At 47.9% G+C, this 130,048-nt stretch overlaps 6 protein-coding genes across 20 annotated transcripts; 2 read left to right on the forward strand and 4 right to left on the reverse strand.

The window, feature by feature from the left end:
* Nucleotides 1-2,529: 2,529 nt before the first annotated feature.
* On the reverse strand, nt 2,530-4,403 carry Gjc2 (gap junction protein gamma 2). Its single transcript, XM_090339709.1, has one exon. The coding sequence runs from the start codon at nt 4,386-4,388 to the stop codon at nt 3,063-3,065; it is 1,326 nt and encodes a 441-aa protein (XP_090195835.1). The 5' UTR covers nt 4,389-4,403; the 3' UTR covers nt 2,530-3,062.
* An 8,707-nt stretch (nt 4,404-13,110) lies between these two features.
* On the reverse strand, nt 13,111-33,264 carry Guk1 (guanylate kinase 1). 2 transcript variants are annotated; one of them, XM_090340134.1, is made up of 8 exons: nt 33,022-33,264; nt 16,906-17,019; nt 16,545-16,586; nt 15,892-15,988; nt 15,188-15,326; nt 15,032-15,116; nt 13,703-13,788; nt 13,111-13,474 (listed from the first exon to the last, which is right to left on the reverse strand). In XM_090340134.1, exons 2-8 carry the CDS (start codon nt 17,015-17,017, stop codon nt 13,439-13,441), a joined length of 597 nt encoding a protein of 198 aa, XP_090196260.1. In that variant the 5' UTR covers nt 17,018-17,019; nt 33,022-33,264; the 3' UTR covers nt 13,111-13,438. The 2 variants fall into 2 exon arrangements, with proteins under 2 accessions (XP_090196260.1, XP_090196259.1); XM_090340133.1 differs by lacking the exon at nt 33,022-33,264 and adding an exon at nt 24,024-24,131.
* A 524-nt stretch (nt 33,265-33,788) lies between these two features.
* Mrpl55 (mitochondrial ribosomal protein L55) lies at nt 33,789-37,496 on the forward strand. Of its 14 annotated transcripts, none has more exons than XM_090340141.1 (5): nt 33,790-34,083; nt 34,173-34,233; nt 35,828-35,905; nt 36,219-36,420; nt 37,264-37,496. In XM_090340141.1, exons 3-5 carry the CDS (start codon nt 35,880-35,882, stop codon nt 37,420-37,422), a joined length of 387 nt encoding a protein of 128 aa, XP_090196267.1. In that variant the 5' UTR covers nt 33,790-34,083; nt 34,173-34,233; nt 35,828-35,879; the 3' UTR covers nt 37,423-37,496. The 14 variants fall into 14 exon arrangements, with proteins under 14 accessions (XP_090196275.1, XP_090196267.1, XP_090196269.1 ...); XM_090340143.1 differs by having other exon boundaries at nt 35,831-35,905; XM_090340137.1 differs by lacking the exon at nt 34,173-34,233 and adding an exon at nt 34,234-34,430 and having other exon boundaries at nt 35,831-35,905.
* A 1,968-nt stretch (nt 37,497-39,464) lies between these two features.
* Nucleotides 39,465-41,537, forward strand: C10H1orf35 (chromosome 10 C1orf35 homolog). Its single transcript, XM_090340150.1, has 7 exons — nt 39,465-39,709; nt 39,836-39,881; nt 39,968-40,050; nt 40,124-40,196; nt 40,305-40,390; nt 40,723-40,854; nt 41,017-41,537. The coding sequence occupies exons 1-7, from the start codon at nt 39,465-39,467 to the stop codon at nt 41,141-41,143; spliced, it is 792 nt and encodes a 263-aa protein (XP_090196276.1). The 3' UTR covers nt 41,144-41,537.
* A 1,365-nt stretch (nt 41,538-42,902) lies between these two features.
* On the reverse strand, nt 42,903-60,184 carry Arf1 (ARF GTPase 1). The gene is made up of 5 exons (XM_090340152.1): nt 60,090-60,184; nt 44,832-45,015; nt 44,631-44,741; nt 44,284-44,408; nt 42,903-44,186 (listed from the first exon to the last, which is right to left on the reverse strand). Exons 2-5 carry the CDS (start codon nt 44,977-44,979, stop codon nt 44,025-44,027), a joined length of 546 nt encoding a protein of 181 aa, XP_090196278.1. The 5' UTR covers nt 44,980-45,015; nt 60,090-60,184; the 3' UTR covers nt 42,903-44,024.
* A 20,120-nt stretch (nt 60,185-80,304) lies between these two features.
* Nucleotides 80,305-121,051, reverse strand: Wnt3a (Wnt family member 3A). The gene is made up of 4 exons (XM_090339710.1): nt 120,981-121,051; nt 107,274-107,515; nt 85,223-85,488; nt 80,305-80,815 (listed from the first exon to the last, which is right to left on the reverse strand). Exons 1-4 carry the CDS (start codon nt 121,049-121,051, stop codon nt 80,336-80,338), a joined length of 1,059 nt encoding a protein of 352 aa, XP_090195836.1. The 3' UTR covers nt 80,305-80,335.
* Nucleotides 121,052-130,048: the final 8,997 nt, after the last annotated feature.

A 130,048-nucleotide genomic window follows, 5' to 3' on the forward strand; every position in this document is an offset into this window, starting at 1 on the left:
GAAGTTCTAACCTAGCTGGGTGCGATGGTTCAAACCTGTAATCCTAGCTACTCAGGAAGCTGAGATTTGAGGATTGACGTTCAAAGCCAGCCCAGGCTCTAAAGACCATGAGACTAATCTCCAATTAACCACCAGAAAACTGGAAGAGGTGCTGTGGCTCAAGGGGTAGGATGGCAGCCTTGAGCTGAAGAGCTCAGAGACAACACTCAGGCCCAGAGTTCAAGTCCCATGACAGAAGAAGCAGAAGAACAAGAACAAGGAGGAGGGGCATGGGAGTTTGGCCTAGTGGTAGAGTGCTTGCCTAGCACGCACAAAGACCCAGGTTCGATTCCATGATACCACATACATAGAAAAAAAGCCAGAAGTGGTTCTGAGGCTCAAGTGCTAGAGCTCTGGCCTTGAGAAAGTTCAAGGACAGTACTCAGGCCTTGAGCTCAAGGCTAGGACTGGCAAAAAAAAAAAAAAAGAACAAGGAGGAAGAGGAGGAAGAAGAGGGGGAGGAGGAGGAGGAAGTTGTTGAAGTTCTAATCCTCATGGTTATATCTGGAAATTAGGTCTTTGGAGAGACAAAGAAGTCATTGGGTCATCATAATCCAATATAACTGGTGCCTTCTATGAAGAGATCAGAACACAGGTACACACAGAGGAGGACCATGTGAGAACAGGAAGAAGATGACAACTAAGTACAGGAAGAACTAAATCTGCCCACACCTTGATCCTGACTACAAATAGATAAGTCCCTCTTTTTTATATACCCAGAATGTGGTATATATTACAGCAGCCCAAGCAGACTGATTGACCAGCACAATAGAGTTCCATTTGTGCTTCCCTTGCCGCAGGTATTAGCTATGTGAGGCTCAACTAGGTAGGGCTAACCCACTGGTGGGACTCAGCTTGGAGTTGTGGCCCATCTGCAGGCCATCTGGAGTCAGGACTCACCCAAAGTTGGAGCTCCCCTGGGGACAGGCATGAGACAAGAAGCTTATTTGAGGCCGGGAGTTTGGCCTAGTGGTTAAAGTGCTTGCCTAGCATGCATGAAGACCCGGGTTCGATTCCTCAGTACCACATATATAGAAAAAAGCCGGAAGTGGTGCTGAGGCTCAAGTGGTAGAGCTCTAGCCTTGAGAAAGTCCAAGGACAGTGCTCAGGCCCTGAGCTCAAGCCCAAGACTGGCAAAAAAAAAAAAAAAAGAAGAAGCTTATTTGAGAGTTAGGGCTCATCTAGAGGCAGAACTTCTTGGAAACCAGAGTTCACCTGGAGCTCAACCTAGAGACAGAGCTTGTCTAGGGTAGGGTTGCTTGCAAGCAAGACACATGTGGAGTGAGACTCCACTGGAAACCAGGTTCACTTGGGAATGGGGTTCACCTAGTGGCAGTTTACCTGGAAGTGAAGCTTAGCTAGGGTCAAAGTGCCCCTAGAAGAGAATTACTCAGCCTACATTTGGCATCTGATTGAAGTTAGAGTTGAGACAAACTCAAGGACACCAGGATTTGTAGCCTGGGGAAAGGATGTCAGGCCTGCTGCACTGAGCTTTAAGGAAGTTTGAGACAGCTGGGCTACCTGCCCATCTGCACTGAGGAACAGCTCCTTGTTAGAAACAACTGGTCACAACTTACCCCTGCCCTATTCCCCCTTTGTCACCAAAACTACCCTGGCAGACTGTGGCCATCATCCTTGTACCTCCAGAGCCTGAGATGGAACACCCTCTGTCCCCTGATCTGCAGGCCAACCTTGTGCCTGGCTGTTCTTTGTTCCTGACATCTGCATTCTCGGCTGAGCTCTCATCACTCACCCAACCCTGGTACAGAGTGACACTCTCATATGTCTAATGACTTCCAGGCTTTGGTCTCCAGCCTTGTTCCCTGACCTATCCCCAGAAAGGGTATCTCTTCCCAGACTTCCTCTGTAACATTATGGTGAAAATCCTTGCTACAGTTAATATAAAGTTTAAAAAAAAAATAAAGGAAAGTAAAACAGTCACGCTTGGAGGGATGGGAATCAATGGAGAAGAGGGCTAACAAAGAGGGTGAATGAGGATGGATGTGGTTGAAGTAGTTTATTTGCATGAATAAAAAAAGAACAATGAACTCTGTTGGAATTGCTTGAAGAGGAGGGTTGGGGTAGGGGAGAGTGACAGAAGGGATGAGTTTGACTGGGAGACATTGTACACATGTGTGGAAATTTCACAATGAAATCCCCCTTGTACAACTCAAGGATGCTAATTTTTAAATAGCACTCAGACATACACTCACACACATTTCAGTATAAACAAAAGTTAGTTTTATTTTACTTCCTTTAGGTTGGAGACTGTCTGAACTGGGGAGAAAGGCAGAAAATGTATGGGAATCTTCCCCAGACTGTATTTTTCCAGCATTTCTCATAGCTCTGGCACACAATCTCATCAGTCCAAGCAGTAAGCCACAACACTTTGCAGAACTTGCAGAATGTCCCTAAAGCCACCGCAACCCAGAAAGGTAATAGTTCCTGCAGGCCCAAGCCCTGTTCAGAGACTCGTCCTGTCTGCTGCAGACAGGGAATCCGGAACTGGATGCTATGGGTACAGGGTTTCTGCTTATGCAACCCCCCTCCCCCCATGCAAAGAAGACTTGGGATGGGCTCCTGGGGGAGTAGACATTGTCTAGAAGCTTACCTAATGCTGCTAGGAGTGGAAACAAGTACAATCTTCCCAAACCTCGGTACCAGGCATCCAGGGAGTTCCCACAGGGTGGTTTCAAGGAAACTCGGAGGGATGGGCTGTCAGTCCCAGAAGTGGGCATCTCTGAGGGTCCATTTTTGCTCAAGATGGGTGGGGAAAGGGACAGTGCCTTGGCCTCAGCTCTGTTCTCCTCTTAGGGCCACAGTCCAGAGTGCAGGGTCCTTTTGGCTTCCAGATCTCTTCTCACCTCCCACCCATTGCCCAAACCAATGCTTCTCAAGGGCCTCCTCCTCCCATAAGCCCCTCCCCAGGGGGATTGACAAGCTAGATCACCTGAGGCCACAGGCAGAGGATGGAAATATTTCCACAGATCTCCCCCGCCCCAGCCCACTCTAACTCCATGCCCTCAGATCCACACTGTGGCTTTGCCGTCCCTGCTGCCAGTACTGCCCTTCTCAGAGCCAGCCCTGGGCTTGGTGCCCGGCCGTTCTTGGGCTCCCAGCCGGCCGTGCTCCCCTACTGTACCCCCAGATGTGGCGCTACCGGTTCCAGAAGCCGGGGCACCAGCCCTGGGTGGTCCCCGGGATGCTGCGGAAAGCCCTGGGCAAGGTGGGCTGTCCCGATCGTCACCAGCAGCCGCCACTGCCGCTCCATCCCGCAGCGCCTGCAGAGCCAAGTTGGCCAAATTCTGGTCGTGCGCGCGCGCGCGCTCAGCTGCGCGCACCACCAGGCTGTAATCGGGCGGGCAGGCCAGGCCAGTGGCTGCGGCCGTGAAGGCGCAGGGTGGGGGACGCGGCGCGGGGCCGCCGGGCGCTGGCACTGGGGGACCCCGACGGCCGCGCACAGCGTCCTGCGCGCTGCCCAGACCTAGGTGAGCCATTTCGCAGAGGTTGAGCAGCAGGCACAGGCAGCTGACCACGTACATGACCAGCAGGAAGACCGTCTTTTCCGTGGGCCGCGATACAAAGCAATCTACCACATGTGGGCAAGGCTGGCGGCTGCAGGCGAAGAAGGGTGGCACCTCAAAGCCGTACAGCAGGTACTGGCCCACCAAGAAGGCCACCTCAAAGGCTGCCCTGACCACCAGCTGGGCCACGTACACTCGCATGAGGCCCTCTCGCTGGATGCGCCGCCGACCATCGTGTTGCCCCGTTGGGCCTGGGGCTCCCGCCGCCTTGACGTCCCCGGCAGCCCCCTTGACGGCCACCTCCTCTGCATGGTCTTCCTCAGCGTCCTCCCCAGGACCGTCGGGTGCACCCTGCTCCTCCTCCTCCTCCTCTTCTGCCAGCCCCAGAATAGGCTCGGTCTCGCCCAGGTCTGCATGCTCGGGCCAGCCCGGGGGAGGCGGCAGGTGCGCCCTGGGCACGCGGCTGAGGCCAGGGCGGCGGCGGAGGGCGCGTCTGCGCTCCTGCTCTGAGACCCGCGCCAGGCGGTGGACCGCGTAGCCCAGGTACATGACAGAGGGCGTGGAGATGACTACAATCTGGAAGACCCAGAAGCGCACGTGGGACAGGGGCGCGAAGGCGTCGTAGCACACGTTGTCACAACCTGGCTGCTTCGTGTTGCAGGTGAACTTGGATTGCTCATCGGAGTAGATGGACTCACCACCCACGGCAGTCAGCACAATGCGGAAGACCACGAGCACCGTGAGCCACACCTTGCCCACGAAGGTGGAGTGGTTGTGGATCTCCTCCAGCAGCCGAGTCAGGAAGCTCCAGCTCATGTTGGTCATGGGAGCGGGCGGGTGGGACCTGTGGGTGTGGGCAGTGGTCAGCCAGGAGCCCCAGTGGGAGCAGTTGGGAACTGTGGGTCTCAGAATGGAGATGTGTGTATCCCATGGTTGACTTCTCTCTCCTTTCATACCCTTAGTGATTGCGAGGTCATTGCAATCACTGAGAAAGCAGTCCCTGGCAGGATCCTGACCCTGCAAGCAGGCTTCAGGAACAGATTTCCTGGGGTAACGTTTCTCTTTCCACTGATCCTGCCCCTCCTGCCCACAGATCCCCAGGACAGCCCACACCTGTCCGAACTGCAACCCTGCTTCAGCTCTGAACCACCTCCAGCCTCCCAGAATTACAGAGTGTGGGTGTTTGACATATGGGTTGCCCTTGAGGGCAGAGAAGAATCCCAGGCCAGTCCCACTCAGAGGCTCACAGCATCTGGGCCACCCCATCCCAGTCCCTGAGGCCCAGAAGACGTTGTCCTTACATCTAGGAGGCTCTCTCAGGGCTCAGTCCCCAACATTCAGAGCCCCTTAGGAGTCACCAGCCCCTGAAACCCAGTCACCCCTGGTAGTCTTTGAAGCCTCCAGCATCCTGACTCCTTTATCTCTCTATCCCCTTTATCTCTCTATCCCCTACACAGTAGTCTGGGAATGGGCACTCCACTTCCAACTTCCTCAAGCCCTTGTTGGTCTTGCTGTGTCAGCTTGTCATCTGATCTCCAGTGCCCAAAGACCACCTAGGGCTCCTCGCCCAGTTCCTAAACTATTTCCAGCAAGGGGCTGGGTGAAGCCAATGTCTGCAAAAGCAGGATCATATCCAGGGAGGCTGCAGATACTGTGATACATGGCCACATTTGGGCATCTATGACGAGCCAACCTGCTGAGCTCTGTGCCATAGGGAGGGTCTCTGCAGTCCTTGATTTCCCACCCTCTCTCCTTTTGCCCACCCAACCAGTACCTGCTCTTGGCTTCCTTTTGGGCAGGAGACCCTGTAGCAACCAATACTTCTGGCCCTGGACGGGCCTGGGAGGCAGCTGCAGCAGGTGTGGGAGCAGCATCAGGAGCTGTGGGGCTCCAGGTCTCTTTATGGAGCTGGGGCCTCTCCCCACAGCGCAGGAAGAAGGAGCAGCCAGAGGGGGCAGCAGAGGTTCCTGAGGAAGCAGCCCCACTTCCTCCCATCTGTGCAGCCCCCAGTGGGAGCCACACACACCCACATGTGTTCAATCACACACACCTTCAATAGGCACACTTACTCAAGCACATGTATACATGTACATACACATAAAAAACAGGTGCAACCACAAATGCAGTCACTGGCAATCTCACGTATATATGTGTAAGCGTAGATGCGCACTCACAGATGGCATCCACACATGTGCAAACACACCTAGGTACAATTACATGCCTGGACAGGCTCAGGCACATGTTTGTTCACACTCACACATGCACAGCTGCATCAAGAGGAGCATTTGATCTGTCCCACATGAACACATATACCCACACAGAGAAGCATTTGCATTCTCTCACAGACATGGATACATAAACATGTCCACACAGACATTCACAGACTGTTGCACCACCCCTTCTACTCAGGTATGTGTGAACATGTGGGGAGATCATCTGATACCCTCCCAGGTGTGGTTCAGCTCTCTACCAGCATCTACCCCATCACAGAAGCAGGGGGCCCACTGTGTAGGCTCAGAAGCAGGCCCATGGGAGGAATGGAGCTAGTGTTTCTGGGGAGCCTAGGCAGAATTGCCTAGAGGTGTGTGTGCAGATTTTAGCAATTAGATCTCTGTGGGAAGCCTTGGTTTGCAGTACTTTCCTATTCCCTGGCATACATACTGGCTGATTAACACTGTTCCTGTAGTTGAGAGAAGGGCAGTCAGCCATTGAAACTAATTGTGCTGTGGCCCCAGGATGATTGTCCTGAGGTCAGAGTGATGATGCTTTGCCTCAGGGACACCCCTAGCACTTATGCACACACATGCACAGTCACAGCCTTTGATTCTGTATTGATTTCCTAGTGCTACAGTTCTGAAGATGGCCAGGAAGAGCCAGGCCCTGGAATCAGATCATGAATAGGAGCATTTCCAAATCCCTGCTTCTGTCCCCTAACTCTTTTCTCTGTAATACACTCAAGCCCCCTACAGGACTCAAACTCCAGAAGCACAGAGCTAACTGCCAATCTTCCCTCAAACCTAATTGCCAATCCCCGCCCTGGCCTGCTCAGCCCAAGATACTTTATTTGGAATGCTCTTCCTCTTATGCCCTCTCGGGTCTGCTAGCAGACCTGAACCCACAGCAAACCCTGAACCTACCCACTCATGACCCTGACTGCATAACCTGGGCCATCTCCACCCCATGGGTTCTTGGCTGCTTCACCCCTCCCTCCCTACCAAACTGACTTCATGCTGACACAAGTTTAGAACTGCCCACCAATTAGGACTGGGTGAAGGGCAGGGTGGTATCTGGTTCCCACTGCTCTCTCTGCCATGTCAATGCCCACTCCTGTTGGAGGCTACAGTATCTTTTTCTGCCACTGTACACATACTTGTATAAATCACACACACACACACACTCCCATACAACATGTGCAAGTGTGCACACTTGCACACATGTGTATACACACACACACACACACACACACACACACACACACATATATATCCTGATAACAGGAATAGGTTTACATCCTGATGCCACTGTCTTATCTGTGTGCCTGGTGAATATTCCATAAGTAAATTTCACAGAGTATTTACAGATATGATGTGGCAACCCATGGGCTTGTACACACACACACACACACACACACACACACACACACAAACACACACACACACACGCCCTTGTGCTGTCTCCTGAAAAGGACTAAATGCAAGGACATGTCTGAGTCCCAGATCTTGATTTCTACACTCCTAATAATAGGAACTAGGATCTGGGCTCAAGCCTGTAATCCTAGCTATTTAAGAGATTAATCTCTAACCACCAGAAGTGGTAGAGTATTAGCTAGCCCTGAACAGAAAAGCCAATGAATAGAGCTCAGGCTCTGAGTTCAATCCCTACTAGCAGCACAAAAGAAGGAACTGGGATTTACAGGGAAAGTGGCTGAGGCCAAGAAGATATATATGTTTAAACACACATACATACTTGCAAAGGAAAATGCAATTGTCTTTAAAGATTATGTATCAATGATTAGAGGAATGACAAAACTGAGGACAGAAACAGATCCTCAAGTGCAGAGGAACTATATAGGCACTGTGCACTACGGTAGAGGAACAAAACCCTTTTCTATTCTCATAATCCACATGCGCGTAATGGCTTCATTTCAGAGGACCATATGAAAGGATGAATCAATCACATCTTTACAGTAAATACCCCTAACCAGCATGTCCTGGCCAGGCAACTCAGGTCAGTATTATATTAATACCACCTATAAGATGTCACCCCCATTCCAAAACCCATTATCCATGAAACATGAACTAATTTTCAACGAAGGAAATCTATATCCTACAAAACGCTTGGGCATTATTCATCTAAATGGCCAAAGGCAGCCAAAATAAGAAGGATCTGAGGATAGTCAGCCAAGAGCTGCCTGCATGTCAGGAGGGCCCTGGATAGTAAGTTTGAATAAAAATGCAGGAGAACCCTAAGAAAGCCTGAATGGTCTTTAAATAACATGGATAAAGCAGGCATCATCAATTCATTCACTATAATGACAAATATACATCACTAAAGCCTGGGAGACCTATGAAAGAGCTACATCTCTAATCCATTTCTGCTTTGGTTATTTTGGAGACAGTGTCTTTATGCCCTGGCTAGCCTCCCCATTTATAAAACCCCAGTTGCTGGAACACATGCCACCATACCCAGACATTAGTTGAAATGGTCTTGTTAACTATTTAGTTCCCTCCCATTCCTTGGGCTAGCCTCAAACCAGGAACTCTAATCTCTCCCTCCCAAGTAGTTAGGATTACAGGCTTGAATAACCACACCTTTTTTTTTTTTTGGTCATGGGACTTGAACTCTGGGCCTGGGCATTGTCCCTGAGCTCTTCAGCTCAAGGCTAAGCAATCCACCACTTTGAGCCACAGCACCACTTCCTGTTTTCTTGTGGTTAATTGGAGATAAGAGTCTCGTAGACTTTCATGCCTGACCTGGCTTTGAACCACGATCCTCAGAGCTCAGGCTTCTGAGTAGCTAGGATTACAGGGGTGAGCCACTGGTGCCCTGCCACCTTACATTTTTGTCAGTCTAAATACAATTTAATTTTAGAGAAAGGACTTTCAACACAGAGGCAGGGAGCTGCCTCAACATTGGCACCCAATCTTAATTTATTTATTTATTTTTGGCTAGTCCTGGGCTTGAGCTCAGGGCCTGAGCACTGTCCTTGGATTTTCTCAAGGCTAGAGCTCTACCACTTCAGCCTCAGCACCACTTCCGGCTTTTTTTTTTCTATGTATGTGGTATCGAGGAATCGAACCTGGGTCTTCATGCATGCTAGGCAAGCACTTTAACCACTAGGCCAAACTCCCGGTCCTGGCACCCAATCTTTATTCAAGGGAACTCAGTGAGATCCAGGATGAGGTTCCACTGGGGAGAAGGAGATTTGGAGTTTTGGCCAAGAGGTACCCTAGAGTGCCGTGGTCTGCTGGGGGCAGGCCTGTAGTTGGTCACTACAGAATGAAGTTAGGGAGGGAGAGATGGCAAGAAGTCACTGTTCACAATCCCACCAGGCCCTGGCCTGAGAACAATTAATCAGGGTCAGCTGAAGGATTCATGGTGAGCTCGGAGCAGGACTCACAGTGAATCCTCGGGGAGCCTCAAAGAGGGGGGTCTTTCCATGCTCCCCCCAGATATTCTGGCCAGCCTTGGCCACTCTTTGATCCATCATGTCATGCACTGACAGTTACAAAGATGGAACTCTTCCCCACTGGAAGCTGAGAAGGGAAAAAGGGGAGCAGGGATTGTTAGGCTGGAGTCATGTTCTGGGAGGAGTCTCTCAGATTAAGCAAGCAAAGCTATGTGCCCAGAAACTCAACACACCCAGTCCCCACATGGTAGTAGCAACCGGCCTGCCCAAATCTCCCAGGGGTGTCCTAAACCCCTACTTATCCTGAAACCCAACAAGGTCTCAAGGACCAGGGAACACCCTTTCACTCCTGCCCCAGTATTTCCTTCCCATGTCTACCCCTCTCAGGGCAGGAAGGACAGGGCAGGGCTTCCTTCTGCCCAGGGAGTTGTTAGGAGGCTCAGCTCACCAAGCAGGAGTGGTGAGGAGTGGCCCCTCCACTTCTTCCCTTTCCTGAGGATGATGGGATTGGCACAGGGTTGTCATTCACATAAAAGTCGACCTCTGACTGCCACAGCCAGAGCCCTTCCCCAGGTTCCAATTTGGATTACCTTCCTGCCTCACTTCCCTGGGCCCTGAAGGGTAAGGGCTCCTCCCTCTAGTTCTCATTCAGAGAAGCTGCAGGTCTTCCCTACTGCAGACCTCAGCACTGCATATTCCTAGATGTACTTTCTCCTAACTGGACAGGCTAAGTTCCAGGTCCAGGAATTTTAGCCCTAACATACCTCCTGCCACTCTGGCTCAGCAGATGATGCTGTATCAGCTAGACAAGCCCAAACTTCAACTCTCATCTGTCCAGGCTGTGGACTGGCCAAGTTGTACTTGGGTGGGCCTATCCAGCATCCTACCTCCAGCACATGAATAAACTTTTCTGTCTCTACTTCCCCATCCCACTTCCTTCCTCTCCTGGAGGCAGCCTAAGATGCTGTCTACGTATCCCTTTAGTGGGATCCTGAGCATCTTAAGACTCTCAGGAAACAGCTCAATCCTGACAGGGATTTCTGACCCACTCATGCTCACCTCACCACTGGACTCTACTGAGGACTGTCATAACTAAGTACATGCACAAGCGAGTCATCTCAAGTGGGAGGTCTCGCAGACAACTGCAGGTTCACATGTGGATTCAGGGTAGTTTTGTCTCAGCCACCTGATGCCCCTCTTGGGAAGATGTTGCAGGCCTAACAGGATGTGTCCTCTCTAACCACCATTCCTCTCACACATCCAGTTGAAGGCCCTGTGCCAGAACCTTGGGATGCCTGAAGTGGGTAGCATGATGCTAGCTATTTTGACTTAGGCTACCTCTCAGAGAGACACATTTTGCCCCCAAGTACTCAGGGTGGAAGCATGTTAATGCACCTGAGAAGCCCCAGCTACCCCCTAGAACTACTCTCTGGGGTCTTAACAAGCACTGGAACCTGGCACTTTAGGCTGGTGGCCCTCACCCTGGAGACTGTGAAGACCAGGCTTCTTCCTCTCATGCACCTATGGGCCCCACCTGCTTCCTTCCTCGCTCACAGCTGAGCTGACTCCCTCGGATCCAAGCAGACACAGGGATACCTGGACAGAAGCCCGGCAATGAGAGCCCTTTTTTCCTCAGGGACAGAGGAACCAGGTAGGCCTAGCTGTATTCTCAAAATGGAGCTGCAGGCCTGGTTGTGGCTGGAGAAGGGTGTGTAACCACCTGCCCAACCCCACCATGCCCTCCTCTGAGCTGCCCAGAAAGGTGCTTATCTTCAACTCCTCAAAGGGGAATCCAAACTCACCTCCTGCTCCCCTTGTCCCTTCTTCCAGGTCCACTGGTCTCTCCCACAACTGAGCCAGGGTTCCCCACCCATCTTCACTTAAGAGCATATTGTCTCTGGCGCAAAAGCTCTGTATACATAGTCCCCTGCCCTTGGTCACCCTTCCTTGCACCAGGGCTTGGTTTTCCTCTGCAGAGTCTTTGAATGCAGTGAGAAGGCAGGTAAAAAGCATTTGCCAGAATGAATTGTTGCAGCACAAAAACCATGGATCTAAGACTAAGTCCCTGCACCCCTCCCCATCAACAGTAATGCATACCTAGCTGGGGGAAGGCAGTTCACTCAGCAGTAGGCATCTAATTACTTTGCTTAGAGCATCCGGGAATGCTCCTGTCCCCAGATGCTGGGACACGCAGTAACCAGCTGGGGTAGGCTGGTCTCTCCAGCTGCAGCCTGAGGGGCCTCAGTTACTGGGAGAGGTGCTAAATGCATCCATCTCCTTACCAATCAAGCCAAATAGCCTGCGAAGCTGCACACCCTTCACTCCCACACCCCACCCCCTTCCTCAGGACTAGTTGCCCAGAAAGCCCAGATTGATGCCCACTTAAAAGTCAGTGAGTTCTAAGCTAGAAAGCCCCCGAGATCCTCTTGTTGCAGAGGAATAAGAGCTGACTGGGGGCCCTGTGGCCAATGCAGTCAGTCTCCTTCCTTGCAGGTCCCAAAGGGCCAGTCAGTTACAGGAGCAACAAAGCTGCCCAAACTCAACTAGCCAGGCAAGTGTGGATCACACTGGCTACCCAAAGCCTGCCTCTAAATCAATCTGGGTTCCGGATTGTACCCTACCTTCTCCAGGCCAGGAAACACAAGCCTCTGGTTGAGTGCTTCCACCTGCCACTGGACGCTGGTTCTCCCTGAGTGTCTGCTGTTGGGCCAGAGCCACCTCTCACCACCAAGCACAATGGGGGATGGAGGAGGGGCCTTCAAGGGCTCCATTGTTCCCCCCCTCCCCAGAGTCTGAATCCCCGATTGTCCCTGGGGGCAGGGCACCAAGGAACTGCAGAGGACCCACATGGGACCAGGCCCTCTCTTCCCCTGCCTCCACCTCAAGGTTCAGACCAGTGCTGTGTGTCCTGCTCATGGCACATCTGTGCTTTTGGATGCAGTCCAGGTCTCACTACTCTCCCCTGGACTCTCTGTCTGCCCTTTCCCCTTCCCCCATGCCTACCCAATTACTCCAACCTTGCCTCAGGAGGAACCTCACCTAGGCACACACAAGGTGGGGCTGTGCCTCACCTCAGGGATGGGAGCAATTGGCAGCAAATGCTAGATTGCCCTGCTAGGGTTGAAAGTCAAGGATTCAGACACAATACTTTTCAGTTGGTCCAGGAGGGAGGGTCTACTGTCCTTGGCATAGAAACATCTTCCTCAGGGGCTCTGAACATCACCCCTCTCTAGGGCTCAAGGAGCTCTACAGAAACCCTGGGTATCTGCCTACATCAGTCCCAGACAGGGCTTGCAGGCCCCCATGCATAAGAACAAGAATGTGTTAGCTGGGCACTATGGCTTATCCCTGTAATCCTAGCTACTCAGGAGGCTGAGATCTGAGGATCAAGATTCAAAGCCAACCCGGGCACAAAAGGACTTAAGACTCTTATCTCTTGAAGAGCTCAGGCACAGCACCTAGACCCAGTTCAAGCCCCTTGACCCACACAAAAAAAAAAAAAAAAAAAAGAAAGAAAGGAATAAAGAACAAGAATATGTGGTACCCACAGGTGTCAGAGACAGCTACTGAAATCTCAGGCCCACATACCAAGCCCCTCTGCCGTGGCCAGACACCCTCCTCCTTCCTGGTCCTTGGCAGCCCAGGAATAGCAGGGATAAGTGGAAGCAGAGGGCTCTGCACTGGTCTTTCAACTGCCTGGCTCCTGGAGGAGGATGTGAGCTGGCAAAAGCAGCCCTAGTTAGCATGTCAATGATTTGGGGATGGGAGAGATAGTCGGGACCAGATGTCTGGACAGAGACCCCCCTTGGCTGTTCTCTTCTAGGCTAGTCAAGTGATGGCCAAAGGCCCAGCACGGAGGGCAAAATCTCAAGCCTTGCTTAAAATTGATCCGCCCAATCACAAGGCTCAGACAGACACTCTAACCCAACAGTTATTTTATTCAGATGTCAGTCCTGCTCCAGCAGGAGGAAGAGGGATGAGTTGAGGGACAACCCAGGGAGAGTGGACTAGGGGCAACTTTTGGTTCTTCAACCATGGTGAGGAAGAGAGGAGTGGGACCTTTTATCATGGGTGCTAGCTAAAGGCGTAGAGCCACCATGTGGCCAGCAAAGGGGCAGCTCCACCAGCTCCACAGTGGAAACCTATTCCATATCCTATGAATATCCTTGGCTCCCCAGGGCAGGTCCCACCTAGAGCCTAGGCAGATTCCAGGCACACGAAATGCCCTGTAGAGTGAAGGAGATCCTCAGGCATGGCCAGTCCCTTGAGCTTTCTTGATTTCCTGCCAAGAAAAAAGAAAAGAGGGAAGTCTAGGATCTGAGAGGGCTGACCCTGTCACCCTTCCTTGGTGGTGAGAGGTTCAACCAGCCCTGCACCTAGCAGAGACTCAGCTCCCTGCCATGCAGTAAGGGTCTGAGCCCCTTGGCCTCCATTTGGCTTTGCCAGATTCTACAAGGACAGAGCCTAGGCAGTGTCTGCCTATGGCAGGGCAGTTAAGAAAGGGGCTTACCTCCAAAAGCGCCTGCTTCAGAACTGTGTAGGCCTTGTCCAGATTGTCGTTGATGATCACCAGGTCAAACAGGCCAGGCTCCTTACCTGGGGACAGGACAGAGTTAAGAACACAGAGTTTAACCAAGTCTTTGCTTCAATCACTAAACCAACTGCCTGCAGCTGCCTTTGCTGCTACTGCTATGAGACAGTCCCTACCTGTCCAGGCTGTGGCCACTGCCTGGAAAATTCTCAGGGCTTCTCTGCAGAACCCCAACTGAGGCTTGCTGTCTTATTATGTCACTGAACCCTAGACCATGGACACCAATGACAGGCTTCTCATTAAGACTGGCACTAAGGGCTGGCAAAGTGGTTCAAGTGATAGAGCACCTGTCTAGCAAGCATAAGGCCCAGTTTAAACCACATTACCATAAAACAAAAACAAAAATAAAAACTGTACCTCAGCCAGGTGCCAGTGGCTCTTGACTGAGATCTGAGCATTGAAATTCAAAACCAACCCAGGCAGGAAAATCCACGAGACTCTTATTGCCGGTAAACTACTCCGAAAAAGCCAGAAGTGGTACTATGGCTCAAGTAGTAGAGCACCAGCCTTGAGTCAAGCTCAAAGATAGTACCAGGCCCAGAATTCAAGCCCCTGGATGGGAGGAAAAAATTACACCTTACCCCACCAGGTGCTGGTGGCTCACACCTATAATCTTTCCCACTCAGCAATCTGAGATCTGATGAGTGCCATTTGAGGCGAGCCCAGGTAGCGAAGTCCATGAAATACTTATCTTGAATGACCCAAAATCACTTCTAGTTGGGCTTGGTAGCTTAAAGATGTAATTTCCTAGCTACTTGGACGGTAAAGATCAGGAGAGTCCAGGGGAAGAGCAGGTACAATACCGTCACAACCAGTAGCTGAGCATGGAGGCCTGTGCCTGTCATTCCAATGATAAGGGAAAACACAACTAGGAGGATCACAGTCCAGGCTTAAAGTCAGATGTTATCTCAAAAACAACCAATGCAAGAAGGGCTGGTGGAGTGGCTCAAGAGGCAGTGTGACTGCCCTGAATTCAAACCCCAGTACTGCCCCAAAACAAACACACAACAAAAGATTGTTCCTGCCTGCGATGGGGCTATCTTGTACCCTCAGGAAGACAGCTCACACAGAAAGAGAAGCAAAGCTGAAGAAAGATGTCCATCATATCCTCAAATGGTTAAGAGGGATAAGTTCTTAGGGGACCCTGAAGACAGGCGTGGAGAACTCTTCTATCTCTGACTCTGGCCCTCCCTTTCTCCTGACTGCCTACTCCCTAGAGAGGGTGCAGGTTTTCCTGGCCACACTCACTGCTCTCCATGTCAACCCGTGCAGCAGCCAGCCGCTTCACCAAACTCTCCTCAGTTTCAGTGTTACGTTGCCGTAGCCGTTGCTCCTAAAAAACATCCTCTCCTGAGGTCAGCTGTCTTGGACCCACACGGTCCACCCCTTACCCTAGGCACTCACCAGCACATCCATTGAGGGTGGCTGCACAGAGATGTAGATGGGACACAAGTCAGTCTTCTTGATGTTGCGCACACCCTGAAGGTCTACATCCAGAACACAGATGCGGTTCATGGCCTGTACAGCCTGTACAGCAGCCTTGCTAGAGGAGTGGAGACAAAGAAGGCTGTCAACTGGAGGACAGGAAGGAAGACCCTGGCCCCAAGTTCCTCTGTTGGTTCCTGCCTGCTGTGAGTCCTCAGGAGCACTTAGATGGGCTGCCAGCAACTCAAGCCTCCAACAGCTTTGGTGAGACCTCCCTCCCCTAAGGTTCATTCTGGGCCTAGCCTAGGAAGAAGAAATTCACCTGACCCCAACATCCCCAAACTTCCTGGGGCACCACAAGCACAGCTAGCCAGTCAGGCCCTCTGTTGGCACAGCAACACCTTGGCTACAGCCCCCTGCCCAGGGCTCCTGGACTGGTTTGATGTGCTTGTCACTTCCTGTCCCTCCTGTGGGAAGTGTCACATGTGGCCCCTTGCCCTGGAGGGATGGCTGAAGTCCATCCAAGCCTGAGACATGACTGGGCCTGTTCACTCCCTGAAGTCTCTTAGTCAAATTCAGAGACATAGGGAAAAACTACCATGCAGTTAGAAGGAACCAGCTGGAGACTTCTATCATCATGACTCAGATCCAAGGCTCCCGGGCCCACCTGGGTCATGGCCCACCTTGTCCCGTATAGGTTCCCTGAGAACTCGGCATGCTCAATGAAGTCCCCAGCCTCGATGTCGCGCTGCATCACCTCCCTGGTCACAAAGTAGTAATCTGGAGAGGAGGAGGGCTGTCCAGAGGGCGCCCAGGGCCCAGCCCTGCCTGGTGCAGACTTTCTCCTGGGCTTGCTAAGACCCTTCTGTATTCCACACCCCAGGCTGTTCTTGCCAGATTCATGCTGGGCCAGGCACCATGGCTCTGATATCTTCATTTGGGGAGACTGGAGACCTCTGGGTTCCACAGGGGAGCGGGGAATTGAGAACACCAGGTTCCAATGGTGGGAGGATTGGAGTCCTCCAGGTTCCATGAGGGAAGTAAGGATTTCCATGCCAGGCACCAGACAGGGACAGTCCTATCCACTTAAGACAGAGACAGCACCTAGGATGTGCTGAGGGGTACATCCCATGCACTCTACACCACGAAACCAGGGTACAGGCCGACATCAGGACCCTCAGCCCTCACTACGATGCACACAGCCTAATGAAGACTACCACTCTGAAGGCAGATTCACTCTTCAGCTAAGGAAACTAGACTGTGTGCATGGTGAGGGAGGGACCTTTCCATCACCCCCGTCCTGCCTGGAGCCCCTGGATTACTGGAGCTAGCTCACCTTTGCCATTCTCCTCACCAGGCCGAGGGTCCCTCGTGGTATCTAGGGAAAAGATACATCATCCACCGAAGGGATGCCAGAGCTCTGGAGTTCCAGATCTTCCCTGCAAGGCGCACTCAGCCCATCATCAGCGTGGTGGGTAGTCATGCAGACCTGTTCCACTGAGCCAAGGGGCAGCTTGGCCCTGACCTTGGGTCACCAAGGCCTAGGACACACTTACTCTAGACTCAGGCCCTGGGGAGAACACAGGGCTGGAGAGGGTATGTATTGTCTCCCAGGCTGGTTAGGTACACTTGGGGCTCCAAGAATAGATGTATGCTGAGGCTGGCACCCCAGTCTCCCAGCCCCCAGTGAAACTCACGGGACACACTGAAGCCGAAGATGTTGCCATACTCCTGGAACAGCCTCTTCAGCAGGGTGCTCTTCCCGGCCCCTGACGGCCCACTCAGCACCACAGGCCTGGGGCCTGACATGACTATGGGATTGGGAAGGCAGATACAGATGTGAGCGGCTTTGTCTTCACCAGTGCACCTGGCACAAAGCTCCGTGGGGGAATATGGTGAGGGTCTCCTAAGGGCTACATCATTGACTATACATCATCGAAAAGACCCAGTTAATTTAGCAAAGATGGCAGGAAAACTGATAGGGCTCTAATGGAGGAGTCCCACCCAGACCCACCAGGACTGTCCACAGGCTTAACTTGCCTGCCTTTCTCCCAAGTGACCAAGGATCACATCCCACACAAGTCTGTTCTCCACGCCCAGGACCCCAGCCTGAGATATCCCCACTCACATGGGAGCCTAGACTTTGGCTCCCAGGGGTGGCACTACCCACTGGATCGGCTGCTCTGAGATGGGAATGCATGTCTGTCCCAGAAACTTCCCACTAGACTCAGGCTACCACCTTGAACTCAACTCTATAGAAATGACAAGCCGATGGCAAATTAGAACAATGCTCTCAACCTCTAAAAATGAAGGTGATCCTGGCTTTGGGGCTCAGCACTTGCCATAGGTAGGATCACTGAGCAGCCAGAGAAGAACAGGTATGGGGAGTACAGCCAAGTGCCACCTCAGAATGCAAATCAACCCAGGACCACAGCTTTATTCCCATTGGCTTGGCTGGGTGGCACCTTCCTAAATCGAGACCTCACCTGCCCCCAAGCCTATGAAGGCACCTCACTTAGCATCTCACCCCCTGCTGACTCACACCCAGACCCTCATCGATCTCTTATCCACCTCCCTCCAGCCTAGTCCAAGGAGGCTGTCTCCCTAGGGAGGACTCTTCTGCCTAAGCATCGAGCCCTTCTCCCTCCCCCAGATGGCACCCACCTACTTTGTAGTGTGCAGCGTCTGTGGTCAGCCTGAAGCAATTCAATTGCTGCTATGTACTGAAGGTTGGGGGAGGGTATAATCCCTGCCTAGCCTGCACCTGGCTCTTCTGAAAATTAAATCCCTGAAGCACCCAGCTTTGGGTTGCAGTTCTACCCATCCACCATCCAGGCAGTTCCTTGTCATGCCCTTGAGGTAAGCAGCTGTCCACTTAGTCCACAAAAGCTGAAAGCCACGGCAGCATCTGAGTTAGTGTATGTCTGTGTTGAGGGAAAAAAAAGCAGCCAAGATAAGGGCTGGAAAAACTACACTGCCTCTTTATTCTGGGTCCAGAGAGGTATTTGGGAGCCAGAGGAGCTGCCTATTAACCTCAACACCTTGTATCCATAAAGCTGGGCAGAAGAGGTTTCCTGTGGGACTGTCAATAGGCAGAGGCACACTCCCTAAAGACCTTATGTTCTTAATCCCCAATGTAGGCCACAGGTAATCATACAAGAGCAGTACTACTGGGATTCTATTGCCTACATGAGCACTAGCTGTGTATGTACTGCATGTAGGAAGTACAAGGTACATGCACACATATCAATGTCATGCAGGTCACATTGGTGCACATGCCCTTGAGAACAAACCTACAGGACCACCTTTTAAAAATACAGAAAGGGTGGCTGGGAATGTGGCTTAGTAGTAGAGTGTTTACCTGACATGCATGGAGCCCTGGGTTCTCTTCCTCAGTACCATATAAACAGAAAACACCAGAATTGGCTCAAGTGGCAGAGTACTAGCCTTGAACACTGAGGAGCTCAGGGACAGAGCCTAGGCCCTGAGTTCAAACCTTAGGACTGGCAAAAAAAAAAAAAGAAAAAAGAAACAAGAAAAATGAAAAAGTCAGAAGAGCCAGGTGTCAGTGGCTCATGAATGGAATCCTAACTACTCAGGAGGCTGAGTCCTGAGGATCATGGTTCAAAGTCAGACCAGGCACGAAAGTCTGAGACTCCTATCTCCAATTAACCACGAGAAAACCAGAAGTGGTGCTATGGCTAGCGCCCAGGCCCTGAGTTCAAACCCCACAAAAACAACAAAAAGACAGAGGGACCAGGGAGGCCAGTTGCCTGCTTCCTTCTGCCACTTCACAAACATACAAACCTCCACCCAACTGCACTCCATGGCATCCTGAGCTTGGGGCTCTGACCAACATAGAACTCACCACCACCCTCTAATATGCTTCTTCTTCCTGGTCATCTGGCCTATTGCCTCCTCCACAGATTTGTAAAACAGCCTTTATGGGGCTACTTTTCTGATCACAGCACCAAGCACTCAGATCAAAAGTTCCCCAAACTGGGCCGGGAGTTTGGCCTAGTGGTTAAAGTGCTTGCCTAGCATGCAGGAAGACCCAGGTTCGATTCCTCAGTACCACATACATAGAAAAAAGCCAGAAGTGGTGTTGAGGCACAAGTGGTAGAGCTCTAGCCTTGAGAAAGTCCAAGGACAGAGCTCAGGCCCTGAGTTCAAGCCCCAGGACTAGCAAAAAAAAAAAAAAGTTCCTCAAACTACTATGCTGGCCCCATCAACATCAGGACTGTCGAAGGTTGGTGGTCTATGGCTAGCATCATGACTCTATGTCTGACTATTTTAGCCACCCAAGAGACCTCTCCTGCTTCCCTTGAGCTTAAGATGGGCAGTGCTCACCCTGGGGTTTTCCAGATTCAGTGCACAGTATTCCAATATGCAGCCAATGCAGACATTTGTAAGAAACAGAGACTCAGAATGATTAGTACAAATATGAGGATATTCAAGGCTAAACTGAAGGTAGGAACAGAGTAGGATTTAAAGTGTGTTAAGTGGGTATAGCTACTGAAGGGCCTAAACTAAGGCATATGCAAGGTTAGCACAGATAATGCCCCTTAAATATGGGAGGGGGGCAGGCTGGCAATAGGGCAGCCCATGTCTGCTCTCAGAGCTTAACCCCCAAAATCCTGATGATGGGGAGCCCTAACGCTATGCCCTACCCAACTACCAGGTATGACAAGTTAGTGCCCTCACCAAATGCCAACTCCTAGGTTTAGGGAGTCCATGCTAGCTCATGAGCGAGGCTCTTTGGGTTGTGAAAAGGTTAGAGTGAGGACAGAGAACAGAGGTATGCTCCAGAGCTCTAAATCACAGTGAGCTCCTACCCCACCTCACCAGTGTCCCAGCTGAACACAAGACTTGCAGGTCTGTGTTGATGTAAAGCTCTTATCTTCTGTGGAAGAAAGGTAGAGGCAGGTAGCCCTGGAGGCCACCAGCTCAGCCCTGATGCTCCAGAGTGGCTCTGAAGGACATCACTTGGGCACATGCTAACCATGGATCACTGAAAGTTGTTGGCAACACTCTGCATACCTGGAAGCTACAAGGACCATGCCACCCTTGAGGTACAGTGAGGAGCCCGTGGGAACACCCCATAGGCCCTCTTAGGGAAGGGTTCCAGTCAGTAGTCACTTGACAGGGGAATAACCATACCACCACCTGACTTCAGAAAGAACACACAAATTCTGACTTTGTCTTAGCAGTCCTCCAACATAACTGAGCAGAAAGCAGCAACCTGAAGGAAATGTCCTTTGGGAAAACTGGAGAAATCACTCTGAACTTCTATTTCTGTCATTTCCAGTCTCAAGGCTACCTGCCTGCCCTAAACCACACAACTATGAGAGAGCACTGCTGAAACTTCCCCTGATCTGAACTTACCACAGGCACTCTTCCCCTAAGGGCCTTTCCCAGGATTAGAACCCAGCCACTATCCTCATATCTCCCTCCTAAGTCTCAGGACACCAACAGAGGGATGAAACTGGAAAAGAGATTTCACCTCCCTTATTCCCCTTCTAAGACACAAGCAGCTCAGGCCATCTGGGTATGACACATCCCTCCCTTTCTCTTCACAAGTCAACTAAACAGGAGTACCAAAGAGAGTTGTTTCTCAAGGAAGTCAGGATGGAAGGATATCAGCCAATTGTCTGCCAGCTGCCACATTCTGCTGGTGATACCCGGATTACTTTATCCCTTTCTATCAAGAGGAAAGAACAGGTTCAAAATGGACCCTAAAAGCAACCTATGATCAAAGGCAAGCCAATGAGAAAAAAAAGGGTTTAGGACCTATGGACAGCAGAGTGGAAGGACCCAAGACATCACAGTGCTGGCCAGCTACTCTCTCTCTCTCTCTCTCTCTCTCTCTCGGGAAACTGAGGTCCAATACAATCAGAGTTAGGAAAGGCTAAGGAAGGGTGGAGACTGAGGCAACTGAGGCAGACAGGATCAAGGAGGGATGGAGTAGAAACCTAGGGCAAGCTCAAGCTCGTGCAGAGTCAAAAGAGACCCAAAACTGACTACACCTGCTTCCTCAGGACTTGTTCTCCCTCGCTCTCTCTTTCCTTCCTCATGGATTGAGGTCACTCTCCTCCCATTTCCTCCTTCCACTGCTTCCTCGGATTACCTCAACATGTTTCCTGGCTATTCTGCATGTGCCAGAGAGGTAAACGTTTAGATGTGGCTGAAGAGAAATATACTGCCTCTTCCAAATTTATGACTTCAGGAAATCACTGATCTTTTTTTCCCCAAAAACCCAGTGCTAGGGCCAAGGCAGTCCCTGAGCCTCAAAGAAAGTCAGATAAACCTATTACTGCCTGGTACATCAAGTAAAGTGGGAAGACAAGGCGCTATGGTGGCAGAAAATTCTGTTTATTAGTAGCTGAAACAAGCAAGTGGTAGATTCTGTCATAACTCATTTTTCTGCAGATTCCATCTAAATTAACTTTTCTGGGGATTGAGGAAGATTTTCTTGTATGCTTTAGTAGTCATGGCCTGGAAGTCTAACCTTCAGAAAACCTCAGGAGATGCTAGCAAATGCACTTGAGGGGCACCTATAAAGCAAACTGCTAGACCAGGTGCCAGTGGCTCATGTCTATAATCCTAACTATTCAAGAGGCTGAGATCTGAGAATTCAGGTTCAAAACCAGCCCAAAGAGGCCAGGAGTATGGCCCAGCAGTAGAGTGCTTGCCTAGCATACACAAAACCCTGTTTGGTTTCTTGGTACCACATACATAGAAAAAGCTGCATATGGTGCTGTGGCTCAAGTGGTAGAGTGCTAACCTTGAGAAAGTTCAAGGATGGTGCCTAGGCATACAGTTGAAGCCCCAGGACTGGCAAAACAAAACAAAAAAAAAGAGCCTGGACAGAAAAATCTGAGACTCACCTCCAGTTAACTATCAAAAAGCTAGAAGTTGCCAGATATGGGCAGCTCATACTTGTAATCTTAGTAACTCAGGAGGCTGAGATCTAAGGATCAAGGTTCAAGGCCAGTCTGGATAGGACAGTCTGTGAGACTCTTACCTCCAATTAACCACCAAAGAGGAGCTGGACATGGAGTTGTGGCTCAAGTGGTACGGTACTAGGCTTGAGCAAAAAAAAATCTGAGTTCAAGCCCCAGGACAAACACACACACACACACACACACACACACACACACACACACACACACAGAGACAGAGAGAGAGAGAGACAGAGAGAGAGACAGAGAGAGAGACAGAGAGACACAGAGAGAGAGAGACAGAGACAGAGAGAGAGAAAGGAGTAAGTTCAGGCCCTTCCCAGAGTAACCACTACCTTGATTCTAATTCTCCTCTTGAAACAGTATCATTGTAACAGGTACTCAGATGGAGTGAAACAACACACACACACACACACAATCCCACTGACTCCTGACTCCTTAGGTGTATGAATTAAAATCAAGACAAAGGCTTGCCTTCCTGCTTTCATTTTGCATTTGTTCCGTTTACTTCTTTGGCAGCCCTCAGAATGAGAATTGAGTTAATGTTCTCTACCAGGACTGTTTAATAATGCATATTCTCTTCCAGCCAGTTCTCCCACTATTTTTTTTTTCTCTGTTCCCGAGCTCTTCAGCTCAAGGCTACCACCCTACCCCTGAGCCAAGCCCCACTTCCCGTTTTCTTGAGGTTAACTAGAGATAATCTCAGGTCCTTTTGTGCCCAGGCTGGCTTTGAACCTTGATCCTCAGATCTCAGCCTCCTGAGTGGCTCGAATTACAGGCCTGAGCCACCGCGCCCGTCTAATTCTCCCACTATTTAAACCTCATGTTCAAGTCTGTACCCTGAAAATGGAATGCAACGCTTACTTTTATTCTTCCTGCTGCTAGCCAGTACAGTGTATCCGCTCTCCTCTCTTATTGGGGCAAGTCACTGGATCTAACATATTAGAAACCCTGGAAATGAACCCCTGTCCTAGAATAAACTTGGCGAACTAGAGGCAGGAATACATACTTTGGTTGGTAAACTACTTGCAGCTTGCTAAACTGGACTAAAAGGCAGAAAGGAAGGGGGGTCCAATCAGCTGCCAGAATCACATTCAGGGGTGCGTCCCTTTCGTTCCACTTCGCAATGCCATCAAAAGTTATCTGTTGGTTTGATTTTTACGATGAGTGCCCTGACCTGACAGGTTGGAAGGCTGTAGTTAGGCCTCTGGCCTAGAAATCCGGTTACACCACGTGGCTTTCAGCATTTTTGGGGCTACCACCTTCAGAAAGCGGCTCGCTCGCGCCCCCTGTCCCTAACTCGCTTTCTCGTCTGGGCCCAGCAGGCGAGAACAGAGGCTTTAGAAACCCTAACCTAGACACCCCGGTCTCGCAGAGGAAACCCTGATAGCCACATCCAATTGGTCAGGAGGGCTGGGTGACGAGGTCCCGGGGCAGATTTATGTCGCAAAAGAGAAAAGTGCTGGGACCGAAATAGGGCGTGTAGAAAATAGGAGGGCAGGCTAGTCGATCCCAAGGACCGCAGCTATAGGGCCGCGGGGCCAAGCCAGAAGCCCCGGTTCAGCCGGCGGAGCCTGCCCGGAGCCTGGGTTAGCAGGATGGACGTGGAAGAGGCCACGTAGGGCAGCGAGCCCGCCAGCCAGCTGGGCCTCTCGGGGGCCGCCGTGCGGCCCTCCGCGGTAAGGCACCCGCGCGGCGGCTACGCGAGGCTGCGACCAGGAGCCGTTCCACACTCTCTCCCTTTAAATGGCACGTGCTACCCACGCAGCATCCGCGGAGCGCAAAGACCAGCGCCTCCGCCAGGCCCCGGTGACCTAGGGCACCCCGTCCACAGCAGCCCGCAGTGCACTCACCGTCCGGAGCCGTGCGACCCAGGGCTGTCGCAGCCAGCCCGACCAGCGGGCGCCGCAGCATCCGGCGCCGCGGCGGCCCTGTGTCCACCCGGGCGCTTACGTCATAGCGGCCTGCCAACCTGCGCGGTCTGCCGGAATTACGTCATACGTCTGCGCCGCCCCGTGTACGCCTACCCGGAAGTACGTCGCCTGGCTTCTCTGGCCCACCTCCTCACAGCAAACCCGCTCAACGAACTCCTCCCACGACGGCCTCATCTGGCTTTGCCCTACCGGGAGCCCCGGAAATCTACCTACAGAGATTCCTGCTTGTAAGGCTTCTACTACACATAGTTTATGTACAAAAAAAAGAGAGTTGGTACTCAGAATATGCCGGGGTGGGGGAGAGCTTAGTTGTTCCTTTAGCTTGTTAAAAGCCATATCATCAGGATGCTTCCCAACATTGTGGTCAGATTGGTGGTGTTCAGCACGAAGATCAGTCCAGAGGAAAGAGTGAGGGTCTAGTTATAGCACTAACCCGCACAGAATTGGTGTTTAAGGAATAATAAGACACTTGGTATTAGTTAATAATAGATTTCTGAAGTTAGGTGGCCTAAATGCCTTTGTTTTTGCCAATTCTGGGGCTTGCACTCAGGCTTTGGGCAATGTCCCCGAGCTTTTGTGCTCAAGATCAGCACTAGCACTCTACCACTTGTGCTGCAGCTCCACCTCCCACTTTTGGTGGTGGTAAGAATCTCATGGACACTCCTGCCCAGGCTGACTTTGAACTGCGATCCTCAGATCTCAGCTTCTTGAGTAGACAAATAAGTGTGGGGAGTTAAAATGTTAACCAAAACACTATTAGAACTCTACACTTCACACACCCGAGGACTACAAATTCAAATACGAAGTTGCTGTGGCTCAAGGGGTAGGATGGGAAACTGAAGAGCTCAGGAACAAGGCCTAAGCCCAGGGGTCAGGTGGTAACCTTGAGCTGAAGAGCCCAGGGGCAGCACTCAGGCCCAGAGTTCAAGCCCCATGACCGGCAAAACAAAAAGAAAAAGAAACCTATTAAATTTCTGTGGAGAATGTTCACATTTGTATATCTTAATAGTCAAATTTCTTATTTATGGAAAAATCCAAATATATTTAGATACAAGGAGAACAGAGAAAAAAGGGAATTAAGTCTAAGCTCCACCAGGCAGGCAAAACCAAAACCCAGATTGCTTTGGGAACAGTAAGAATGTAGTATCTTTGTAGATGTGATTTGTGGACAAGGCCAGAGGTCTTGATCTTAAGGAGCTTGATCAGAAGATCAGAGCCCTACCTTGCCTTTCCTGGTCCTTATCTCCAGGTCAGGGCAGCTGAGGAGTATAGTGTCCTGGTGGGTACTGGACACGGTCCTCAGGAGCACTACAGAATGTTCATCCCCTTTATGGCTTGAAATGTGATAGAAACTGGCTCCCTAAACAAGTTTATTTGGGTAAGCAAGGTATTCTAATACAGACACACCTGAGGGTTAAACAGGTTTGTGCTGATCCTGTGGCTTGAACTCAGGGTCTGGACCCTTATCCCAGAGCTTTTTGCTCAAGACTAGTGCTACAGCTCCATTTCTGGCTTTTTGGTGGTTAATTGGAGATAAGAGTCTAATGGACTTTCCTGCTCAGGCTGGCTCAGAATTTCCTCATACCTCAGCTTCCTGAGTGCTAGGATTACAGTTGTGAGCCAACAGTGCTTGGCTTGTCTAATTTTTAAAATTTAACTTTTTGTATTTATGCAGTGCTGAGCATGGAACACAGAGCCTCATACATGCTAAGCAAGCACTTTACCGCTGAGATATATAAAGATACAGCAATAGAGCTGTAACATGCCCCATGTATTTCTCCACCCCAGTTTCTATATTGTCAAAAAAAAAAAAATGTCCTCGTCCTTACTCTGTCCCAGCTAGCTGAAGGTTCTTCATGGCAGGCCTGAACATTTCTAGGCACTGATAAAGCTGTTCGGATTTTGCCCAAAGCACTGAAAGGAACTTGTTCAGGTCTGAGCCACATTCCTTCAGCCCTCATAGCAACTCTATGCCTGGAAGAATGAGGGGAACAGGATGAGGCTGATTGGCAGCTGAGCAGGGATACTCACCTGAGGAATGAACTCACCTTCTAAAACCTGATAGGACACATACTTGGTCAGAAGACTGCTCTTGTAGAAGTCAACAATTTCTTTTTAAGAATAAATGGCCAAAGGCTAAACACTTATGTCTACTGTCCTTCAAAGTCAGTCTTCTTAAACTGAAAACATTCAAGCCCTACTGCCTAAATAACTGAATTATTTACTATCACTTTTGCTACCTACTGCCCTACTTGGGCAGGTATACAAATTTTGTTGAATAACTTGCATGTGGCATATAAACATTGATTTGTGATGGACAAGGCTAAGATGAGACACAGGTCTCTATAATCCTATCCAGGTCTCCTTACTCAATGAGATCATACCAGTGGGGGAACACAGGTAAGACACCAATATAAGATCCAGGAAGTACCCAAGATAGATAATTATCACAGGTCCGCCCTTGCAGGATTCCTCTCCCTGTGAGCTCTTCAAGAGGAACAAAAGAAGATTCAAGAATTGCCAATAGGGCTGGGAGTTTGGCCTAGTGGTAGAGTGCTTGCCTAGCATGCACGAAGACCTGGGTTTAATTCTTCAGTACCACATACATAGAACTTGAGGAAAGCCCAAGGACAGTGCTCAGGCCCTGAGTTCAAGCCCAGGACTGGTTTAAAAAAAAAAAAAGGAAAGAAAGAAAGAATTGCACCAAAAGGCTATCAGGGCCCTTCTCAATTTTAGAATGGCTTTATCAGGTTCACAGGAACTAAAGACTGACACAGAGACCCCTGAGAACCTCCAAATGATTAATATGACTTTTATTGGATTTAGTGCTCCTAACACAGGAAAGAAATATACATTGCATGGAGGGAGAGATTAGCAATGGAGCCCCTCACAACTGTTGAAAATGCTTACAATGCTAGAGGAACAGAAAGTGAAACTAATTTGTGTCCTTTATGCCACCCCAAAGAAAGGATCCTAGACAGAAAAAAAAAAGAAAAAGAAAATATGACAAGAGCCAGGAGTTTGGCCTAGTGGTTAAAGTGCTTGCCTTGCATGCATGGAGACCCGGGTTCGATTCCTTGGTACCACATACATAGAAAAAAGCCGGAAGTGGTGCTGAGGCTCAAGTGGCAGAGCTCTAGCCTTGAGAAAGTCCAAGGACAGTGCTCAGGCCCTGAGCTCAAGCCCAGGACTGGCAAAAAAAAAAAAAAAGAAAGAAAATATGACAAGAACTGAACCAAGTTAGAGAAAGACTAGTGCAAAGAGGAAGGGTAGTAAAGGGAGGAAAGCACCCAAAAACCTGAAAACAAATGACCTTCAGTTGATCCAATGATGTCTAGGACCAGAGACAAAGCCTGGCTTACAAGTCATGCTGCTGGTCCCCATCAAATGGACAAATTAATTGACTTCCTGATATGCCAGTACTGAGGTTTGAACTCAGGGTCTAGTCACTGTCCTTAGCTTTTTTTAGCTTAAGGAAGGCTGGTACTCTACCATTTGAACCACACATCTACTTCTAGATTTTTGATGGTTAATTAGAGATAATAGAATCACAGGGGTTTCCTGTTCCATTTTGCATTGAGCCATGATCCTCAGATCTTCATTTCATGAGTCCCTAGGGTTACAGGCATGAGTCATGAGTGCCCAGTTAGGAAAGCCTTTAAAGGGTTAAAAGACCCCTTGATCACAGCAAGGCCAGAGACTTAGATACAAATATAGAGATACAGTTTCAATCAAGATACTAGTAACAGCCCCAGAGTTGTTGAAGTATGATGCTGTCAGAATGCATAGCTCCAGACACTGGGTTCAGGCAAACAACTGAATCCAGGCAGGGAGCTGGTTTTAAAGATATCTATATTATAACCATTTAAATGCATCACGTCAAACGGGAGATCAAGTCCCAGGAACAGAGTTGCAAGTTGTCATCTGTTGATCCTTGATGCATGATGGTCTGGTGTGTGCCTGCCCTAGTGCTAGCAGTCCCTTCTTTTGTATGTTCAGGTGAGGGATCAATATGGATCTGCTGTTTTTTTGATATGTTTGCCAAGGCAATTATTTATCAATACAATGTTCAGTTTGCACCTCACGGTGTGCTGACAAATGAATGTTGTTTACTTTCATAGACAAGGTATAGAATCATTCTGTTTGGGCACTTAAAGTGAAATGGCTTAGGTCAAAACAATTGCATTATGAAATGGAATGGACTAGCCAGCTGTGATCTACACATCCTAGAGTAACCCAGATCAAGTTGCCTAATGCAAGCCATTTCTTAGGTACCTGATACCACAAGTGGACTTATATCAATACAAATTTTAATATACTAAGGAAAATGAGAAGTGAGAATGATGTTTGAGAGACTGGGACAGAACTTAAAAATGGAAACAAAAATGTCATAGTTTTTGTCTGAGGCACTAGTTCTGTCACTCATAAAACATCTACATGAAAGTACACATTATGATCATGATAAATTAATAGAATTCATCTGACCTTATTTAGAGGAGCCCAGTAACAACAATCAAATGCCACAGCTTTTCTGTGAAAAGCAAAAACAGAAAGACCTCTGGAAAAAAGAATCCAATATATAGAACATCATTTTGAAAAATGGCAAGTGGATTCTACTGCCAAAGAATACCGAAAGCTTTATTTATATTTTAATGCTAGTTGACATCTTTTCAGTTGGGTTGAGACCTATCTCAGCCAAACTGAAAAGGCATCAGAGATGTCAAAGATTTTTGTTAAAGATATAATCCCAAGATACAGACTCATATCTTCAATTCAGAGAGCGACAACAGAGTAAAGTCTTGGGAACCAACTAAAAGGTATATGCATGTACCATGAAGACTTCAAGTCTACTGGAAAACTGAAAAAACAATGAATTGTACACTAAAAGAACTATAGCCAAACTATGTCAAACAAACTTGACATAACTGGGCACTCTTGTTCATGCCTGGAATCCTAGCTATTCAGGAGGCTGATATCTGATGATCACAGTTTGAAGCCAACCTGGGCAGGAAAACCCATAAAACACTTATCTCCAATTAACTACCAAAAATCTAGAAGTGGCACTGTAGCTCAAGTAATAGAAAGAGCAAAAAAGATGCCTAGCACCTGAGTTTTCCAGGACTAGCAAAAACAAAACAACAATAAATGTATAATTAAGACACACTATTGTATAGGAGATCCTTCCTATCCCTTAGGTATGAGGTAAAACTATTATAATAATAGAGGATACTAAATTAAAACAGCATATACAATAGTAAGTGAAATACCTCTGTAACACTTCTAGAGGACACATTGTAATGTGGAGGACAATTACAAATACTTTTTTTTTTTTTTTGCTAGTCCTGGGGCTTGAACTTAGAGCCTTGGCGCTATCCCTGGGCTTCTTTTGCTTAAGGTTAGCACCCTACCACTTGAGCCACAGTACTACTTCCAGCTTTTTCTGTTTATATGGCACTGAGGAATTGAACCCAGGGCTTCATGCATGCTAGTATACCACATTCTCAGCCCGACAATACCTTGCAAAGGACCCTACAATGTGCTTTCATGATTTAACAGGAGCTTTTTTCTCTAAAAGATAACTGGAGTCAAGCTATGGATGTATCCAAGAGTGAAGAAGTCTTTGGCAAAGGCACCCCTCTCTTAGCAAGAACAACAGTGGAAGAGGCTTCTATTCAGACAAAAATCATGACAAATGTCCTTATGAGTTTACTAATTTGCTTTTGTCTTTGTATTCCCTTAGCAGAATGGAATGATAACCTGCGGATCATATGGCTCAAGTACTGGATTCCTCAACATATTCCTTGAATGCCTTTATGGAAGTGTGTTAGGAAATCGGATGGCTTTGGACAACATCTTGGCTGAACAGAGTGCACATATGCTAATGCTAATATATCTTGTATCTATAGTACAGGGCACTAATATATAAAAGATTATACAAATTGCTTGGTTTTAACATTGGTATGTTTCATGTCTGTCTTGGACAGGCTGGGCCAAACTGACAGACTTGTTAGTTTTCCTACATCACTAATGATACCAAATCTGTTAGGTGTTTTCCATTTTTGTGTTACCATCATGTCAATCACACAATCAATACACATTATCTGCTTAGGATTCAGTCACATAACCTTCCGATACAAAATTCATTGTAGGAATGTTAGACGTACCAGGATGGCTAGCCTGATAGGAATATGCCTTCTACCAGAAGAATCCCCTAGTATCACTTAAATCAACAGGAAGCTGCTAGACCACATAGAATGCCTTTTCCATAGAAGTGGAAGAACAAAAATGAGAGAGGGAAGAATGTAAGTGGGACACCTAAATATGTTGACAACTGTAATTTTAACCCATAACTAATTCATTTTACTTACTAGCAAACTTTGAGTTATGCAAGTTTTTTTTTGTTGTTGTTGTTGTTTTTTTTTTTTTTGTGGGTCATGGGGCTTGAACTAGCCTGGGCGCTGACCCTGAGCTCTTCAATTCAAGCCAACTACCCTACCCTTGAGCCAAGTCCCACTTCCCGTTTTCTAGAGGTTAATTGGAGTCTCAGGTTCTTTAATGTCTGGGCTTGCTTTGAACCTTGATACTCAGATCTCAGCCTCCTGAGTAGCTATGATTACAGGCATGAGCCACCACACTGGCCAGTTATGCGAGTTTACAAAATACATTTTTCCTTTCTTTTGTTCTATCTATCCACACTATGAAGGAAAGCTCCAGGCAAGGCCACCATGCTCTTCCCCTTATCTTGTTAACCCAGGGTGAGTGAAGAAACATTCAGAAGAGCCAGGAATACAGTTCCAGAGATCAACCCCTGAACATTAAGAAATAAGCTGACCTCGGGCTGGGAGTTTGGCCTAGTGGTAGAGTGCTTACCTAGCATGTACGAAGGTCCGGTTTCGATTCCTCGGCACCACATACAGAGGAAAAAAAAAAGCTGAAAGTGGTGCTGAGGATCAAGTGGTAGCCTTGAGAAAGTCCAAGGACAATGCTCAGGCCCTGAGCTCAAGCCCAGGACTGGCCAAAAAAAAAAAGCTGACCTAAGGCCACTCACCATCTGGATAGATGTCATGCCTTAACATGTATATCTGGAAGCCCAAGGTGTTGGGTTTTTGGTTAAAAGCCCCTCCCCACCAGAGGACTACAGTATTTTATTTTGTTTTGTCTTGAGACAAATGAACCAACCTTTTCTCTAAAACTCACCTCTTGGGACTGGGAGTGTAGCCTAGTGGTAGAGTGCTTATCTAGCATGCAAGAAATCTTGGGTTTGAGGGGCCGGGAGTTTGGCCTAGTGGTAGAGTGCTTGCCTAGCATGCACGAAGACCCGGGTTTGATTCCTTGGTACCACATACTTAGAAAAAGCCAGAAGTGGTGCTGAGGCTCAAGTGGTAGAGTTCTAGCCTTGAGAAAAATCCAAGGACAGTGCTCAGGCCCTGAGCTTAAGCCCAGGACTGGCAAAAAAAAAAAAAAAAAAAAGAAATCTTGGGTTTGATTCCCCGGTACCACATACTCAGAAAAAGCCAGAAGTGGCGCTGTGGCTCAAGTGGCAGAGCACTAGCCTTGAATAAAAAGTGTCCAAGGACAGTGCCCAGGTCCTGAGTTCAAGTCCTAGGCATGGCAAAATAAATAATAGAAAGATAAAACCCAACTTTCATTATTTGTGAATTAATACTGAGTTCAGGGTACTAAATGTCTGTATCAAGATAAGACAGAGGTCATGTAGTAACCCTAGTAATTAAAAATGGGGTCTAGGAGACTAATGTGGCCAGGATTGTTGCTATTAATTTAAGACATGGAAATGTGATCCAGGCTTCCCCAAAGCACAGGGTCAGTGTTGAGTTTCAGGACTTCCATTTGTCAGACATTCCCTCTGGTCATTTGTAGTTTGTAACAACATTTAACAAGAGAAGGCTGAGTATCTACCCCTTTATGTCTCTATAATCTTGTAACAAAAGGGGTTGATGTGAGGGGAGTTTGTTCTGATTTACCAGTTATGTCTGGGTTCTAATTTCTGAGTTCCTGCCTCCCATACTCCCCCCTTTTTTTTGCCAGTCCTGGGACTTGAACTTAGGGCCTGAGCACTGTTCTTGAGCTTTCCTCAAAGAGCTACCACTTGAGACACAGCACCGCTTATGGCTTTGCTATGTATGTGCTACCAAGGAATCGAATCCAGGACTTCATGCATGTTAGGTAAGCACTCTACCACTAGGCCAAATTCCCAGCCCCCATACGCCTTTTTCTAACTTATCTTTTTGGGGTGATACTGGGTTTGAGCTGAGGACCTCATGATGGCTTGGCCAGGCACTCTTAATACCCAAGTCACACAGCTCAGTCTAACACTTATAATACTCTATTATATCAATTCTGACTTAACAGCCCCCCCCACTTCCTGATAGACTGGATCACCTGACCTCTAAGAAAGCTAGAGTATCTATCTGAACATCTTAGAAGACAAAGGATGTACAGACTTGGCTGGATTATGTGGCAGTGATTTCTGAGGCTTGACAATGCTGCTTTTAGAGCAGCATGTATGTGTGAAGCTCCTGGAGGTGGAAGGAATGTTACTTCTCATTTTGGATGCCTTGGCAGGGGCCCCTGACACTGATATAAGCCAGCCCACAAGGATTGTTGAGAAAACAGGTACGGAGAGGAGCGGGAAGGAAAGGAAACGGCACAGCTGAGAAATTCAGCACGCCAAGATCTAAGTAGGCAAGTATAGTTCTATAACTTGGAGAGTTCTACAGAGGGCATAGCAGCATACTACCCAGATTCACCTCAGTTCTGGCACTGCCTCAGCCAGAGCCTAAGGAGGAAGTATGACTAGAACCTCTTGTGAAAATAGGATTCTTTGGTCCTCAGAGCCAGAGTAGTTTTGCTCTGGTAGAAACTTGCCATGTGCAGTTCAACACATGGTAATCCTCACCGTGAGTCGCCCACTCAGATTCCACTTTCTTCTGTATGTTGTCCCCAATGGCGCTTGGATGTTCTCATGGAATAGAGGTCAGTCTTCCAGGCCTGAGCCTATGTACTTGCTGGGTGTGTAGAGCGCCTGTCAGGTGATGATCCGATTTTGGTGTAAACCTGGGAAGTTAAATGGGCACCCTGGTTATCTCAATAGTAAAGGCAAAAGCGTCCATAACAACGCCGCGCGGGGTAAAGTTGGGCGTCACGGGCTGCCTAGACTCGGTTAGCCAGCAGCACGGTGCTACCCTACCTCGTCACAACTGGCCCCGCCTCCACCCCTGAGCGTTCCAGCGCCCTCAGCGTCCGGCCCAACCTGGCTTCGCCCGCCCCGCCCCGCCCCTAGGCACCTCAGACACCGCAGTCAACCGAGTCTTCCCAAAGTTATCACTCTGGCCCCGCTCAGTACGCCTACGACACGCCTGGGCACCCGGTCTCTAGGCTTCCCGCCCTCCCCCTCGAAGGCAAGCGCGTCATTGCCGCCCTATCAAGCCGTACCTTAGTGGCACACCTACCTTCCACCCAGCCCACCTTCACAGAGCTCTCGGTCGCCATACGGACTCCGCTCCATTCATTCCCGCTTTACACTGCCACCCAATGGCACAGACACCATTATGGTGAGGGCTCCACCCGCCCCGTTGGGCCACGCCTCGAGGACGTTCTGGGACGCCTGCTTGGCTCCCGCCCCGCCCATCAGAGACCCCGCCCCCGGTGGCCACGCCCTCAACGTCATTCCTACGCGACGCGACGCGACGCCGGCTAGGGTTGAAGGACGGTGGCGCGGGAGTTTGCTGGGCCTTGTCTCGTCCTGGGTCCTCTCGGAGCAGTCCCTACTTAAGTAGTGTTGGTACGGACGACTGATTCGCAGGGCTTCTCTGTTGCCACAGTGGCGGCGGTTACAAATTGGTGCTTTGTGTGGCCCCACAGAGAAGGTCCGCCACACTAGTCGGGCGCCTGTTTACCTGGAGGAGAAAGGGAGGTTGCGGCCTGCACTAGTCTGGGCCCCTTGGGCAGTGGAGAGAGGGTTAGTATAGTAGTGCTCTGTCTCCGGGACACCGTCCCCCGTCCTCCCCCGCTTCCCCCGGAGCCTAACTTGGGCCTCTATCTCTGTAGGGTAAAGGGGACAAGGGCTCCTGGGCTTCAGACCTCGACAAATAGGATTTCCATTTTACAGGTAGCCGGATTATTCCATTTGGTTTTCTTCCTTGGTTAGATAGGAACCGCCGAAGAGAACCTGCGTGCTTGCTCGTGAAATCTTATTCCCTGAAGTCTTAGCATTGGAAACTCCTGACTTTCATCTCTGAGATCTGTATGGACTATCCTGGGAATTAGGGGTCTAGAAAAAGCAACTCTAGAGATCTTTCCCTTTCCGTAAGTAGGCATGATTAAGTCCTCATTCAGCGAATGTTAAAAAAAAAATAGTAGTACAGCCAGGCACGACAGCTCATGCCTGTAATCCTAACTACCCAGAAGGCTGAGATCTGAGGGTTATGGTTCAAAGCCAGTGGGGCAAGAAAGTCCGAGACTCTTAGCTCCAATGAACTATTCGGAAAAGGCTGGAAGTGGTGCTGTAACTCAAGTAGTAGAGTGCTCACCTTGAACACAAAGAGGCTCAGGGATGGCCGGGAGTTTGGCCTAGTGGTTAAAGTGCTTGCCTAGCATGCATGAAGACCCGGGTTCGATTCCTCGGTACCACATACATAGAAAAAAGCTGGAAGTGGTGCTGAGGCTCAAGTGGTAGAGCTCTAGCCTTGAGAAAGTCCAAGGACAGTGCTCAGGCCCTGAGCTCAAGCCCAGGACTGGCAAAAAAAAAAAAAAAAAAAAGAGGCTCAGGGACAAAGCCGAGTTTGAATCCCCGGACCGGCAAAATAAATAACAGGATTTTAGAAAGTAGGGCATGAACCCAACTGCAAAGGACGTTTCTGATACCATACCCACTGGAATGGGTAAGCATGTGCCTCATATGACTCATCTTTTTTTTTTTTTTTGGCCACATCTGAGGCTTGAACTGAGGGCCTGGGCACTGTCCTTGAGCTTTCCCAAGGCTAGCACACTTGAGCTACAGCACTAGTCCCGGCTTTTCTATGTAGTACCGATGAATCAAACCCAGGGCTTCAGTGCATGTTAGACGATCTACCACTAGGCCACACTCTAGGCCCAACTCATTATCTTTGAGAAGAAGTTTCTGGTAGCTGTTTCTGAGAAAACTAACACAGGCTGTTCTCATTGTAGAAAGCCAACTTGTTACTGAGGTAGACTAACAATATGGTGCTTACACTTGGTGTGTATTTGAAGATTTAACCAATTGGCCAATGGTTAAAAAGAAAAATCCAAAAAAGATTCCCTAAATAATTCACATAGGATTTATATTCTATTATTATAGATTAAAGTATATAGAAGTATGTATGCAAATTATATACAGATTATATACAAATACTGTACTATTACATATGAAGAACAGGATTTGTGAATTTTGATATTTACAGAAGAGTACTACATCCAATTCCCCATAAATAATGGACAACTGGATATACATGTTAGAGACACTTGAGTCTGACTTAATTTCTGGCTAGGATTTTAGGAAGATCAATTAAAGGCAAGACAACATTTTTAAAAATCCTTTAAAAGATTTCTTGGCTGGGTTATAGCCCAAGTGATAGAATGCCTGCCTAGCTAGTAATGCAAGACTTTCAGTTCAAACTCCAGTACTGCAAAAAAAAAAATTTTTTTTTAATTAAAAAAAAAACAAAAACTGTTCTCTTGTCTAGCAGGTTATATAGCAGGTCCAGTGATTGGCGTGCCATCAGGGCCCTAAGGATAATGTTGGCTGTGGGCAGCTTGCTTGGGTAAGCATGGATTTTTTCAGGCCCCTCGGGAATCTTGTTAGGCCCACTCTAGGAAATGTCTCCTCAGAGAGAGGTAGGACTGTGGGAATCCTGTTCTTCCTGATCCCAATGCCCTCAATCACCCAGTGTGATCCCTATCTGGTTGTGAGATCAAAACTTTTGATCAAGTCTTGTGGCTCCTCAGGGAACCCCCAGCTGTGGATCAACCAGCTCTGCTATTGTTTATAGTCAGCAGGCAGTTCTCTTTTAGGCCACACTAGTGATCTCTGTCCTCAAATCCTCACTTACCAGTACCTATGTGTTTTGTCTGTAGATTACTGTGGCAGAGGACTATGAAGTCAGCTTCCTCTTTGCCTCGCTGCCTGCACACATCTACCTGGCAAGCTGATAGCAACAGGGCATCAGTCACTCGCCTCCATCGCCAGGCCTATGCTCGCCTCTACCCAGTGTTGCTAGTCAAGCCTGATGGCTCAACCATCCATATTCGCTACAGGGAACCAAGACGCATGCTGGTGGTAAGTTTCCTTCATCAGGTGTTTCCTGGTGCCTTTCTGGAAGATGAGCCATAGTGGTGGAGCTTGTGACCACTGGACTCAGGATGGATGTGTAGCAGTACCATGTATCATAATGCACTAGAAAAGGAACAGACAGGGGCCAGGAGTTTGGCCTGGTAGTAGAACACTTGCCTAGTGTTCATGAAGACCCACATTTGATTTCCCAGTACTCTATACATAGAAAAAGGTGGAAGTGGTGCTGTGGGCTTAAGTGGTAGAAAGCCCAAGGACAGTGCTCAGGTCTTGAGTACAAATCCCAGGACTAGAAGAAAGAAAGGAAGCAGACTGTTGGAGAGGAAGAAATTTTTTTGACTTAGAACTTCTTCTAGGCATTAAAATCAAATAGGATGAATAAGTCAGTATTTTTTTTTTATTTTGTTGCTTTGCTTGTGTATTTAAAAACACTACCAATAAACTGTACCTTGATGGCTCATGGTGTAATCCTAGCCACTCAGGAAACTGAGATCTGAAGATTGCAGTTCAAAGCCAGCCTGGGCAGGAACATCCAGGAAACTTTTATCTCCAATTAATAACCAAAAAGTCAAAAGTGGAGCTGTGGATCAAGTGGTAAAGTGTTATCCTTGAACAAAAGAAGCTAAGGAAAAATCTACAGGACAGGTACAAGACAAAAAACAAAAACCACCAATCTGGAGAAAAATATTTGTTTTAGTAAAATGAATAGGTTTTATAGGTTTTTGTGGAAAGATCACAAAAACCTATAAAAGAAATTAAGCTACATAAAAGTCTAGGCAATGACAAGACCCAAGAATCTGTGTGGACACATTTCTGCTTCTCCTCTTTTAGATGCCCTTAGACCTGGACACCCTGTCTCCAGAGGAGCGCCGGGCCAGGTTCCGGAAACATGAAGCTCAGCTCCACCAGAAGGAGGAGGAAGAACCAGAACTGGCTGACGATTTTGACACTGAGCGATACAGACAGTTTTGGTCCAAGACCAGGAAGTGATTGGCTTGAAGGAGCCCCAGGGATACTGTGAGGGCAGAGTTATATACTTGTAAACTCCTATATTCTTGAAGCTATCACCTTGTGTTAGTGTCGTGTGTGTGTGTGTGTATTCATATATGCATTCATGCATTCCAGACCTGGGGCTTAAACTTAGAGCTGAGGTGCTCTCCCTGAGCTTTCCCTCAGCTTCTTTATGCTCAAGGCTAGCTAGTGTTCTTCCACTTGAGCCACAGCTCTACTTTTGGTCTTATTGGTCTCACAAACCTCCTGCCTGGGCTGATTTTGAACCTCTCTACTCAGATTTCAGCTTCTTGAGTAACTAGGATTACAGGTGTGAGCCAACTTGCATATGAAAGTCTATGAAATTTTTATCTTCAATTTATAACCGAAAAGCCAGAAGTGGAGCTGTGGATCAAGTGGTAGAGTGCTATTTTTTTTTTAATTAATGTATGAGATCAAACATCTCTGTCTTACTATGGAATGAAGCTAGACAGAGATGTATCATATGCTTTAAGCAGGGGGAACAACAATAGAACACTTCAGTTATATTGTAACTGCCTGCATTAGAGTGCTATTTTTGAGCAAAGAACACTCAGGAAAAATGCACAGGATAGGCACAAAACAGAAAACAAAAACCAACAATTTGGGGAAAAATATTTCTTTTAGTAAAATGGAAGTTTTGTGGAAAGATCACAAAAAAAATCTATAAAACATTAAGCTACATAAGAGCAGCCAGCTTGTTAGTACCTTTTATGTATGCACCTAGCCCTGAAGTGCACCATCTCTGTCTGGAAAGTGTCTCTCAGATGGTAGGGCTGTGGAGCTTAGAGCAGACTAGAAGGCTTAGGATCTGTTTAGATGAAACCTGTGGGTTTAGGACACTGCTCCAAGGGTATGGAGCACAGGAAAACCAGGTTGCTGGACAGAATGTACCCAACAACCCTTAGCTACCTTCTCAGCCTCAGATATGCATGGTTTATGGTTCTCCAGACAGAGCAGGGAGCATAAGCCCAACATTCTGGGAATCCAGGACCTTCTTGCTTATAGCCTCCACCTGTCTCCCCCACTCCTCCATTTGTGGGCCCTTCCCTATCAAGGTTACCCCAGGAGACTCAGACGTGCAGCCAAACTGGGTATGCTAGACTAACTTTTCCTTTACACAGTTATCTGGTGCTTTGTGTTCTGGTGTTGGTATACAGTTTTACTGTGTCTCTCCAGATGCAGAAGTGCATACACATCAAGGATACACCAAAGGAAAACTTTGACCATTCTGGGTCATCTCAGATCCTGTATCTGAGTCAAATCATGCTTCCATCTTTATTGTTACAGGGCGGCATAAGTGTCCTGGATTCTCCCCATGCTTTCCGAGCCCAGTCTCTTTTTAGTTACATCCAGGATACATTAGATTTTCAGCCCAGCCTTCCACCTGTGTCCAAGCACATCTTAGCCTGGCCAGCAGTGGAACCCTGCCTGGGCCTGCGTTGGTCAGTGATTCTCCTTTTTATATTGAGTATTTGAGATGCCAGGCACTTGCTATCACATCCAAGATTTTATTGTTTTGAAAGGAAATGGGGCTACAAGCCTCGAATCACGACCCTCCTGGCCCCAGACTTTAGGGTAGCTAGGATTAAAGGCATGAGTAACTGTGCCCGATTAACAGGAATGAACTTCCAGTTATACCCGAAGCCCCATCCAGGCCACACTAGTCCCTCAGGGGACGGGAACTCGGTTGGGGCTGTGGTGAGCCAACGCGGAAGTAAAGCCTTGGACTCGCTGGCGGGTGGGGCTGGAGTTGAAGCAGGCAATCAGGTTGGGGTGGAACTTCGCTCTGGCCGGAAGGAGGGTGGAACGGACGTGAAGAAGAAGGAAATGCTCGGCGTGGCAGGCCGGGTGATACACTGCGCAGACGCATAGGGAACGCTGGTGGCGCCGTGCGCAGGCGCGGCGCGGCTGTGACGTCACGACGCCCATTGAGGGCAGAAAAGTCGGGCCCAGTGTTCTGTGCCTGCCAGCGTTGGTGGCCCGGCGTCGTACTTGGCGCCATGTTCGGTTCCAGCCGCGGCGGTGTGCGCGGCGGGCAGGACCAATTTAACTGGGAAGATGTGAAGACTGACAAGCAGAGGGAAAACTACCTGGGTAACTCACTGATGGCCCCTGTGGGCCGCTGGCAAAAGGGCCGTGACCTCACCTGGTACGCCAAGGGCCGCATATCGTCTGCGGGACCGAGCCGTGAGGAGGAACTGGCAGCCGTGCGGGAGGCCGAACGGGAGGCTCTGCTTGCAGCGCTGTGAGTGTCCGCGGGCCGCGGGGCGGGGCGACGAAGACCTGGAGCGGGGGCTGGAGGCGGGGCTGCCTGGCTCTTGGGGCGGGGACCCGCCAGGTGCGGCTGACGCTTGCCACTTTGCTTTGGCAGAGGCTACAAGAACGTGAGGAAGCAGCCCACCGGCCTGAGCAAAGAGGTAAGTCGAGGACGGGGTCCGCGGGGTTAGTGGGGTCCGTCTGTGCCTGCCGTGCAAACATCTTGTGCTTTTTTCTACACTCGCAGGATTTCGTGGAGATTTGCAAGCGAGAGGGAGGCGATGCGGAAGAGAAAGGCGTAGATCGGCTACTGGGGCTGGGCAGCACGAGGTGCGGCAGACTGGGGAGGGATAGCGGGACTGGCTAGTTGTCCAGAGCCGTTCTCACCGCCTTGTCTCTGCAGTGGCTCCGCGGGCCGTGTAGCGCTGTCCCGGGAGGATAAGGAAGCCGCCAAGCTGGGGCTGTCGGTGTTCACGGTAACCCTCCCTGCTCCCAGCCATACTAGGGTCCCTTGAATTGGGTTGTGGTGGTACCGAGGGTGAGATTCCCCGGAACCCCTCTCCACAGTGTCCCTTCTTTTGCAGCACCACCGTGTGGACAGCAGCAGCCAGGGTACTTCTCCAGCAGCTGCCAAAAGGAAGCCGCGCATAGAAGACAAGGACGAACCTGGGTGAGTGGACCTGAGTAAGCTTGTGAGTAGCAGCATGAGGTCAACAGCAGCCAGCCTTGGTGATCAACTGGGAGATTGAGAAGTTGAGACCGCCAGAAGCCTAGGCTGGCAGTGTCCCATATTTATATCATCTACCAGCTGCTGCAGGCCACACATACTGACCAGTACTTGAAAAGTAATCTAGTGAGCTAATGTGAGGCCTATTTACTGATGCAAACATTGAGTCAGAAGCCACATGTAGTCTTGGCTATCAACTGTATGTACATGAGGCTGTGGACATGCCCTGCTGTCCTCACTGGAGGGAAGCTGAGGCTCTTTATTTTCTCTTGTAGTGCTGAGAGTCACAAGAAAAGCAAGAAGGAAAAGAAGAAAAAGAAGAAGAAACATAAGAAACATAAGAAGAAGAAGGACAAAGAACACAGGAAGGAGGCTGAGGTTACCTCATCATCTCCCTCTCCTGCTTGGTAGGCACAGGCCCTGCTCAGCTTTACTTTGGGGAGCTCTGAATGAAAGGCCTGAACAGGGAGAGTTCTTAAGCAACTCTGAGGGCCTGGGACTAGAGTATGGCTAGGCAGGGTAAAATGTCACTCTGAGTCCTAATTTTCTCACTATCCTTGTCTCACAAGGTCTAGACGCAGGCGTCATGATTCTGACTCCTCTTCCCCATGCTGTAAGAGAAGAAAGTGGGGACATAGCGGGGACTGTGGAAAGAGCCCATCCTACAGTCGGCAGAATGAAGATTCTGATAATTGATTGGGTGGACTGATACCTACCACAGCCCAAGCTATCCCGAGCCTGGAACCTTGCTCACTACTGGACACCATGAAGATTGGGCCTTGTGGCTGCTATGTGGTTCCCACCCTGGGAACCCTCCTGCAGGCTACTTCCTAGAGCGACCCTCAGCTGTGCCTAGGTCTTGGGAGTTTGGCTGCTAGGGGAAAACTTCTCCAGGCTCCTTTGGATCTGAGTGTCTGCAGAGTCCAAGAGGGTGGTGGTGCTAAGTAAAGATTCATCTGCCTAGAGGGGTCCTGCAGAAACTAAACTGCTGGCTGCTCTGCACAAGTCCAGGCTCAAGAGCCAAGACCAAGTGTGGTTACTTTTCACATTCATTCACTTTGTACTTAAATAAATGTATTTTAAAAGAATATGAGTGGCAGGGTTAAATGACCTGGGACCTATGAATATAGTCTCATATTTACAGGGTAACCTGGATGGGGGTGTCGAAGGTGTAATACTAAGGTATGAAGTTGGCTTCATGCTTTTTAAAGAGGTACTCTAGCTTGAGTTGAGCCATTCTTTTTTATGGGGGGGGGGGGGTATGGGGCTTGAACTCAGGCCTGGGCGCTCTCTTGAGCTCAAGGATACCCTTGAGCCAAGCCTCACTTCCCATTTTCTAGAGGGTAGAGATAAAGAGTCTCAGGTCCTTTTGTGCCCGGGCTAGCTTTGAACCTTGATCCTCAGATCTTAGCCTCTTCAGTAGCTAGGATTACAGGTGTAAGCCACCACACCCGGCTGAGTTGAGCCATTCTTGTAGCCTTTTTTGTTCTGGTTATTTCTGAGGTAGAATCAGTAGTTTCCTGCAGTAGCTAGGATAACAGGCACTTCCCTACATCTTTTGGTTGAGATAAAATCTTGTGAACATTCTTGCCTAAGACTAGTTTGGAACAACAATCTTTCTGATGTCTTGTAATGATCCCTAACTACATCCAGTGCCCATCTTAAAAATAAAAGACCAGGTAGTCTGGGTTGAACCTGAAAGGTCACCCATGACTTGAAGCACCTAGGGCCTCAGGTTGTCCCTGCCACCCACACACACTTCACCTAACCTTTGTAGAATCCCAACCAGCTCCTGCCTGAACAATAGAGTGGGTAGTTGACATGAAGTGTAATATATTCATCAGCCTGGGCATAAAGAATAGAAAACAGGCTGTATTTCTAATGGTGTTTTGTTGGATTCTTTTGGTGCTGACTCAAAACTGAATGCTGTGGCACAGGCAGATCCTAAGTGTCCTATACTATGGCCTGCACACTGACCTATACTCTGATTGGCTGCCTTTGAGTGGAGACTGCCACTATTTTAGACACTGTCCTGGGGAGGATGAATGTCAGTATACCTGGGTAGAAGGGCGTGGTGAGGGGAACAATCAGACTTTGACCTGCTGGTGGCTATTCCAACATGGAGACCCATGTGCTGCCATGCCAGTTGCTCGGTATTCATATGCACATAGTTGGCATAAAGCTTCCTGTGGTGGTGATCAGTGATGCTGCCAAGAAAAAGGGAGCCAAAGCCTGTATAGCACCCTTGCCATTTACGCATACAAGATGAAATGGACCATTCATCCAGTGGAAGTGAAATGTGCTGTTTTTTTCCCCTCAAACATTCAGAGCACTTATCTAGGGACTAGTCCAGGGCTTGGAGGCCAGCCTCCTACTCTCTAGTATGAAAAGGCCCTATTGGCCTCTTTCCAACAGGCAGCCTTGTGACAGTGACAGTGAACCACTGACGAGCCCATGAAATAGTTGAGACTTTATTCTAATAGCTATAATTACAGTGCTTGTTGAAATGAAAACTGAAAACAAGTATACAAAACAGTTGATTACTAATTGTGTATTGAAAGCAGTAAGAGGTTCCACGACACCAAATAAACCAGTTCTGAGGTTTTCAAGATAAATTTAACAGCTCCAGCTTCTTCAGTGTTTATCAAAATACAAAAGAAAAAAAAGTAGAGGTCGTCTTTTTCGATGGCAAATCGGACCCTTGCAGGCTGAGGGAGGAAGCTACTTCACACATGGAGATGGGGGTGCTCTGGGACTGTGGGTATGGAGTGGACCAACCCTCCCAGCTTGCAGACTCCTGCTGGTTAGACCCAGGCCTCCCGCCAGCACTTGGAGTAGGCGCAAGAACTGGGAACATGGGCTGCTGCTAGGCCACAGGCCCATCAAGGATGAGGCCATGCCCTGAGGCCCTGCAAAGCCCCCTGCCAGCCCCTAGGTGACCATGTGAGCACGAGTACAAGCACAACGCTATGGAATGCAGGTAATCCAAAGACAGGTGAGTCACGGGGGCTCTACTGTGACCATGCAGCGGATGGTGGTTTGTTCATCACCGTCTCTCCTGTTCCCACAGGGGAACAGCTAGCTGATCTGATGGACTATCATTCAGGTGGTTACTGCAAAAACCTATATTAGGCATAGTCTCCCTTCTATGTGTTCAAGTGTTCTGCTTATATTTTTAACTATTTTAAAAAATGCACTGAGTTCAGGTTAAAAACCAACCACCAAATGGATTCCGATACTGATCTACACAGCCCACTGGCTCCTGGAGACCAGGTGCCCACATGTCCAAATCTCTTCTCAGTACTGACAGTAAATTGATTCTCTTTTTACAATAAAAAAGCTGAGTAATATTGCATAGGAGTACCAGAAACTGCCTCAGTGGAAACAGAAACTATTTACATTAAATAAAAACCTGGCTGCAGGCTGCGTCTGCACATGTACAGCACGGTGTGATGCACACTGTGACCAACCCATGGAGACAGCTTCTGGCACTCAGGACCACAGAGTCGCACGTTTGCCACATGAGAGGAAAGCGGAGGGCGGAGAGGAGGAAGTGAGGGGGAGGGGGAGTTCTGGTTCACTTCTGGTTCCGGAGCTGATTGGACAGCCAGTCCAGTCCTTCATAGAGCCCGTCCCCGCTGGTGGCACAGGTGGCCTGAATGTACCAGTTCCTGTGGCGTAGAGAGTGCAGCCCCAGCTTGTCTGTGATTTCGGCAGCATTCATGGCATTGGGGAGGTCCTGAGGGGAAGGATGCATCAGCAACAAGAGCCATCAGCAGGCTATCCTCCCCCTCCCTGACATGGGTGCCCTTAGGGAGAATCCTGCTGGCACCTACCTGTTTGTTAGCAAACACCAAGAGGACAGCATCCCGGAGCTCATCCTCAGCCAGCATCCGCATAAGCTCTTCACGGGCCTCGTTGACACGCTCCCTGTCATTGCTGTCCACCACGAAGATCAAGCCTACAAGGTAGCCAGCCACATGACGGCACATGTTCAACACTCACCACCCAACCAACCCACAGGCCATGGACCCAATTCCAAGAATCACAGCTGCCTTTACCTGCCCATGATATTGTAGTATGGCCTTGTCCTGGAGTCAGCAAGGCCATGGGACTTGACCAAGAGGCTAGACCTCTGAAGGAGGCTGATAACTAGAATCTAGAATGAGGGCTTTTCCCTTACCTTGGGTGTTCTGGAAGTAGTGGCGCCACAGTGGCCGGATCTTGTCCTGGCCACCCACGTCCCACACAGTGAAGCTGATGTTCTTGTATTCAACGGTCTCCACATTGAAACCTGGGGGCAGGGTTGCAACTGAGGATCCTCTGCACCTGGAAACCCCTTCCCAGCCCCCACCCCTGCTGCAGTCTCAGCTTAGCTTCTCACCTATGGTGGGAATGGTGGTCACGATTTCACCCAGCTTTAGTTTGTACAGAATTGTCGTCTTCCCAGCTGCATCCAGGCCCACCATGAGAATGCGCATTTCTTTTTTGCCAAAAAGGCCCTTGAAGAGGTTTGCAAAGATATTCCCCATGCTTGTGAACAGGTGGAAGCGACACTGGCCAAAAACCTGGAGAAGCAAGGTATCCCAAGTATGTTTTGTGCTGCTAGTGTACGTGAACCATGTAGCAAGTTAGAGCCTATCCATCTTAGACTCTTCTGTCCCTTCTCCCGAAATCCCACAAAGGAATATGTTACACAATTGTTGTTCCTGCCAGGAGTGTGGCCTAGTGGTAGAGTGCTTGCTTAGCATGTAGAAAGCCCTGGGTTCGATTCCTTGGGACCACATACACAGAAAAGGCTGCAAGTGGTGCTGTGGCTCAAGTGGTATAGAACTTTGTGAAAGCCCAAGGATAATGCCCAGGCTGAGTTCAAGCCCCAGGACTGGGGAAAACAAAAAACAAAAAACACCAAAAAACAGCAATTGCAGTTCCCAAGAAACTGAAAGAGCCTAGGACCCCTATGGCTACATGTCCACCCAGAAAGGTGGCCACAGCACTCAGTCTCCTAAATTCATTTGCCCTGTAGCTACCAAGCTGGAGAGTGTAACCAGAGCCACACCGAGTGCTGGCTCATTTACTGTCTGAAAATTTTGCTTTCTGGGGGTATGTGAAACCTTTCCCATATGAAACAGTTTCTCACAGGTCCCAGAGAAATTACCCAACTTCTCTTCAGTGTACCAGCTGGCAATAAGAAATCACACCTAGAGAGCAGGTAGAGGGTAGTGTGGGGGAGGGAGGCTCCTAGAACTTCCCCAGTGTCTGGGACTGGGCAGCATGTCATACTGCAGACTCAGACCACAATGTTTCTATCATATACTGACAATAGCACTTGGGCAAGCCCAAGAAGCACTGTGGTATCAGGCCATAGGCAACTGGGACAGATCTCACTGCCAAGTTAACAGGAGGCCATAATCCAAAACAGCCAGGACCCCATGAGGTACAACAATAAGCTCCTACACACTTCTTTTAACAATGCACACACAAGGCATACTTCTGCTGCATGGGCTCATACACTGACCCACTTCAGTCAACTAGCAGACTACAAATGCTACAGTGCATCAATCAAGTCAGGTGTCACCAATTCATCAGAGCCTGGTCTGAGGATGAAAGGGCCTCTGGAAAGACTAGGCCTGGTATCACCATATGATGGGCACTTTCCATCAGTCCAAACAGGGACTTTTATCACCTTCTAAAATGATGGCTGAAAGGAAATCAGACTGCTAGCACCTAATAGTAAAAATAAAAGGGAGGCCTGCCTTCAAAAAGTTATGTGTATCTTCTGCACTGCCATAACAGAAGATCACACACCCAAACGAGACAGCAAGTCCAAAACTAGAGCCCAGTAGGTTGGATATCTGACTTTGTATTCTGTCCTCTACAAAGAATCTGTTGTCTTCACAGTCTAGAAGAACCAGACCATGGGCCCACTCCCAAAAACTCCTCATGGAGCACTATTAATGAGATAAAGCCTTATTAAACATACTTAACATTATTGTACTCAAGTCCAACTTCTCATACACTAAATGGGGATACTTTCTGACTATGTCCTATATGCCAACCAAGAATATTAGGAGTCATGCATCCAGACATCCGCCTGTACCTCCACACTGCCACCCTCCTCCAGTGACCCTGTATGGCAAGAGGCATTCTGTCAAAGGTCCCACTCCTCATTATCCCTCCTCTAACATCTTAGGACTGCATTACAACAAGGAGAATGTTATTGAGTAGCTTTTTAATTGGCCCCTTCCAATTGTAGTCAAATATACAAGGCAGAGAAATCAGATCTTCATTTCTTGGTACTCATAGGATTTGTACACTCCTGTCTTCCTCAGTGGGCTAGGCTTAGCTGCCTTGCCAGTTTATGTCACCATTTTCCCAGATGTGATCAGCGGAATCCTTTCATACCACTCCCAATGCCCTTTGGACACTGTTTTGTTTTGTTTTTTTTTTCATTTCACAGTATCACATTAAAAAAAAATTATACTATGTCTCATGTCTCAAGTAGAAGTAGCCTTTGTTATCGTGGCCCTTTTTCAGGAGACAGCCAAGTTCCCAGGTACAGAGGATTAAGTTTTTGCAGAATACAGTAATTAAAATTATTTCCCAGCATACTTCTGAATTCACCATCCACCTTTGGAAAAGAGAAAAGGAGGAGACCTTTTAGATCCACACACTCCACCTTTAAATCCCTATTTATTAGGGAAAATACCAAACATCAATTTCAGAACCAGAGGGCATATTTTTCTTGAGGCTCCCAGAAAAATGGTGACTTATATCCAACCAGACAGAAAGTTTGCATATCTAAACCATGGATGGAATCCCACTGTGAATGTGCTTTCAGCCTTTTGTGGAATAAGAGGTACCAGGAGACAAACAGAAGGATCCACATAACAGAGACCTTTCAGAACAATCTCCAAAAGCCTAGTCTAGCCCCATTTCCCTTCAAAATCCCCAAATATAACAAGCCAAAAAAAAGGGGAGGGGGATTTGAAGGAAAACAAGCAAGACAGGGAGCATATAGTATTCTTTTAAGAGAAAACGAAAGCCCCAAACCCACATGCAAGCACCAGGACAACAGATTAAAAGATATAATGTCCACAATATAAGATATTGAAACAATGGCGAAAAAGGAGACAAACTGTTCACATCACAGAAGTTCAAAAGGAAGCTCTCTGAAAGCAGAACAGGACAAACACAGATACAAAAGAAAAACAATCTACTCCTAGCACCTGGGAGGTTAAGGCAGGAGAATCCAGAGTTTGAATAAAGCTTAGGCTATATAGTAAGTTACAAGGAAATGGGGAAAGGATAGAAAAGGAAGGATACTACAAGGACAAGGTTCTTTCATGTTCCAGACAGGAGTACATAGCCGCCAAGGCATTCTGTGGCACTACTGATAGTTGGCCCTCAGGAATGCTCTTAAAATTTTGAGACGATAGCCCTTAATCTTTAGTCCTAGCAGCTACAGGTAAGAATTATTTCAGCATCATATGGCCTTCTACTTTATCTCTTGTACATAGTTCCAATGAGGTTCCTGGCACCAGGCAAAATGAAGAGCCAAAGATAATACAGAGGGGGCAGGCAGCCACTAGAAGGACTGCTGCATGAAGAACTCAGGAGCATCTTTCCTGTTTTCATCATAGGATCTAGTGATGATGGGAATCAGAAGAGAAACGAAGAGGTATGTATGAGTAAAAACTCAAGCATGAAACAAACAGGCATGTGCCCGCACATACACACACAGTCTTTCAAAATTTACTCCAAACCAACCAAACTGAACAAATAGGGAAGTAATCTTGCTCAGCAACCATCGATGTCCACATAGTCTCAACAGTTAGTCACTGCTGGACACAGAAAGCTGAGGCAATAAAGGCCATCCTCAGTGTCTAAATCAACAAGTCACAAGTAGATGTCAATGGAAAAAGGAGAAATATCTACTGGTTCCAGGAGCTGGTGGCTCACGCCTGAAATCCTAGCCTCTCAGGAGGTTGAAACCCGAGGATTGCAGTTCAAAGCCAGCGGGGGCATGAGATTCATCTCCAATTAACTACCAGAAAACTGGAAGTAGCACTGAAGCTCAAAGTGGCAGAGTACTAGCCTTAAGCTGAAGAGTTCAGGGACAGCGCCCAGGCCCAGAGTTCAAGCCCCATAACCAACCAGTGACAGTGAGGGCTGGGGGGTTGGGGATACTGAGATAAAGGAGCTCTTGGATGGCTTCTTTCACTATAAAATGCTGTAAAAACATGAACCCAAACATGCATCACTGAGTGGAAAGGGCATCTCTAACTCATCATATCAACACAATAGCAGGACAATAACTGAGTTTCTGCCTGCAAGTAGCTGCATGACTATATCACTGCCTATAAAGGTCCACTAGAGTTTGATGTGGTATGGCAAGGATATTATAGCCAAATATGCTGGGCCCACAAGACAGAAAGGCTGTGAGAAGCACAGTGATCACAGCCTAGAGTCTTCAAGAGGGAAAATGGCCACATAATTTATTGAGAGAACCAGGATGGGATGAACCTCAAGTCTCAGGTTTAAGACATAACCCATAAGCACCTAGGTCCACCAAGCTGTCCAAAGCAGACAATGGTCAGCACTTCCGGCCTTGGCACTTATCAATATTCCAGTGGGACCCAAGCACCATCCACTGTTTCTATAACCAACCCAAATCCAAAAAAAACTCCACAGCAGTAGAAAAGTCCAGTGGGTACAACAGTGGATGCCCAGCCCAGATGTGGTTTACCTTTCCTCCATCATAATCCTGCATGCAAGTTAAACCTGCTCTTCAGGTTCTCTACTAGGAAGCAGTGAGAACAGACTTCTTCCCTAAAAGTCTTCTGTTTGTGTGGTCTACAGCCCCAACTACTAGAGAGGCCACCTCAGGAAGGATGACAAACATCCAGAAAAAGCAAAAGTAGGAGAGACTTGCCAGGCTTAGATTTTACCTCCCAAGGTGAAAGGAACTTTCCCAAGAAAGTTCCTTCAGGAAGATTGTTCTCTTGGTGAGAAGCAGAGGACAAGCACCATGGGTGGCCTCTAACCTAGCTATTATACTTCTAATACAGGGCTCTGTGAAGAATATCACTTTCCCAGGGATACCAGTCTCCATGAGGCAACTGAATTACGTCTCCTTAGCTACATTCATAGCTCTCTCACATGGATGAGTGAATGGAACCTGACTGTGTTTAGCTGCTGAAGAAGAGACTGACAAACAGCCTGCATCATCTACTGCTCTTCAATACAAGCCTTAGTGATAACATACCTAAGCACAAGCCAGATAGCCACAGACAAATCAGATTGTGCAGAGAACTAGGCTAAGTACAATCCCCTCAAAATGTTAGTGCTAGTATGACAGAATTTCACTAGTAACACAGGTTTTCCATTGAGTTGATGACCTGAACAGGGTTCACACACATCCTACTAGAATGAGAAATTGGTGACATTAAGGAGTTTCTTCCTTTTTGGATTTTTTAATTATGAACAAATTCAGTACAGTGTAAATCAATAGCTTGTAATTTCAGCTTTCATGCCTAACTTGAGGAAAATGAGAGAACTTATGTACAGCAACAATTTGCCAAACTAGATACTGATAGCTGATGGCTGTGACCCTAGCTACTAGGAAACTGAGCTCTAAGCAGACAAATCCAGTGGTGCTCTACCACTTGACCTATACCTCCATTTCTAGCCTTTTGCTGGTTAGTTGGAGGTATAGGTCAAGTGGCAGAGTACCAGCTTTGAGTGAAAAACCCAATGGAGAGTGAGAGGACCTGAATTCAAGTCCAAATACTAGTACAAAACAAACAAAAAACGAGACAGGCATGGTAAATGCTCATACATAATCTCAGCTACTCAGGAATCGAAGTAAAAGGATTAAGTAGGTGCAGAGGCCTGTAATCCTGGTTAACTCAGACAGATGAGAACTGAAGATCTCATTGCAGGCAGCTTGGGCAAGAATGTCCATGATACTTTTATCTTCAATTAACCACTAAAAAGCCAGAAGTGGTGGTGCTATAACTCAAGTGGTAGACCACTAGCCTTGAGCAAAAAAGTTCAGTGACAGTGCCCAGGCCTTGAGTTCAAGCCTCAAGATAGTGTGCACCCATGCACACACGCGCGCGCACAGTAAATAACAGTGCCGGCTGCCAGTGGCTCAGCCTATAATCCTAGCCTCTTCAGGAGGCTGAAATTTGAGGATCACAGTTCAAAGCCAGCCTCGGCACGGGCATGAACCCAAGTGTGTGGGGGAGAGGGGCAGGGTTAAGATTAACAAGCCTGGTGCCGGTAGCTCAGACCTGTAATCCTAGCTGAGATCTGAGAATCACGGTTCAAAGCCAGACTCAGCAGAAAAGTTGGTGAGACACTTATTCCAATAAACTCCTAGCTGAAGTGGCACTGTGGCTCAAATGGTAGAGCACTAGACTTGAGTAAAAGAAGTTCAGGTCAGGACCGGGTGTGTGGTGGCTCGCACCTGTAATCCTAGCTACTACTCAGGAGGTTGAGATCTGAGGATTGTGGTTCAAAGCCAGCCCAGGCACTATGAAGCCAGAGACTCTCATCTCTAATTAATCACTAGAAAATGCGAAGTGGGGCTGTGACTTAAGGGTAGGGCAGTAGCTTGAGCTGAAGAGCTCAGAGACAGCGCCCAGGCCCGGAGTTCAAGTCCCATGTCCCTATCCCGTTCCCCCCACCCCCCAAAAAAGAAAAAAAGATTAGTGGCAAAAAGCAACTGTTTCCAAACAGTGACAAACTGACACAATAGGCATAGATTATCTGTTATGTAAAAGCCTTATTATTCCTTTCCAAAATAAAAGATCTGTAATTTAAAGAGCTCTTCTACTTTCACACGGAATAATCTCTGTGTACATGTGTGCAACATAGGCTGGAGCTTGGTTACTCATAAAATCTCGGCTTTATTGTATGCACTTCAGCCAAACATTTGACACTTCTAGGTTTGACATTTTCCTGCAACTATTTCCATTATGCTTTACCACCATTTCACAGAAGTTAAAGAGGAAAACAGAATGTGCTGATAATGGGATCTGACAGGCACACCTAAAAAGTCTGCAGAATTGTGACAAAACCATGACTCAACCATCCTGTTCCTAGGACTAGCCCACGACTTTCTGTGCATCCAATCAAGGAGGGAAGGAACATGACATGACAAAGAACCCACAAGAGCACTCTAGAATTATTTTCAAGGTGTCTACAGGGACTCATGAGGCACCAAAGGCAGTCTGCAAAAATCTGAAGCCATAAAAGGCCCTCCCCAAGTTTCATGCCCAGTGCAGCTGTCACACATCTGCTCTGCAGGCTGCCTCCTCACAGCTGTTGTGTTTAAGGGGTGGCATTACCTACCAGATCTAGTTTGCCAGTGAGATGATAAGTAAAATTCAAATTCACTCCTGCAAACCTACATTTTAAAGTGAACTCCTTAAAATAAGTTTGTGTGCTGACAGAAATGAATTTCACTCAAGCTGAATTTTTGGTTTATAGTGACTCTTGTAAAGAGTCTTGTCCAAATAATTGCATTTTTGTATTTTCCTTTATTCATATTTTCATTACTATTTTATTCATGTTACAATATTTTTTACTGGGGGGGGGGGAGGCGGCAGTGATAGGACTTTAACTCAGGGCGTGAGCGCTGACCCTGAGCTTTTTGCTCAAGGCTGGCACTCTACCACTTTTAGCCAGAGCTCCACTTCTGGTTTTCTGGTGATTAATTGGAAATAAAAGTCTCACAGACTTTCCTGCCTGGGCTGGCTTCGAACTGCAATCCTTAGACCTCATTCTCCTGACTAACTAGGATTGCAGGTATGAGCCACCAGCACTTGGTTTTTAACTATTTAACATAACTGTCCAAGGAATACTTCAAACAGCCCATGATCTCTATGTGGGCAGTTCTGTGAATTATATGACTTCTAATTGGAGCTATAAGAAGGAATTCATGAAAAACACAACTCTGGGACTTGTGGTGACTTGTTCTAGAACATGTAGCAGGAACATCTTAGTATCTCTGCATAAACCCTTGTGGCAGATGCTGGTTGTTGTTCAGTGTCATACTGTTCTCTCAGTAACAGAATCTGGATATGTCCAAACTTGAATTTGCTATTGGGGACAAGGGCCTTTCAGAATAAAGCCCACATTTTCTTACCTTCTCTGAATTTCATACCTTTAGTGAACAGAGCCTAGGTCCTGCATCTGTGCAACAACAGAACCTATACCCTAATAATATTACCACAACTTTGACCTCCAAATGTAACTGAGGCTGAAAGTCCCACCAATGGAGGAAAAAAGGACAAACAATGAGATACTAGCCACATGGGAGGTCATTGGCTTATTTCCAGCACCACACACAAAGAAACACAAACGTGCAGCAACCCTGAAACAAAGTGAAATTGGGGAATACCACAGTAACAATCACAAGGATGCAAGTGAGAAACTACCTGGAAGTCAGGGGACAGTGGTCCAGGCCCAGCCCAGCTCAGCCCTACACTATGGACCTTGTCACTAGTGTGGTCAGCAATCCTCATACCTCAGATCACTCCACATGGCCACAGGATCATCAGCACTGGGTCATTCTGGTACTCTTAGTAAAGGACCCTGCCCTGCTTATCTGTGACGAGAACCTTGATTTACAAGGCCTCAGGTTCTAGGCTGGTCATACTCTTCACTCCTCATCCTTTTTCAGGCACAATGATAGTGTTCATCCACGTACGGACTCACTCTCCACGAACAGGTATAACTTAACATCATGGAATAGAACTGAGGGAGGACAACTGAGACCATATACTCATCTGCTACTCTGAGATCCACAGAACACTCAATAACAAGCTGCAAGGTCTCTGCCTGGTGCTTATCGTAGAAGATGGGCAAGCACACAGCCAGGCTATCAACCTACTGCCAGTTCATACTCACCACCACTAGCCTTGGTCTCAGTAGGAGCAGTCCTAAGTAAACAGGACAAATTTCTCATAAGGAAAATCACACTAATTTAACTTTGCCAACTTACCTAACTATGTGCTTCCCTCAAAACACAGTAAGCTTTCTTCCCCACACAAGTATAGAGTTAAGGGACGCAATGTCCAGTGGCCATTTTCACACCCTAGAAGAAATAGGGAACTAGAACAGCTACTGGCTGGTGGAGCTTTCATAAAAAAAAAACTCCCTATGACTTTTCCTCAAATCACTCATAAGCAAGGCTTTCCTCTGAGTTTACATAAGTGATTAAGACAACCTCTACAACACAATTATTTTGAAAAGAAGGAAAGAAAAACTCAGCCCTTTTTTAAAGACTTGTTCTTCAGGAAGAAAGAGAAAAGTGTATTATCAATAGGGTCCCTCAGCTCAGGGGTCATCTCATCAGGTAGACAATCAGAGGGACAATGATCACCTCCATTTCCAGTTCCAGAGAGCACTTGTTCTCACTGAACTTTGTGTTCCTCTGACTATGTCCAGATCCCTAGCAACCTGTGTCAGGAAAGCATTCCTTTAAAATAGTGCATCTGTTAATACCTTCCCCCTGTTTTCCAGACATCTCTCTCTCCAATTTTTCTACCCACCCTCTCAAAGACACAATGCCAAGCAACTTCCTCCCAGTTCTTCATACTGGAACTCTGAACACTTCCCACCACTCCTTCCCCTTGTGCATTGCAACAGTTGAATGCTTTGCGCCAACAAACCCCATGAAGCTGTCCCAAAAATGTCACAGGGAGATAAAGGGAAGTGACTTCTACTGAAACTTGTAGTGTTGACCCAGCCTGAAAAGATGGGTGACTGGAGAGGTGCATTAACAATGCCACTGGGGCCAACTGTGAAATGACATTTCTCCCCAGATAAATAAAATGCTTGGTTAGTTTCTGGAAAAAAAAAAAACAAAACCACCACTAACAAAAAACCCCCACGTTTTGTTCCTCTCTTATAAGGTAACTGCATTTCTGAAAAACTGAGATCCACTAAAACTGTACACACACACATACCCTTTACCCTTGTATGTGAGACAAGCAAGAGTATCACAAAAAGCTCCATGAAAGCTACACAAATGCATTCCTGCTGCTGCCATCATGTATCAATGCAGCCTCCTGAAAATACAAATATGTTCCCACAAAATTTAAAATATCTCTGGGTGCTGGTGGCTCACACCTGTAATCCTAGCTACTAAGGAGGCTGAGATTCTGAAGATAGAGGTTCAAAGCCAGCCTGGGTAAGAAAGTCCATGAGACTCTTATCTCCAATTAATCACCAAAAAACCAGAAGTGACACTGGGGATCAAGTGGTAGAATGCTGGCCTTTAGCTGAAGAGCTCAAGGATAGTACCCAAGGCCCAGAGTTCAAGTCCCACAACTGATCAAAAAAATATTTTTTTAAAAATACTTTTTCTAGGGACTGCACAGCTGTTCCAGGGACCAAGTCCACCTGCTAGCAGGCATCTCATCCTTATGCACTGATGACAAGCAGGTCTCCAAATTCACATAGCATACACAGCATTGCAGGGTCCTTTCTTCAATTGTTTCAGATCACTGAGAAGCCCTAGGTTTCTCCCTCAAACCTATAGATCCCTCATTCCATCACATCTCTACTGAAAAGTCACCTACCAGGATACCTATCTTGCCTTCTGGATGGGTTCAAGTGTCTGCCTGCCTTCCCTGCTAGGGCAGATGCTCCACCAGCAACGAAGCTTTTATGCATCACATTTTGTAGGACCTCCCACCCTACCCCATCTTCTCCCACTACACTTCTCATAAGTGACTCACCATCAGAGGAGAAAGTGATAGTAAAGAATGTTTACAAGGCCCATGGTATTAAAAAAAATCATATAAACCTGCAGATATATAGTATTTCTAAAATTATTCTATCAGAATAAAACCTATGGGGTCAATAAATGAATGTAGCACCATTTTAAACTACATGAGCATGGCTTAGTCTGAAAATTCTTAAGTTTGGAACAATGTGGAAACCCATACATATAGAAACAATAAATCTCTGAAATGCAGATGCCAACATCCCCACAGGTTTAAAGACCCACAAGGAGAGGGCAAGGTATATGCCAATACTAAGAATACATTTCAGAAACTGGGTGCTGGTGGCTCACAGTGCAATCCTAGCTTAGATGATATCTAAGGATCATGGTTCAAAGCCAGTCCAGGCAGGAAGATCCATGAGGCTCTTATCTCCAATTAACCACCACAAACTGGAATTTGCACTGCAGCTCGAAGTGTTAAGAGAGCTAACCTCAAGCAAAAGGGCTCAGGGACAGCGCCCAGGCTCTGAGTCAAAGCCCCATGACTGACAAAAAAAAAAAAAAAAAATCAGTTCATCTCCCTGATAATTTTCAGAATCTGTTACCTCACCAACAGAAGAGAAATGCTAAAGAAAGGCTGTAAATATTACAAGGAAAATTTCACCACCAAAGCCATCAAAAGATATGGCATTTAAAATGTAGTCTGATGGGTTTAACTGAAAAACTGCATTTTCATCTGTAAGAGGCTTCAGAGGAAAATACTTGGAAAGAAAAGCACATCTTACTTTGCGTCTTCATTCCTACTATTCAGAAATCCTTTTCTTGGCCATATTCATCTGAACATACGGATAGGATACAACTTTTGTTAAAAGACATTCAGGAGTGGGTGGCTTATGCTGGTAACCCCAGTACTTAGGAGGCTGAGATCTGAGGATCACAGTTCAAAGCCAGCCTGCACAGAAAAGTCCTTAGGACTCTAGTTCCCAAAAAGCCATAGCTCAAGTGGCTGAACACCAGACTTAAACAAAAAAAGCTAGGGGACAGTGTCCAGGCTCTGAGTTCAAGCCCCACCACTACTGGCACACAAAAAAACAAAATAAATCAACAAAAGTTTACGTTTGACATCCATAAAAAAGGAGTTAACTATTTTATATACAGTCACCATATAAGAAGCCCTATGAAAACAAGTTCTAGTATGCCAGCATTCCATTAAGGAATTTAAACAATTCTTAAAATTCTTATTAGAAAGTTTCCAAACCATATACTTACCACTATCACTTCCTGAAAGGTGCAGGTATAGTAAGTGACTCTCCTATTCACCCACAGTGTATACCAGTAGTGTACACCAGTAGTGACCCTCTAGTCCTCAGAGGTATGGGAAAAATGTCTTGACACCTAAACTTACTCCCAATTGCTATATTTGCACAAATGTGCCTGTCTAGATGGGTATGGTGGTACACAGATGAAACACTGGCAATCCTGTAACCCAAAGGTTGAAGTAGGAGAATCAATAGTCTCAGGCATCTTTGGGCTATGTTATGTTACATAGCAAGCCCATATATCAATCAATCAACAAAATGTCTGTCTTTCATGTTTTCTTCTGACTCTTTCTCATCACATAAATTTTTCCTGTTATTAGGACTTATAAGAAGTACCATTCTCTCCTGTCTACTGGCTTTCAGAAGACTGTAAGTAAAAATGGGAAAACAGGATCAGTAGGAACACTGTGGAAGTGGAGCCCTAATCAGCCTCATAACTCTTCTATGCTTGTAGCAAGCTGGGGGACAGAACTCTGAGTGAGCACCTAAGATCCTCCCGAGAATAAAGAAATTGATGAATCTATTAAACTATACAATTAGCTTACCAGCAAATCATCCATCTGACCCACCTAAGAATGTTGAATTACTTCCCCAAAGAAATACAGCTAGATAGGCCTCACCCATGTACTTCTGTCACCTCAAGGCATTTATAACTATCACGATAGGATATAAACCACAGTTCTATGCATTTGGCTGAGAATCCCAATCCCATACCCCCCATGTTTCTAGGCACCCATCCTTTACCTCCTAGTAGGCAGGTTCAAGTTTTCTTTTTTTAGTACTGGGGCTTGAATCCAAGGCAGGACCTTGTCCTATGCTTTCAGCCCTTTTTTGCTTTAGTTATTTTTCTGGCAGAGTTTAGAATTTTTACTCAGGACAGACCTCACCCAGAGATCATTCACCTACAGCCTCCTTTGTGGCTAGGATCACAGAATCACAGATGGGTATGGTCATGTCTCCTCTTTACTTACTGAGATGGGAGAGGGGGTGTCTAGATAACTTTCTGCCAGTACTGGCCTCTAATTGCAATCTTTACCTCCCATGTAGGTGGGATTACAGGTATGAACCACAGAACACAGCCCTCAAATCTTGTTTGGATATAGCACATACAAAATGACAAGTTCTTATCTAATTAAAGATCATAACAAAAAGGAATTATGCAGTTCTCCCAGGTACCTCTAACAGGTAAGCACTTTATTTCCTTTCACTGTCCTAATATTTATGACAGCAAAAGGCCAAAGGAGAGAATGTCCATGAGAGTAAACAGGGACAGGCCATGAATGCCATGGCAAGCTGAGGCCAGCTGGGGTCTGACCATCTGCTCAGTGGAAAATCATATCTCTTGGAGGAATTTTTGGAAAAGCTTTGGTAAGCATAGCTTGTGACTAAGAGCAGATTTAAATCTACCCAACAGTGCAATGTTTAACTTGAAGAATCTTTGGGGGAGGGGGGGACCGATCCACCTCAGTAACTACAGCTCCATGCTATTCCATGAACCCGAACAACAAGTTTTTCTTGTTTGGTCTGCTCTATGGCTAAATGACTTGGGGTCATCTCAACAGTTGTGGTCTATATTAACTTTACCTTTAAAAATAAAAGCCAAATGTCCTTTCCTGTACTTTCAAGCCTGTCTGGTCCAGGGTAGAGGCCACTTGTTAGGTGAAGACGGTCCAATACCATCTTCACACAGTATTGTGCAAGAAACATACAGAACACCCTGACTGATTTTTTTTTCATATATGGTTGTATTCTATTTTTTTTTCCTTTTCCCTTCTTCCTCATTACCCACTGACCACATTTTTAAACCGGAACTGTGAGGAGCACATAATAACCCTGAACACATCAAACTAGTATTATTCAGACACCCAATTACATATGTAGCCCAGTTATTTTTTGTCTTTTCTTCCACAATGAGTAGCTGTGAGTCAGATGTTATCTGCACCAACTGTCTTAAACATTCTGTGTGTGTATGCTTGAGTGTGTCACACACTCCACTGTGTTGCTAAGGCTTAAACCTGAATATTAAACAAGTGCTTCGTCACTGAGCTACACCCCTGGTCTGAATACAGACACCCACTTTGTTATCTGTCTCATGGGTAAGAGCATATTGCAGTGTTCCAGGAATTCAGTCTCATTTTCAACAAGATACCTGAGTGACAGATGTTCCCCTGTCCAACAATCAAAAAAAAAACCTTTATAGCAAGAGAAAGCACACCTGTAGCTAACTAGATTTTTAACCTGCACCTAAACCATGCAACTCTTCAATCTGGGGTGATGGTTTAATAATACTATTCAAGTCCTCACAATTTTTGCTACTTGTGTGTTGGTGAAAAGTCAGCTCTGCATGTTAACAGGGAGGGCCACGGAGACTTACACATCACAGCAACCCACTAGCCCCTCTCCCCCACACACAGAGCAGAAAATATCAGCTGGGAGGAAAAACTGTTGATCACTTGCTCCGCAACAAGAACTACAAACCTGACCACTCCAACACTGGGAGTGGCACCTGCTCGGAGGCTCTCTCTACGGTGCCTTCTAGGATCACACAAAGCAGTAGCTTTGGAAGGCTGTCCCTTTCTTTCCTGCCTAATACCATCTATTGGGACAGAATGGGATATGTACTTAGTACTTAGGTACTGTACAATGGCTCAGTAACAGTATGGCACCCATGACCACCCAATGCGAATCAGAGCAGTGCATTGGGTCCGGCTCTGCTCGGCGAAGACTCCCATAGTCAGGTTAAAGATTCACCAGCTGAGGGGGGGCCCTTCTAATCTACCCAGGACATCAAGGAAACCACCCTGGAGATGGAGGATCAACCAATTCACCCTCAGGAGGCCACCAAGGGCTGGAGTGTAGATCTCAATTCAAATATCACGGGGGTAGGGCGATTTCGTAAGCGCAGAACCTAAATCCAGTCTCACCGGAGACCAAAGAGGGTGCACCCCCGACTCTCTCTGACGTCCGCCGATACTCTCGCCTGCTTCCAAGCACCGTTCGGCAGTTCAGGGTCCCTGTTCGCCTGTCCCCCTCTTTCCCCTTCCCGGCCGAGAGCGTCTGTCCTCCGGGAAAACAGGAACTGTAACCTGGAAGGCCGAGGTGGAAGCCCTAGCTACCTGCGTGACCTTGACGCCATCTCGGGACCGCCCGGGCCTCAGTTTCCCCATGCGCGAGGCCAGGGCCGTGCACAGACGCTAGAGGCTCGCCCTTCTTCAGCGAGGGGATGCCGTGGCCCCCAGGAGCCCACACCCCTCCACCCCGCACCGAGGGAACCGAGCCTCGGGAGGGGCGAACCGGGAGAAGGAAAGCCCCGGCTTCCTGGAGGAGAACCCGGCGTCCAGGGCGGATTTCCGGGCTGTAGCAGGAGCGAGCTGGCGGGAGAGAGGCCCGGGTAGCTGCGGGCGACTGCAGGGCCTGAGGGGTGTCGCGGATCTTCCCCGCCCGGCCGTCCGGCCCCGACTCTGGGCTGGCCGCAGCACTGCCCGGACCCGTGTCGTGGCTGAGAGCCCCCGCGAGCCTCTGGACACCGAGCCTGCCTTAGCCTTCGGTCGCCGGACCCTGGTTTGTCCCTCACCCTCACCTCAGCAGCAGCTGCTCCCAGCCAGGCGTTGGTTTCGCTCCCACAAGATGGCGGCGCTGACGGCAGCCACGTCAGCGCCTGCGGCCGCGGGGCACGTCGGGAAAGGGGCGGGCACACAGGGTGGACCGCCCATCGCACGCTCCGCGCACGCGCACTGACTCTAAGAGGGCCGCAGGGGAGGAACCAGAGATGCCCCGCCCCTCGGATCCTAGCTCAGGCAAGCGAACCCGCACCAGTAAGTAACCTGAGAGGTCGCTCCAGTGGGGTGTGGCCTCCGGGTACAAGGGCACGCGCACTCGGTCCTGTTAGTCTTCCAACCCATTTCTCAGATGCGGAGACTGAGGTTCCCTTCGCATCCTGCGTAGCCCTTGGCATGGCAGAGTAAGGATGGGAAGGAAGTGTCAGCTCCAAGTGGATGTGATGTCCTTCTGCGGAGTCTCCAAGGTCTTTGATTCTCCTGCTGTGCTCTGAGCACTGAGGAAATCGATGTTGCTAAAGATGTGCAAAGCTAGAAGGAACTCGAGATCAAGTGGCAGACACCTGGTTTCCCCACATTAGCCTTAATACCAGGGAAACAGAAGTGGCCAGAGCAGACTCTTGTCCAACCCTCAGAACTGACAGAAGACAGGAACAAAAGAGGACAGTGCTGCCTGGGAAGGGTAGTCCAGGTGGCCTTGACTACTGTAGGTATTAAATAAAATATTCAATTGACTGGGTGCTGGTGGCTCATGCCTGTATTCGTGACTACTCAGGAAGCTGAGATGGAACATCATAGTTCAAAGCCAGCCTTGGCACAGAAGCCCAGGAGACTCATCACCAATTAACTACCAGGAAACCGGAAGTAGTGCTGTGGCTCAAGTAGTAAAGTGCTAACTTTAAGCTGAAGAACTTAGGGACAGTACCCAAGCCCCAAGTTCAAGTACCACAACCAGCTACCACAACAAAAAAGTATTCAATTGGTGCTTAAATGTGAACTGGCCCATGATGATGGTAGGTTAAAGCCCCAGTATAATTTTCATCCTACATGTCCTAATGAAGTTTGAATGTTAAATAAATTGCAAAAGCCATTTAAAGAGTTTACTTATGAAGTGGCACTGTGGCTCAAGTGGTAGAGTGCTAGCCTTAAGCTGAAAAGCTCAGGGACAACGTTCAGGCCCAAAGTTCTAGCCCCATGACTGACCAAAGGGGAAAAAAAAGTTTACATAGCAAAACGTAAAGAAGTGTGGAGAGACTAGAAGGAAATTATGCAAGATGCAAACAGATTTCTTTTTCTTTTTCCTTCTGAGACCAAAACTCAAACTCAGTTCTTATTGATATCACTCTACCACCTGAGCCATGCCTCCAAACCTAAGATGCAAACTGTTTGAACAATAATAAAAATAAGTTATTGCTGAGTGCAGTGGCTCACACTGGTAATCCTAGCTACTTAGGAGGTGATGCTTGGGAGTATTGCAGTTCAACCTCAGCCCAGGCAGAAAAATTGACAAGATACCCCATCTCAACCAATAAAGATGGGCTTGGTGGAGGCATGCCTGTCACCTAAGCTATACAGAAAACATAAACAAGAGGGGTAATGTCCTTGAAAAATCAAGACTCTAGACCCAAAATAATTAGAGTGAGAAAGGCTAGGGCAGTGGTCCAAGTTGTAGAATACCAGTCTAGCAAGCACAAGGCCCTGAGTTCAACCTCCAGTACAAAAACAAAAACAACTAAATACAAATCAATCCACCACCAACAAAAATGTAAGATTGCTGTGTGCAGTCCCAAGAAGAAATATTTTTGGGACCATGAGCATAGCCTAGTGGTAGAGTGCATGCCTAGCATGCACAAAACCCTGGGTTCGATTCCTTGGTATCACATACTCAGAAAAAGCCAGAAGTGGCAGAACTGGTTAAGCACCTGCAGAAAACTAACGTTGGATCCTTCTTTGTCACCCTGCATGAGGATTAACTCCAAATAGATCAAAGACCTCGAGGTAAAAGCAGATACACTGAAAACTTTACAAGAAGGAATAGGAGACATACTAGGTCTCCTTGGCACAGGTCCAAACTTTCTTAATAAGAACCAAGAAACACAACAAATCAGAGAAAATCTGGATAAGTGGGACTGCATTAAACTTCAGAGCTTCTGTATGACAAAGGACATAGCTAGCAAATTAACTAGAAAGCCTTCAGAGTGGGAGAAGATCTTCACTAACCATAGGACAGACAAAGGCCTCATATCTAAAATATATTAACAGCTCAAAAAATTGAATCACTCCAAAACTAATCTCCAAAGAAATAACCATCCCATTAAAAGATGGGCCAAAGACTTAAAGAGAGTCTTCTCTGAAGAAAGAAATAAGAATGGCCTATCGACACATGAAGAAATGCTTGACATCTCTGGCCATAAAAGAAATGCAAATCAAAACAACTCTAAGATTCCACCTCACTCCAGTTAGAATGGCCATGATCAAGAAATCTAATAACGACAGATGCTGGAGGGGATGTGGCCAGAAGGGATCACTACTACACTGTTGGTGGGAGTGCAAACTCATTCAACCACTATGGAAAGCAGTATGGCAGTTCCTAAAAAGACTAAACATAGAGCTTCCCTATGACCCAGCAATTTCACTGCTTGGCATTTACCCAATTGTCCAGAAACAAGGACATACTAAATCCACTAGTACAATGATGTTCATTGCAGCACTATTTACCATATAAAAGATATGGAACCAACCAAGATGTCCCTCAGTTGATGAGTGGATCAACAAGATGTGGTATTTATATACAATGTCAGAAAGAATGACATCACTCCATTTGTAAGGAAATGGAAAGACTTAGAAAAAATCATATTAAGTGAAGTAAGCCAGAATCAAAGGAACATAGGCTCAATGGTTTCCCTCATTTGGATAATCAGTAGAAACCTTGGGCTCTCTTAGCAGAGATTTACAATAGAACAAACCTAGATACATAAGGCCATGTAGAATGATGCTAAATGAAAGGACCTCCAGGATATAAAAACAAAAGCCATATAATGAGTGATTATTGTCTTTAATGTACTGTGTTATCTCTCATCTCTTTTGCTGTCCCTTGGTCATCTCATATTGTTACAATATTTCACCTTATTATCTGATATATTGTATATATGCGTATTTGGTTATTTGAAGTTGGATAGGGAAGGGAGGAAAACAAGATGAGGGGCGGGGGTGGGGTGGGGGAGGGAAATGGAGACCAAGACATGAGAAAGGGTATCAATATATGTGAAGTAATGCACCTTCTGTCTGGTGAATATAATGTAACCTTTCTATTAATTACAATAAAAATATATGAAAAAAAACAATGCCCAGGCCCTGAATTCAAGCCCCAGGACTAGCAATGAGAGAGAGAGAGGGGGGGGGAGAAATGCATCAGAAACACCTCATAAAGTGTCTCTGCTTCTCAAACAAAATTATCCATCAGACTGCAGGGGCAACAGGTTGTTACTTATGTGTATTATCTTCCAACTGGGAAAGAGCAAAGGAAGGGCAACATTTTCCAAAAATAAATGCATTCATTACCTGACTTACAAAACTGTAAGCACTCTGTACATCACAATAATAACAATAAAATAAGAAAGAAATTTAGTGAAAAAAAAGCCAGAAGTGGTGCTGTGGCTCAAGTGGCAGGGTGCTAGCCTTGAGCAAAAAGTGTCCAAGGACAGTGCCTAGGACCTGAGTTCAAGTGCTAGAACTTGCAGGAAAAAAAAGGGGAAGAAATATATCATCTGCTAGACACTGGTGGCTCATGGTTGTAATCCAAGCTACTCAGAATGCAGAGATCTATAGGACCACAGCTTGAAGCTGTGTCATACAGACAGGGCAGATTACCTGCCAGGAAGCACTGGAGCAGTTTAGTGATCTGGAGAAAGTGAAGCCATTTGCTTTTCCAAGATTGCTCCAGGGACTGGAATTATCCTTTCCTCTCTGAGACCTTGGGTTGGACCAACTCTGACCAGCAGGGGGCGAGATGAGCTTGCTGGAGAGAAGGGAGGAAGCTCTCTGCTGATCTAAACTGGGCTGGTACTGGGCCTGAGCTCTTGCCTCTGGGTCCCATTGTATCTGTGGACCAGGTTAAAGGTAGTCATACCAGTTAAGCAGGCCTCATGGAGAAGGTGACTGGAAAGATAGATGGATGCCTAGAACTAATGGACCAGAGGCAAGTATGCCCAGGAGGCCAGGCCCTGTGAGAATCCCATAAGGAAATATTTGCCTCTTGAGGAGGATCCCACCTGGCCCCATACACTTTGTGAAGCCTTTGTGGCCAAATCATGAGGTGAGCAGAATTCATGCCTGGCTACAAGTGCTCAGAGAGTTGAAGCCTTATGTAAAGTTACCTAGCTGGGATTGAGCCCACCAGAATTCAGTGACCCACATCAGCCTGTTTCCAGCACTTTGTCTTCTGGAGAGCAAAGTCCTCTTGAGACTTTGGCATTATGGTGTCTTTGAAGGCTGTGCTTACAGGAAGTCACTACTTCATTACCCCACCTAGCCTGTTGGGGTGGTTTCCAGCACACTGGTTAGGCTAGAGTGCACCTTTCTGGGGTTTTCTGTCCCACTCTGCTTTTCCAGCTAACTGGCCACTCTCCCTCACTAGAGGCTCAGAGCAGACCAACCATGCAACTGATCAAGGTCTTAAACTTAGCAATGACTTCAGAGTGGTTCTGTGTAGCATCAGAAGGAAGTACAGTAAAAATTAAAAAAATCTGGACCTCTTAGACTCAGTGGCAGGAAGAATTTTATACTTTTAACTACTTCCCTGGAGGGTAGGGTGGGGAAAAGACCCCACCCTTCCCTATTCCTGCCCACTTGCTTCTCCAGGCCTGCAAGATTGTGAAATAGTATTTGGTCATTGTTCTGTTTCCTGTCATACAGTTCCTATGATGAGAATATCCGGATCTCTAGCACATTTGTAAGCGAACAAGTTCATTGCAGGTCAGTAGTCCTAGGTAGCTCCAGGATGGGTTGACTCAAAGGCCCAGAAGATTGAGACTTTCTTCCTCAACCACAGCTTCCAGTGATGGACTGGGCCCTAAACTCAAGTAGACTGCCAGTGGCCAGGGGCTTAATCAGTCATGCCTACGGAATGAAGCCTCCATAAAAATCCCCAAGGATGGGCCACAAGTTTGGCCTAGTGGTAAGAGTGCATGCACAAAGACCAGGGTTCGATTCCTCAGTACCACATACATAGAAAAAAAATTTAAAAAGCTGGAAGTGGTGCTGTGGCTCAACTGGTAGAGCTCTAGCCTTGAGAAAAGTCCAAGGACAGTGATTAGGCCCTGGGGTCAAGCCTCACAACTGGCAAAAAAAAAAGAAAAATCCCCAAGGTTGGGTCGTTGAAGAGTTGGCAGTTCCTGGATAGCAGTTCCTGGAGCTGGTAGTGCCCTGAAAGGTAAGGAAGTTCCAGACCCTTCCTAATTCCTGGCTCCTTTGCATCCTTTGCAATACCTTTTATCCCTTTATGATAAACAAGTAAATGTAAGTCAGTATTTCCCTGAGTTCTGTGAGTCTCTGGAGGAAATTAATGCAATCCATGAGGGAGTTCTGGGTCTATCAGAGGCACAGGGAGAGAGCCTGGCATCTGACCTCTGATATGGGCCCTTTTTGGGACTGAGTACTAAATCTGTGGGGTTTGTTACTATCTCCAGACAGAAAGTACCCAAACCAGAATGTTACTAGAAGACACTCAGTGGTCCACACTCTTGCAAGACTGACTGCTGGATGGTGGGGGAAATTCTCCCCATATTTTAGGGCCACACAAGTCTTTTCTGCCGATTGGTGAGAATGTTGCAAGAATTATGTTTGGTTTTTCAGTTCAAGGCCCATCCCAAACCCTACTTCTGCTAACCACTCCCAGAGCACAAAGAAGCACACTGATCCTGGGAGGGCCTACTCAGTGCGCATGCCCAATGGAGGGCAGCCTAGACCTTGGCTGGGGTGTGGGTTCTGCAGGGCAGAAGCCTGTTTTCAGCAAAGGTGGGCTCCCTCTGGGTCAAGTAGCAGTTTACAGCTCAGAGAATCACAGGCTAGATCTGTAACAAAGAGGGTGGCTTCTAAAAGCCTTTACTTCTGATACCTCCTCTTCCTACTTTCTTAGCTTACTTATTCAGCTGGTATTCTAACCACTTGACTTATGCCTCCAACCTGGCTTCTCTGTCTTGGTTAGGTTTCAAACCACTATTTTCTTAGATCTCAACCTCCTAAGCAGCTATAATTATAGGCATAACCTCTCTGGTACCTTATTTTAAATGTGTGTGTGTGTGTGTGTGTGTGTGTGTGTGTGTGTGTGTGTGTGTGCCAGTAATGGGACTCAAATTCAAAGCCTACGAGTTATCGCTCAGCTTTTTCCTCTCAAGGCTGTAGGAAGTTGAGCCACAGTTCTACTTTTAGCTTTTTGGAGATAAGATTTTCAGACTTTTCCATTCTGAACTGGATTTGAACTGTGATCCTCTGCTCTCAGCCTCTTGAGTAGCTAGGGCTGGAAGTGGTGCTGTGGCTCAAGTGGTAGAGTGCATGCCTTGAGCTGTAGAGCTTGGGGACAATGCCCAGGCCCCGAGTTCAAGCCCCACAACCAACAAAAAAAAAAAAAAAGAAAGAAAGAAAGAAAAAAGGCTGACTAGCTAGGACTACTGGGATGAACCACCAGTGCCAGGCCTCTGGTACCTTTTAAGCATCTTGTTTCATTTTGTGCTTATTGTGGCCTGCTTTCCCATCACCTATACCAGGCTTTGGTCCCATCGGTGAACATTCGGGGCAGTGCATGGCTCCTCACCTGGGCCTGTTTTTCTACTTTGAGGCTGATGGTTCAAGGCGGGGGTGGGGGGGCGCCCAAGAACTCTCCTCAACTGTGCTTTTCCTCAGCACAACAGCTCTTCCTGGCAAGCCAGCTCCATGAGGCAAGGGATATTTTTCTGTGTGTTTTTGCGTACATCTAAGTGGAAAGGTTCATAGCCAGTGAGATGAAAGCCCACATGAGCAATGACAGGGCCTGTGATGTTTTCATTTTAATTGGCACATAATAATTGTACATATTTATGGGTCATTGTGATAATCTGGTGATAATTAGGTGGGGTGTCAAGCATTCATCATTCCTGTGTTTAGGGGCCTTCAAGCTCCTCCCTCCTAGGTGTTTTGTTTTGTTGTGTTTGTTCTGGAGCTTGAATTCAGGGCTTGGGTACTGTCCCTGAGCTTCTTTTGCTCAAGGCTACCACTTGAGTCACAGTGTTACTTCCAGCTTTTTCAGTGATTAATCAGCGATAAGAATATCATAGACTTTTCTGCCCAGGCTGGCTTTGAACCATGATCTTCAGATCACAGCCTCCTGAGTAGCTAGAATTATAAGCATGAGCCACTGGTGCCTATCCGAGGTCTTTATGAAGTATATAATAAAACTGCTGTGGGGTTGTGATTGTGGCTTGGTGGTAGAGTGCTTGCCTAACATGCATGAAGCCCTGGGTTTGAATTCTCAGTACCACATAAATAGAAAAGGCCAGACAGTGGTGTTGCAGCTCAAGTGATAGAATGTTAGCCTTGAGTAAAAGAAGCTCAGGGTCAGGTCCTGAGTTCCAGCCCTAGGACTGACAAAAAGTAAACTGCTGTGCACCACTATCTCCCACTGTGCTGCAGAGTACCAGAGCTGTCCCTCCCTACTAGCTCTGTTTTGTATCCCCATTATCCAGCCTCCCCCAAGAACACTGTGACCAATAATTTACTTTCCTGTGAGGTCAGTTTTTAGCTTCCTCGTGAGTAAAAATGTTTGTTTTTCTATATCTGGCTTATTTCACTTAACATAATATTCTTGAGTTTTATGTGCATGGCTGCAGACAACAGGATTTCATCTTTGCCTTCTTTCTGGCTGAATTGAGAACCATGATTTCTGTGTCTGATAGAAACCTCAGGCTTTTGGGGGTCAAATAGTTCATGCTCAGCTGAAACTGATGTCTGTTTTATTGTTTTGTATGCCAAAAAAAGAGTTACAGCTATTTTCTCAAACTAGATTGGTAAAACAGACTCTACCTATCTATTTTGCCAGTCCTGGGGCCTGAACTCAGAACCTGAGCAGTATCCCTGAACTTCTTTTGCTCAAGGCCAGCACTCTACCATTGGAACCACAGGGCCACTTCTGGCTGTTTCTGTTTATTTGGTACTGAGGAATTGAACCTAGGGGTTTGTGCATACTAGGCAAGCACTCTATTTCTAAGCCACATTCCCGGTCCCAAAATGGACTTTATTTAGGGCCATCAAATCACATTAGGTTGTAGGGACCACTTTGATGGGATTTTGCGTAAGGAACTAAGGTTCCATTTGTATTGGAAGCATGTTTAAATGGCATTAGTTCATTCACAGAGCCATGCAGTCCTCTCCATTGTCAGTCTTCAGAACTTTCTAGAAACTTTGTCTCCATTAAACACTGTTGTCTCATTGTCTCTTATCTTTAGGCACTCATTACTCTCTGTCTCTATGAATTGGACAACTCTAGGAAACTTACAATTAAAATAATTTATAATAATAATTTATAATAAATTGTCTCCTTTTCTTCCTTTGTTTCTTTGTTTCTTTTCTCTCCTCCTCCTCCTCCTCTTCCTCCTTCTTCTTCTTCTTCCTCCCTCTTCCCTCTACCACCACCAGTCCCACCTCCTCCACCTCCTCCTCCTCCTCCACCTCCTCTTCCTCCTCCTCCTTCTTTTTTGGTTGATCATGGGCTTAAACTCAGGGCCTGAACACTATCCCTGAGTTTCTTTTGTTCAAAGCTAGCACTCCACCACTTGCGCCACAGCTTTTTAGTGGTTAATTGGAGATAAGAATCTCACAAACTTTCCTGCCTAGGCTGACTTAGAACCATGGTCCTTAGAGCTCAGCCTCCTGAGTATCTAGCATTACAGGCATGTACCACAAACACACAGCTCCTATTTGTCTTTTAATTCTGGCTTTTTTCACTGAACATAATCTTCAGGGTTCATTTGTTTTGTAGAATGTATCAGAATCCATTCCTTTTTAGGGCCAAATAATATACCACTGGATTTTATTTTATTTGTGGGTTGCTTCCACCTTTTGGCTATTGTGAATAATGCAGCCATGACAATGAGTCATGAGTGTATAAATATCTCCTGAAGAACCAGCTTTCAATTATTTTTTGGTATTTATCCCAAAGTGGACTTGCTTAATCATATGCTATTTGTATTTAAACAATTTTTGAAGGTACTGGTGTTTGTTAGTTAGATATTTTGCCACATGGGCTCTGCCTATGCTCTCAGTCCATCAATGTTTGTATATGCCAGCACTGGGGCTTGAACTTAGGGCCTTGTGTTTTTTTTGCCAGTCCTGGGCCTTGAACTCAGGGCCTGAGCACTGTCCTTGGGCTTTCTCAAGTCTAGAGCTCTACCACTTGAGGCACAGCACCATTTCTGGCTTTTTTCTATGTACCGAGGAATCGAACCCAGGTCGTTGTGCATGCTAGGCAAGTACTCTACCTGGAGGCTAAACTCCCAGCCCCGAGCCTTGAGTTTTTACTTGGCTTTTCACTAATGGTTGGCACTCTACCACTTGAGCTACAGCTCCACCTCTGCCTTTTGGCTGGTTAATTGTAGATAAGTCTCTCACAGACTTTTCAGCTTGGGCTGCCTTCAAACTGCATTCCTTAGATCTCAGCCTTCTGAATAGCTTAGAGGTACAGACATGAGAAATTGGCACCTGTCTTAGATCATTTTTAAAATTATTTGAATAACTATTTTTATTTTACATGGCCATCAACATTGCTCAAGGATTCCAACTTCTGCTCACGGTCACCAATACTAGTTATAGTCTGCTTGCGTAATTATTTTGTTTGTTTTTAAGATAGTTTCATTATGTACCCAAGCTGAGGACAGTTTCATAATCATCTTGCCTCCACCTCCTGAGTGCTGAGATTATAAATGTAAGCTACTCTGCTGAGATGCTTGCTTTTTTATTTTTAAAATACGATCACAATGGATGCTTATAAGACGGTATCACTGGTGATCTTGATGTGCACTTCTTGAATAACTATGTTGAATATCTCTCATGGATTTTTGGTCACTTATGAGTTTTCTTTGGAGAAATGTGTATCTTCTTCCTTATTCTTATTTCATCTATACTGCTCTCCAGTCCTCAGTGCCTTAATCAGGTCCTGAGGGGCCTGTCCCAGAGTCTTTACACTGGTGTTTCCTTTTCTAAGTGAACTTCTTCCTTTCCTTCAGTAGTTTCTACTTCTTTTTTATGGCTAGAACAGCCTTCTGAGCTTCTCTCTGTTCTTTACTCTGCTTAATTCCATTGCACATTTGATGTGTTTATTTTATTCTTTTTCGCTGCTTTTAAAGTGGACATACCACAGATGCCAGGGAACAAGTAGGTAGATGATTATTCTGGGGCAAGTGAAAAATGAACAGAGCCTGACTGAATGAGGCAGTTATGGACACATAGGCTCAACAAGACAGCTGTCAAGCCCCAGATGGGCAGGCCAGCTGAGCTTGATGTCACCGGGCTGGAACATAACTACTTTGAATGAGCAGGATCTGGTGAGGCGGTGGTCAGGAGGGGGCGCTCCTGCCCAGGCCACTGCACTTTGACCCCAGTCTTCCATAGCATCCTGTATTTAATTGGGGCCTTTCGGAGCAGCCAGCAGAGGTTAATTAAAAAGTCCAGCACCTACCGGCATGGCCCCACCCTTAAGTCTGTGCCAGAGGCTGGGCCAGCCTGTGAGCCCCTCCATATCCCCTCAGGTCTACATTGGACACCATAACAGTCACATTAGCGTGGAGCTGCCCGTAAGCCTGGATGCTTATGTGGTCCTTGACTTTAGGCTGGCCAGCCTGCCTGGGTCTCGAGGCCATTGTCCTCAGACACTCAATACTTTGTGTCCCCATTAGCAGACTCCAACTCTTGGGGTCTGAGTGCTATATACAGCTCTTGGGCCATCTTAGGTGAGATCTACCCTCAGCAACTCCTTGCCTTTACCTGCAGGATTTGTGGGAATCAACAACTAGAAGGGAGTTGTTTCTTAGGAGGGGGTTTCCAGCTTTTGCTTGTGTTGGCCCTTGACTCTCAAGTCAGTACTGATTAGGACTGCCAGGCAGGGTGTGGCTAGGCTTCTTAGAAGGGTATTGCTGGGTAAGTACACACCAAGGTGAGGCCCTTAAGGAAGGCAGACAAGGAGGAGAGAGGAGGACAGCTGCTCTGCCTAGGAGCTATGTTCTTCAGGACTGGGGACCTGAAGTTCTCCTGGGAGGGCCGGGAGTGTGACATAGTGGAATAGTGCTTGCCTAGCATGCACAAAGCCCTGGGTTCTATTCCTCCATATCACATACACAGAAAAAAGCTGGAAGTGGCGCTGTGCTTCAATCGATAGAGCGCTAGCCTTCAATGAAAAAAAGCTCAAGGACAGCGCTCAGGCCCTGAGTTCAAGTCCCAGGGCTGACAAAAGAAAAAAAAAACATCTCGGAGCCCAGCACCAATGGTTCATGCTTGTAATCCCAGCTACTCAGAAAGATGAAATCTGAGGATCATGGTTTGAATCCAGCCTGGGCAGGAAAATCCATGAGACTGTTATCTCAAATTAACCAGCAAAAGTCAGAAGTAGAGCTGTGATTCAAATGATAGAACTCCAGCCTTGAGTGGAAAAGCTAAGGGACAGAGTTCAAGCTCTAATACTGACATGTGGGCACACACACACACCTGCAGTGAGGGAGACAAGGGGGAAGAAGAGGGGAAAAAGATGGGTGGGTCATTTCTTAAGAGAAATGACCTGCTACCAACAGGAGAAAAAGTCCAGAAAACCATCCAGCGATGGAACAGATTGGACGGCTTGGAAAAGCTGGTCACACCAAGGCTGCTCAGAGGTGTGTTTGCTAGGCATGCTTCCTGGCGAACCAGACCAGCCTGGTAGACAGAGTTCTGCCTCTGCTCCAGGGCTAAGGAGTTCCAGGTCCAGCAGTCCCTTTAAGCAGGGGCTATTCATAGAGCCTGATATTCTAGAGGAGAAACACAGGGTATTCCTCCCTGCTTCTGAACTGGGTGGCTCAAGGAACAAATCAGAGCTGCTCTGGCTATGACAGACTGTCGTTCTGGAACTTGTGCAGGGTGGCTAGAACCAGGCCTGCTTAAGATTAGTTAAGCACAGGAGAGAAGCCAACAATGGTGAAACAACATACATCTTTACCTTGATGCCAGGCTAAGCTGGGTGGGGGTGAGACCTGCTGAGCTGCCACCACAAGGAGCAAAGGGTTCTGCCAGGGACTGCCTGCCTGTGTTCCTCTCAGCAGGACCTCAGTCCATCTGTCCAGACCTGGAGTTCCTCTATGTACCCTCTTGCATCAAAACATATTGCTGTTTGCGATATGCCTTTGGCCTCTAGGGTAAGGAGAAGGTATGTGCAGTGACCTGGTGAGTCTGTTTGTCTGTTCTGGTGAACATACAGGGTTTCTTGCATGCCTGCATAGACTTTGATTCTGAGCTTTACTCCAGCTCTCACAGCTTCTTGTTGGGGGAATTTCCCTGGTACATAGGCAGAAAACCAGCTATCAACTGCAGCCCCCGGAGCTGGAGCTGGATGGGGCAAGAAGGGGTGTCCAGTCCTACTTATTCTGTGCCTCTCTCCCTTCCCCCTTCCTTGAAGCCAGCCTTTATTTGGGTGGACAACTCCAGAGTCCTCCTCATCTTCGCACCATAAACACCAATTTGCAAGGCCCTGAGAGCCAAATGACTATTTACCATGAGTTCTAGAAGCTCAAATAGAGAGAGAGAGAGAGAGAGAGAGAGAGAGAGAGAGAGAGAGAGAGAGAAGCAAGAAGCCAGCTCAGAGCTAAACAGCAATTAGCACCTTCTGACAGCTTGTAGCTCCTGTCCCAGCTGCCTTCCAAGGCAGAGGAGGGCAGAGCAGAGCAAGGCAGGGCAGGGCAGGGCGAGGCAGGGCAAGGGAGGGCAACCAGGTTTCAAGGCTGCCAGGCTCCCAGGCTGAGGACCCTGTTCCAAGGGCTTCTGTATCCCCAGCCACTGCAGGGATAGCATATCAAAATTACAGGAAGTTACCAGGACCACAGTAGCAGCCACTTCCACCTCATTGCCTACTCCTAGTCGCCCTCCTGCCAACCTAGAGAAAAGTCCAACTCTCTAGACTTGAATATCATCCTGCAAATTCAGCAGCACAGGACTCCTGTCTCCAGATAGAGGCTGAATTCTGGGTGAATAGCATCTCTGTGCACAAAGGCTGCTGAGCTAGTGCTGGTGAGTGGGGACAAAGTTCCTCCTCCAGGCCTGGAGGACAGGAATTGCTGGAGATGAGGCAGTGACTTCATGCTGTGTTGTCCCCTTCCCCCAGAGAGGATTCCTGGGAGAGGAATGGGGGAATCTCTGATGGTATCAGTCCAGGTGACTGGATAAACTACTGTGGAGGGTCTGGGACATGATGGGGTGTCCATATAAGGGAGAGCTGCAGGGAGGGAGGGCTGCGAGCTGTGTTCCCACATGGGACCATATCCCCATGGCTCTAGGACAGGGCCATGTACAGACACTCCAGGCCAGGGCTATGTTCTGTGTCCCCCACCTCCCACTCCCAGCTCTTTGGTCAACAGCTCAGGAAGGCAAGGCCTAAGAAAAGGCAAGGACTATGGCTGGTCCCTGGATTGAGAGTAGAGGACTCTGGGTCCCACAAGGCTCCTCTGTGAGCCCGCCCCACCTCCCCACCATGGCTTCCATCATTTGCATTTTCAAGCTGAGTCTTGCCCAGCACTGTGCCTGATCTGATGACAACAGGCTCTGAACTCCAGCTCCAGTGCCATGCTCACCATTCCAGGTGAGATGCTCTAGGGAAAGGGCCAGGGGAGGTACCAAAGGACCCCTGGACTAGCTTCTGCTGAGAGAGGCTATGGGGCTGTTTTTGGTGGATCCTTGTAGCCAGATTGGCCTCATTGGGATTCAATTGCCTGGCATTCTGAGCCTGGCACCATCTCTATCACATCCTAGTTTTCAGATTAGTGGGGCTGTGAAAACTCCAGGAATCAGCCTCTGGACATCACCTCTCAGGAGGGCCCCAGGGACTTCCCCAAATTCCTGACTGCCTTTTGTTCCCAGGTATTCCCTAGAGGCTATGACAAACCCCTGAAGTCTGAGGCTGGGGGATTGGGTCTCTTACTTCTTATTCAGTCCACACTGCCATTGTATGTCTAAGTGTGTACAGGTAGGTGGTACTCCCCACCCTGGCCCTGATGTAAAGACCCAGAACTATTTCCACACCTGCTACCAGGGTCCCAGCCTGAACAACTTCAAGTTTTCTGGTGACACCAGGCAGTGATGGCAGTCTCTCGGCTCATCTTTAAAGAGGAAACTGAGGCCCTAGGACCCAGAGAGTGGGAGCTCAAGAGAGGGGTGTCAGAGACAGAGAGGGCCAGCTAGGCCCCAAGGTGGGGGTTGGCTACACTCTCTTTACGACTTCAAAGCCACAGAGTGTGAGATTCCCAGGGGGCTGTGCTAGGGGCATCCTGGTGGGGTGGAGCCCCCAGCCTCCGGCCCTTTTATATGCTTATTCGAAGGCTGTCTCAACTACCTGCGAACAGGCCTACCAACCTCATTTCCTCCTTCTCCAGAGCAGTGGGAGGGGCTGTAAACACCCCAGAGAGGCAGCTTCTGAGGCCCCCCTTGACTGCTGGCTTGGCTGTGAGTGAGAACCTAAGGTGGGGGGTAGAGAGGAATTGGGGGATGGGATATGTATGCGGAACTCATGACTAGCAGGGCCCCAGAGGGGTCCATGAATGGTGTTGCAGGCCAGCAAAACCCCTGGGGAGAAGCATTCATTTCATTACCTCTGGCACAGAAGGGAAACTGAGGCTCAGAGAGAATTGGGGCTGGCTTCTGTCTGATGGTTCCACCTCTGAGACTCCCATGGCCATTAATTAAGGTCTGTCTTGTGGCCCCATGGGCTGTGAATGGCCCATTCTTAGGCCTTCTTCTTGTGGAATCTGCCATCTACCCAGACTAGGAATAGCAGGGGGGACCATCTTTGGGTGGTGCCCATGCTGGGTCTGTGGTGGGGTGCTGTCAGAGCCTACATTCAGACACCAGAGTCCACTGACCCCCTATTATTCAGTATCGTCTCAAGCCATTGTGACCCCTCTCTGGGTCTAGGTAGTGGATACAGAGCCTGGATACTGGGGACCTCCATGTTGTGTCACTCAGAGGTATGTGGGACCCCATCTTCCCCAGGCATGTGGGCTCTGCATCCCCAGAAGCCATATGCAACATTCTGGGTATTTTACCCCCACTGGGATCTCTGGGCATCTTACTCCTACCGGACTCTGACTTCTCATGTCCCTATGAACTGGTGACTATGTCCATAGTTCTGCCGCCTCCCAGTCGGGTATGTCCTTTCATCTAGGGTGCCCCTGGCACTGGAGCCTGAGCAGGTGCCAATTAGGGTGGCTCCAGCCTAGGGCTCTGACTCTGAGGAGTTATGTGCCCATTGGACAGGCCTGACTGAGGGTTCCTGTCATGGCCTCAGGCATTGACAGCTTTATGGCTATGCCCAGGATGGCCTGGCAGGCAGTGTAGGCTTGGGGCCCTCACCCCCTGCCAGTAGTGACTCATTTCTCAGGAGGGAAAATGGGAGCTGGTTCTTTTGTCTTGGCTGTCCCTATACCCTTAGTCACTAGCTCCCTCTTTATAGAGCGTCCGTCTCCAGCTCTGGAGTCTGCAGAGTCCCACCGGAAATTCCTTGGTAGTCTTCCCTTGTAGAAGAGTAGTAGGTCAGGGCCTAGTATAGACCTGAAGCCCCAGTGAGTGGATGTCTTGCCTGGAGTGTACAAAGGAATGCAGCAGGCCTCAAGGCCCAAAGGAAGGAGCTGTGATATTGGATGCCATGGAGTGATATTGGGTGCCAGTGCAGGGATTTGAAAGGTGAAAAGGAGCTCTTCTGGGCCTGGAAACTTCTCTCCAAAGGGGCCTGGACAAGTCAGGATACATGCCTGTATAAGACTCTCACCCAGTCAGATGCCCCTCACAGTATCTACACCCTTACCTTACTGTGTACACATTTGTTCACTCACATTCTGTGCCTTCACCCCAGCCCCTACACAGCTCTCTGGATCCTTGTTTACTCAGAGTGAATATCGTTTTTAGACTCTGCTGAGATGAGGTGTTGTTGGTGTTTGGGGTGTGACAATGTGACCTAGGTGGGCCAGTGAGGTGAACAGAGCTGATGCAGGCTATCGATCTATATCCAGGAAGGTGCTAGAAGCACAGCACAGGGGAAGGCAAAGGCAACAGGCCAGACGGGCAAGGGGTGGAAAATGAGGGCATAGTCAGGGGCACCGTGGAACTTGACGTATGTGTCACCTTTATGCCCAAGACTTAGGGCTCTGCCTGCAATGCTTTCCTTGGAGGATGAAAGGGAGGGATATTTGGTAGGATCTGGGCCTGTTTGTATCTGCCTTCTCCAGCACCCCTGTGAGCAGCCCTGTACCTAGAGAGGGTGGTCTCAACCACCAGGGCCCAGAGCAGGTGTCATGCTGCTACGTGGGCCCCTGGAGGTGGGTGAATGGAAGTGGGTAAATGTGGCAGGTCAACAGCATCCCTGAACCCTCTTCTTTAGCATCAGCTGCCTGATCCTCAGTGGTCAGCTTCCTCTTAAGAGGTGTGGATGGCAGACTCAGGGAATGAATGTACCTGGAAGGGCTTGCTGATGGAGCGTGGCTGCACCCTTTCCCAGCTCCTGGGGTCTGGGTCTTATGTTCTACACTCTCCTAGGTCAGGCAGCCCCACTGCTCTCTGGGAGGGTTGGGGGGAGACCTGCTGCCCTTTCCTAGGCTGCCTATATCTCCCTTTCCTCCTACATCCACAAGAAGCTGCACTTTGGCTTCCTCTCACCCCTATCTTTCAAAGTTGGCCAATATGGGCTTGCAGCTCCAGGGCTCCTGGGGTAAATAATTATAGCCATCAGGCCAGGGGGCATCATGAAGGAACATCAAGCCAGGTGCCAGTGGTTCACACTTCTAATCTTAGCTACTCAGGAAGCTGAGATCTGAGGATCATGTCCAAAGCCAGTCTAAGCAGGAAAGTCGTGAGACTCTTCTCTAATTAACCACCAGAAACTCAGAAGTGGAGCTATGGCTCAAAATGGTAGAGGGGAGGGGGGTGGGAATATGGCTTAGTGGTAGAGTGCCTGCCTGGCATGCATGAAGCCCTGGATTCTATTCCTCAGTACCACATGAGCAGAAAAAGCCAGAAGTGGCTCAAGTTGTAGAGAACTAGCCTTGAGGAAAAAAAAAAAAAGCTCAGCAACAGTGCCAAGGCCTTGAGTTCAAAGCCCCAGGACTGGCTAGCCTTGAGCGAGTGCCTAGACTCTGAGTTCAATCTCCATGACAGAAGAAGATGTGGAAGGAGGAGAAACATCAAAGTTTCTTCTTGCCCTCTTGAGGCCCAGTCTTCTAGCTGGCTTGCAAATGGCCACTGAGGAGTGGCTGTTCTGGATATGGGCCTTTGAGAGGTAGGGCTGGCCCTCCTCCTTGGGCTGCTACCTATGAGTGCCCAGCTTTTGTCCTGCGGTCCTGCTGGACATCAGGAAAATAAGTAGGGGACAGTATGGGGATAGACATGGAAGGCCAGAAAGGAGAACAGAGATTTAGTGGGGCTGGACAGCAGAAATATGGCCTTGGATGAAGGGCCAGCATCAGTTTCAAAGGCCATCTCACCTACCAGCTTGGTGCTTCATCTATCCTAGGGAGCTCTGCATGCCTTGGTTAGGCTGAGGCCCTAAACCTGGGCCACCTGGGAAGGCAGATGGGAGTGTAGGGACTCCTGAGATAAGACCATCCCTGTTCATATTCCTCTTCCCACCCCACTGTCTGATAAGGATTCAAGACACTCCTGGTGGCCAACTTCATTCTGGAATCTGAATGTGCTGCCAGAATCCAGCTGGTCCTGTACTTATAAGGCCACTAGCAGCCAGGCTATTGCCCACAAACCTCAAGGACTCAGATATATACACAGTGGCATCAGGATTTCAATGGTATGACTATGGACAGGTGGAGAGGCAACTTGGTCCACATTCTTTTTATGGTATCTGTTTATGTAGAGTTTCAGCCAAGTCCTTTCTCCTGAGGCCTCGCTCCCCTCACAAGGGCTGCATGGCACCTGTTCCTGGCTTTCTATCTAATATTCCACCTTTAACCTGATATTCAAGTCTTCAAATCTGCCCTGATCCAGATTTTGGTACAACTGACTGGTTCCTCCTTTCTTTGGCTTAGTTGCCTTCACATTCCTTCTTTCTGTACTCTTCTGGCCCTGTAACCTTCCCTGCAGGGCCTGGTGACTGTTTCCAACCAGCCATAGCCCAGGTGTATGCCCCTTCCTTAGATCCAGATTTCTAGATGACCTTTTCTTTGTTGTTGTTGTGGGGCTTGAACTCAGGGCCTGGGCACTGTCCCTGAGCTCTTCAGCTCAAGGCTAGCACCCTACCACTTTGAGCCACAGCACCACTCTGATTTTCTGGTGTTTATTGGGGATAAGAGTCTCACAGACTTCTGTGGCTGTGCTGGCTTCGAACTATTATCCTCAGATCTCAGCCTCCTGAGTAGCTAGTAGGAGCCACTGGCGCCCAGCTTCAAGATGGCATTTTCACTTCCCCAATACAGTGCAGACCCACCGCTAAATGAGGCCAGGTAAATGCCTATTACCATAGCTTCATGTGTTGAAATATCCTACGGAAGCCTATTAATAGGTACAATAATGCATGTCAATAACAAAACAAATGAAAAGATCTAGCACAAACCACAGCTTGTGTGTTTCTTCTTTTTCTTTACTTTCTCCATTATTTGAAACGCATACACTATTACTAAAATAATTTCTTTCATAGAAAGAAGCCAAAACAAAGAAACAAAAAACAGAAAAAAAAAAAAAAAACCAAAAACCACAACTTCTCTGTCTAACTCCAGTGGATGGTGGATATAGCAGCATCAGAAATAACATTAAAACCCAAAATGCAAAATTCCAGGCAGAGGGCAGTCACAGTATATCCCCTTTTCAGCATTCTTGGGACAGCCTTCCCTGATAGTGTCCTCTCTCTGCCTGGAGCATGGGGGATGATTCACAGTGACAGAGGCAAGGAGAGCTCTGGGTGGCAGTCCCTGGCATTGGCAGATGGGTCCAGTGATCTCTAACGGACAGATTGGGCAAACTTGTCTGAAGCTCGGTGGCATGCCGGTGGCAGGTAGATAGCGTGACCACTACTTCAGCAGCAGGCTCCGGGGGCCAGAAGGAAACACCAGGTATCAAGGTTGTAATTCCTCTGTCTGCAGCATGGTTGTGCCGTGTTGTCCCCCAAACACACACACAATTCAGAATGAGGCCAACATCTTTGCGTAGCTTGGGGGCTGACAAAAGTCATAGAGCAGACATGGTGGGGCCTGGGGACAGAGGAATTGACAGTGGCTTGGCTATTAGCTATCAAGAACAAAGTAGGCCTCCGTAGGAAGAGACTAGAGCCCCAGAGCTTTCTTCAACAGTTCACCAAGTTCCTTCTCCCAGGATTGAGTTCTCCTGGATCCCCACCCTCATCACAGTGGGGCTCCGGTTGCCTCAGCTTTCCTGGGGAGAGCTCCTGGTAGGCAAGGTGGGCACTCCCTGGAAGAGGGAGATATCCACGAAGCTCGCAGAGGTCCTAGAGACATGGGGAAAGGCGCAGGAACCAGAGGGTGCCCTTGGGGTCTCTGGGGTTCATGGAGCCAGGAGATGTGGCTCTGCACCCTGGAAGGTTGGAGGGCTGAATCACTAGTTCGGAGCTGGGTCCACTCCAGAGCCCTGCCCTCCACTCCTCCCCTTCCAGCTCTGTTCCACCCTGTAAGAGAAGCCCTGCTTCCATCCAGAGCCCCACCTCCACTCAGAGAGCACCCTGCTTCCCCTAGCCTCCATTGTGGCTCCAACCCAGTGGATCACTACCAATTCCACCTTCAGGGAAGAATTCACTCAACCTGGAGCCCTGAGCCGCGGGGTGGGGTTCCACCCGTGAGGAGGAACTTCGCCACTAGCCCCACCTCATCCAGAGTAGCCCTACCTGCCCCTATCTGAGCCTTGCCCTCTCTAGAGAGGAGCCCTAACTCCCAGGTCAGAATCCCAATTCTTGGTAGGCAAGGAACCCGCCCCTAGCCGGAGCCCCGCCCCCAGGACGGAGCCCCGCCCCCAGGACGGAGCTCCCCCGCCGCTGCCGGGTGCGTCCCGCGCCACATCCCGCCTACTTGCAGGTATGCACGTCGTAGACGCGCGCGCACTCCTGGCAGCTGACGTAGCAGCACCAGTGGAAGACACAGTGGCACTTCTCCCGGCGCCGCTCCGTGCGCGCGTTGTGGCCTCGGCCGCAGCACAGCAGGTCGCAGCCGTCGATGCCGTGAGAGCTCACGTTGCACGTGCGGTCGCGAGTACCGAAGGAGCCGGTCTCCGGGTTGGGCTCGCAGAAGTTGGGCGAGGCCTCGTAGTAGACCAGGTCGCGCTCCGTGGGCACCTTGAAGTAGGTGTAGCGTGGCCGCAGGGTCTCCACCCAGCCCCGGGACTCGCGATGCTTCTCCACCACCATCTCCGAGGCGCTGTCGTACTTGTCCTTGAGGAAGTCGCCAATGGTGCGGAAGTCAGGCTGCGACCACCAGCAGGTCTTCACCTCGCAGCTGCCCGAGAGCCCGTGGCACTTGCACTTGAGATGCATGTGGCTGGCAATGGCCTGTGGAGGCAGGCACGTGAGCTAGCCGCTACACTGCCCACGGATGCATCTCCAACCCAGGACCCCTGCTCTTTGCCAGCCACAAAGCCCTTTGGGACTCCTCTCTGTGCTCCTAGTGGACACTATAGTGACGTAGGTCCTTCTTGCCAGACCCAGGATCTTGGGGGACTGGGAGGCTCCCTATAGTTCCTCAGCGGATTCTACTTCCACAAGGTCTAGGATGGAGGGAGCTAGAGGAGCATCATAGTTTGAGGATGTGAGAGTTTGATTCTTTCTGACAGGTAGAAGTAGGGGACTTCTCAGAGCCGGTGCTTATAGGCTGGGAGAGAAGGCTAGAGGTCCTGAGCAGGGGCACTGGGAGTGGTCCCTTTGTGGGCTTAGGAATGGACTGGGGGCTTGACAGTGGCCAAGGTTTGGATGAGGAGAATGTTTTCCCTATGGTCAATAGGATCCTTTTCCATTTCTTTGTGTTTATGTGGTGGTGGTGGGAACTTCAAGGTGGCAGTGGGGCCTTGCCCCTTCCATCTTTCAAGAAAGGGATTGAGGAGAGGAACACATGTCAATAAAAACTACCGTGGCACTGTCCATTGTATATAGATACTGGTCACTGCTGGGGAGATGCAGCTGGTTCTAATGGAGATGCGATGTAAGTACAAACCACATATTGGACTCCTAAGACTTAGTATAAGAAGAGGATGTAGGGGGCCAGGAGTGTCGTCTAGTGGTAGAGTGCTTGCCTAGCATGCATGAAGCCCTAGGTTCAATTCCTTTGTACCACATACACAGAAAAGGCCACACGTGTTGCTGTAAGTGCTAGCCTAGAGAAAGCTCAAGGACATTGCCCAGGCCCTGAGTTCAAGCCCCAGGACAGAAGAAGAAGGAGGAGGAGGAGGAGGAGGAGGAGGAGGAGGAGGAGGTGGTTAGCTAGGCTGGCTATTATGGTTTGGAGGATGTTGTTCCCCAGCAGGTTAGAAGATGAGCCCCTAGTGTAGTGATGTTAGGAGGTAGTAGGATCTTGGAGAAGTGAGGTTGAAGTTGGTCTGAGGAATACTTCCTATTGTTCTATAGCTACAGTGGACAATAAAGATTTCAACACGGTGAGGAGAGATTATTTTGAATCTTTTCAATTAATGTTGGAGGTGTGAAAATGCTAATGACTCTGATGATCATTATACATTATGTAGATGTGTTGAAATGTCACAGTGTATGTGACCATTACTGTGTGTCAACTAAAAATAAAGTTAAAAATGAGGCAGAAAATTGTTAGGTCATGGAAAGTACTGCCTCCTGGTATTTCTCCCTGACACGCCTTTCTTTGCCTGAAACTCCTTTCATAAAGTTACTCAGAGTCCCAGACTTCTCCAATGCAGGGCTACTGCCTTCCTGTGGTGACCGTATTCCCTAACACACAGACCTCAATGGTGAAGGGTCCCAAAGATTCCCTTTCTACCAATCCTCCTGGCTCATTCTAGTTCTACAATGTCTCTGAAAAGAGGGAAAGAAGGAGAGAAAGATGAAAGCAATCCAGGTGGGTCATTTTTAAGAGGGTGGTTATAAAAGCCAGACCAATCCCTACCCACTCCCTGGCTTCCTGTCCCTACATGTGATTTCTCCCTCTCCCATGTGCTCTCACCATGCTGCCATTCACCAGATGTCACAGTTAACGAGGTCCTTGTGGAGGCTAAGTCAGTCATGGACTTTTGTTCTCCAAAACTGTCAGCTATATAAACTGTTTTTTTCTGTATCAGTTACCCAGTACTTTTTTTTTTTGTAGAAGGAAAAACAAATGTTGATATTTTATTACATTTAGCATTAAAATGTATCCTGCCTGTTTATTCTTCCAAAATGGCTACTCAAAAATTTCTAAATGTGCTGGGCAGGGTGGCTCATGCCTGTAATCCTAGCTACTCAGGAGGCTGAGATCTGAGGATCACGGTTCAAAGCCAACCTGGGCACTAAAAAGTAGATGAGACTCTTATCTCCAATTAATCACCAGAAAACCGGAAGTGGCCGTGTGGCTCCAGGGTTAGTGTGGTAGCCTTGAGCTGAAGAGCTCAGAGACAGGGTCCAGGCTCAGAGTTCAGTTTTTGTCCCACGACCGACAAAAAAAAAATTACAATTGCATATGCAGTCATGTTTGTAGTTCACAAACTGTGGCTCCCAGGACTGGTTTAAAGCTTTAGCTAGACTTTGGGTCCACATCTACCTCCACCGCATGCCCCTTTCTTAGTCACTTCTTTACCTATCTCTATTATACTTGATCACAGTTAATGATAGAGTAATATCCCTGGCCCTGCTCTCCTCTATCTAGTCCATTTTGTCTAATATTCGTGTTCCACTTGTTTACATTCATGTTTTCCAAAGAAGAGGCACACTTCCCTTCTCTGCTTCTTCAGATTCTTTCATTCTAGTTTTATTTACGTTCAGAGTTTGAGATACATATATTTTAAAGGGTCAAATAACTATTGAGACCTGCTGAAAAAAATCCCAGGAATACTGTCTCAGCCATACAGCAATTTTTCTGACTGATGTAAGACAACCCCTTCTAATACCTACTATTCTTTTCTTTCTTTCTTTCTTTCTTTCTTTCTTTCTTTCTTTCTTTCTTTCTTTCTTTCTTTCTTTCTTCATCTTAGTGCTTGAACTCAGGTTCTGAGAAGCCCTCAGAACCATTTGAGCACCATTCCATGCTTTTTCTGTGTATGTGGTACTGAGGAATCAACCCAGCCCATTCCTACTATTCTTATAACACTCACCGCTGCCTGATTTTTGAGTGCTAGGCATTATCTCACTACGGAGGGTGAAAATTTAATTTCTCTCTCATAACTTTACTACACTTCCTACATGTATGTGATGTATTATGATGACATTTCCTTTCCTATTATTATTATTAATGTACTGCCATTGGTTTAGCCCCCAATTCTCCCTTAATTGACTAAATATTCTCAGTCCTCTCTTGAACATTGAGATTTTCAAGCATGTCTCAATTCTATCCATTTCCTTTTCTGGAGATAACTTTTTTTGCAAGAACAGGGCCCCAGGTAAGTTTCATGAAATGTAAATGTCTGAAAATTATTCTCTCATAGTGCAGTATGATATTTAATTGCTAGCTGCACATAAAATTCTTGGTTTAAATCATTTTGTCTCACAATCCTGAAAATATTACCACCCAATTTTCTTCTAGCCTTCATTTCATTTTTCTTCCCATGAGGTCAGATAGTATCTTGATTCCTGATTATTTGCATGAAACCCAAACATATTTCTTGCAGCTTGAAGAGCTTCTCTACCATTAGCTCTGAATTTCACAACACTATCTTGTGGTTTTTCCAGTTACTTACTGGGTTTATGGGTCCAAAACTATAGTCCGATCTGTCTGTCTGTCTGTCTTTCACATGCCATTAATTGCTTCTTAGCTTCTTCATTCAAGGCTGATGCTGTACCACTTCAACGATGTGTCTACTTCAGCTTTTTGCTGGAGATAAATCTCTTGGATTTGTCTGTCTAGGACTGATTTCGAACTTTGATCTTCAGATCTCAGCTTCCTGAATAGTTAGGATTACAGGTGCATGACACCAATGCCCAACTTCATCTCTACTTCTTAAAGATACCTGATACTGAAAATTCCTGAATGGGTCTCAAATTTCTTATCTCCTAACTTAAGACTTAATTCTTCAGTCTGATATGATACCAATATTCATCTATCCATATCTTTTTTTTTGAAAAGGGTCTGACTCATAAGCACAATTTAAGGATGACATGCCAAAGTACAAAGAGTCTCTCTGCATATGGAAGTTGAGCCCTTTGCCTCTTCTGGAAGCCTCAATGCCAGGAGCAAAGCCTGATTAGACTCTAGACAAAGGGGTAGAAACAACTGAACCTGTGTCTCCTCTATTTTATACAGGCTCATAAAACTCTATCCATACATCCTATGTCTTATCAATCATCCCTCTATTAACCATTAATCATCTCCACTAATGTCACTAATCTAGTTGTATATATATATCTTAATTTATATCTGTTTATCCATCCATCTATTCATCTGTTTCTTGATCACTGTTTCTCCTCCTGTCTGATCACTACATGTGTGCATTTCCTTATCACTGACACCCCACCTTGCTCTTTGGCTGACTCTCTGTCTCCTTCTCCATAGGGTTCAGGGGCTTCTGCATGCCAGCCATCCCTCATTCTTGGGGATCCCAGGCATCCCTCATGCCTGGGGATCCCAAGACCATAGGTAGGCTTGACATCTTATAGGAATTCAGTGGATACGGGGTGCCTCTGGGCAGTGCCGATTCTCACAAATCCATAGGAGGTGAGCAGTCCTCCTCCCTCTCACCATTCTATTCCATGGGACAAAACCGTGCTGAGGAACTTTCTACTGCCTAGGGACCCATGCCATAGACATACCTGGCGCCCAGCCTCGTTGTTGTGGCGGTTCATGGCCGAGCGAGCATCTGGTCGGTTCTCACGGGCATCTGCAAACTCCCGAGACACCATCCCACCAAATTCGATGTCCTCGCTACAGCCGCCCCACTTCCAGCCTTCCCCAGGGGAGCCCTGGTGGCGGTTACTACAGCCACATATGGCAGCGGAGCCCTCTGCACACGAGCGTGTCACTGCAAAGGCCACCCCAGCTGAGGCAATGGCGTGGACAAAGGCTGACTCTCGGGTGGCTGTGGAGAAAGAAGGAAGGGAAGGATTAGCAGAGTGGTAGGGAGGGCTGCAGTGGGAGAGGGGGTGTTCAGGATGAGCCAGGACTTGAAGAAAAAGAGAAGGCAAATGAAAGTGTATGGATAGCCGGGTCTCATGGCTCACACCTATAATCCTAGCTACTCAAGAGGCGGAGATCTGAGGATTGCAGTTCAAAGCCATCTTGGGCACAAAAGTCACAGCACCACTTCTGGTTTTCTGGTGGTTAATTGGAGATAAGAATCTCTGGGACTTTTGTGTCCAGGCTAGCTTTGAAGCTTGATCTTCAGATCTCAGCCTCCTGAGTAGCTAGGATTACATGCGTTGAGCCGCTGGCGCCTGGCAATTTCTGGTCTTATATGTAAGTCAATCCAGATTGAATTGATTTTGTGTGTGGGTGTGGATGTGTCTGTGCCAGAACTCAGGCTTGAACTTGGGGCCTTGGACCCACTGTTCCTTAGTGGTTTTTGTTTGTTTGTTTATGTTTGTGTTTTGCTTTTTTGTTTTTTACTTGTTTGTTTCTGTTACTAGAGCTTGAACTCTGGGCCTGGGCTCAGTCCCTGAGCTTTAGTTCAAGGCTAGTGCTCTATCACTTGCATCACAGTGACTCTTCTGGCTTTTTCTGAGTAGTTTATTGCAGATAAGAGCCTCAAAGACTTTCTTGCCCAGGCTGGCTTCAAAGTGTGATCCTCTAATTTCCAGCCTCCTGAGTAATGAGAATTACAGGTATGAGCCACTGATGCCCAGCTACTTAGCTTGGTTTGGCTCAAGGCTGGAACTCTACCACTTGAGCCATACCTCCACTTCTGGCTTTTTGGTGATTAATTGAAGATGAGTCTACCCGTAGACTTTTCCGCTTGAGCTGTTTAAACCATGATTCTCAGATATCAGCTTCCTGAGTAGCTATGATTATAGATGTGAGCCACTGATAACTGGTTTGAGTTGATTTTTATGTATGGAGAGAGATGGGGAGGGTGGAGGGGTGGGATCTAGTTTCAGTCTTCTGCATGTGATGTCCTCACATTTTCCCAGCATTATTTATCAAAAATACTGTCATTTCTCTAATGTATGTTCTTAGCATCTTTTGTTGGAAATCAGTTGGCTATAAAAAAAAGTAGATTAATTTTAGAGAATTCTATGTATCTGATTAAGCACAATCCCATTTTGGATGTGATGGCTCTGTATTATGCACAATGACATATTGTTAAGAGGCTGGGAGTGTGGCCTAGAGGTAAAGTGCTTGCCTAGCATGTATGAAGCCATGGGTTCGATTCCTTGGTACCACATACACAGAAGAAGCTGGAAGTGGTGCTGCAGCTCAAGTGGTAGAGTGCTAGTCTTGAGAAAGTCCAAGATAATGCTCAGGCCCTGAGTTTGCCCCAGGACTGGCAGAAAAAGAAATATTGTTAAACTATTAAGAATAAAACTTGGAGAACATTAAGTGAAATAGGTCAGGCCCAGTTATGTGGGGCAGCATGGGTTTCCCAGAATCTAGACCTGAGTTGGGTTTCTCCAGACAGGAAAGATGACTACATTGAGCCTTAGGTGTATGCAAACTTTCTGCAGTGGTAATGAGTAGGCATCTGCTCTGGCAGAAGGATGAGGGGGTGAGTCCATGTCAGTTTCGCTGTCATTGGCACTCACTCTTCCACTTGCCACCCGACATTGTTATGCTAAGCACCTGCTATATGTTAACAAAGTGTTCTAAATTGAGCAAGCACTCAGGAGCAAGATGGATGAGAATCTGAACTGCTAACAGATTTTACTGACCTAGCTGAAAAAAAAAATATTCCGGACTTGAAGCCCCATAGCCTAGGTCTCTGGGAGCTGGTATGCTGAGGAGTTCTTGGGGTCAGAGCCCTCTTGTACAAGGGTATATCACTGGACTCCTGGAAGGAGATTCCCAGTGGAATTCTTGGGGTTGTGAGAGTCCTTCCTTACAAGAAGGCTGTGGCATTCCCAACCTCATGTGGACCCCCAGGAGGCTTCTGTCCTGAGGGATGGGCAGGTGGATTGATCCCCAGGCTTTTTCCAACCAAGTTCTAAAAAATCAACCCTGGAGACTCTGTGTCTTTAATTTCAAATAGGAAGAGCAAGAAAACTGAGCAAGTGTGTACATACTCTGATACACTCAGGAGGCCTGATCTCATCCACACAGTACTATCATCAAAAAATGGACATTTCCTCCCACTCCCATACAGAGAATCCACAATGAATATGTGCCAACCTTCTGGCTGGTGGGCAAAGTCTGTCCATGTTCCTCAGCAAACTCAAGGAAATGGAGGGGAGGTTGGAGGAGCCTGAGGGATATGGTGACATAAAACAACAAGGAGGGCTGGAAATGTAGCTTACTGGTAGAGTGCTTGATTAGCATGCATGAAGCTCTGGGTTCCATTCCTTAGTTCCCAGAAAAAATCCAGAAATGGCTCTGTGGCTCAAGTGTTAGAGTGCTACCCTTGAGTAAAAGAAACTCAGGGACAGTGCCCAGGCCCTGAGTTCAAGTCCCAGGACTGGCAAGATGGATAGATAGATAGATAGACAGACAGACAGATAGACAGACAGATAGATGGATAAATAGATGGATGGATCAAGGGAACTGAGATGATATTCTGGCATGGAAAAAGGAGATCAGTGGGAAAGTGGGTAACGTTTGAGTTAGGTCTAGGATTTGGTTAGTAGATTAGACTCATAGTTTTGATGGATACATCATGGTTATATACAATTCCTGTAGTATGGAAGGATGAGCCAGGGGACCCAGGTATTTTAGTACTAGTCCTACAGTGTTTCTATAAATTTAAAGTGATTTCAAAATAAAAAAGGAAATGTCCTGAGGCTGCCAAGAGAAATGTCTCCAGAATGTCCAGGTGATACTTTATAATGGCAGGGAGGATTGATTCCAGCCAATGGCCTAGATGTAGCACCTCCATTGAGGTTATAGGCACGTCCCCCATCTCTTCCTTTGAGACTGTGGGCAGAAACTACAGGGTATCTCTTAGAGTGCACATGTTTTCCTGTAGAAGGAATTGGCTGATTTTATCAGATTCCACAAAGGTTAGGGAAATCATTGTGAATCAGTTCCTGCCTTAGAGTCATCTGCTCCCCCCTGCCGATCTTGGGGCTTTAATTGGGCACTGTCCATGAGCTGCTTTGGCTCAAGGGTAGCATGCTATCACTTGAGCCTCCACACCACTTCTGGCCTTTTCTGCTTATGTAGCATGGAGGAATCAATCTAGGGCAAGCACTCTACCACTAAGCCACATTCCCATCCAAGTCATCTCTTTTTGCAGAAAACAAAACAGGATTCCTCTGAGATCATGCACTGAGGACACAAGTGCCTTCCTCGAAGCCAAGTTCTTCATAGTGAACAATACCTTTGACTGGGATTCTGCTTCTACTGACATAACAGAGGCAGCTAGCATGGGGGATGAAGGCATCCTGTAATGGGAAGTGGTTCACACTCCAGAAATGTAAGTGCATCATCTCAGCTAGCAGGAAAAATGCCTTACTCCTAAAGGGTTGTTGGGGGTTAAATGTGGAAGAGTATGCTGTAGGCTACTGGGCCCAGGCAGATGCTGCCAATTTGGCCCATATGCCTGGAGCAGAGCCAGGATGAACTTTGTGAGTTAGTGAAAGCCTTCTCTGTTCACACCCAAGACTCTTCCCATACTGCTGTCACTTGTAAAGAAAGAAGAAAGTAAATTATATGACTTAATTGCTCTGTAAGAGAAACAAATTATGAATCAGGTACAGTAGTGAACTCCTATAATCTCAGTATCTAGGAAGGGAGGCTGAGGCAGGAGGATCATGAGTTTGAGTCAGGCACAAGGTACAGTGTTTCAAAGAACAAACCAACCAATCAGCAAACCAAACCAAAGAAAAAAGCAAATTCTACTTGAGAAAATCATTTTCATCAGATCACTTGCTACGATCTTATTTAGAAACTATTGATCAAGTTAATAAAAACTAACATTTATCTGTGTCATTCTTTTTTTCATCCACCCATCCATTCTCTACCATATACCACCCATCCATTTTCTATTTATTATCTACTCACCATCTATTCATCATTCTTCTGCTGCTATCTATGTATTTATACTCTTACTATCCTTCCAATCAACCATTATCCATCTACTCATCATCCATCCTTCCCTCCATCCATCCATCCGTCCATCCATTCATTCAAGATATAAAAATCCATATTAAGCCAGGCACTAGTTGCAGAACTAGAAATATGAGATGAATAAAATGCAATGTACCTACTCTCATGAACCAGTATTTGAAAGATCAACTTTGAGACAGTGGATTGCAGCTTAATAAAATTTCTAACAATTTAGGTCTAATGAAGATTGAAGGAGTTATGGTTCTAATGGCATTTAAACAGAGAATGGAAGATTCACTGTCAAGTGAAAAGAATCCCTTACCATAAGAAAAACTAAAAAGGGAAAGTCTTCTCTATCCTTAGTGGAATGCTTGGCTGATTTAAGTCAGGTCCTTTGCTGTGAGCTCTCTTGAGTCACCTGTCTTTGGGAGTTTATAGTTGATAAAGGAGAGAGTAGGGGGTAGAAAAGAACATACAGCAAAGCTTGGCAACATGGAATTCAGAGCAAACCTGGAATAGTAGATAGATGGATAGGTGATGTAAGGACGAATGGACTCATGGATGATAGACACAAAGATGGTACATGAATGGATGAATAGTACATGGTTAGACAGATGGGTGATGGGTAGGTAGATGGATGACTGGATAGAAGAATAAATGGTTGGTGGATTGGTGGATGGATAGGTGAGTGATGGCTGCAGGGGTGATAAATGGATAGATAAGTATATGGAAGAAGGATGATGGAGTTTGGGTCTTTGGGAGGATAGGGAGAGTCACTAGTGGGGCTGCATCACAACTGAGGGCAATCCAGCTCTCAGGAGTCAGAAACCATGGGATGAGATTCAGCACTTGGTTGCCCTGGAGTCTTAGGACTTCTGATTTAGAGGGATCTCAACTAATCTCATATTTCCTGAGTCTATTTCATTGGTTTGTCAAGAACCAGAGGTCATTTGGGGAAAGAGGTCAACCAAATATTTGTATTTTCTTGTGAGAGGATAAAAGTGTCTAAGAAACAACTGCCGTATTGAGTTGGGAATGTAGCTTAGTGGTAGAGTGCTTGCCTAGCATGCATGAAGCCCTAAGTTCCATTCCTCAGTACCACATACACAGAAAAAGTTCAAAGTGGTGCTGTGGCTCAAGTGGTAGAATGCTAGTTTTGAACAAAAAGAAGGGACAGTGCCCAGGCCCTGAGTTCAAGCCCCAGGACTTGCAAGAAAAAGAAAAGAAAAGGAGAAACAACTGCTACATCTTCAGGAAAGGATCTCTGGATGCCAAAAAGGAAGGATTTACTTCCAAGTTCAGGTTTATTGAAGAAATATTACACCAGTTGTCACACTTTTCATCATGAAGCACTAACTGCACCATGAAGAGTGCTGTGCTCTATCTAGCCTTGGCCTCTGTGAACCTGTCTTTCCTGGGGAGATTACCGAAAAGGCCATTTCAGCCAGGACCAAGGTGTGCTCAGAAGTTCTTCCTGTGAGAGCTCAGCTCAGAGGTGGTCCTGCTCTGGAGAGAAGGGCCCACATGAATCATTTATCTGTGTCCCAGATGAATCCTTATTTGCAGAGAACTGACCCAGGCAGACATAGGAAGAAGACTCAGAAAGAGTCAGCCATGGGTCCCAAACAGCTCAGCAGTGAGTGCAGAGAGAGCCCTGACAAAGTAGTCTTGAGAGATTTCCCTGTACTCTCCTGCAGGATTCTACAGTATCACTAGGTGTTTCCATGGCTGCAGTCTTGAGTGGGCCAGAAGCCCACCTGCATGGCTCTATCTCATATTCTCTGGCTAAGGAAAACATGCTTAGTTGTCCTCTTCACCAGGGAAAGGCTGTGGGTTCACACTAAGTGAGAGATGGATAGCCCCAGGGCTCCTGACCTACACCTGTTGGCTCCCGAAAGGATTCCCTTAGGGGTTTTCAGAGGAAGAAGGAATTTCCTGGGAGGGAGATTGTTGTTCTGATGTGACAAGGAAACGAGGCTCATGGGAGCAGCATGTTCGGGCCTGTAGGGGGTTGGCTCAGCCCAGCCCCTTGGGGAAACTCAACAGAGAACTGGGTCTGGGAACTTCCCAGCCACAGTCACTTGATAATAATATATCACTTAAAGGCCACCCTGGAAAGTTGGGTCAACAGTTCTGCGAGAGAGGCAATGCCTCATTTAGGCTGAAACCTTCAGACTCAGATAGGATCCTTAACCTAGAGTCCCTTCCGTGGTTGGTGACTAAAAGACAAATACAACTTGGCCATGACTCATATGGATGGCACTGGCCCTTGTGTAGAACCCTGTCAGAGGAGAAGGACTGACCACAGTAGGTATAGAAGGGTCCATGGTCAGGGACAGGTCTTTTACATGTTGATGCTCCCCCCCACCAGTGGTCAGGGAGTATCTCACTGGTCTACCTGAAGCTGGGTCCTTCCATCGTGAGCTCTGGGACTTAGGGTTCTAGCTGTAATCAGCTGAAGCAGGGCCAAGGCTCAGGCCCAGCATGGGTTGAAGATATTCCTCTCCAGCCTTGTTCTGGTATCCTGAAGTGGCTGACCTCATTCTAGTATCTGTATGACACTCTTGTGCACAGCTTTGCATGCTTCCCTAATCCGGAAGTGTTGTAACTCTGCCTTGGCAACTCCTGGTATCAAGAGTCAGCCTTCCCCCACCCTTCTCTGGCCAGCATGAAGCGTCATCTCCATTAGACATGTTCAGCCCCAGCAGCAGGACAACTGCATGGTCACAAGTACCCAGGGGACAGAGGCTTGGAGCCCCCCCCACCCCTGCCCCATTGCCTCACTGCCCAGCAAAGGCCCCCAGTGGGAAACATTTTTGTTGTCACTAGCTTTTCTCCCCCTGGCCTATGAGGAGGTTCTTTATGCCCCAGAGCAAGGACACGTGTCCCTAAGGAAATATCTGTTGCTCAGGAATGAGCCTGGGGATGGAGGCAACAGACAGAAGGTCACAGAGAACACAAGGTCCTTACCACCCACCCACACCCCTTACCTGACACGCACAGAGCTACAGGGGGCCGTAGGGCCGGGAATGTAGCAGATGAGGGTTGCCCCCCATCTCTAGCAGGCTCACTCTGGCTTCTGCCAGCTCATCCCCCTCCCGCCCCCCTACACCTGTGGAAAGCAGAAGCAAAGGAAGGAGTTGGTGGGGAGGGGAGAAGAGAGTGAAGAGGAGGGTGAGAAAGAGTTGGGGGGGGGGGGCGAAAGACAAGGAGAACTACAAACCTCCAAGCCTGGCCACAAGCCCGTGGTGGCGCAGCCACAGCTTTGCTCACGCTGGCACGGGGAGCATGCTTTACCTGGCTGCTATCACCACCGTGAAGATGGTACTGACCATCCTTCCCATTCCCACCCCGAGGACCCGGGGAGCGGCCAGAACATGGAATGGGTGGACACCTCTCTCCTGCCACTGCTCCAGCGCAGGGAAGCCGAGGGGAGGCCCGGGCCGCCCAGGGCCGACTCGGAGGAGCCCGAAGCCCCCCAGCCGGTGGCTCTCGCAGGCCGGAGCCCCGCCCTGGCGCCTCCCCTGGGGGGGGGGGCGCGCGCTGCCCACCTTCTCTCCTTCCCAAGGCCCCCTCTCCAGGCCACGGAGGAGCCGGGCGGCCCGGAGGGGGTGTCGCGGTGGCATTTGGTAATCACACGGAGGCACAAAAGGCCCCGGAGCCACCTGAGAGCGGAATGCGCCCGCGCCCCTCCGTGGCCGCGGCCCCTGACACCGCCCGGCGGCCCGCGCGGCCGGGCGCCTGGCTGACCCGCTGGGGCTGATGAATCCGGCTTTGTGCGGCACTGTCACGCCGCGTTAGGCCCACAATGGCCAGCGATATTTTATATGAATTTCCCCCTGGCCGGTGATTAGGCGATCGCCGGCCAGTCATAGCAACCTGGAAGTATGCGCTGCCCGCCGGGCCGTCGGGCGCGAGGGGAAATCCCTATTCAGACGCTTTAATTCAACACCCCGAAGGGCGTGTGAATCGCCAACAGCATTTTCACTTTTCCCTTGTGCTTAATCTTGTCGTCGTCGCGGGGACATTGTGCTCTGAGCCCGGCACGGCGGGGAGTCGGCCAGGGACCCCCCTCCCGCTGTGGAGAATTAATGATATACCGACGAGGCTTCTGGAGCCAGGGGAGTTGCCCCCCACCCCCAGCACATCATAAATGGCAACACTTTCGGATGGGGGGGTCAGGGGTCGCAACCTGGATTTGGGGATGCCGCTTCCTTAAAGAGCTGCCCTTTCTGTCCAGCCTGAGCACTGAGGCCTGGGCTGTTGGGGCCGGCTGGCTCCACCGTGTGGGCCTCCCCATAGGCGGTTGGACACACAGAGTGGTGGCCGACCACCCCCTGAGGGGTTCTGGGGACGCCAGGACCAGTTAGGAAGGGGCTTTGCTGGAGGTAGCAGCATCCCAGGATCCACAGGGGACCGGGTCTGCCGCTAGTGCAGAGAGGCAGGCGTGCCAGAGGCAGGTTGAGCGGGTCCCTTCAGGCCTGTCCTGCCACAGGGGAGCTGTCCTGGCTCAAGAGTCACCAAGGACTTTCAGAGACCCTGGGCTCAGCCCACTCCGTGGGCTCAAGCTGAGGCCCCTTCCCATGCAGGGCTCCCTGGGTTTCAGGTCTCATCCTCATGTGACTCCTAGAATACTTCTTTAAAGCTTACAGGCTCCACCCAGCCAAGAACAAGATTGCATCCTTGCTGGGCCATGTGCCACTTCTCTGGATTCCCTGGGCAGACAAGCCCACGGAAGCTTCTTCTGTCCTCTGCTTCCTGACCTCTGTCCTGTGTCTTGGGCTCTCAGATGGATCGGTCTTTCCTAGACAGGCTAGTCCTGCCTCTGCACCTGCAGCTTCCCCACCCCTTCCACCTTGCCAGAGGTTAAGAGAGGGGTGTTGCCCAACTTGGGCCCTTCAGGTATCTGGGGCCTGCCTCAAGGGACAGATAAGCTGTGCCCAATCTCCACCTACTCAAAATTCTTCAAATGCTTCCTAATCAGAGGCAGGTTGGATGGTGCAAGAGGAGAGTACTTCTCAGAACCCAGCTCAGCTTCTGTGGCTGAATTATATGTTAGGTAGGGATTGGAACTTCTCGGGTTCAGTCTGGTGGAACTGGAAGCAGGAGGTGTGAGCACACTCTTCTTCATATTCTCACATATACTCCATGGACATGCACACATTCACACACACACACACACACACAATGCACAAAAGTCTACACATGCACATGCATGTGTTGTATATGTGAGCACACTCACACAGACAGGTGTGCTCAGCACATACATGCAAATGCAACATGTGCCAAGCACACACATGTGTGTAACACACAAAGCCCTGTGCACACACATGCCTATGCAGCACATGCATACACATCCACACAGGCACACAAATGCATATTGACATAGACTCACACATGAATACAGAGACACAATCACTAACATGCCGCATGCACACAGATACTTGCAAATGTGCATACACGCATGGCTGGCCCCTTTCCTCACAGCTGGCTAGTGGATGTTAAATTCTGCTCAAGGAGGCCGCCTCAGCAGGGGTGGCCAGGCACCCCTGTGGTCTCTGCCACAAAGCCTGGGGTGACCTTTGACATGATTAGGGTCACCCTGACCCTAATCCAATCAGATTGATTACTGCAAGGCTGGCAGGCAAGTGGGAAGGGGGCTGTGTGTCCACAATGGCTTCCCAAGCCAGCTTCTTTCTAGAGCACCTGGAGGATTCCTGGTTATTTCTGAATCTTTGCAGCAGGTGAACAGGAAAGGAAGGCAACCCCTTCCTATTTTAGTGGGTCAGGGAGGGGGACAGATTTCTGACACTCTGCTATGGGATAGATGAGAGAGAGGAGTGGGACCTCCGGGGGGGGGGCAGGGAGTGGGGAGGGAGGCAGGAGAGCAGAGGGAAGAGAGTTGGAGGGGAAGCATAGGTGACTGGAGGGGGGTATGGAGGCTACAAACAGAGTGGACCTCAGCTACATTTGCAGAAGATAGTGCAAGTTGCTATCAGAGGTAGGGAGAGACATCAATAGGATAGTGAGGCTGAAGTCCAGACTGGAGTCCAGATCAGCTTTTTTTGGGGGGGGGGGTGATCATGGGTCTTGAACTCAGCCTGGTAACTGTCCCTGAGCTCTTCAGCTCAAGGCTACCCCCCTACTCTTGAGCCAAGCCCCACTTCCCATTTTCTGGAGGTTAATTGGAGATAAGAATCTCAGGTCCTTTTTTGCCTGGACTGGCTTTGAACCTTGACCCTCAGATCTCAGCCTCCTGAGTAGCTCGAGCCACCACACCCAGCTCCAGATCAGCTTTTAAGAAGCTAAGACGTAAGCAGAGGGATAGGGCATCCCCAGCCCTCAGCTTAAATTTGTCTGCTCCTTAGGACAGGACTGGGTACCTATTTGGCCCTGGAGAGTCTGCTGTGCTTATGCAAAAGATCTTTGAAGATAATATGCAGTGGCTTGCAGCCACTTTCACCTCAGATATATATATATATATATACATATATATATATATGTATATATATATGTATGTATATATATATGAGCCTGGAGTGACTCGCCTCAGGAGCAGCACATTTCTTTTCACTATCCTGTACCTAACTTCCCTACAGAGACCCCCAGCACTTTAGCCACATCTGGTTACTCTGCTTCCTTCGTATTCTAGGGTCTCTCCCTGATGGTCTCCTTTCTTTCTGTGGACTTTGCAGCGAGGTTGCTGAGGTTTAAGCCTCATTTTTTTTATATAGTGCCTCAGTTTCCTCACTAATAAAACAGGCTTGTCACAATGTTGGTGGATGTTAGGTGGTTATTGCATGTCAACTCTCAATGCCTGGAAAGTACTGTCTATATATGCTGAAAGAAAGAGTGGAGGGAAGGAAGGAGGGGTAAAGGGATGAAGGGAGCGACACAAAGGTAGAAAAGAAAGGGAGGAGGGATGAAATTCTTTCCCATGCAGCCAAAGTGCTACCTCCACTGGGAAGCCCTCCTGGGACACCCCCAAGCCTCAGTCCTTGTCTTTCAGTCACTCAATACATCCTTACAAAAAAACCCTCCCATGTGCCAGAGCACAGTCCTGCATGGTCATACAGTGCTGGCTATGTACACAGGGTTGTGTGTACACTGCAATGTGTGATACAGCAGGCCTATGGGACAGCCTTCATGTCCCAACTCTGGTTCTGGAAGACTAATGGATCTTCCTAAAATGTGTTTATCCTTGGAGAGTTTGGCCCATGAATGAAGAGCGTAATGCTGTCAACAATGACGAGACGCTGTAAAACTTAGTCAGTTCTTATTCTCTGTTTTGACAAAATTTAAGGAATAAAGCTGGGCACAGCGGCCCATTCCCATAGTCCCAGCTACTCTGGAGGAGGAGGCAGAAGGGTGCTTGAGCCTAAGAGTAAGAAACCAGCTTGTGCTAGGTGCCAGTGGCTCATACTTATAATCCTAGCTACTCAGGAGGCTGAGCTCTGAGGATCTCGGTTCAAAGCCAGCCAGGGCAAGGAAGTCTGTGAGACTCTTATCTTCAATAAAATACTTAGAAAAAGCTGGAAGCAATGCTGTGGCTCACGCTGGTAGAGTAGCAATAGCACAGAGAGGCTCAAGGACATCCTCTGAGTTCAGGCACCAGGACTGGCAAAAGGAAAGGAAGAGGGGGGGAGGGAGGAGGGGAGGGAGGGAAGAAAAATAGAAAGAATGAGATAGAGGGAGAAAGAAAGAAAGGGAGAAAGGAAGAAAGGGAGAAAGAAAGAAAGGAAGAAAGGATTTAATCAAATTGTGTGCCAACAATTGCGCGCGCGCGCGTGTGTGTGTGTGTGTGTGTGTGTGTGTGTATGTGTGTGTGTGTGTGTGTGTGTGTGTGTGTGTGTGTGTGATGAAGCTTGAACTTGGCCTGGGTAGTATCCCTGAGCTCTTCAGCAAGAGGCTACCACCCTACCCTTGAGTTAAGTCCCACTTCCTGTTTTCTAGGGGTTAATTGAAGATAAAAGTTTTGGGTCCTTTTGTGCTCGGGCTGGCTTTGAACCTTGATCCTCAGATCTCAGCCTGCTGAGTAGCTAGGATTACAGGCGTGAGCCACCGTGCCTGGTTAACAAATTAAAAAAAATATGTTTTGGGACACATATAACTCAAAATTAAAATACAACTCTCCTCTTGTCTTTATCTATGGAAACAAAAATTTCAGATGTAGAGCTATAATGTTTAAAACTTGATGGGCCTACAGCTAATATCATGGAATGGAGAGAGGCTAGAAGTGGTCCCTCTGACAGAAGGAAACCCTCATTTTTATGGTTATTCCCCACACTGATGTACAGTATGGCTCTAGAGGCTTTACCAGGGTCATGAAACAAGAAAAAAGGAATAAATGAATTTCAGCTTAAAGAAAGAAGACGTGTGTGTGTGTGTGTGTGTGTGTGTGTGTGTGTGTGTGTGAGAGAGAGAGGGAGAGAGAGAGAGAGAGAGAGAGAGAGAGAGAGAGAGAGAGAGAGAGAGAGAATGGTGGATGGGAGGGAAAAACTGATTGATAGCAAGGGAAGTGATGACATTGCCCCAGTACTTTTTACCTGACTTCTAGATCTGTATATCACCTTTGTGTTAGTAATTGAAAAAAAGAGAAAAGAACAAGCTAGGTGCTGGTGGCTGTAATCGTAGCTACTCAGGAGGTTGAGATCAGGGGCTTATGGTTTGAAGCTGGCCCAGGCAGAAAAATCCCCAGGAGACTCTTATCTCCAATTAACCACTCAAAAAACCAGAAATAGTGCTGTGGCTCAAGTGATAGAGGGCTAGCTTTGAGCATAAAAAGGCTCCAGGACAGCACCCAGGCCATGAGTTCAAGCCCTACAACCAACAAACAAAAACAAAGAATTTTAAAAAAACAATAAAAGGAACAAACAAAATAACATCTGTTAGACTCTATGAACAACTTCAATCAACTTACAGAGCAATGGATCTACATTGGTCTGGATGTACGGCTCAGAAGTAAATCACTTGTGTAGCATTCACAAGGCCCTAGGTTCAATACTGAGCACTACCAAAAAGTATCAGTAATCTTGAAAAAAAGAACAGTGTTGAAAAACTTGCATTTTCTTATTTTAAAATATACTATAAAGCTGAAGACAACAAAGTAGTACAGCACTAGCTTAAAGATGGTCATGAACACCAATGGAATAGAATTGACAGGCATACCTATATACATAGATATAGGGTCAATTGATTTTGAACAGAGTAAGTATCTCAACGGGGGTGAGAGAACAGTTTTTACACAAATGATGCAATGATAACTATATTTTTATATGTTGAAGAATGAACTTGGACCCCTACCTCACACCATATAAAAATTAACTCAAAAATATAGCAAGACATAAATGTAACACTTAAAACTAAAAACTATTACAAGAAAACTTATTAAGAAAAACAAAGATACAGCCAGGCACCGTGGCTCACACCTGTAATTCTAGCTATTCGGGAGGCTGAGATCTGAGGATCGCTGTTCAAAGCCAGCCCGGGCACTAAAGTCTGTGAGACACTTATCTCCAATTAACCCTTGAAAACCAAAGTGGTGCTATGGCTCAAGGGGTAGAACAGTAGCCTTGAACTGAAGAGTTCAGGGACAGTGCCCAGGCCCAAAGTTCAAGCCCCTCGACCAGAAAAAAAAGTAAAGAAAAGAAAAGAAAAAGAAAGAAAAACACAGAACACAGAATAATTGAATAGACTTTCTCCAAAGAGTATGCACATAACTCACACTCTCATGAAAATATACTCAGTATTTAGGCATCTAGGAAATATAAATGAAAATTTTAGTGAGGTACCAACCACATCACACCCACTAAGATGAGAACAATGAAACAGACGAACAATACAAAGTTCTGGGCAGAGGACAAATCAGAGCCCTAAACATTGCTGTACATAAACTTGGTGCTTTGTAACAGTTTGTCAGTCTCTCAAAATGCTAAACAAGTCTCTCAAGAATTTTACTTTTAGGTATATACTCAAGAGAGTGAAAAATGTGTCCACATGAAAAAAAACACCCAGCGTGATTTATAATCAGGAAGAGATAAAAAAACAAAACAAAATAATTGCAATGCATGGCTAAACAGGATATGGTCTAGTTATACAATGGAGTTTTATTCAGCCCTAAAAAGAAAGATGTTAAGGTGGATGCTATAGACTTAGGGGCTCCGAAGAGACACATACCCTACCCCAGACTCCAACTTCACAGCAGACTATGACATCATTACACTTAGGACATCCTCCTGTAAATTAACTCAGGAGTTATTTTTGGCTATTGGCCCCAAAGCCAATATGCCCACTGGGACTTCTGTCTATTGGACTGCACTTTCCTGAGCATGTGATCTAACCCAAGCACCACTAGAGGTGTTGTGCTTTCAGAGCAGACCACTCCCCCTCTCCCCTCACCACACTCCATTGTTCTCTGCTGTTCATTTCTCTTTGTGGAATGAAAGGGTCATTTTAGTTGAAGACATTGAATGTAAACATTGAGTCCCAAAGCTGTCTTTTCTCCTGGCCTTCAGCTGGATTCTGCTGTCTAGGAGAGGAATAGATAGGGTACAGCAGGTGCCCTTCTTGTTCCCATGAGAAAGACATCTCAGCATTCTGAGACAGCATATCCTTCCCACTCCCCAAATGGTAGTAGAGTGTTTAGGTAACAGGTACATGTACCTTCCCCCAAATACCCAACATAGCCTTTCTGTATCACCTGCTATGGTTCCAAGTGGGACAGCCTTCCTGCTCTCTACCCCAAATCTTCCTTACTCTTCTTAAAATTTAAGGCAAGGTCTTGCTATGTAGCCAGGCTGCCTCAACTCCGTGGTCCTTCTGCCTCCTCTTCTGAGTGATGGAATTACAGGTATGTGCCACCATACCCTACTTACTTTTTACTTATCTGAGGGAGTAGAGGCTCTGCTGGCATTGGAGCCACACATCCACATGACACTGGTGGAATGCAACTGTTCCACATGTACATTGAGCATTTGCATGTACACAGACACTGCACAACATACACACAGGCTCCAAACCACATGTGCATGTGCTACATATATGAAGCCACCTATACTCACACATGTGCACATGCTAAGGAGTACAGGTACACATGAAAGCCATGCAGACACAGGCACATGGCTGCACATAATGAAGCTTCATGAACTATGGAGATGTGAGGTGATTCCTGCCAGGCTCATGTGTTAAATACCAGCTTTCAGGAAGATTTAATTCTGAAGGCACTCACCTCATCAGTGAGTCCCTTCATGGACTTATGACAGCATTATTAGGAAATGAGGCCTCGTTGGGGAAAGGTAGTTGCTGGGAGTATGCTCAGGAACAAAACATCTTGGGGCCAGCAGCATGGCCTAGGGATAGAATGCTTGCCTAGCATACACAAAGCCCTGGGTTCAATTCCTCCATACTACATACACAGAAAAAGCTGGAAGTGGTGCTGTGGCTCATGTGGTAGAGCTCTAGCCTTGAAAATATTCAAGGATAGTGCCCAGGCCCTGAGTTCAAGCTCCAGGACTTGTAGAACAAAAGAAAGAAAGAAAGAAAACATCATGTCCCTGTCCCTGAATGTCATTTTCTCTGCATCTTTTGCCTCTGCCACACACTCCTGCAGCCATGATGTTTCTGTGTCCTCTCAGGTAAAAGCACTGGAGCTCATCTAGCTTCGGCTGAATCCTCTGAAACCGTGAGCCAAATTAATCTTTCCTCCTTTGAATCTTTATGTCAGATGTTTTTGTCACTTACACATGCACAAATGCACATGCATGTACAAAGCCACATGTACATGTTACTTGTGTGCAGTCATATGTAAGCACACACATGAATGCACATACCAGCACTCATATGCATGAGCACACGCAGTATATACCACAGGTATGCCACAACGTGTGTAATGGTCAACATCACCCTGGGGCTTCTAATTTCTCCCACACAAAGCAATGACTGTCCCCAACAGCAGCAACTAATTACCCCCATCGGCAGTTCTGTGAAGTCATAGCTGCAATTATTTTCCCATTTTATAGACAAGGACGCTGACAGACCAAGAAGTGAGCTGACTTTCCTTCAAGGTCACAGAGAGGCCACTCTACATCCCCAGTTTCAGCTCTTTTCCCTACAAGAATATTACCTTCATGCCAGGACTGCAATGACTAGAACCTAGGCTTCAGGTCAGATGCTTGAAACTCACCTTGCTACACTTCACTTAGGAAGTGAAGCATGGACCCAACACCTGGCTGTAGAGCTGAATCCCCTCTCCCCTTAACTCTAAGGGGAGGTCTTAGACTCAAGAACAGTAGTGCTGAAGATGACCAGGGTTGCTTTTGTGCTCCTTCAGAGCAAGGCCACTCATTTTTCCCTTCTACAGCTCAAGTGAGCATGAACAAGGTAAGGCCTCATCAAGGTGTGAAAAGTAAGTTTTGAGAGGTGAACAGAAGAAAAAAACGATGCTAGTACAATGAGGAGCCATTGCTGGACTCAGAGGACAGAGAAACCACTGGGGAGGGAATGGGTAGCACCATGCCTTTGCAAGAGCAAAGACAGGATATCAGACCATGCTTTAAGTCTGAGAAGCAGCTAGAAGGGCTCTGGGTCTGGAGAGGAATTAAGAGTGCCTTGATCCATTCTAGCTGCTACAGTAAATATTCTATTCTATAACCCAATTCAGGAGGTTGAGAGCTGAGAACTGTTCATGGAAGCCAACCTGGACAGGAAAATCCGTGAGACTCTTCAATTAACTATGAAAAAGCCTGAAGTGAAGCTATGGCTCAAGTGGTACAGTGATACAAAAGTTCAGGGATAGTGCTCAGGCCCTGAGTTCAAGTCTGAGAACTAGAGAAAGAGAAAAAAAACACTAAAACATTACCCTGGAAAGCTCATGAACTATAGACATGAGTCATAATTCTGGGGGCTAGAAGTCCAAGGTCAAGGCACAGCAGATTCCATGACTGATAAGGACAGATTCTTAGTTCACAGATGGCCCTTCTCACTGTGTTCTCAGTGGAGAAAGGAGTAGAAGTTCTCTAGGGTCTCTTTTATGAAGCATTGATCCCACATAAGGCTCCATCTAACCACCTCAAGGACCCAAGCCCTACCTCCTAACTCTACCCCATGGAGTGGGAAGATTTCAGCATAGAAATTCTTGGGGGACATACACATTCAGTCCATTTTAGGAAGAGGGGATAATGGGGGAGAATCAGTCATCCAGAGGACTGAAGAGGACTGGAGAGATCTGAGAGCTCATGAGAGCAGCTGGAGAGGGAGATAAGGGGACCAGCAAGGCCCCAGGAGTGGAGCCATGGAGTCTCCCAGGGAAGCCCTACAATGAAGAGTGTCAGGAGAGTGGCAAGAGTGTTTGGTGGGAAGTGAGTTTTGCATTGAGAAGCTGTCACCTACAGGTCTCTATGGAAACCCTGAGCAACAGCAGTCTTGGGCTGCCATCCCAAGGTGAGGAAGCCAGGTAAAAGTAAGCTTGAAGGGAGATGAAGAGGATCCCTGTCTTGGCTGTCAGGGCTTGGGCTCTGCTCCTGAGCTTCTTTTGCTCAAGGTTAATGCTCTATCACTTGAGCTACAACACCACTTTCGGCTTTTTTTCTGAGTGGTTTTTTTAGCAATAAGAATCTCATGGACTTTCCTGCTTGGGTTGCCTTTGAACTGCAATCCTCAGATCTCAGACTCCTGAGTAGCTAGGATTAAAGACATGAGCCATTGGTGACCAGCTGGGAAAGCCAAATCTAAGTGGCCAGAAACGGGATAGTCATATCTATGGGTAATTAGTTAAAGATTCAGAAAACAGTTCTATGGGCATGGCAGGAGAACCAGGTGGTCTTTACACCAGGCTAAGCCCCCTGCTTCTGCTGACACAGGCAAGTCTCCAAGACTTGTCAGTGTGCCCAAGGTGGGTGGAGTAGATGGTTCTGAAGGGAGCAGAATGGACCTTCAGCCTAAGGAATGTGTAATCTGTTTTGGCCCGTCTGCCTCAAAAATTTTGTATTATCAAACTCTAAACTAAGGACAAAAAACATGGCTAGGGGCTGGGAATGTGATTTAGGAGCAGAGTGCTTGTCTAGCATGCATGAAGTCCTAGGTTTGATTCATCAGTACCACATAAACAGGAAAGGCCAGAAGTGGTGCTGTGGTAGACTGCTAGCTTTGAGCAAAAGAAGCTCAAGGAAAACTCAGGCTGTGAGTTCAAGCCCTTGGACAGGCAAAAAAAAAAAAAAAAAGAAAAAAGCAGGATATCTATCTATCTATCTATTTATCTATCTATCTATCTATCTGCTTCTGGATCTATCTATCTATCTATCTATCTATCTATCTATCTATCTATCTATCTATCTATCTATCTATCTATCTATCTATCTATCTAGATCCAGAAGAGGCAATACAGCTCAAGTGCTAGAGCACTAGTCTTGAGCACAAAGAAGGTCAAGGACAGAGCCCAGACCCTAAGTTCAAGCCCCAGGAAGGGTACACACACACACACACACACACACACACACACGTTGTGTTTCTACATATTACCAGTGAACAACCCAAAAAAAGGAAATTAAGAAAACAACCCCAGGTCTCGAAGTATGGTTCGCCTATTAAGTAAGTGTAAAGTCCTGAGTTCAAACTCCAGAACCAAAACACACACACCAGAACTCCTGGATTAGAAGACCCAATATAGTTGGGACAGAACACTTCCCCAGGTAATTCACAGAGTCAATATAATCCTGTTTTTTTCCAAATTAATGCAAAACTTGAGTTTAAAAGTCTACACAGAATTTCAAAGGATCCCAAATAACCAAATCAATCTTAAAAAGAAAAAAAAAATTAGAAGACTCACATGACCTGATTTCAAAACATCCTTTTAAGCTACAATAAAATAATGTAGAAGTTAACAAAATGCACAAGTATCAACAAAGGGAACTGAAAGTCCAGAATAACCTTATTCATGTATGAGCAACTGATATTCAACAAGTGTCATGACCATTCAAAGTGTGTATGGGGGGTTTGTTTGTTTGTTTTTGTTTTGTTTTGTTTGGGTTTTTTTGGAGTTGAGGAAATCCACATGAAAAGGATGTGTGTGGATGCCTACCTCACACCAAATAAGAAAATTAATTCAAAATAGATCAACAGATGACCATAACAGATAAACTTATGAAACCCGTAGAGAAAACAGAGCTATAAGTTTTTGTGGACTAACATTAGCTAATATGTTTTTAATGTCACAACAATTTTAACCAATGTAATTTTGAGCCTCAAATCCACTATAAAAAATTAAGACAATCTACATAACGAAAGGAAATATTTTGAAAAAGTTCTGGTATCTAGAAGATACAAAGAACTCATTCAGTGACAAAAAGTTAAACAACTCAATCAAAAAATGGGCAAAATGTTCCATTCTGGGCACGGTGGCATATGCTTGTAATCCCATTTACTTAGGAAGCAGTAGTAGGAGTGTGGTGGTTTTAGGAAAAAGAATAAGGGCTAGCATATGGCTTAATTCGTAGAGTACTCACCTACAAAGTTGTAGGCTAGTTTAAGCCCCAGTATTGAAAAAAAATGGACTTGAGCAGACATCTCTCTCAAGATGACCCATGAATGGCCAATAAACACATGAAAATATACTCAATATTGTTAGCTATTGGAATGTGAAAATAAAACATAATGAGATACCACGTCACATATACTAGGATGGTTTTAAAAAAGAGTAACAAGGGCCAGGCCTGATGCTGCTTGCCCATAATTCCAGTTATTTAAGAGGCAACTTAGGAAAGTTGAGGCAGCTCAGACAAAAAGTTAGTGGAAACTCTAGCATTGGTGTGTGTGTGGGGTGCGTTCTGGGGCTTAAACTCAAGGTCTGGGAGCTATCTTTGGGCTTTCTCAAAGCTAGTGCTCTACCACTTGAGCCACAGCACCACTTCCAGCTTTTTCTGTGTGTGACACAGAGGAATCAAATACAGGGCTTCATGCATGCTAGGCAAGCACTCTACCACTCCCTGCCCTGAACTTTTTTTTATTATTTTTACTCAAGGCTAGAGCTCTACCACTTGAGCCACAGCTTCATTTCTGGCTTTTTGGTGGTTAATTGGAGATAAGAGACTCATAAACTTTCCTGTCCAGGCTGACTTTGAACTGATCTTAGATTTCAGTCTCCTGAGTAGCTAGGATTACAGGCATGAGCCATGGGTGTCTGGCTTGAAAACCTTTATTTCAACAAGCATACACCAGTTATCCCAGCTATTTGAGGGGAATAGGTAGGAGGTATGCAATCTGAAGCTGGCTACAGGGTAAAAACGTGAGAACCTAGCTGAAAAATAGTAACAGAAAAAGGTTTGTAAGGTATGAATTAAGTGCCTAACATGCACAAAGCCCTGAATTCAAACTGCAGTAACACACACACACACACACACACACACACACACACACGAATCAATATTTAAGTCAGAAATTCGACCCATAATTACATATACCAACGATCTGAAAAAAATATTCAAAGAAATGTTTGTACAGGTATATTTACAGCTGTACTAGTCACAATAGTTAGAAGGCTGAAGAGACTCAAATCCACTGCCTGGTAAATGAATAAACAAATGTGGTTCAGTCAACCAATGGAATAGTATTCAGCCATTAAGAGGAATGAAGCACAAATACATGCAAAGTTTCGGTGAAAGAAGCCAGACACCAAAGCTCACATACTGTGTAATCATAATAATAGAAAATATCCAGAATGGGAAAATCTCCAGGGATGGATGGAAAATAGCTCAGTAGTTGCCATGTTAAAAGTGCTTTAAATAGATTAAAAATGATAAGATTTTCCTGTTTTTTTAAAGGTATGGTGGCATGTGTGTTTGGTGTACTAGGCACTTTCACCTCTTGCCTGTTTCTATACTTGTGTCTCTGTCTGTCTGTCTGTCTCCTCTCCCCCCCCCCTCTCTGTACTAGGGTTTGAATGAAGGGTATCATGTTCTCACTTGGCTTTTTCATTCAAGGCTGGTACTCTATCACATGAACCACAGCTCCCCTTCTAGTCTTCATGGATTTGTCTCCCTGGTGGCTTTGAACCTCAATCCTCAAATCTTAGCCTCCTGAACTGTTAGTGTTACAGGCATGACCATATCATAGTCTGCTTTCTTGTCGCTTTGTCTCTGCCTTTCTCTCTCCTGTTTTTCTGTCTCTCTATGTCTCTCTCCCCTCACTAAGTCTCTACCCTGGGGTCCCGGGTTCTATGTAAGGGACTCCCAGCCCTGTCTGGCTGGCCTCAGGTGGACATGTTCATGAGTAGGCTGTGCTGAGGAACAGAGCCAACTCCACCCATGGACTGCTGTACTCTGCCCCACAGTGGCAGGAGGTCAGCATATGATAATTATGGCTTGAAACCACTACATTTTAAGATAATTTGCTCTTTGGTAGCAGCTAACCAACACCCAGTTCTTCTCTCTTCCCTCAAACCAGCCCACAGCCCCAGAGAGAAGGTTCTGGACACAGTCTCCTCAAGGCTCATGGACTCTTTTCTGCCTTGTTTTTATTTTTGAGGATCTTGGTGGTTGTTTTTTTTTTTTTTTCCTTCTTTTCCTGCCCTCAAAGTTTTTCTTGAAACCCTTCCTATTCTGTCCCTCCCTAGAGTGGACATCCAAGGTGGCCTGTGCTGCCCTTGCCATTGCAGCCATATATTCTGACCACCCATGGTACCTTTGTCCAGCACAGGGCCAAAGATGGCCAGGCTGTTGCTGACGGTGGTGCAGTTCCAGCGGCGGCCACGGAACTGGTGCTGGCACTCTTGAATGCCAGCCTTGACACCCTCGGCTACGCTGGGCATGATCTCCACGTAGTTCCTGCAGAAGCGCAGCTGCTTAGGCACCAGGCCTGGGATGCTGGCACAGAGGATGGGCTGGGTGCCCAGGGAAGAATATTGGGGCCCGATGGCCAGCGACCTGGCAGAAAGACAAGGAGGTTAGTACAGTTAGCCTGAGATAACTATTTTGGGGGAACAGACAGATCCTTTGCTTTGGGATCTGGTGTGCATTTGGTGAACCCTTCCTCCACCACAAAGAAAAATCTGACTTTTTTTTTTTTTTTTTTGCTAGTCCTGGGGCTTGAACTTAGGGCTGGGCACTGGCCTCGAGTTTTCTCAAGGCTAGCACTCTACCACTTGAGCCACAGCACCAACTTCTGGCTTTTTCTGTGTATGTAGTATTGAGGAATCGAACCCAGAGCTTTGTGCATGCTAGGTAGGCACTCTACCACGAGGCCACATTCCTGGCCCCAGAAGAACTGACCTTAAAGAGAGGCCAGGCACATAGAGGCTCTGTGTGTTTAACTTAGCTCAAAACACCAACTGACAAGATTTGCAGCATGAAGCGATGACTTCTATGCTCTCAAATTCTCAGAGATGCCTCATATCCTGGAGTGGAGGCTATGAGGCCAATGTCAAACACCAGACTGGAATCGAAAGCACAGGGGTGAATAGTAGCCACCGAGGGATCGTGGGTTGAAACCTGGAATAGGTAGAACTGCTCAGCCCAGGGACTGCCCAGGGGTGTGATGCTGCCCGAATCCAGGGAACAAAGAAGAAGATCAGCTTCCAGGGTGATATGACACAAGCAAAATATTATAGGGCGGACCTGCTTTTATTGTCCTTTATCCATTTGCTGTTTGTGAGGTCCAACAGCCAGGCATCCCCTGACCCCAGGCTCCTTGTGTGTACAGATAACCCCTGGCCTTTCTGGGAAGGCCAGCCCTGATGCAAGCTGAGTGGATTCATCTTCTCTTCAGAGCTGTGGTCTTTTCTCTCCAGGACTCTGCCCTTCTGTCTTTGGGCTTAGAGGAGAAGGCACCTATACCGCATGCAGAGGTGACAGCTGATTGCTAAAACCCATATGCTTATACTAGCACTTCTGGGTGGTTTTGAGTGACACTTGTCAGGAAGAGGGAAACCCTCCTGCACAGATTCCTGAGTGGTCCAGTGGCCCAGGATCAGTGCACCTTGACCACAAGGGTGAGAGAGAAGATAGGCCTGGCCAGAGGTTACAGAGCTCAGACATGGGAAACTGAACCAGGAAGGAAAATCACAGCTCTGCCTCATCATGCTGTCCCTCTTAGCTGACTCCCTTGCCTGTCTCTCACTTAAAACTAAACTTCCAGGGTGTACTTCCCTCAGGCCCACCTGCCCTGCACCTACCTGCTTCCATCCCACCACAATCAGTGTGAAACTTGACAGTTCTCCTCCCCTTTTCATTCCTCAGCCCTTCCATGATGGTGGCTGTTCACTGACACCCCCCCACCACGTGTCCCACTATCTTCCTACTTGTAGAAATCCAACACCAAAATCTCTTCCTTGATTTCCCAAATGCTTCTCTTCAAAAGCCAGTGTCACCTCTTTCGTGGCCAATATTTCCATCCTGATATCTACGCTTCCCCCTCCCCATCTGAACATCGCTCAGCCTGTGTCCAGACTGCTGACCTCCCTTCTTCCGGAAGCCTGGGCTCCTCCAGGACTCAGAAGTGTGACTTGATACACTCTAGGTGTGTCCTTTCCTCTTGGGGCTCCAACCTCACAGGCAGTCATGAATACAGTGAGCAGTTCAGAGAAAGAGGGCGACACTCCTGAGAACCAAGCAGCTAGGGGTCCTGGCAATGGCAGCACACAGGGCAGACACTGAGTGAAGGAGTTCCAGAGCTGGGCTAGGCCTCTTGGGCAGCTTCAGGAAGTTCATGCATCTTCCTGTCACCAGCCACATCCAATAAGATGATGGATGGGTGGATAGGAAGAGGTGGTCTAGCATTGGATACACTAGCCTGAGTCAGTTGTGAATTATGGATACATAATTGTTTACCATCTAAGTTCTGTATCTTTTCTGTCTTCAAAACAGGAACTGCCCAGGGCAGTGGCCACTTCTAAAGGGCCAGTGATTACCATCATAAGATGCCAGAGGCCAGGCCTCACTCTAGGGGCTTGCAGTGGTGGGGGAAAGAGGGAAATAGAGTCCCAAGAGGGTGCTTTGCCCCAGTTCCAGAATCCTGCAGCTTACACAGACAGAGCAAAGCCAAACAAGAAGAATTTCAGCTCTTTTTAGGTTGGGCAGGGAGGAGTGGCTTCCAGGGAAGGTAGAGAGGGGAACTCCCCAGATTCACAACCTCTTCCAACTCCTTTCCTCTGTGGTGCTGAGTCAGCTCCCTCTGCCTCCTCATCCCAGGGCAGGCCTCTGCTAGCTATCTCTCTTAGCCAGGAGGCCAGGGTGTGGACAGCTCCAGCTGGACTCATCCAAGCTTAGCTGGATCCTTCCTGTTCATCTTCATAGATTTGAAGGGCAGGGAGATGGGGAGGGGGCGTCCTCCTGCCTGCTCTGGAACTAGAGACCCCTGAAGTTCCTTGAACTTCTGCCAGACCATGCTTCCTTCTCAGAGCTAGGCCATTAAGATCACCCAGGTAGTAGGAAGTCCTGCACTAGGAAAGCAGAATGCTTGGGACAGGGCACCTGTTGGGACAAGGGAGAAGGGTAGGGAAGGATCAAGGAAGCATATTAAGCTTTCAGGTTTTAGATGAAGCTTGAAGAATCAATTTGTTTTTTAAATCATATAAAAAGTCCAGACTGGCCAAAGACTGTCACTCCCTTCCTCATATTCTTTGGATCCACCTGAGAGAACATCAATACTTGGGAAACCACCAGCCACTGCCTTCTGCACTTACAGGACCCTTCTTTCCATAGGGAACCTTGCTGAGTTGTATTTGTGCCTTCAAACTCCTTAGCCTCGCTCTTGCTATTGGCTACTGCTCAGTTGCCTACCTGCCTCCCCACCAGACCCATCTCCCATGTGAACAGTAGGAGAAACTTATAGATGACCCATTCACAGACCCCATACATAATTCCTTTCAACCTAACTAGACAGGTATGACTCACCTGTCCAGAACCTCCTGCAATAGGAGGCTGAGGCTTGAAGAGTAGATTACAGGATGTAGTTTCTCCTACAGAATTCGATATCCCACAATGCTCTTAAACTATATTAAGCTGCAGTCCATGCAAAACTGAAACAAGTTCAATGCCACATATCAAAGAGCAGCCAGCATACAACTCCACCATACGACTAAGCATACATCACATCACAAGGACGACCTGCCTCCCAGATCTGTAGCACCATTTTTATCAAGGGTCAGTCATCATCGAGGGTACTGGCCCTAACCAGCAGGTCTAGTCTTTTCTTCCAGAACTGATTTATTCTAGCTACCTGGGTGACAGTCCTGGAGCCTGTTTTCTCAGTTGAACTGGGAAAGTCACCGATTTGGAACAGAACCCTTCCAGTGTGGTCCCAGATCCAATAGCATCCACTGGATTCTGAGGTAGCTTTTAGCTCATATGTTCCAAGATTCCAAGAATATCCACTGGACAAGGAACTTTTTAAACTCAGGAACTGGGCACTGTCCCTGATCTTCTTTTGCTCAAGGCTAGCACTTTACCACTTGAGCACCACTTCAGGCTTTTCTGTTTATGTGATACCGAGGAATCCAACTCAGGGCTTTATGCATGCTATGCAAGCACTCTACCACTAAGCCACATCTCCAGCCCAACAAGGAACCTTTTATGGTGAGCGTCTAAATGCAAAATGTGTCTGCCCTTCACACCCTTTCCTGACTCCTTCTATGTCATTTTTCCAGGAATCAGCCATGTGATATCCCCCTAAATGTCATTAACAATATGTTGTCCACTGGAAGTCCTAAGGATCTTACAAAGGGCAAAGTTGATCTGATGGATGTATACACACAAGGAGGACAGAGAATCTGTCAGTGCTGAGCAGGGCATAGAGATCAATGTGTCCTGAGCCCTGGCAGTTGGCCAGTGGCCTCTGACTATTCAGAGTCCCCAAGAAATGGCCACAAGTCAAGGAGCTGAACTAGTGGGTTTTGTCTTGTCTAGTGAGAACTCATTAGACCTTTTGTTCAGTGAGCCCCTCATTAGATCTCTAATTCCCACCCTGAGCTCCTACCTGAATTCTTTGGGGCATCTGATAGATTTTCTAGTCTCTCCCTCACTCTCACTCACAGGTTCTGCCAGAGTTGTGCAAATCAGGGTCCAGACAGAGACAGAAGGCCTTTGCTTAAGGTCACCATAAAGGATCCTGGTATCCTGGCTCAGACTAAACTGCTATCTTTTGCCCAGATGAATGTTAGAAATGAAAGGCCCTCTCTGTGCAACGAGTCATTCCTCAGCCATGCCTCAGAGCTGTTGTCCGTCACTGGATCATAGTGACATCTGGAACCTGCCTAGGGCAGGTAGGGATAACAAGGACAGGAAGGCCCTGCCCAGCCCTCCAGAGAAACTGAGAGCCAGACCCGCCCTCACTGCACCCATTTCTCTGCACCTGGCCTTGGTGATTCACACTGTAAGGAATTTATTTCATTTCCCCTCTCCCAGCCAACCCTATGGAGAAGGCCAGCGTCTCTGGAGGCGTTTACATTCCCTACTTTTTAGCTGCCACCTGGTTGAACAGCTAGAATTTAAATGCAGGGTCCCTTGTCCCCTCCAAAAAAAAGCAGAATATTTCAAGTAGAGAGCCACTCCTTTTCCTCTGAGAGGTCCTTCTATGTCCTGCTCCAAGACTTTTTCTGTAATCTCACCCTTGGAGAGACCACCCATGCAACAGAAAGGGCCAGGTGAATAGATTGTAGCTTCTGGGCACCCTGAGCTCATACAACTACCAGTGTTATCATCCAAAGATCCCAGAGGTGCAGAGATGTCTAACAGCTGACAGCAAGCCTGCCAAAGCAGAACCCAATTTGTGTCTGTGAATAAATTCAAAACAACCTGCACCAATGTAAAGGCTCACATTATGTCCAACATACACATACTTGTCTTGCCTTAATTTTCATTCATGCTGCTAGTTTTCTCTTTGTAATCACTGTATTCACAAGGGGTCCACTGCCTTGAATGTGGAGAATGCACAATGCTGTTTTGGAAAGCAGCCCTGTCCCTAGACTCATGGTTTCAGCCTGTGGTCATGGCCACGTGAGCCACGCCCACAGCCCATAAGCACTAATGGTTTTTCTCCCTCCTCCTTCCCTTGCTCCTGTTGAAAGACTGGGCGCCTGGCCAGGGATACAGCAGAGACGCTGGCTGTGACATGCAAGGGAAGAAAGAGGCTGGCCCAGGACTCTGAGGCAGGCGGCAGGCCAGCCCAGCCTGGGCCAGCACTGGCCTCTCTGGGCCAAGGGCTTCCAGCTCCTGTTTAGTTTCATGTGAATTTTACTGTCTTTGTACCATGGAACTGTGTTCCACAATTACTGGTGCCCATGGATGAGGCGGAGGGCAAAGGGCAGGGCGCTGCCTTTCTGGGATTTTACTATACTATGGCTGTGGGGTCCTAGCTTTCTGGAGCTTCTCTTCCCTAACTAGTCCTCATAGAACTGGCAGCTCTTGGGTTTCTTTCTGCAGAAAAAAAATTGGCAGAGTCAACATGCCTATGTACAGAGGGCACAGCTCTGTGCTTGCACATTTCCTGGGGGAACTCCAGGAGCACGCAGGGGACCCTGCTTGCTTGTGTAGGGCTGTGGGCAGGGAGACAAAGGGGGAGGCTCTTCAGGGAGAGGCGTTGGCAGCCTGTGCTGAGGTTAGTGGTGTTCAGCTGTGCCTGGATATGAACTCAATACTATCACTTGCTTGTTTGCTGTAGCATCCTCCCCTCCCAGCCTGCCCCAGGTCCTAATTTCTCTGTACAAAGAAATGGCCAGGATAGAAGGTGACCCTTCTATCCAAGGGTCAAGGAGAGGAAGGAGGTGTGGACAGAGTTGGTAAGTGCACCCCAAGGCCCCCATTACTTCACTGAACATGGAGTAACCAGACCTCCTCCCATCAGGTCTTCAGAAGCCAGTCCCCTCTGGGAAATCCTGTGTACCCATGGCCCTGCCACCTGCCTCTCTGGGACCCTCTGACCCTTGGCTATCGCCTATATTATCTGTGTCTGGGGCAGAAGGTGCTTCTCTCATCTCTTGCCCTTTGCTGGCACAGAGCCGGACACAGTAAGCAGAGTGACATGCAGGCAAGCAGGCAGGATACAGTGGTTCTGCTCAAGCCCCAAGGGAACAAGGAGTATCTGTAAGGTGGGAGGGACTCTGCTGAGGACATCCCTGATTGAGCTGGCCTTGCCAGACCTCTGTTCCAAGTCACTGTCTCCTGAGTTCAGGGTCTCTCCATAGGCAAGCGGAAGCTTTTCCCTAAGACCTGAAATTCAGAGTATCGAGCTATTCGGCTCTCAGTGGATGATCCAAGCTGTCCTTTCTGGAAGGGGGTTATCTGGAGTCACTTGGATTAAAGGCTGCTTGCTTGCCCAAGCTCCCAGAGTTCTGGTGTCTTTTCCCATTGGTGGCATCTCCAGAAATGGGAGCTATGCTCAGGCGCTCAAGCACCCTTTGAGCTGTAGAGGGGGTCCCTAGTCCCCACTCTGGCTGCAAGGCCCTGTCTGAAGCCCTCCCAGCCAGCGCCTGTCCTGCCCCAGCCGGGCCAGTGGGATTACTGACACATACTTTGAGCGAGTCCCAGCAGGCGGGGAGGCTCCCATGCCGGCGGCCATGTATCTGCCAGCTTCTCTGGGCGGCAGCTGCACGTTTCGCTGGTAAAGGAATGTGGAAGCACCAATGTATCAGACACCTCCAGGGTGCCACCTGGGGAGCCTTGGAGGGAGACCGAGGCAGAGGCAGAGGCCAGGTCCCTTCTGGCCTCAGGGCTGGGAACTTGTCTAGCAGTGAGACAAGGAGCAGTGAAAACACTTATTGTGTCTTTGTGGCCCTCACATTCAGGTTCAGAGTCTGGTTTTCACAGGAAAGACCCTGCTCCATTCACTGTTTTAACAGGATCTTTGTTGATTGGCTGTGGAAGGCAAAGAGCAAGGTCAGAAAGGAGAGAGAAATGATGTCCCCTCACTGATGTCCTAACCCTGATGATGAAGGTGTAGGGGATGTTCCTATGTCCAAAGGGAGGGACAGATGTCCTGTGAGCAGGTGGAAGGGCCAGTGTGACAAAGCCAGGCTGGGGTCAGGCTGGGTCAGAGGACAATGCTTTCACTCTAAGGTTCAATCCAGGAACCTCTGCAAATATAGTCTATGTCTGACAGCTTATTAAATCAAATTTTCTTGAACTGAGCCTTGCAATGTTTATAGTAATTTTAGTGGGGCTTTGGGAGGAGTACTTGCTACTGTACGGTCTGGGAATAAGCTGCTTTGTGAATGGCATAAAACTGGAACTCCTGCCTATATCTGCAGCTAGTTCCCTTTCTCTACCTCATTTCTGTGGCTCACCATCTCTCGTGTAGCATTACTGGCACCACTCTGCACGCTAGAAAACCTTTTTTTCTACTCTGTGCCCAAATCAGCTTCACCTCCTACTCTATCACTTATAACTTTCTCTTCTAGCCAGATGTCAAATCCTCCTTCCCCCACAAAGGCCTTTTTAGGAGTCCCAGCAGGTCATTTCCTGAAATCTTTTCTTTCTTTCTCTCTCTCTTTCTTTCTTTCTTTCTTTCTTTCTTTCTTTCTTTCTTTCTTTCTTTCTTTCTTTCTTTTTTCTTTCTTTCTTGAACAGCAACAAGTACAAACATCTAGATGAAAAATTCTGAGGACAGTACTCTGTGTGGAAGGACTCTGCTTAAGGAGTGATTTCAGGCTGGCCAGCAGGTATCAAGGGTATTTTAAACTGGTTAGAGAAGAATTTGGCTTGGTTTCTGGCAAATTTCCAATCTTTTATTGTAGAATACTTTTTTTTAATGGAGCATCAAGCTGCTATGATGTCACAAGCCTCCACTGCCACTTTATTCTACTTCTGTTTTTATTTCTTCAGGGACATGTTAGCCACATGTTGACAAGCACTGACCATGTCATCTCTATAGAGGTAACAAACCTGAGTCCTGCTTTCAGTGTCCTGGCCAGAACTGGTGGAACTGGCTGGAGACTGGAACTTTCTATCCCCCCTCGCCCCTGTTCCAGTGAGACCCATCAGGCCTTCCTAGGACTGAGCTCGTTGTGATTTTGGTTGACCTATCTTCCATTGTCCTGCTTATAAAACCAGCTAGAAGGCTTATGAAATTGAGACAGAAAGCCCTTTAAAAAGGAAAAACAGTTGTCAAGACAAAAAAAATAGAACATCATCCAACTGGGAGGAGAGAGGTTCTATGAGGGTATCAGCAACAGAAGCAGGAAGAGATGGGTGAGGTGTATTTTGTGTTCTGATTGGGGCTGGCCAAGGACTGGTGTAGTGGATAAGACCCTAGTGGCTTTATGAAGAGGGATTTTAGTGTTAAATAGTATTCTTGTGACTGTTTCTGATCGTGCCCCACTTGTATGGTTGACTTTTGGCAGTTGAACTCAGTATGCCTGAAATTCTCCATACTGGTAGTGTGGAGATCAGCTTGCTTTCCTTCCCTTTGCAAGGTTTATTATGCTAATTATTGACCTTACCAACCTGGAAGGTAGTGTGAGACTGGGAGACAGGGAAATTGAAAGACACAAAGCAGAGAGAGAAAGAGATGGAGAGAGAGAGAGAGAGAGAGAGAGAGAGAGAGAGAGAGAGAGAGAGAGAGAGAGAGAGAGAGAGAAACAGAGACAGAAGCAGAGATGGAGAGACAGAGACAGAGACAGACTGAACAAAAATCAAGAGACTGAGATTAAGAGTTGGAAAAGAACAGAGGGAGGAAGGAGTAGAGAAAGCTAAAGACAGACAAAGAGGGAAGAAAAGAGAAAGGAGGGGGCAAGTAGAAAAGAGAGAAGAGAACACACAGGAAACAAGTTCACATATATAGCTGTTCTTGGAGTTAGAGTCTTTGGATCTGCCCTTGAGACCCCAGTCCCTGTTCAGCTTACCTTTCCTGGCCTTCTCATCTGTGCCACACTAAAACTCACTAATTATCATGGCAACCTCATGAACTTCCATATGCCTGTCTATCTCATCAAGAACCTTCCTTCCATTTACACCCACTCCAGGTTCACACCCACCCCAAGGTCACAGCCACCTTTCCACAGTCTCTTTTACATCATGTGTTCTGCTGGGATGAGTCAATCCCAAGCAGGGGGCCATTGGGGGAAGTATAAGGGTTAAATGTGCCCTAGGGGACAATCTGTGCCTATAAGTGTATGGAGGCCAGGGAGGCTGCAGTAGAGGACAAGAAGCTGTTGACAGAGTTTAAACTGCCCTGTAAAAATTGGGGCTCAACGAAGTGTTTCATTCATTGTGACTCAGCACACAGGATCAGAGTCATACCAGGGAGAGCTCTGGTGGAGCTTACGTAAACCAGTGGAACAGCGGGGAAAGCTGATGCTAGCCCCCCACAGCTCTAGAGCTGGCCTCCGTGCTCAGGAACCCTAAGTTCAGCAGAAGCTAGTGAAGAAACAGGCAGCAAGAGAGGGGTCCTGGCCAGAAAAAAAAAGTGACTGTTGTGTATACGCTCTTTTAGTTGAATGAACTGGGGGAGAGGTGGGGGGGAGGAGTAGTTAAAGTATCAAGAAATCTAAGTGGCAGGAAGAGCAAGGGGCACCGTCCAGAAGATGGCAGGAATTGAGGCTGGAGTCTGGCCAGGTGGAAGAAGTGAAGGAATTTGAAAGGTGAATAAAGTAAATTAATAGTCTGCCTTGAGATTAGCAGACAGGGGGAGGGGGGAGAAGGGAAGGGAGAGGGGAGAAGGGAGACCTCTAGGTTCCTAACTGGGGAGGTGATAAGATTCAGTCAGCCCTGATGAAGAAAGAAGAAATAGGGTGTCTAAAATATAACTTGGAGCACATGGCTGCCTGTGAGGTGTTATTCTCACATGGAGTAATGTCCTTTCAGCCCCAAGCATCCCTCTGTTCCCTCAAGCTCTTTCCATTAATTCTAATTCCATGAGAAAAGCATTGGACAAGGAGCCAGGAACTGGTGACTCACCTCTGTAATTGTAGCTATACAGGAGGCTGAGATCTGAGGATCTTAGTTAGATTCAAAGCCAATTGGGGCAGAAAAGTTCATGAGATTCTTATTTCTAATCAATTACCAAAAAACTGAAGTGGAGTGGGGTTCATGTGATAAAGCATTAGCCTTGAGCAAAAAAAACTCAGGGACTGTGCCCAGGCCCTGCGCTCAAGCCCCTGTCCCTGCACATGCTTGTGTGGGTGTACAGATAAATACAAACACAAGAACTGTACAAGGGGAGTGAAGAGAGGCAAAGGACCCCTTCACTGGAGTGTGTGGCTCCGTGATATGAAGGCAAGCAGGTGCCCAGGACTTGTTCTGGTTCCCTGCCCATATCCCCGGCACCCAAAGAGTCCGGGGAGTGCCACACAGCTTTGGACTGTTCTGATCTTACTTAAGATGACTGAGCAGACATCACTTACATGCCTACCGCCTTGGGACTCGTGTCACTGGCACTCATGTGAATTGGAGACACCTTACTTTTGTGTGTGTGTGTGGGAGGGTGTCATGGGACTTGAACTCTGCCTGGGTGCTATCCCTGAGCTCTTCAGCTCAAGGCTACCTCCCTACCCTTGAGACAAGCCCCATTTCCCCTTTTCTAGGGGTTAATTAGAGACAAGAGTCTCAGGTCCTTTTGTGCCTGGGCTGGGTTTGAACCTTGACCCTCAGATCTCAGCCTCCTGAGTAGCTACGATTACAGGTGTGAGCCATGGGGCCCGGCTAACACTTCTTACCATCCTGGAGAAGTGGTGACCTTTCACATTCCCACTTGCTGTTGCTGCCCTTGGTAGCAACTTTCTCCTCCCCATCTGACGCCTCCCAAGAGCTACAGGGACTTCAAAAGCCTAATTACTCCCGATTTGAGCTGTTTCCTGGTTTGTTTCTACAGGTGAGGAAGTTCCCGGCAGGCACTTTCACTTTCAAATGCGAGGTGCAGTGGAGAGGGGGAGAAGGGGAGGAGGACGGGGTGAAGAGGAGGGGAGGGGAGGGGGAAAGTGGCCAGGCCAGTGGCTTCATTTTAGGGAGGGAAGGTGAAATTTAAAAAAAAAAAATCAATTAAGGTGGCCGAGAATGAAGGTGACAAGTCATAAAGAGAGATCCCCCCACTTCCCCAGCTAGAGCTGCTTCCAGACATCATCCAATAGTGCCCGGGGTGCCCTTCCTTCACTCTCAGGGGATGTTTGGGGGGGGCTGGAGGGAGGGAAGCAGAAGAAAAGAAGAGACACCTAAAGATTGGCCGGGTAGAAGGTACAGATGAAGAGAGAAATCCTCCATTAGGCAGCCAGCCAGGCTATTACACTGTACAGCTGACACTCTGCACTGGTGGTTGTATTCTTGGGGAGCCCTCCTCTCCACTCTGCCTGTTTGCATGCTCTCTGTTGACTGTTGTGGGTGTGAGCTCACCCTTCCAGTTCATATTGCCCTGGCACAGCAGGGATGGAAAGGGGGGGCTTACTCCTAGGGAAGGGGGCTGCTTCTTCTCAGGAAGTAGACTCTCTAAGTGTGAGAATTCTACTGAGAACAAAGCGGGAGTGGAGGTGGTTGGAGAGCTGGTTCTTGCCACTCACCCCTATAAGTACCAGGTGGGCTTCGATGTTTATTCTGTGGCCAAAGAGCTGCCCCAATCCCTTGAAGGGAAGGCTGGGAGTGGGGGGTACCGATTCCTCTTCTCAGCCCGCCCTCGGCTCACCTGGAGAATGCAAAGATGCACCTGAGGCTATCTGAGGCTACCTTCCGAACAGAACACGCACAGACCCGGTGGAAAGGGTGATCTGCTGGTGTGAGGGCACATGGGGAAAGCTTAGGACCCTCGGGATCGACAGGACAAAGATCCCCGGGCCGCAGAGTTGCCAGGAGGCTGGCGACAAGGCCCTTCTTTATGGGAGGAGCGCGGGGGCGAAGGCGCTTCCTCTTGCGCCCAGGAATGCAGCGGCGGCGGGTTCTAATTAGAAGCCTGGCGCAGCAGCGGGCAGCCCGCGGGACTCTCTCGGACGCGCTGCCCCTGGCTCCCTGCAGCCGGCGGCGGAATGGACGTCAGTGTCCCCGCGCCCCAAGGTGCGCCCTCCAGCAGCGGGCGCTCGGGGAAGCCAGCCGGTGCGGCAGGTGCCGCCCGGGGTCGGAGAATATCGGCCAGAGCCGGGGGCCCCATAGTGATCTGATAGGAGGCATAGCTCTGCTGTCTCACAGCCTCTCCCATCTCCATCAACCCCATCCTGCCCAGCCTTTCCTCCCCGCCCCGCTGCGCCGGCCCCCCGCGTCCCCACCCCGGGCTCCGCAGCTCCTCTCCTGAACCACCTCGAAGAGAAAAATTATTATCGGATTAGATGTACTTCGGCTCGCTCTGTCTCCCCCCTTCCCCTCGGCATAATTATTATAATTCCAGGCAAGCCGTCGTAGAGCGTTCCTGGGTGTGTGTGGGGGGGAGCTGTGCATGTTTGTGGGGAGGCTTCTGTCCAACTGGGTCTCCATCAGCGGCGCGCCCCGGCCCCGTTGGCGCCCGCATTCTTCCCACTTGTGTTTGTCAGATCTCAGCATCGGAGAGCGGCCTCACGTTGGGGGGTGGGCGGGAGGGAGGGAAGCTGTGAAATATCATGATCCAGAAGAAGGGTCTTACTGATCCCTCCTTCCCTCGGGGCATGTGTCAGTAGGCACGGTAGGTCTAAGTACTGAGCCTCCTGATTTGTTTTATCTGCATTTATCTTCCATCCCCAGACCCAAGCGGGTCTCACCGCAATTTGCCTCGTCTGGAGTGGAAAGCGCTGCTCCGCTCTCTCTGATGTGGGGTCCTGAGGCTCTCCACTTGCAAGCTCTTAAGACTATTACTTTACTCCCTCTTTATGCGTCTTTCCAGCAGCGCTTCCCCTGCCAGGTAGATGGAAGCAACCGGTTTCCAGAGAGGACACTTGGGGATCCCGCACCCCGACGGCAGGGAGCTGCAGAAGGCTCCGAACGGATCCCGGTGACCCCGCCGCCAGCTCCCCGCCACTCCTCGCGCGGTCCCTGGCTGTCTTTACGTAACTGCGCTGCTCCGAGCTGTTCTGTTCAGTCTTGTCTTACTGTGTGTGTGTGTGTGTGTGTGTGTGTGTGTGTGTGTGTGTGTGTGCCTGCGTGCGCGTGTGCGCAAGGTACGGTCCCAAAGGAGAGGCTCCCTCTTCCCGGAGTAGCTCCCCGCTTGCCCTCTTCTCTCACCCACAGCTTGACTGCAGTATCACGCGCAGACCCACTTTTCACCTCTCCCCGTCCGAAGCCGGGTTCAGTTGGGACCTTCACCATCCCCCGCTCCCCAACCCTTTCAAGGTCCAGGGAACCAATGGCCCCGGAAGCTCCACCACCCGCACCCCAAGCCGCGGCCCAAATAGGTCCAAAGTGGAGGCCAAGGAAAATAATCCGCCCGCTACTGGCACGCGGAGCGTGCCCGAGGGATCTGCTGCTCTGGGGCCGCACCCCGGTCCAGACGAACGCGACGAAGCTCACTCACCACCAGATCGGGTAGCTGCCCAGCGCCTGCTTCAGGCTGCAGAGCACCAAGAAGTATCCGAGCGCAGCCATCGCGGGGTTGGAGAGCGCGCAGGGCCGGGAGAGCTTGGGCGCCAGGTCGGGCCGGGCCCTGGGAGGTAGCGCAGCAGCTGTGGTGCTGGGCCCTCCTGCGGTTGCGGGGTGCTCGGGGTTCGCGTGTGTGCACGACTGTGCACGGGTGCGCGGGCTCCGAGGGCGGCGCTGCGCCAGGTGGGCAGGCGGCCGGGCGGCGGGCCGAGGCCCGGGGCGACGGGGGCGGGGCAGCGCCGCAGGGGGCGCCCGCTGGGGCTGGGGCTGGGGCGGGGCGGGCAGGGGGCGGGCGGGGCCCTAGGACTTAGAGCACTGGGAGCTGGCCCCTCCTGGGGCCTTGGGTGCGTTGGGTGTCGGGGTTAGTGGAAGCGCTTGGGGAGCTGAGGTGTTGCGGGTACGCACTAGCGCACCGTAGTAGGCAGGGTGTTGGGATATCCAGGTGTGAGCAGATGCTGGTGTGCGCTGGGAGCGGGGCCTTGCAGCCGGAGTTGCGCCTGCCTGGAGCAATGAGGAGTAGTGTCGGGGTGCAGTCTCAGAGCTTCCTGGACGGCGCCCCTCGAGATTCCGGAGTCGCGTCCCGAGCTTTTTAGCTCTTAGTGCCTTGTGCTTGTGCTCACGGTGGGACACGCAGACCCACTGGTTCTTGTTCTCGTTCAGTCTCTCCCTGCCCCCTCCCACAGTGTCTAGTCTGCAGCTCCTTTCATTCATCACCTTGCATGGGGAGGAGGGCCTGGGGGGGGGGGCGATGTTGTTGGAGGCGGATCCCTTTGGCCGCACCTTTCTAGATCCATAAGCACAGACCACAGCCCTGTTAGTGTAACACTGCCTCCTCAGGTCGTAGTTACAAAGTTGGGCTGTCTAGAGTTCAAAGACTGCCTCCACTTTCTCCTCATCTTTATTCCTCACCAGGGAATATGACACAGATCAGCTCCTGACACTGGGGTTGCAGCCATTGAAATCCAACTACTACCGTGCCCAAGTGTCCAACTATGAAAACTTCCTGTCTGTTCTGGGTTGCAGCATTTTTAACACAAAGATTTCCGACAGTTTGGATAAGTGGTTCTTTTGTTGATAGGAAATGGAAAGTGACAACCAATGTCCCAAGGTAACCGATCTGTTTCTCAGCTCAGAACCCATTTGCACTTCTTTAAAATTTTTTTTTTATTCTGCCAGTCCTGGGGTTTGAACTCAGGGCCTGAGTAGCTTCTTTTGCTCAGGACTAACACTTTACCACTTGAGCCACAGCGTCATTTCTGGCTTTTTCTGTGTATGTGGAACTGAGGAATCCAGCCTAGGGCTTCATGCATGCTAGGCAAGCACTCTACCACTAAGCCACATTCCCAGCCCCCTATTTGCACTTCTAAGCCCATTTGTGCCTCCACTGTAGCACAGGAAAAGATCTGAAGAATTTTGTAATTTGGGGAGAAGACCCCCGGTCTGATGATGTGTCATCAGCCTTCCTTCTAGGACACCTGAAAGCATAACAGGCAGAAAAGACCCTCCAACACTAAACAGTCACTTCACAGTAATACTGAGACTTAAGCTTAGCAGGAATGCTCGTCAGTGTCTTCAGAATTGACAAAAATGGCTCGAGTGACCAGGCAAAAGGGCAGAACTGCAGCTAGAGAGAACAGTTTTAGGCTTGCCAATGATATGGCCCATCTGCTTCACAGAGCCCTGGCTTGGAGTCTTGTCTCAGGTGTGGTCAGAAGAGTGGGAAGGGGGCCCATGAAAAAGCCATGGGAGCATCATAAAACTGCATTTCAGATCAGGGCTTAGCCCTGCTGTCCCTCTAGGTCTATGGCAGGCTAGAGAAATAAAGGCAGGGCACCTCCCACAGCAAGCCACCCCACCCCCATTTTGTTTTCCCACCTGCAAAGGGAACCTGTGAAGTTGGGGGTATCATGGCCCTGTGAAAGCTGGCCTCAGGACAGGTGACTAGCAGCAGCCCCTTTCCAAATGTGGAATGAAAGCCATGCCATTTCAAAAAGAATTCCCTTTCCTTTACACCATGTTTGGGATCCAGCTTAGTCTAAGCACGTCTAGTCCCCATCCACCCCCTCCTCTGAGTCAGCACATGCCCCTCACCCTCAGAGGGAAAAATTCTCCTACTAGGCAGGGAGGGAGGGAACTGGCTCGTCAGTACTCTGGACTTTCCCTCTCTCTCAGCGAAAATCCCACCCAATTATCGCATTACTGGGGGAACCTGGGCTGTGAAATGGGGGCCTGAGCCTGAGGCAGGCATGCTCCCACCAACTCCACCTCCTCAAAGCTGGGGCCTGGGGATTAGAGTCCTGGTGCAGAGCACCCCAGAGGCTGCTGCCTGTGCATACACAAAGAGCAAAGTATCCTTGTTTTGCTTGGGCGAGTCTCCATAAGGATGCTGTCTCCTCAGCCTTCTCTCCTACCTCTTGGCCTGCAAAGCCCCCTCCCAAAGCTGGTCTCCTCTTATCTGCCTTAGTTTCCCCCGTGAAGCCCCCTGCACTGTATCCATAAGTAGGTGGGTAGTGGAAACTACAGGAGGTACAGGCCCCTCTTGGTAAAAGGCATGTAAAGAAGGAGCAGGGTCCTGAGGAGAGAACTCACCTCCCCCAGGTTGTGAGCTTCCAGGCCAAGGCTCAATTTCAAGAGATCCTTGAACTAGAGTCTTGGATCACCAGGACATGACTTCAGGACTGTGGAGAGCGAGTCAGGGCAGGTGTGAAGTGGGCTGTGCTTTTACCCCTGGTGTGCTGGAAGGGTTTTTTCCTTTACTTCTCAGTGAGTGCTGCTGGCCTCTGTATAGCTTGCTTGGTCTGGAATGGGATAAAGGGGGAAAGAATGGGTGCAAGGTTAGTTGAGCCTCAGATCTGAGGTACTGTCAGCTCTCCAAGGACCCTGAACTAGGAGGCTACCTAGGAAGTTATAGGAAACCAACAAGACAGAGACTTCATTTTCTGGGTTGCATCTGAGCCCTGACATCCTCTGGGGAATGGTGGTCTTCCTTTCACAGTAAGAGAGGAACGTGTCCCTTATGTCTGAGCCTCTGGGATTCTTTTCTTTTCTTTAAGACTGTCTTGCTATGTAGCTCAAGGTTCTCTGAAAGACATGATCCTCCTTCCTGAGGGGCAGAGTTTACAGGGACGTACCTGCTTTGTAGCCAGAAGCCTGATTTTCAGGTACCATCTAGCCTGGATCCTGTCTGCTTTGTTCCCGAGGCATAGAATAATCTATCTGTAGATGCCTTCCTGTAGAAGGATGAGGATTTGATGTCCCCAGCTAGATCCTGCCCTTGAGAACAGGACAAATATATGTACCTGGTCACAGGGGTGAGTGTTTGGTGAGTACATTGTGGATACTGGAATTCTAGTCAGACCCCATTGGCCAGACACAAATGTAGAAACAACTTCCAGTTGGGTAGGAGAGTGAGGTGGGTAACACCTCAGAAGCCAGTATCTGCTGGGGTTTGGGGTAGCCAGAGAAGGGGCATTTGAAAAGGCTTGTCAGTGGGGGTGGTTTTGCAACTGACCTCAAGTGGGTGATGGTGGGGATGAGGGTATTTATTTTATATAGAAACCCTTATTTAGGTATGAGGCTGGAGTGGGGTCCAGGAGCAGGCAGAAAGTGGGGCCAGGGACAGAAGATGTAGTTTTCTCAATCTCCGCCCTGCAGCCTGTCAAGTGATGAGGCCTTTTTAGGTTCTTCCCTGACTGATGTGGGGGTAGGGTGAGAGGACTGGTCCCTCCTCAGACCCTTTCTCCAAAGAAATGGGTCCTTGGAGCTCAAAGACAGAAGTTTAAAAACTTTCCCCTTTATACAGACTAAAAGAAATGCCTAATGGCTTAGTATATATTAAGTCAAGCAACTTAACAATCAGTAAATAGAAAATAATTCACACAAATTACGTGTGTGTGTGTGTGTGTGTGTGTGTGTGTGTGTGTGTGTTTGTAACTCAGGGTCTCCTACATGCATGCGCCACTGAGTCACACCTCTCAAAAGCAGCAGCTGTATGCCCACCAGAGGCAGCTTTCTCACATCTTCTTCCACGTCCATGCACATGTCACTTGCTTTTGATAGTAGCTTCACAAAGACATGGTTTTTGCTTGTCTTCTCCCTCCTTCCCTCTCTCCTTCCCTTCCTCCCTCCTTCCTTCCCTCCCTCCCTTCCTTCCTTCCTTCCTTCTTTCCTTCCTTCCTTTTCTTTCATGCCATTTCTGGGGCTTGAACTCAGTGCTGTCCTTCAGCTTATTTTGCCCTAGGCTAGCACTTCATGACTTGAATCATAGTGCCATTTCCAGCTTTTTCTTTTCTTTCCTCCCCTCCCCCCTCCTCCTCTGCCTCCTCCTCTGCCTCCTCCTCCTCTTTCTTTTGCCAGTCCTGGGGCTCGAACTCAGGGCCTGGGCAATGTCCCTGAGCTTCTCTTGCTCAAGGCTAGCACTCTACTATTTGAGCCATAGTGCCATTTCTGGCTTTTTCTGTTTATGTGTACCGAGAAATCGAACCCAGAGATTTATGCGTGCTAGGCAAGCACTCTATCACTAAGTCACATTCTCAGACCATTTCCAGCTTTTTCTGAGTAGTTTGTTGGAGGTAAGTGTCTCACAGCCTGAGTAGATAGGATTACAGGTGTGAACTACTAATGCCCAGAAAAACATGTTTTCTTTTTGTTTATTGCTGCTTTTCTGTCAGTCCTGAGGCTTGAACTCAGGGCCTAGGAGCTGTCCCTAAGCTTCTTTCTGCTCAAGGCTAGTACTCTACCACTTGGGCTTTAAACCCCAATCTTCCTATCTTAACCTTTTGGGTAGCTAGGATTACAGGCATGAGCTACCAGCAGTTGTCTGTTTCTTCCCCTCTCCCCTGCCCCCCCCTGCTGGGGGAGGGAGGGGCCCTTGAACTCAGCTGTCCCTGAGCTTTATCACTCAGCTAGCACTCTACCACTTTGATCCACATCATCACTTCTGGTTTTCTGGGGGTTAACTGGAGATAAGAGTCTCATGGACTTTTCTGCCCAGGCCTGTGATCCTCAGATCTCTGCCTCCTGTGTAGCTTGGAATATGCTTGAGCCACCAGTGTTAGGCTATGACATGGTTTTTGAGAGGAGTGTTCCATCATTCATATGGAGATGAACGATCTGTACCCAATAGCATCTCAACTATAAACAGTATTAGTGGACTTCCCTGACAACACTTTGAGGATTCTTGTGCTAAAATAAGGCACAAGGAAATGAATCTGCCACATGCTACTGGATGCTGGCCTAGTGTGATGGACCCTCCCTGCCACATCCAAGGACGTAGGTGTCTGTCTGTCTGTGTTATCGTTGATCTCTACGTCGTTTTCTATCATAGCCAATAAGCCTTCCTGCAGAATTGTGACTGCTCTATTGTCCCTCCTCCTCCATCCCCATGATCCTCACCTCTCTTTTCCTCTGCATCCCCTCTGTCGGTTTAGGAAGCAATGGTGTAAATTACCTCTTTTACAACCATGTCTAGGCAATCACTGACATGCGTCAGTGCTAGGCAAGCAAGGCATTAAGCTCAGAGGGTCACCTTATCATTACTGTGAGGCTACCTTCCTGGTTTGTGTGGCTCTGACTCCCAGACTACACTCGATCTGTCCCATGTGACATGGCCATTCCCTGCTTCTACAATTTTTTTTTTCAGACTACACGGTTCCTCCTGTTGTCCAGCCCTGGATCAGATCAGGTACAGTCTAAAGGCCTATTCTACTTGGCCTGTGGTGCAAGCTGGTCAGATGAGTACTCTGCCTTTGCTGTCCCCTCCCATTGTTGCTTCTCCTCATCCCACCAATTTACCTCTAAGTCTCCCTCTTAACTAACCTGGCCATGTGATCGATCCCCTGCTTCTTCCATTGAACCTTATCCTTCTCGGTGTGTAGTTATATTTACAGTCATCCTACTTACCTGAGGTTATATTTTCCTTTTCCTCTTTCTTTTTTCTTTGCCAGTCTCAGGCTTGAACTTAGGGCCTGAGCACTGTCCTTGGGGTTTCACAAGGCTAGAGCTCTACCACTTGAGCCACAGCACTACTTCTAGCTTTTTCTATGTATGTGGTACCGAGGAATTGAACTGGAGTCTTCATGCATGCTAGGCAAACACTCTACCACTAAGCCAAACTCCTGGCCACATAAGGTTATATTTTCTACTGTCTGTTTGTTTTAGTCAATAATCCAAAAACATTGAATGAAAATTTGAGAAATAAACAATACATGCATTATATTTTTTTTGCCAGTCCTGGAGCTTGAACTCAGGACCTGGGCATCATCTCTAAGCTTCTTTTACTCAAGGCTAGCACTCTACCACTTGAGCCACAGTGCCACTTCTGGCTTTTTCCTATGTATGTGGTACTGAGAAATTGAACTCTTGCATGCTAGATAAGCACTCTACCACTACGCCACCTTCGCAAGCACTTTAAAAAGGTGTGCCATTCTGTGTAGTGTCGTACTGTGGAGTGCTCTGCCTGCCTGAAACTCTGCCAAGGTCATGTGGTTGTAGACAATCAGCCATCCCAAGGTAGCAGAGGCAGTCTTCACCTCTCTGGGACTCAGTGCCTTTGAAGGCTACAGAAAGTACATTGCAGATCCAAATTCTGATTGGAGGACTTAGAGAATGCAGAAGGCTAGACACCCCCTGCATTGCGGCAAAAAGATCTTTTCTGAGCAGGAGGCAGTTGGTGAGTCAATGTGAGATCATCCTTCACACGTGATTGTCTTTCTAAGTTAGTCCTATTGCGACATTCATTTTCAAATGATGGTAGAGGAAGGGCGCAGCTGATGAGGTTCCTTATGGTCTGGCATTCCTGGGGAGAGGATTTGCAGGAGCTTGGGAGCATCCTTTGGAGAAGGGAGTTGATGTCTCAAGATATGGCCCCATGGTGGGCTCACACCACTAGTGTTCACCCTTTCAAATTGCCCTTTTGTGATTCCGTTTTGGCCTTCATCAATTTAGATTTTGTCTTGATGTCGCTGATATCACTGTATCTCACAATGGGTATGAGGTTTGGGCTTACAGTTGTGGATGGCGGTCCAAGTTTGAAAGGCTGCCTCTAGTATGGCCTTCTTGCTGGCAGAGACTGAGGTGAAACAGGGCCTCAGACAGCCAAGGATAGATTGAGCTTGTGTAAATGCAGTTTTTGCCTATCTCTCTCTCTCTTGTCAAGTCATAGGTATTTAGTCACAGGGCTCCATCCTGTTGGCCCCATCTAATCCTAATCACCTCATAGAGGCTCCATTTTGGGGCTATCATTGTAGTTTGTTTTCACCTTCTTATTATTCAACACTGGGAATTAAATGTGAACACATGAAGCCTTGACAAATACTGAACCATACCCAAGCCATAGCAGATGCCATGGTCAGCTTCTGACTTTTACAGAGAAACTTGGCTCCAAATAATGTGGCAAGGAACCAGGAAAAATTAGCAGGATCCTGGTTTCTGGATCTTCACCTCACAGGGCCCTCCCCCCTTCTCCCTTCCATTGGTTTCAAAACCCTTCCCATGCCTAATCTCCACCTTCATGTTATCCAACTGGTCTGCCAATGGTTTTCTATATGAACATCCTTTCCACCAAACCAAATGTGAGCCTTAAGTACATGATTTCTCCTCTCCTTCTTTTCCTTTCCTCTCCTCGGTTGCTGGGAATCAAATTCGTGGCCATACCCATGTGAGGCAATTATTCTACCACTGTTGCCTTATGTTTGGAACTGCAATTCCTGGAGATGTAGCTTTCAGTACAGAAAAGGATGGAACTGAAAAGTTGAGGAAGCAATATCAGCTTCTGACTCCCTTGTGGAACTAAGTGATGAATCATGGTTGAGGGCATGAATGGGCCCATGTAAAGCAGACATTACACAGAGAAGTTAAGTAGAATCCATGGGTCTTGGAATCTTGTGATTCTCCAAGCAAGGAGTTATAGATGGAACATCTTAGAATAATGAGAAATTAGGATTTGGGGGGGAAAAAAAACCTCACAGCAGCATAGAGTTCCAGAATCCTAGACTTAAGTTAGACTTAGGTCATAGACCATTAAGTTCTGTAGATTAGTTGCCTGGGATTCTGTTTCTTGAATCTTAGCCATAAAACCAAGGCATTAGATCACCCATCCTTTCTCAGAGAGAGGGGCTATTTCTTTAGTGGTTCATTGGGGTCATATGTGTTTGAGTGTCTACCTGTCAGAGTTCTGCTTCTGGGCTAACACTGCCACCATGTGGAGATGCTGGGAGCAAACGGGTTTAGAAGGAACATTGGACATCGTGGTATTTGGAAGCAGTGTTTCTTCTGGGTACAGATATGGATGGATTTGGTGATGTCTCCTCCCTAGCCATCAGCCTTTCTGTAGCCAGCGTGAAGCTTTGGCATCTTATAGATGACCCATATCACAATTCTTGCCTACTATATATCAGGGCCTGTGTGATCTAAGTCCCTGCAGGAGATTGTAGGTGTCATCATCTTTGAAGCATTAAGTGAGAGTTGACATTCTACTTCTGGATATAGATTTAAATGAAATGAAATATCGAAGAGATGCCATCATTGTATGTTTGTTTTAGCACTCACTAGTCAGAATTGCAAGATAGGGAAGCCACACAGGTGTTCTTCCAGTGATGGCTGCATGAAGACAACGTGCTTTGTAAAATGTTATAAACCATTGCCTATAAAAGTGTAATCCTGCCGGGAGTTTGGCCTAGTGGTTAAAGTGTTTGCCTAGCATGCATGAAGACCCGGGTTCGATTCCTCGGTACCACATACATAGAAAAAAGCCGGAAGTGGTGCTGAGGCTCAAGTGGTAGAGCTCTAGCCTTGAGAAAGTCCAAGGACAGTGCTCAGGCCCTGAGCTCAAGCCCAGGACTGGCAAAAAAAAAAAGTGTAATCCAGTTGGGCACCAATGGCTCACACCTGTAATCTTAGCTACTCAGAAGGCTGAGGTATGAGGATTGCAGTTTGAAGCCAGCCCAAACAGGAAGGTTTGTGAGATTCTTATTTCCAATTAACCATCCTAAAAGCTAGAAGTGC

Source organism: Megascapheus bottae, chromosome 10, assembly GCF_031878675.1.
Source record: "Megascapheus bottae isolate mThoBot1 chromosome 10, mThoBot2.hap1, whole genome shotgun sequence".
Classification (NCBI taxonomy): domain Eukaryota; kingdom Metazoa; phylum Chordata; class Mammalia; order Rodentia; family Geomyidae; genus Megascapheus; species Megascapheus bottae.

Coding starts and splice junctions, on each gene's coding strand:
- Gjc2 (XM_090339709.1), bottom strand. CDS start 4,388: ATGACCAACATGAGCTGGAGCTTCCTGACTCGGCTGCTGGAGGAGATC.
- Guk1 (XM_090340133.1), bottom strand. CDS start 24,084: ATGCTGCGGCGCCCGCTGGTCGGGCTGGCTGCGACAGCCCTGGGTCGC. Junction 16,587..16,905: donor CTTCGGCTTCAGTGTGTCCC/GTGAGTTTCACT, acceptor TCTTTTCCCTAG/ATACCACGAGGGACCCTCGG. Junction 13,475..13,702: donor TGAAGCAGGCGCTTTTGGAG/GTAAGCCCCTTT, acceptor TTTTCTTGGCAG/GAAATCAAGAAAGCTCAAGG.
- Mrpl55 (XM_090340141.1), top strand. CDS start 35,880: ATGTTGGCTGTGGGCAGCTTGCTTGG. Junction 35,906..36,218: donor GCTGTGGGCAGCTTGCTTGG/GTAAGCATGGAT, acceptor TTTTGTCTGTAG/ATTACTGTGGCAGAGGACTA. Junction 36,421..37,263: donor AACCAAGACGCATGCTGGTG/GTAAGTTTCCTT, acceptor CTCCTCTTTTAG/ATGCCCTTAGACCTGGACAC.
- C10H1orf35 (XM_090340150.1), top strand. CDS start 39,465: ATGTTCGGTTCCAGCCGCGGCGGTGTGCGCGGCGGGCAGGACCAATTT. Junction 39,882..39,967: donor CCACCGGCCTGAGCAAAGAG/GTAAGTCGAGGA, acceptor CTACACTCGCAG/GATTTCGTGGAGATTTGCAA. Junction 40,855..41,016: donor TCATCTCCCTCTCCTGCTTG/GTAGGCACAGGC, acceptor TTGTCTCACAAG/GTCTAGACGCAGGCGTCATG.
- Arf1 (XM_090340152.1), bottom strand. CDS start 44,979: ATGGGGAATATCTTTGCAAACCTCTTCAAGGGCCTTTTTGGCAAAAAA. Junction 44,409..44,630: donor CTACTTCCAGAACACCCAAG/GTAAGGGAAAAG, acceptor GCTACCTTGTAG/GCTTGATCTTCGTGGTGGAC. Junction 44,187..44,283: donor TGGTGTTTGCTAACAAACAG/GTAGGTGCCAGC, acceptor CCTTCCCCTCAG/GACCTCCCCAATGCCATGAA.
- Wnt3a (XM_090339710.1), bottom strand. CDS start 121,051: ATGGCTGCGCTCGGATACTTCTTGGTGCTCTGCAGCCTGAAGCAGGCG. Junction 107,516..120,980: donor GGCAGCTACCCGATCTGGTG/GTGAGTGAGCTT, acceptor TCTTTCTGCCAG/GTCGCTGGCCATCGGGCCCC. Junction 80,816..85,222: donor ACAACGAGGCTGGGCGCCAG/GTATGTCTATGG, acceptor CTGCCTCCACAG/GCCATTGCCAGCCACATGCA.